The sequence below is a fragment of the Myodes glareolus genome, chromosome 7 (genome assembly GCF_982192425.1).
Source record: "Myodes glareolus chromosome 7, mMyoGla1.1, whole genome shotgun sequence".
Taxonomy (NCBI): Eukaryota; Metazoa; Chordata; class Mammalia; order Rodentia; family Cricetidae; genus Myodes; species Myodes glareolus.
The window spans coordinates 72,793,864-72,925,003 of record NC_142032.1 but is presented as its reverse complement, the minus strand read 5'-3'; the positions used below and the strand labels follow the sequence as shown (position 1 = coordinate 72,925,003).

Sequence of the window (131,140 nt, the reverse complement as noted above, 5' to 3'; positions counted from 1 at the left end):
GTAAAGAAAAATGAAGTAATAAAATGTGCAGGAAAATAGATAGAACTGGAAAATATTATCCTGGGAGATATCACCTAGGCCCAGAAAGATAAACCCTGCATGTCCTTTCTCATATCCAGATCCTAGCTTTGAATATTTAGATTTGCATGTTAAATTGCAAGTTTATGTTGAGATCAGGAAGTCAGAAAGGGCCCATGAGAGAGGATAGGGGAAGCAGCCCAACGGAGGCAGGCAACAGTAGAACACATGGTAGATATTAAAGTGGGAGAGGATTGGGGAATTGAGGGCAGGGATCGGGCAGGTGAATAAGGGAAAGGAGGGATGAGGGCTAGGTTAATAAAAACTGAAGTTCCCTTCTCTTCCCCCATACTCCCAATATTTTCAGGAGATCATGTCTATTTCCCCTTCCCAGGGGCATCCATGTGTGTCTCTCTTAGGGTTCTACTTGTTACCTAGCTTCTCTGGAATCATGGACTAGAGGGCTGATTATTCTTTGCTTTATGTCTAATATGCACTTCTGAGTGAGTACATGCTGTGTTTGTTTTTCTGAGTCTGGGTATCACACTCAGAATAGTTTCTTTCTAATTCTATCCATTTGCATGCAACTTTCAAGATGTTATTGATTTTTACCGCTGAGTAGTACTCCATTGTGCAAATGTTACACATTTTCTTTATCCATTCTTCGGTTGAGGGGCACCTAGGTTGTTTTTTAGTTCTGGTTATTATGATTAGTGCTGCTATGAACACAGTTGAGCAAATGTCATTGTGGTATGAGAGTGAATCCTTTGAGTGTATGCCCCAAAGTTGTATTGCTGGGTCTTGAGATACATTGATTCTCAATGTTCTGAGAAACAACCACACTGATTTCCAAAGTGACTGTACAAATTTGCACTCCCACCAGCAATGTAAGAGTGTTCCTCTGAAGTCAGAACAGAAAGCCAGCCCACCCACAAAGACAGGTTAATAGAGAACCACAGCTCACCAGCAGCAGTAAGACCCTAAAACGGTCATTACTATATGTCCTGGAGATAGGGGCGGGCTAGCTGCAGAGTTGTGACCGCCTGGATGCCCAGTCTGAAAGTGGGAAAGATGTATATTCTTTGCCATTGTATGTTGGAAGTGTAAATATATGTTTAAGTTTACAGGGTTGGAAATTCAAAGGTTGCCTTGATGTCTCAGACATGGTCTTGAATTTTTAATATAATTTTAAAATTATATATATACATATATATTTCTTAAACTGCATATAATTTTTACTTCGTTGAGATGCATACTTGAATATCTATGATCCTAGGTGACAGGTGTAACGTTAGGCTCAGAAGGAAGGGAGTCAGTTAATTTGATTCAGCTGAAAACTGAACTTGCTCATCAGAGAAATACTTTTGTTCCTGGTAAGAAATCTGGCTTCTGAACAAAGCCTCAAACAAGAGTAATCTCAGTAGGGGGGATGGAGTTTTCTATTAGGTTATTTTATATTTTAAACTATAAAAAGATGGAGCCTGAAAAAAAATTGACAAGAAAAAAATCATACAATAGAAACCTGACTCAAATAGGGATTCTCTTTAACTTTCTGGTTTTGCGGCTATTTAACCATGAGGTGTGAGACCCTGCCGGTGTCGCTGAGTGTGTGCTTGAATCCTAGTGAACAGCTTCACCTCATTTCACTGGACAACTGAACACAGCCAAACACCTGTAGCTTATAATGTCAAGGGTGTTTAAAACCTCAATCCATGATTCTGTTTAAATAATTGAAACATTTGACCAGGTTCTGATTGGCAGACTCTCTACTGTTAGACTTTAAATGATACAAAATATATTTCTGGAAGCTAAAATTTGCCTAGAGGTGGGACAGAATTTGGCATTGTGATGAAGGGGGCTGTAAGCTGATGTCACAGAGGGTGGCTTGGAGCTGGTGGTAATTTCTAGCAGCCCTGGCAGACCTTAGCCCTCCCTCGTTGGAGTACGTTGGTCTGTCTCTGAACTGCTCAAAAAGAGTTGTTTGGATCTTTTTCTCAAGTCACTGATTTGAGAAACTGCAGGTTTCTGAAGCATCCTATTTCAGAAACTGTTTCCTTGTATTTTGAGTTGTGTGCACGCACGTGCATGTACGTGCTTTAAATAATTGTCGTTAATTCAGTGCTAGACGGCTTGATTCGGTAAGTATGCTTTGTAGTCAGACTCTTTTCTGTTGTCTCTGGGTTTGCTGCTCCCGGTTTCATATCTTAGACTAAGTCCAGAAAAGGGGACTTGGTGGGAGGGTTAAGTGTTTAGTAGGGAGACACATAGTCTGCTAAAAGACAGAATGAGGCACAAGAAACTCCTGAGAAAGCTGGTTCATGGTCTGAGCCAGCCTGTTTCAGCCTCAGCAAGGGGTTGGTTGGCTGGACACCTTCAGAATCTTTTTAACCCTGAGATAGCATAAGCTACTTTGTCTCTTTGTGGGGTCTCCACCCCTCAAAAAAAAAAACAAACAAAAAACACTGCTTTCAAAATAGTTTTTTTTTTCCTCAGCAGTTTTGGGCAATAGCATTTTGAAGTGTCCTTCCCTCAGTCCTTAAAACAGGTCTGCCCAATGCACTTGGTGGAGTAATTTCCGATTCAATAAGCACGGTTTAGAAGGTTGGGAAGCTCCCGTGCAGGCTTTTCATTCGCTCAGGGTCCCTCACTCCCTGTGAAAAGTAATTACTTCCTACTGTCATCCTCATTTTCTGATCTATGGATTTTACAATCATGTCTTTTTGTTGTTGTTGTTGTTGGTGGTGGTGGTGGTGGTGGTGCTGTTTTGTTTTTTGTTTTTTAAGACAGAGTTTCTCTGTGTAGCTTCGAGCCTGTCCTGGAACTTGCTCTGTACACAAGGCTGGCCTTAATCTCAGAGATCCGCCTGCCTCTGCCTACCGGATGTAGGGATTAAAGTCATGCGCCACTACTGCCTGGCTCAAATCCCTTTTCAACCACAAATAAACTCTTACCCACCTGAGGTCAGTGTGGACCTCCCTGGACAGAGTTCCTTCTACTTACACACATGAAGATCCATGGTTGGTTTCTTTCTTCTTCACTGCGGGATGGGACATGGGGCAGCAGTGGCCAAGTAGCTGCTGAATTTGGGGGTGAAGCCACCTCTGCTACCTGATCTTCTCTTCCAGGTGTGAACGATGTTAGACCTGAATACGAAGATTATCATCGCCGTGTTTAGCGGTATGATGACTGTTACAGTTATGCTGTTAATCACTGCCTATTTTCTTGTCTTGAGAGCTGCCAAGGAAGTCAAGTAAGTCGCGTTAGTAGGAGTGAAGAACACTTCTGCAGTGGGACACTGGTTTCTCTGCTGGAGCAGGGTCATTTCTTACTCCAGTGGCCACTAGTAGGGGAAAATCAAGGGCCACTGTCAGATCTGAGAGGATGGGGACAGATGGGTACAGAAACTTCAGGGTTTTCCTTCTAGCTTGAAGCTTATGAGTCCACTATTCTCAGTTGGATTGTGTGTGTGCGTGTGTGTGTGTGTGTGTGTGTGTGTGTGTATACGTACATGCACATGCGGGTGTGTGCCAGCATTCCTTTCTGTCCCCAGGGAGTGTGTCTTCAGTATTTAACAGGACCCTGGCTGATTCCCCTTTCTCTCTCTGGCGCTGTAGACTGGGGAATCCACAGAGGATGCAGTGGCGGGGAGCTGTGTCTACTCACACAGAGTGTGGCCATAACGACCTCTTCTCACTCACTGGGGAGCTCACATGTTCCCTCATCATTGTCAATGGCTGTGGGAAAAGTGAAGTGGGTCAAGAGAATAGAGACTCCACGGAGGACAGCTGACAGGGATGGAAGTCAGACGAGAGACGTTTGAAGACTGGGAGAGGCAGGCTGTCAGCAGTAATGGTGTCCCTTTCTCAGGACTTAGATCGTGGAGACCAGAGCTGAGCCCAGCCAACTCTAGCACCTTTGTCATCATTCCCACATCCTAGGGGCCTGTAGCAGACACTGGGGTGCAAGTCCCTCTCCCTTGCTTGAAGTGGCAACCTGGGTTCACATGCATAGCAACTGTAGGAGAGGAAAAGAGAGGGGAGGAGCAGAGAGCTTCACCCCAAGGCTGGTGTCACATGTGTGATGGGCTTCAGCCCTGGACTTCCCATACAGCCCTCATGATTGTAGAAGCTCACTGAAAAGGAAAATTCTAAACTCATTTTGTGTGTGTCTTTTCTTAAGATTCGCAAACTGGGGAGATGTCGAAAGCAGTATTAATTCACATAAGGTCTCTCAAGAAAAGATCATCCGGGCCAAACCCATTACTGCGGTGTCTTCTAGTATTCTCGAGGGCTGTGATGATTATAGCATCTATACAGATTCTGGCATTCTCCCACCTTGTTTTTGTGTCACCAACAAAGAACTCTGACATGGCTGGGGAGAAGCCCAAAATCTTCACAATCAGTATTTCTTTGTTTGTAGAATATTTTATGTTTTTGAATTAATTTCTGTTATGTTTGTACTTTTATTTACTCTCTAAATGGTTTTCATATTCTTTGTATAAATGCACAATAATAAAAATAATCTTTTACCTTCACATGGTGGTGCTGATGGTTACAAATGTTCTTTATTCTAATGTTTTTTACTTATTTTGAGGCTTGAGCCTATATGACTATGTTGCGATGGAAGCAGGAGAATTAGAGTAGAACATAAGAAAGGGACATGTATGCAGTTTTGAAGATGGGATATCATTTTGCTAAATGCCTAAACTTTTAGAAGTATTTTAAAAATATATTTAAGACTGAAACTTCCCAAGCCCAAAGAGAAAAATGATTCCTCTGGATGGCTTTTTCAGGGCTTAATTCTGATTGAATTTTGTTACATGGGATTCCTTTTTCCTTCCATTCTTTTTTAAAACTGTATTGTACTTAAAACTTTACTTTTTAAATTGAAAATAGATTTTTCCAGACAATCTATTCATTTGTTTTGTCCTATTAGAATCTATTTGTTCTTATTTTATTTTTTTTCTTAAGATTCCTGTTCATTTTCTAATGAAGGAGAGCAAGAAAGAGTATGGACTTCAGGCGGTGGAAAGGTGGAGAGAACCTGGGAGGAGTTGAGCTATGTGGAAGCACACATAGTCAGAATAAATTTTTTTCTGCCTTTAACTGAGGAAATGAATCCTTCGTTGTCTTTCTCTGAAGGTGATGCCAGGCAAGTCAGCACTGATGTCCCTCAAGGCCCACCAACAGTTTCCCTCTAGACCTCTAACCAGACTGAAGGCTAGCAGGCTCCACGAGGGGAAGTAGACAGTGTAGCCCCCGAGGAGCTGCGCTGCACTACTGAAGGGCTTAATGGGTTTGCGAATTCATCCAAACAGAAAAGGGTAACATTTCAGGGGGTGGTGTGAGCACATCTTCTGCTGAGGGTGGAGAGACTTCTACCTCAGGTGAGATAAACCCTTAAGAATCTCAGGCCTCAAAGTTCTCAGCTTCAATAGCCCCCCTCCCCCGCCCACATCTCCATGGCAAGTTACAGAATCCCACTCTTTACTAATAAATGCCCTTGATTTAACTGCCAAAAGAGGCTGGGGCTTGAATTTTCCCTGCAATTCAGCCAATCTTACAATGAAGGCTTTCATTTGATTTTCTGCAGCTTGAGCTCTACGGCCTCTGGAGAGAAGATTCTCTTCCAGGGCACACTTAGAACCTGTAGGCTGTTATTGCACAGCTGGCACTGGGCAGTTTTACCACTGAGTTCATCGTTGTCCTGCATCATATTCTGAGATGGCAGAAGTTAGTTAATTTTATCATCAGCTCAGTCTTTATCAATTTACCCAGATTCTAGGAGCAACCAACTGGCAGCATCTTTTAAGAAGTTTTAGATACAGAATCACCAAATCGCAATTGGCGATTTATGTTAATCAAATGATTTTTGATTATTTTTGCTTTTGTAAAAATAGTTCACACCATGAGCTTTCAGTGCTCCCCAAGCTTCTAAGAGAGGTTTCAGTAACTGAAGAAGCTTCGGTAATTGTAGGACAGCAAACTGAAAAGCCTATTCTAGATACTTTAACAATTCATCCTTATACTTCTGTTGTTCTAGAACCTCTTCTGATACCAAAATCTGTATTAGTCAAGGTTCTCTAGAGGAACATATCTTACAGAATGAACACACACACACACACACACACACACACACACACACACGAATTATAGGAGTAGCTTACAGGCCATGGTCCAGCTAGTCCAACAATGGCTGTCTACTTACAGAAAACCCAAGAATCCAGCAGCTGTTCAGTCCTCAAGGCTGGATGTCTCAGCCGGTCTTCAGTATTCACCAGAATCCTAAAGAAGTAGGCTCCAATGCCAGTGAAGGAATGGACTTGCCAGTGAGAGCCAGAGCAAGCAGGCAGAGAGCAGGCTTCCCTTTCCAATGTCCTTTATAATAGGCTGCCTTCAGAAGGTGAGGCCCAAAGTCAAGGTGGACCTCCCTACCTCAAAAGATCCAGATAAAAGGTGTATTTTTCCACCCCAAAGATCCAGACTAAAAATGGGTCCTCCCTCTTCAAAGAATTAACCCTCACAGGTGTGCTCGGCTGCTTGGGTTTTACCTAATTCCAGATGAAGTTGACAACCAAGAACAGCCATCACAAACAGTGTGCCACTAAGCCTGAACTTACCAGGACATGCTCTGTACCCAGTCCACATAGGCACCATTTATCTGAGCTACAGGAATAAGTGAGTTGTGTTTGGGCTTCATATGAACTAGCTTTGAGATGTCCAATCTAGTTTTACTCCTTATTTTTGCTTTTATTGGCCTCTGCTGTCATCTCCTCTGCACAGCTCATCAGTGATTCCCAGCCACAAATTGTTAAGAAAAACATTGATTCCATCTCGCTATTGAATTTGCTATGACTTTGTTTTGTAACTAGAGATCACTGCTCAGGATACCTAAGAGGTTCTAGCCCTTCTGTTATCATTCACTCCAGAGACAAATCACAGTTACTGTCCCCAAGAGTCAACAAAAGAATAAAGCCTTGGCCAGGCACTGTGGTACAAGTCTGTAATCCTGGCACATAGGAAGTAGCAGAGGTAAGAGGATCATCAGAAAGTTCAATGGCTACGGAAACAGTATATAATCTAAACCCTCAAAGAACAACTTCCTGTCAGAGTCAGTGCTGCAGACATGGTTCTGGCACCTGTAGCAACTTGAGGGGCTCCCTCCCCACTTAGGAACCTCTATTCAGAGAAAGTCAAATCGTCAGCAAGGTGAAGAAAAGAATTTCAGAACAAGCTGATATGAAGCAGAGCTGTGTCTTATTTAAAAAGTTTAAGAACAGAGGTTAATAAAGAGGTGCTCAGGGAAAAGCAAAGCACATCCAAATTATGAGTGGTGGGATTAAGGGAGAAGCATCCTTCACTTCTGTCTAACAGTCATACGTAGGATTTTGTTGATTTCCAGTTATATCTTGAAAGGGTTGTTAAGTGTAAATGTGGTAACAGGAAGACTCCTGAGGTACGCTGGACAGGATTACAACTGCAACACACTAGACCACAGGCGTGGGGGCAGGAATTTGGGGTATCTTCACTGTGAACAAAAGCTGTTTTGTGAGTGGGATTCCCAGAAAACATCCAGGAGAACATTAAGGGCATACTCAAAGCCATGCACACTCAGGCCTTAAATCTGGTTTATTGCTACCTTAACATTCTTTTAGGGCTTTTTTGATAAAGGGTCTCACTATGTAGGTAGGTTTGGCTAGCCTAGAACTTGATATGTAGACCAGGCTGGCCTCCGACTCAGAGATCAGCCTGTCTTGGGCATCTGAGTGCTAGAATTAAAGGTGTGCACCATCATGCCCAGCTTTTTAACTTCCTTTTTGGAAGATGTTTCTATTATAAAAGAAATATCGCCTATATGTTGGCAGCCTTCAGAGCAATTATTAGTGGTGACTGTCCTGGAACTCTTGATTTTCAGGTAGTAAGAGGCTACAACCACACTTTAGAGGGAACTCTCCCTTCTTTCTGCACAGTCTTATCTGTGTATCCTATCTTGTCCCCGATCATGCAGAGCAGTGAAGTAGCTCCAGGTACAACATGACCAGGACATGAGTTCTGCATCTCAGGCCTAATCTAGCAGGGACAGGATCTGAGAAACATCCATAAAGTCAGGCAGAGAAACAACACAGCACAAACACACAGTGAAGTGCAGAAAATCCAGTTCCTCTCACAGAGTACTTCCTTGAGCACCTCCTGGTCTACAACACTGGGCTCTGCAGGAGAAGATTTGGGTGCATAGGCCAGAGAATCAGCTCAGGAAGGAAAGTCATGGCTGGTAAACACCAAGCTAAGGAAGATTCAGGCTTCACAGAGGCACATGCAAGACACAGAGATGGAGAAGGGTCCTTACTATGAGAAGAGGGCAGCTGGGGACAAGCGAAGCATCCTTGGTGTAAAGACATTTAAATGTCTCCCAAGGACATAAGAGATAGACAGGGAGACCACAGGCAGTTAAGAGCTGCTGGTGGCCAATCCCACAAAGGTCTCAGAGAAGACCTCCAAGCTCTGCTAAGTGCTGGCAGATTCTTATCACTGTCAGAGAAAGAATTCAGAGAGGAGGAAAGAAAAGAGGACGATTTTATTACAGAACAAAAGTACACACAGCAGGCAGTGAGGACTCCAACCCTTATGCACAGGCCCTTCTTGGTGGTCTTATTTTAAACTATTTTTGACTAGAGCCACTTGACAAGGAATATTTCATTTCTTTGTCATGGCAGAGTGCACAGCACAAGAACAAGCGTGATATTCATTTGCCGTGAGCATAAACATATCAAGCTGTTACCTGAATCTGGAAGTTCTGTTACCAGCCACTTCTACCCAAAAAAAAAAAAAAAAAAAAAAAAAAAAAAAAGGAAATGGGTTTTGCTTACAGTTTACATCAGAACTGGGGGAACATGAAGGTCGGGGGGATGGTCCTTTCTCCCCACTTTTCCTATAGCAGTGTTACAATCCCCAGAAAAGAAGAAACAAAAGTCGGACAAGTATATATATGTATATGTAGACTTAGCTGTGGAATAACTCATCAGGGCAGGCGGTAGTGGCACACGCCTCTAATCCCAGCACTCGGGAGGCAGAGGCAGGCGGATCTCTGTGAGTTCGAAACCAGCCTGGTCTACAAGAGCTACTTCCAGTACAGGTTCCAAAGCTAGAGAAACCGTGTCTCGAAAATCCAAAGAAAAAGAAGTAACTTATCAGAACTATGAGCCATCGTTTCTGAAGGGAAGGTGTGGGGTATTCTAGTAGGCTCCAGGCTATTCTCACCCCCAACACAGGACTTCCTGGAGAGGCTGTAATTTTTCAGGGCTCATGTCACACTATGACACACACTGTATCCTTTACGAGCTGTGTTTCCATCTTTCACCCTTCTTGCTTTCCTGTAAGATCTCACTGGTCTCTTCCTGCTCCCTGGTCAGGCCCTTTGTGGATCAGGAATGGGAATGTAGGGATCTGCAGTGGAGATGAGGCTGGAAAGGTGTGTCAGGCTAAGATGAAGATGGTTTCAAAGCCTTCAATTAGGGCTATGGTCCTGTCTTACAGACCTGGGGAGCCCCAGCTAATGAGGGCACTGAAGGCACTACCAAGTCATGCAGGTATTCTGTAAATTCAGGAGGAACCACGACTACCAAAACGTGCAAAAGCACTAACTGGAGCAGTAAGTGAGCTCAGAAGGTGACACCTTACATCTACACATGGTATGACTATCCCACCAACCATGGCCCAAGACCAGCAAAAGTGTGTTGTGTCCCATATGCTATGTCACCTCTGCCGTATGATCGAAACCAACAGGCATTTAAAAGAACAGTTTGCCAAAACAATGGATAAGTACGAAATATCCTTTCCTTGAAAAAAAAAAGGAAGGAAGAAAAGAAGTAAAAAAAAAAAAACCAATATAAGCAAATTAGCTAAACAAGGTTCTATTTACTTCCAGGTGGTCTTAAGAGCAGATGCATTTAGGTGCAGCTGCATTACCATCATGGACATAACAGTTAAGTTCTGAAAATTCAGTCTGCTGACTGAAAACTCCTAGATTCATACATCTTAATCCTCATTTTAGATTCTCAGAATGTCACACATCATACATGCTAGAAAAGGGCTCTGGGAGAAGAACCTGTCAGTTCCAGAAAAGAATTTCCTCCCATTTTACCTGCAGCACCACATCCAAAATAGCATTGAAAACGAGCAACCTACAGCTACACTGCAAAGAACAGGGACTCAGCTCGTAAGCTACCCCAGACTGCCCCAACACTGCACAGTCACCTCAGATACAGCATGAAGTGTACGCTACCCCAGACTGCCCCAACACTGCACAGTCACTTCAGATACAGCATGAAGTGTACGCTACCCCAGACTGCCCCAACACTGCACAGTCACCTCAGATACAGCATGAAGTGTACGCTACCCCAGACTGCCCCAACACTGCACAGTCACTTCAGATACAGCATGAAGTGTACGCTACCCCAGACTGCCCCAACACTGCACAGTCACCTCAGATACAGCATGAAGTGTACGCTACCCCAGACTGCCCCAACACTGCACAGTCACCTCAGATACAGCATGAAGTGTACGCTACCCCAGACTGCCCCAACACTGCACAGTCACTTCAGATACAGCATGAAGTGTACGCTATCCCAGACTGCCCCAACACTGCACAGTCACCTCAGATACAGCATGAAGTGTACGCTACCCCAGACTGCCCCAACACTGCACAGTCACCTCAGATACAGCATGAAGTGTAAACTACCCCAGACTGCCCCAACACTGCACAGTCACCTCAGATACAGCATGAAGTGTAAACTACCCCAGACTGCCCCAACACTGCACAGTCACCTCAGATACAGCATGAAGTGTAAACTACCCCAGACTGCCCCAACACGGCACACAGTCATCTCAGATACAGCATGAAGTGTAAACTGGCGATCCGAAGGAAAGAGTCCGGGTATCCAACTTCCCGAAAATTAGAAAAAAAAATCATAGCATTACTTTTCATACTCCTGAGACTGTATTTCACAGGTATCTGTATAAATAAAAAAATCCACTTCAAACATATGTCATATACAATACAAACCAATGAACTGCATTAGAAGTCTTTACATATCCTAAAAACTCGAGCAATACAAGTACACTTCTGTAAGAGTGAAAAATATAGCAAGCAAAATAACTTATGACTGCATCAGGGTGGCTGATGGTGTAGACCCGGGTCTACAGTAACAAGTGCACTAAAAAGAGCACTGAGGTCGCCATGTAAGACAACAATCCTTCAAAGGACATTAAAGACTTGATTTTCATAACCTTTTTGGATTTGGGCTTTGTAATAAATATGTAATAAATATCTGCAATAATTGGGTATGTCGATAGCTTATCTCTCTCCATTGGAAAGTCTTTCTCTGGAGTCATAGTGTCTTAGCGGCATCCCTGGGGGTGGGGAGTTGGGATTTCGCAGCAAGTCCACTAACAAAGCCATTTTAGCATCTATGTGCTCCTGGAGCTGACAGATCCTCTCATCGATGTGGTCCATAAGCTTCTTTTCCATGAGCTCCATGTTTTTAGAAAGAACCTTTTCCAAGTAGGAGCAAACAGGCTGTTCTTCCATCCTAAAAATAAAAAAGTAAAGTCTATCAATTTTCTCTTTATATAAAGGTGGCAAAAGCAACAAACTGAGCTAGCCAAAGAGCACCCAAGCTACACACTGCACTGGTCTCTACAGCTACCCTCCCCATGGCACACTCCAGCTCTAAAAGTCACAACAGTGGCCGCGGTGCCCAATGCGCAGCACCCTCCTACTAACTGCTTTGTCTAGTTAGACAACTGAGAACGATAGAAAGCACAGATAATCAAAGAACAAGCTGAGGCTGAGGCTGTGCTGCTGGAGGTTTTTCTAGCATATAAGAAGCCTTGAGTTAATCCCTAGCACTGCATAAGATCAGGTGTGGTGGCAACGGAGACAGCTCAGTCTAGAAGAACTGCCCTGCAAGCAAGAAGATCATAGATTCTAGAAGACAAATTAAACATTAAAATTAAAATTAAAATATTGAAAGCTGGGGCTGGGGGAATGGTTCAGTTTGGAAAGAGATTCAGGTGTGAAGACCTGAGTTCACACCCTCAGCATACTCTGTAAGAAACCTGGTGCTATGGCCTGTGCCTATAATCCTCATGCAGGGGAGGCAGAGAGATGACATCTGACTGGCCAGATAACCTTACCAAATCAGGGAGCTCCAGATACCATAAGAAATCTGCCTCAAACCCAAGGTAGGACATGATTGAGAAAGACACCCAAAACTGACCACTCCCTTCCACCCATAGTTTACACACACTTGCATGTACACCCTCAAACATGAATATTTACTACATAAATTCACATACACATGGCAGCCATGGTAGTGTGAACTTAAAATCCCAGAATTGGGTACATAAAGACAAAAGGATCTTAGCGACTCACTAGCCAGCCAGTATAGTTTGCAGTGATAGACCTTATCTCAAAAGACTCTATCTCAAAAGGATGGCTTCTGAGAACACCTGATGTTGTCCTCTGGTTTCACCTGCAAGCACACACCAACACAAAGTATAACACACACCCGTAATTTCAGCACTTGGGAAATGAACCATGAGAATCAAAGTTCATGGTCAAACTGGTCAATCAGAGACTTGCCTGGGTGTGGTGGTTTGAATGAGAATGACGCCCACAGGTTCATATATTTGAATGTTTGGTCCATAGTTAGTGGAACTATTTGGGAAGGATTAGAAGGTGTGACTTTGTTGGTGGAGGTGTGACACTGGGGGTGTGGGTTTTGAGGTTTCAAAAGCCCACACCATTCCCAGTTAGCTTGCTCTCTGATGTAAGCTCTCAGTTACTGCTTCACTGATATGTCCTGCCTGCTTGCTGCCTGCTGCCATGCTCCCCACCATGATGATTATAGCCTCTAACCCTCTGGAACCATAAGTTTCCAGACTGTTTTCTTTTATAAGTTGAACTTGGCCATGGTGTTTGTCATGGCAATAAAAGTAACTAAGACACTGGGCTACATGAGAATCTGTCTGAAATAAACTACAAGCCTTCAGGAAAGGGCTGTTATAGTCAATGAACACCAGAACAGGGAGCCTCACAGAGGGGCCTAAAAACCTGGTGCTCTCTCCTCCGGGAACTCAATAAAGTCTAAAGTATGTCTGCACTAATAGAATGATGTTATCTGACTCTTTCATCCTTATGCTCGTGTGAACACACAGCGGCACTTTCCAAATGCACGTGAGATGTAAAACCTGTGCTCGAATAACTCACAGAATTGGCGGCAGTAAATTCTCCTCCTAAAATGCCCTAATACAGTGGATTTAGTATATAAACGTGCATTTCAGACATTAACTTGCTTTGCCTTCAGTGTTCTTACTAGTTATAAGTTATAAGGTAACACTTAGAAGATTATAGTCATCAAAAGCTAATAAAAGTTTTCACAAATTAAAATAATTTTTACTAAAGTCTTAAAAGAATTTGCTTCTTTTTCATACTTATATTAACATATGATGGTTTTATTATTTCCTAACTATGAAACAGAATCAAAACCAGCACACTAATATTTATACAAAATGTACGTACAGCTCTGTGCCATTTTATCATATGCACAATGTTCATCCCAACACCACCAGTCAAGACGCAGAACCTGTGACTACAAAGATATTCATCCTGTCATCCCTTTGTCCATTCCTTTTCCCAACTCCTACTAGTATGTCTCTACCATCTGCCATGTGGCCGCACGGTCTGTTGTTCCTCATCATAATTCACCCAAAAGCCATTCAGGTTGTTATTTGTCTGACTGCTGATTACCACTCCATGCTATGGATATACCAGTTCTTAAATTGCTTGTTACAAAATAGTTTGGTGTTTCCATTTTAGAATTATTACAAATAAAGTTTCTCCTGGCAGTAGTGGTGCACATCTTTAATCTCAGCACTCAGGAGGCAGAGGAAAGCTGATTTCTGTGAGTTCGAGGCCAGCCAGGGTTACAGAGTGAGTTCCAGGACAGTCAGGGCTGTTACACAGAGAAACCCTGTCTCAAAACAAATCAAAGCAAAACAAATAAAGCATCCAAGAACGACTGTATACTGATTTTTATATGGTCATAAAATTTCATTTCTCTAGGATAAAAGCTGAGGAATATGTCTGTCAGGTCATATGATAATATACATGCAGTAATGAAATTGCCAAATGTTTTTGGGTGACTGTACCATTTTATGATCCCAGCAACAAGCTGTGAGAGATCTAGTTCTCCATGTGCTTGAGAGCATTTTTAAGCTTTAAACACTGAATTATGTGATTTCTTGTATGTTAGGAACAAGTCATTTGTTGAATTTGTGATTTAGAAATATTTTCTTCCAGTTTATATTTAAATTATCTTACGAGGGTCTTCCACAGGCGTAAGTCTGACATCTTGCTAGAGCCTACACATCATTTTTTGTTTATTGATCATGTTTTTGATGGTGTATCTAAGCATTTTTCACTCAGACTCCAGGGGTTCCTCCCATATATTAGAAAGTTTCAGTTTACTCTTTGCTGTATGGCCCATTAGTGTTCATTTTCATAGAAGGTATGAGGTTTATTTTTACCTGTTGATATCACAATGGCTTAGCACCACCTGTTAAGACTGCTCTTCCTGCACTGAACCGCAATGCTGCCAAGCCCTCTGTGCTTCTGTCCCATCCACCTGTGTGCCCCACTGCCTGCTAGTACCTGATGCTACAGCTCTACCACATCCTGAAATATGAAATGATTTATTCTTTTTAAACATGAAGTACATCAAGCACATATATCAATTAGGGGAGCACTGCTGCTTTTACTATGCTGAGTAACTCTACAACATGGCATGTCTCTACATTATTTTAGACTTAAGCCTTCTCAAAATTTCTTCTATCAATATTTTATAATTTTCAGTTCACAGATCCTATTTTGTCAGCTATGTACAATTATTTTATAGATTTTTAAATATGTATTTACATATATTTTATGTATTTCAAGTTATTTAGCATCTAGTTGGGGTTCCAGGGTAACAGTAGCTTCATAAAATAAGAAGTCTTTTTATTCCCCTTTGATTTTCTGGATTATGTAAAAAATGCTGTTCTCTACATGTTTGGCAGAATTCTTCAGTAGAACTACCTAGGCCAGTATATTTTTCCCATGAACATGCTGTATTGGCTTTCCATCTCTGTGATGGTATGTGAGAATAGTTTCCAGGGTTGCTTGCTTCCTGGTTTCAGAGTTTTACAGCCTGCTTTCCCATTGCTGTAGGCCCGGGGTGGGCCAGAAAGTATGGGAGATGAGTGTGTGCCAGAGCAAAGGGGCTCACCTCATAGCAACCAGAAAACAGAAGAGAACTAGGGAGGGGCCCGGGATCAGACATTCTCCAAAGTTATGCCCCAGTGACCTATTTCCTCCAACAAAGCTCCATTCTTACTATCTTCAAACACTAAAGAAGTACAACTCCACCAGTCCCTCATGTTCCAATGACTCAATGACTGGATCCACAACGTAGAAATCAAGCCTTCAATACGGGGGAGGGGGATGGGATGATGACACACACCACATCCACACTTTAACACCCTCCCATTACAAATTCAGTAGTATTAGTGGTTATAGGGTCGTTCCATTATCTATTTTGTGTTGTGATCTGTAGGTTATGGTTTTTAAAAGGTACTAGCTTTTGGGGATCCTAGTCTGCACAACTTCCTAGGCCTGGATGGAGGAGGGAGGGTCTTGGACTTTCCACAAGGCAGGGTACCCTGCCCTCTCTTAGGACTGGAGGGGGAGGGAGGAGGGTAAGTAGGAGAGTGGGAGGGAAATGGGAGGAGGTGGAAACTTTGAATGGTATTATTTATAAAACAAAAAATAAAATAAAATGTTTGAAAAAAAGTAAATCCATTTCCTCTAAGTTATTAAAATTGTGAGCATGAAGTTATTCCCACACCCCCTGACTACCAAGGCTCTTAGTGAAACTTTCCACTGCACCTCACACTGGCAGTCTGTATCCTCTCCCCTATTCTCTAGTCTTGTTAGAAGGTCATCAACGTTCATGAATTTTTCAAAGAATCACCTTTTTATTTCACTATTTTCTTCCCTGTGTTTATGAACATCCTCCTTTGGCTTTCTGAACGCTACCACTGAAGGTTTGCGCCACCGCTGGACTTTGAATTCAGTCTTTAATGGCTTAAAACTATTCAAACCATCTATTTCATTGCTTACATTTTTAAATTTTCTTATTATGTGTATGAGTGTTTTGCTTGTATGTATATATATGTGCCATGTGTGTGCCTAGTGGCCGCAGAGGTCAGGAGAGGGCACTGGAACTACTGGGGTTAGTTAGAGTTACAGGTGGTTGTAAGCCATGCAGGTGCTGAGAATTAAACCAACAAATGTCCTTAACTGCTGAGCCATCTCTCCAGCCCTTATGTCATTTTTTGGGTAGTAGCTTTGTGCCACTGTCCTCACAGCCATCTTCACTAAGGCAACAGATGATGCTACAAACCCTTGCCTTCTTCACTTTTTAGATACAGCTCACAAACTTATCTCTGCATTTTTACTCGGCTTTATATATTTTAAAAAATATTTCTATTGAGACTTCTTTTGTGTGTGATGTGTATGTTGTACACATGTTCATGTGGATGCATATGTGTATGTGTACATGAGCCTAGAGAGCAGGAAGCTGACATGGATGTTTATCTCTGTCATTCTATTTGCTGAGACAGTCTCTCAGAGAACCTAGAGCTCACCGATTTAGTTAAGACGATTTAGTTAAGACTAGCTAGCCAGCAATCCTCAGGGGTCCTCCTGTCTGGGTCTCCCCAGCACAGGATAACAGGATTACAGGTGTACACCACCACACTCAGGCTTCTGTGTTTTAAACACAGGGTTTGAAACTCAGGCCCTCATGCTTGCACAGCACGCACTCCACCAACTGAGCAATTCTCCAAACCCCAGACTTCTTCAATAGATAAACTGCGTTGTTTAATCATCAAGTGTTTGGACATTTTCCTATTGTCTTTCCATTACCGTTAAATGATTTCTTATCTTTCTGTATGGCCTGAGAAAATACTCTCTCCGATTTCAGTCCTCTTAAATTTGATGAGGCTTTTTAAATGACTTGATACAATCTATTTCTGTGACTCTTTCACAAACATGAATAAAACTTCTGCTATTGTCAGTAGAACTTATACTAAGTGCTGATGTAATCATGTTGGTGGTTGGGGATATTTTCTTCCAAACTAATCCAAGCACCATTTTCAGATGTAAACTTTAAATTAAGATTAAATAGCAGAGGAAGATGGTTCATGTGAACTATGACCAGAGTTCTGTATTTCAGACTAGAACACTATTTTGACAAACGATATCTATGAAAAGGATTAGGAACATGCTACTTGGCATCCTAAGCAAACAGATGCTGCACAGAGAACGGGTTGAGAGCAGAGGAGAAGAGCTTCTACACTATAAATAGTTCCCAGCCTACTATTGTTTTGACTATAAATGTAGCCTGGAACAAACACAAGCTACAAAGGTAATTTGTTACAATGGCATGCATAGCATACCTTGTCAAAACTTGTAAATTCTCACAGTTCCTCCTAATTCATGCACATGGCCTTCTAATGCACCCCTTAGTTGATGGCTATAATCTTCCACAAATGCCTGAGACTGTGCAACACCAATTCTAGGCTCTCCCTTTGGTGCAGTCCATTCTGCTCCATTCCTAGTGAGTGTGTCAAGGAAGAACTGGAAGAGCTGGAAACACCTCGCCAGTTAGTGCCCCCGAGGCAAATCTGTTTCCCTCCATGTGACTCTTCGCTTACCAAGTCTCAACAGTATTTGCTTTAAATAAAATACTTACGAAACCCCAGCAGTGCTCTCTCGGGGCTTGCAGCTCTTCTCCTGCCACTTGGCATTATGTCCCACACGGAGATGGCTGACCTGACTACATAAAGTCTGGAGAAAAGGCAGCAACTCAGAGCTGGGCACATTTGAGTTGCCACTTGCCTTCTTCGGTAAGAAAGAAGAGACTGCATTTTTAAGATCACTTTCAAGAAGGGAATGGTTTTGTGGCACAAGGTGGCACTCATCGTGGTTTGTGGTATTTCCTTTTCCAGGTGGCTGCGTGCTTTTATCAATAAGAGCCTTTAAATTTTCAGTGATGGCTGAAGGTGTCAATCCAGTTCTAAGAGGAAACGGTGTAGAGGACGCTTTATCTAAGACTCCTGAAGAAGGTGAGGACTGCAGCGCAATCAGATGCTTGTGGCCTGTGGTCCCCAGCACTGACTGAAGCTGATCTCCAATGGGAAGACAATTCTGAGCAAGGAAAATAAGCAAATATTAAAGAATGAAGGCTGAGCTTTGGAGTGGCAGCTAGAAGTCAGGCACTCTGCACTCTTTCATTGATCCTCAATGCATCCCCATGAAGAACGCTGCTACTGTTCAATGTTAGAGAGGAAACCAAGGTGAAAGGCTCCTGCCCACAGAAGCCAGACAGCAAGTGGCAGTGCTGGGACATAAACCTAAGCTTCTGTCAATCATTTCACTGTAACTTTTCATACGGAACATGTTAAAATATACACTACTATGACAGCAAAATATACTAACAGGCTGTAATGTTTTCACTACTAAAGGCTTCCTTATGGCAGTAACATATAACATTAGACATAATAGTTGATCATTTTCTTTTAGAATTGTTTATTTTTATGTATATGTGTCTATGCTTGAGAGTATATTTTTTATCAAATAATTTCCTTTGAATGGAACTCATGGAATAAAAAAATTATTAATATAATAAAACCAGAAAAAAATGTAAGAGCTTAAATTAACCCACTTCTATTAAACTATGTGCTGTCCCACGGCTCGCAACATTTACCTCTCCAGCCCGTTTTGTTTACTTCCCCTTTGGCTTATGACCTTCTCCCTAACTCCACTCTCCTTCTTCCCAGGCTCCTCTGTGTCTGGCTGTCCCACCTATACTTCCTGTCTAGCTACTGGCTAGTCAGCTTTTTATTAAACCAACCTGAGTGACAAATCTCCACAATGTACAAAAGGATTATTTCACAACATCAAACTCAGGTCATTAGGCTTATACAGCGAGTCTTTGACCCACTGAACCACCAAACCAGCATTTTAAAATTTAATAAAATCAATCTCTACTTGCCTGCTGCTGACACCTAATCATATTCATCAGCTGCTGAGCTCCAGGAGATAACTTTGATCCCATTGACTCCATTATGGTTTGGATATTGTCGAGGTCTATCCGTGATCCTAGAGCAGAAGAGCTTGGTGAAGGATTTGCTGACCTTGGTCTCACGTGCACCACAACTTTACTGATGAGCACACACTGCTTTTCACCGAAGGACAGCAACTATCATGAAACAAAAACATTCCAGGAAATAACAGTAGTATTAAAAACAACCACCACTTAAGGTAACTTCTTAGTATTACCAAAACAAGACAGGGCATTCAAGAGTCTAAAAATTAACTCAAAGTGCATTTAAAGTTTCTCTATAGTCGTCAAAGTTAGAAAATAAATTCAAATGCATCATGAGGCAAACACCAACTATTTAAATAAAGAAATTCTTCCCAAGTCATAAGATCAACAGAGAATACGAAAGCTTCCTTTAGTTAAGGAATTAAAACTAAGCCACACCTGGCTGGCGGACAGTGCAGTGCACTTGACTGACGTGCTCAAGGCCCCGAGTCTGAGTCCTCTGTATCACCAAGAGAAAGAAACCTAAAATCCCTTGATCCTAGCATCCCCCAGTTGGCTTTAATATTATTTAATATAAAATAAAACTGTCCAGATGACCATATAGCACTTACCTAATTCCTAAACATAATCCAGTCTTCTGATAATGAAGGGCTGTGATGGCAGAGCTACTTAATACGTAATAGCTAGTAGTAGTATATAAAGTGGAATTCAGGGTGAGTTTATAATGGGGTGAAGAATACTCAGGTGTGTAAGTCAAGTTTGGAACCCAGCTCCCCTGGCTTTTATCACCATAGATTTTCCATTTTTGTATATGGTATCTTCCCATTCACTTTGGGGTAGTGAGAGATGAGTAACCAGGGTCTCACACAGGCATGCAAGGTCAGTGCTGGTCATTAACTCACACTCATCACTCTGACAGTTTAGCTGTGCATGTTTCTGAACCAAAAGACATTTCATATGAGGCTTTTTCATCAGTGACTACAGTTTATCTCTGTTTTTTTAGACAGGGTCTCTCTGTGTGTGTGTGTGTCATAGTAAATAATAAATAATCAGCAAATATGATGATCATCTGTCTTGTTCCACTAAATTATAAGCAACATAGAGACTGGCACTCCATTTTGTTTTGTTTTTCAAGGGAGTTTCTTTGTGTAGTCCTGAACTCAAAGAGATACACCTGCCTCTGCTGAGATTAAAGGTGATTAAAGGTGTGCACACCATCGTCCTGCAGCACTTAAATTTACTATTGATACTTCTAAATGCCTAGGGCAGTATCTGTTATCAACAGGTACGACCTATTCACTAGATGAATTAAATCACTTCATTTAAATGCCTTTACAAGCTATTCGTTTATTCTGTTTAGACTGACGGAATAAACAGCTCTGTGAACTGTGCTCTTCAACAAAAGTCATTTATTGTTTGCTTGTCTGAAAACTGAGGCTTACTGTCTTCTGGGATAACAAGCACATAACTTTGGAGATAAAACAATTGCAAGAATTTGGTTTCTAGGGACCATTAATTTTTCTCATGAAGTAGAGAGTTAAAAAAGCTGGCATTGGTCAAAGCAATCATTGCCAACAGAGTCGAATTCGTTTTTATAACATGACTTGAGTGTTCCAACTCAGTACCTATTCCTAAACTGACAGCATTATTAATGTTTATCTCAAGAATATTTTTATGACTGAAGACAACAGACCAAATTCCTTGAAATTTCCGGCTCTTATTTGAGTTTTCCCGTCATTCGTTACATACACGGTCAGTTTTGCTTCTGCCTTTTGTGGAACTATAGTCTTATAGAAAGATTTTTAAAATGTTCTTAGCAGAGTTTCACAAGGTTTCAAAATATAGTACTACTATATTAATAAAACATTTTCTATAACTAATAAATTACCCCACTTTAAAGATAATTTTAACGTCTATCAAGGGATTGATAACTATCAGAAAATAATATGCCTTTACAAGCTAACTAAGCATTTCTGAACTAAACCTAGGGATCAAGTCGGACTAACTGTACTGCCAAACCAAGAGAACATAAGCATGTATAGAACTAAAACAATCCGATTTTAACTTTAAATCTTAAAATTTAGTGATGACTTACCTTTATTTTACAAGCATGGGTGGGAGGTTCCAATTTTAGGTATTTTTTGTACAAAAGAATCTTTTCGTGTTCACTAAAATAAAAGAATCCATTTTTAACAGACAATGATTGTAAGCATTCATACATACTTAAAAACAAAGGTGTCCTGGGATTCCCCTTTCCCAGGCAGGCACAGGGAGTCTGAGGTTTCTGACTGGGCAGCAACACGTGGAGGAGCTGTGCCTCACGAGCCAGCTACGTGAGAGAACAAACCAAAGGAGCCCACGGCATATTTAAGAGTTCTGTAAACACAACTATTGTTTCCAACATAAATAGGACATACAGAGTTTGGGTTACATTAAGGATAGATTTGGGCAGAACCTTGAAAAGAGTTAAGGGGAAAAAATCAGAAATGGTCCATCTTATATGAGATTATGAGCACGCTGATGTGGCGGTCTTCGGCTGATACACTATTTAGAAGGAGATATATATATATTCAGGGTTTCAGAATGCCTAACTGTTGTAAAACAGACCCCACTGAATTAAATAAGAGACACAAGAATATTTTCTTTTGTTTGTTTGTTTTTTCAAGACAAGGTTTCTCTGTGTAGCAGTCCCGGCTTTGTAGACACAGAGATCCTCCTTAAAGGCATGCACCACCACAGCTGGCTGAATACTTACCAGGGCTTTAGTTTAATAAAAACACTTCCACTAATTATGAGTGCCCTACCAATTCACTTCCAGTTAATTAGTCCTAAATTTCCATATTTATAAGCCCACTCATCTGCCCTGTCTTTTTAATTTCGAAGGCTTAGTGATCTATTGGTGAAGTTAAAGCATGTTTTTAACTTCTCTCCCCTAACTCCTGGTGTCAATGCTAGAAGATCTACAAATGTTGAAAGAGTCAAGAATAAAGACACTGATTCAAATAAACGCTTTCACCTGGACAAGTCACAAACCTGTCATCCAGGACAGTGCAGACATTCTTGCCTCGACTGGTTCCACAATACTCCTCTCCTACATACACTTCCATGTTTCTTGCTGAACTCAGAATGCCAACCGAAAGGATTTCTTCACCCCCATTAGGCCCACACTTCAGGTAAAGGAAGCAAGGGTTTTCATCTCGGGGGCTCAGGCTGCTCTTCAGACTCACCAGATCCGGGCTGAGAAGGAAATCGATAAAACATCGCACAGAGAACCTTTCTGAGTAGACCCGTAACCCACCTCTTCGAACTCACTTCCACTTGCCCTTAGGCCAAGAACCTTCCCCGCACCAACAAGGGCTTCATAAGGATCGATGGCTTGAGGTCAGGGCATTCCATTCCACCTTTCCTAGACCGTGGCCATTCTACTCAAATCTCTAATTCATTCGCAGTCCATTAAAAGAGCTCACAGTGTGTAATGAAAGAACAACGATGTGCCTTTCTCCAAGCTGCCGTGCGTGGTTCTTTATGGTTGGACTTGTCCTGCTCCTATACCCCTGAATAGAAGGTTGGCTAGTTTCGGGAGTGGGGGCGAGGAGGATTCTAACAGGAGCCTGTGGCGGTGTCCCCGCTGACTCCGGGATCCTGAATCGGCGTTTCCAGGCCTCTCGGCCCAGCGCGCAGCCCCTGCCCGCAGCCTCGCTCACCTCCCGGCCCCGCTCCCTCAACCCACCCCGGTCGGTCCCACGGCCTCGCTCGGATCCCGTCCTCCTCCCCACTCCACGGCAGCGTGGCTGTCACCCAGCCCCAGCCTGGCGCACCCCGGAGTTGACGGCGCCAGCAGCTGCTCGAAGTTCAAGTCCTGGGAATCTGGCCCAAACCGGGTAAGAAGGAGGCTTTGGGTCAGCGCCCCGCACGCCGCATCCCAGGACGAGGTCAGCGTCGGGCCGCGGTCCAGTCCCGGGCCTTCGGTCGCCGTCTCCATTCTGTATCCTCCAGCCCAGGCAGCGCCGGAACCTCTCTCGCGGAGCTTGCGTTTCCTTCAGTGCCTCAAAGGTGAAGGTTCAGTACAACTTCCGGTTCTTTCCCGCGGCCCCCGCCCCTCCCGCTCGGCTTCTTCAAACCCCGGGAAACCAACCTCCATAAATGCGCATGCGCATATTATCTGCCTTCCAGAAGTTTGTTCGAAATCTTCGCGGGAGGCGACTGAGGACTTTGCTGGTGTCTTCCTCGCTCTAGTCGCAGGTGCCGTGCGCACGCGAAAACCAAGATGTTTATTCTGACGTTGGCTATGGTGACCCAACCAGCGGACCAGCGATAGTTTGGGGGCGGACGGGGCGGGTTGGGGACCCTGGGGTAGTCCCAGAGCAGATAGTCTTGGTTGAAGACACCTTAAAACCAGCTCTCAATCTGAGAACCTCGGGAGAGGACGCCGGGCCCTTCCTACGCCAGCCTGTGGAGCATATGCTGCGCGGGCCGCATTTGGGGCAATGCGACCAAGGTTGATGGTGTTATTCCTATCCGCACGTCACCCCCAGTGGGCTGTGGAGGAAAGTGTGGAGCTCTGTGTTTAGCACCGCAGAATACTATTGGGTGACAGAAGGCATTAAACAGCTGAACCGATGGTGGCCCTAAGATCAGGCCTCTGGACCTCAGGAATGAGCTGGAACGTGGCGTGCACATCCTAAATGGCAGAATTCTTAACGTTAAGGTTAAGAAACGTCCAGGGGACTCAAAGCCTAGACTGTACCTTAATGTTCTGCACTCTTGGCCTTGATAAGAAATGGCAATGGGCCTCGATCTCTGCGGAAATAGATTCTTCTGTCAAGTTTTCTGTGGGAACAAGTGGGACTTGAAACTTTATAGAACCCACAGAAAAGAAAGCTAGGTGTTGTCTGCCTCCGGTGGCTTTCTCAAGTGTCTTGTGTATATAATTTTAACATCATTGGGGTTATAGACGAGTTTTCTCCCCCACCCCAAAAGATGTTAAAATTTCTACAAAGAAATGTGGAATACCCGAATTTCAAAGTTGTGTGAGGCCATACAGTCTCCGGAGAGTAGTTTTGTTCACCCATAACCTAGTTTTATCTCAGAGTTCATCACTCAGAAAAAAAGGCTTTCCTTTAATTTCCACTTTAGTCTGTATGTGTAACCCTGTCCAAAAATGTGTCTTCTGACAAGAAAAAGATGGTTGAATGTAATTTTCTATAGGCAGTCACCAGGGTGTATGTAAAGTGCATTCATCAAGTTTGAAAGAAAAATCAAAGACCAATAGAAACAAAATCCAGAAATAGCAACCTTTAAAGTTCAAAGACCCAGTATATGAGGATTTTGTAGAACTCACACATTCTAAATTGTCATCATTCCTCTTCTGTATGTCACAGGGTTCAAAGTTTTTATTCCAGCCAACTGGGACCAAGGTGTGACCCCAAGTGTCCAGAACACAGGTTTTTAAGGGCAGAAACCTGAAAGTTGAGGCATCTGACTCGGCAGCTGCATGGGACTTTGCAGCTTAAGCAGGTTTAACAGAAGCTGAGATAAGCGTTTAGCTATCGGAGGGGGTTCTGCACAAACAGGCAGCTAAGGTGAATGTTAGCTGGAGGAGGTTCCGCACAAACAAGCAGTTTTAACAAAAGCTAAGATAAGTTAGCTAGGACCTTCTGACCTTTGGTCCCTAGAATAGAGTCGGGTAGTTTTCTGTGGGAGTCCCTGTCAAGATCAGATTCCAGCTATACCTGGAACCGGCCTCAGCAGGAGTACAAGGTGGAGGAACCTCTGCATTGTCTTGGCCTGTCACACTGTACTTCCTGTTTCCTCTGGTCATGAATTAGGTTAATATCTGTAGACATTCCAAAGGGAAGTATACTCTAGAAACGCTAAGTTGCAGTTTTGTACACAAGATTAATACCATGTAGATTTTTACTTAAATAAGGGTGATGAATCAGAAAACTAAAGATACTTGTCATAAAGACTCCTGCCAATAAATCACCATTTCTTCATTTCCTCCAAAGCTATTATCTGTTTTCATCTCTGCTTGTCATGTGTTGAGGCACTACCTTCATCTGAACCATCCTGGGCTTTTCTTTGCCAAGCCAGGACCCTATTCTCATCTCCTCCATGTCATCCTCTACTCTGCCCTCTGCCCTCTGCCCTCCGTCCCTTCTAATGACTGATGCTGCTGACTGAGCCGGCATCACCACACCTGGTGAACTCTGATCCCACCTTCCTCCCAGTCGCCTCCTCCCAGAACACTATTTCTTTCCAATAGTTTAGACAAAACAAAAAAGCCTTTATCATTCATAGCCAAGCTTGAATCTCTGTTATAGAATGGAATTGATTCCTCTGCTGCATTACAATCTTTGAAGAACTTGCAGTCCCAGGCTTGGCCAGTTTCCATATTTGCTTCCCCTTCCAGCTATGTGCTTGCTGATAAGGAATTGTTTTGTGCTTGTGAAGTTAAGAACAGTTCTACTGTATGGACTTGTTAGAGGTAGCAGCTTTATCACAGAAGCATAACAAAGCAAAAATGGTGAATATCTGAGGTTCTTTTAGAAGGCTGTGTGGTTATGGTTCAAAGCTGACCTCAATTTTAATATGTAAGGAATTGCAAAGGATCTTCTTTTTGTCTTTCCTTTTGAAAGCATTAAGAATGTTTGTTAGTTGCTGGAGATAGTGGCCTATGCCTTTAGTCCCAGCACTCAGAAATCAGAAGCAGGCAGCCCTCTGTGAGTTCAAGGCCAGCCTGGACTTCATAGTGAGTTCCAATATAGCCAGAACTACATAGTGAGACCCTCTTTATGAAAAAAAGGTCAGAAACCTCCCACCAATAACCAATATTAAGTTAAACAAATCAGGGTTTTGATTACCTATTTTAAATGGCTATAATTTACTGATACATAAGAACTCATTATTCCCCCTAAGAGACTATTCCAAATCTGTACTCAGTGGGGCATGGTAGTACATGCCTGTTGTCCCTAGCTACTTGGGAGACAGGTGGAAGGTTCCCTTAAGCCCACAAGTTAGAGACTAAACTTGGCAATAGCACAAAAAAAAAGAAAAAAAGAAAAAAACCCCTGCCTTCAGAATATGAATCAACACATATTTGAAAGGTACATTTTAGAAGACCATTTTCTTAATCACCTTCCTTTGATATGTAATCATTTAGACCATCTTAATTTTTAAGTAGTGAGATCTTAGTGAATAAATATACCTGCCTTTTACCCAGGAGTGTATGTCCCAACAAGGTGGAACCACATAGATATATTTGCCCTTCCCCCTCCCCTCGCCGGTCACAAATTCATTGGTTGCCTGCGGGAATTGATGGGATGTAATTGGAGTGGAAAGGAGGAATCAAGACGACGTTTTGTTGATACCCCTATAAAAAGCAGCAAAGATGGGGAAGCAGCTCAAATAATTCTGAATTCAATATTTCTTACACCACACAGACAACATTTCCCTTGTTTAGTAGTTCTTGGCGGTTTGTGTTTTTTAGGAGGGCTAAGGTGTTTGAGAGAGGGTCTCATGTAGAACATCTCGAACACTTGCTCCTCCTGCGTCTGCCTTTCAAGTGCTGGGATGATAGGCTTGTGTCCCAGCTCCCAGATCGCTACCACTTTTTTTTTTTTAATCCATTGATAATCCCTATGTTCTTTCTCTTCCTGCATGTGTTGGAGGTAAGATCTAAGGATGTGTGTTTCCTGTCTATTTCTTCTCCCTTGCTGCCGCCTGGCGGCACCAAGACTCAATAACGAACACTCAACCCTTGCACTAATCAAGCCCAGGAACGGCAGAAAATAGACTGTCCTCGCTTCTCCTCCTGCTATTTGACTCCCCGCTCATTACCCTCAGAGCCTTCCTTAAGAAGTTTCAAGTCTCTCTTCTGACTTTCCTGGACAGAGAAACCTCGTTGTAACCAAACCAAAATGCAAAGCCCTAATGGCTTGAAGGTGGGGCAAGAAGGGTGATTCTATCGGTAGTAAACCTAACTCAGGGGCCCTTTAAGAGTGTCCAGAAGGTACAAAAAGAAGCGCCAATGCCTCCCGGGTCTGGGGTACTGGCGTCAGGGACAGCTGACACCAGTCATTCACTTGGTCCAGAAGGCACCTGGAACGAGGCATCCTTTCCGGACCCGCATCCTCGCTTGTTCCTCCAGTATCGCCAGAGGGCGCAGCATGATGCTGGTGCAGAGCGCGTGCGCAACAGGCGCAAGGGTTTCTGTAGGCCGCAGAGGAAGACATGAAAACTGTGGCGGCGGCTGGGGAGGTCAGCGTTGACCGGCGGCCGAAGCTGGCACTGTGCGTTCTCTGCGGCTTGCCGGCGGCCGGAAAGTCGACCTTCGCGCGTGCGCTGGCCCTCCGGCTGCGGCAGGAGAGGGGCTGGGCCGTGGGCGTCCTCTCCTACGACGATGTGCTGCCCCCCGCGCTCCCGGATGACGCTGGCACACTACCTCGGGTCAGCACCGGGAGGGGGCGGGCGGGTGTGCAGACCCGGCAGAAGCAGTGGGGCTGTGGGCTGTTGACGGCGAGCCGCCCTGGATCCTGACCCAACAGTGCCTGTGTTGGAGGGGAAGCCTGATCGAGAAGGGAGCTGGTTAGGTCGTGTCTAGGAGACGTTGCTGGAATAATACTATACAGCGCTGAGAGCCATGCTTTGTAGAGGTTTTATGCAAGTTTGGACCGTTCACATATTGCTTATTCTATGCAGAGGCGCTTAAGATAAGGCCTAGCTATGTTGCCCGGGTTGATCCCAAACTCCAGCGCTCAAGGATCATCCTGGCCCCGCCTCTTACTGTATCTGGGACCACAGGTGCCACCTCCAAATCCCATGGCAGAGTTTAGTTTAAAGATGGGATGTCCTAGTCTACCTCTGGATAACAATCCCTTGGGTAGTTTTTCCTTAGTCAAAGGAAGAAATCTCTTTAAAAAAAAAAAAAAAAGATAAATGACAAATTTCTAGGTCCCTCCAGGGTTGGTCTGCCACAGTATTGGAAAAGGTAGTGCTTTCTGGGTTGACAGCCAAATAGACTTGAATTGTGTGCCCCAAGTATATACTTCTTAATCCCTGCACTTAGATCCCAGTGAGGTGCACCCCTGGTAGTCGTACACGGAAGCAGACCACATGGTGGAGCAGGGTCCAGTCTCCACTTGCATACTTTACAGCAATGGCTTCTGGGATCTTCTGAAATCTTAAATTGTTACATTTGATGGTTAGTGCTTGAGTGTCTCATGAATTAAAGGCAAATAAGATGACTCCATTCTGTAAGTATGTACAAAGATAAATATATACAAAGACATATGTATTCATTATGTGAAAAAATTCTAGATTTCTCTAGAATTGGTCTGCTGCTTCAGTTTTGGTTGTGGGGGCGGGGAACAGTATTGTAATCGGGAGTTACTTGTATGATAGTATTCTCACCGCTTTGGATAAAGATAAAAGTTACTGATCTGGATTATTTTTCCTTCACCTTATTACTGTGATTAAAACTCCCCCTCTTGGTCACTGTGATTAGAAAATCTCCACCCTGTAGGAAGTGGCACAGATTTCCTTCTCGGTGGGTTTGTCTGGTGTGCTTTCGTGTGGACAAGACAAGAGAAGGATTCATCTCCGGTCCTTCTGTATTTCCTCCAGCCTTGACTTCAGAATCACAGTTTTCCCCCACCACCCCTCACAAAACAAGATCACGTGTACTCTCCGGCTCCTCATTTTCTCCCTCCTATCTGTTCCTGCCATCTTTCCCAATCTCACAGTCCAGTTGCTGTGAGCTTGATGTCTTTGCATCTTGGCCAGAGGACCTTCAACTGACTTATATAGCGGTTGGTACCCCTTTTCATTTCAAGGACAAACCAACATTGTTACATCTTAGGTTGTTTTAGTTCAGCAGGATATTGATTTTGGCTTCTTTGTTCTCCTGTGTGGTAAAGGACTTTCATGCTCATGTGTTCACTCCCTCATTCATTCGCTGAACATCCATTTCTGGAACACCTGCCAGCCTCTGCTGGAGGCCACGTGATCTGGCGGGGAGCGCTATGAAGGTGATCTATCTATATCCAGATAACTGATGGAAGCCCCGATAGAGTAGGGACAATGTACAGAACGGGGCTGCACTGCCTTCTACATGGTCGAGTCTGAGAAGGCTTCACACAGCTCTGGCGGGCACTGGGGATACTCTAGGCAGAGGGTGCAGGATCTATGGAGACAGGAAGATATGAGAAACAAAGTGTCTGTTGAGAACTTCAAATGTTTCAGTACTGTGGGGCTGAGATTTTAAATGTGGTCAGGGTGGCAATAAAGCAAGATGACCAGCCTGTTGGCTAAAGCCTAAAATAAATTTCAATTCTTTGTTGTTTTGTAGCCATCCCAGTGGAAAATGTTTCGACAAGAACTGTTAAAGCACCTGGAATGTTTCCTCGTCGCGATCATTAGTGGCGGTCAGATGTCTGCCCCACCCAACAGGACTGAAACCATGTGGGAAGATTTTATAACTTGCTTAAAAAAACAGGATTTGATCTTTTCTGCAGCGCATGAGGCTCAGCCTTGCCACCTCTTGGCAAAAACAGCTGTTTCTAGACGTTTGTTTTTGGTGTTAGATGACAACTTTTATTACCAAAGTATGAGATATGAAGTCTACCAACTGGCTCGGAAATGTAATTAAGACATTCTTTTTATACATGGAAGCATCAATTCACATATATGAAATCACAGCTGCCTTTAGTGACCATTTAATTGAATTAGGTCTATATGGATTTGATTTTTAAAGTGGCTTTTCAGTATTGCAAATGGAATTTTCCCTGCTTCATGTGGGACTAGTATATATTTATTTCACATTTCTCGAGACACAGGCCAGTAATTTGGTAATTTTAAACCTGTTTTCAGATTCACTGGGCTTTTGCCAGCTCTTTTTAGATTGTCCCCTGGAAACATGTTTGCTGAGGAATGGCCAGAGACCCCAGCCACTACCTAATGAGACCATCCGCCTCATGGAGAGCAAGATAGAAAAGCCCAACGGTGAGAAAAATGCCTGGGAACACAACAGTCTCGTAATTCAGAGTTCATCATGTTCCTCGGAGGCCAGGTAACCTACTCTACATCGTCTTAGTGTTCTCCCGTGGGTACCCTGTAAAACATGCTTAACTGTATGGGACTGGCCATTCGCCCACAGGCCTTGGGGAGTTGTGTGGAAGAAGAGAAGAGCTGAGATTTGAATCCAAGTTTCTTTATAAATGTCTGCTTTTAACTGTTCAACTTGTAATGTCTCAGGCTGGGTAGATATCCCAGTGAGTAAAAAGCTTACTGCACTGGACCTGAACTCAGATCCCCAGTACTGATAAAGTGGGGCATAGCTACTCATGTCTGTGGTCCCAGCACTGGGTGGGGCTTGCTGACCAGCCATTCTAGTTAGAAACCCTGTCTTTTGGTACTCTTGTTAAAGTTGCCTAAATAGGTTGTGAAGTGTTTTCCTATAGATCTGAGCTAGAGGTACAGTTCAGTGGTCAAGCACCTGCATATCTTGTGCAAAGCCATAGCTTGAAGTCTAGTACTCCCAAAAAGTTTTAAGTTGTAATGAAACTAACAAGGGGTTTTCAATGGTCCTAGAACACTGATAGTTGGTTACCCTGCCCATGTGTATGTGAAGCTTGCAGACTCTGGTGTCTTGGTTTCCATTGGCGATATGAGAAATTTTGGAGCAGTATATTTCTCTTAGAAGTTTCATGAATGATGGAAATGTTCTCTGCTCTGTCTAGTATGGGAGCAGCTAGTCATGAGTGTTACCGAATGCTTAACTGTATCTAATGTAATTGAATAGCTAAGTTTTTAGTCAATTTAATATAGTCTCATATGGCTACAAACTGCTGTTGAACAGTGTCGATCTTAAGATACAGTGTGCATTTTTTTGGTTTAATTTTTAAGCTTGGTTTTACATATACATATATATATGTGTATAAATATTTGAAATTTCCTCACTTTCCTCCCCCCTCCCATTGTTTCCCCCCATTCCTTCTCAAATTCATGGCTTCAAATTATTATTGTCATATGTACATGTATGTGTGTATAAATATAAGTATATATATATATACACAGTATATAAATACAACTTGCTGAGTCTGTTTAGTGTTGATTGTATATATGTGATTTCAAGGCTCACAACTTGGTATTGCAGTTAGGGGGCTCATCCCTAGGAAAGATTAATTTTCTCTCTCTGTCTCTCTCAGCAATCATTAGTTACCTATAGTTCTTTGTCTAGGGCCAGGTCCCATAAGAATTCCCCCTTCCAAGTTAGCGTGTCTACTGGTGTCGTTAAGATAATCATGGGTGTGGCTTCTCTGTCATTGCTAGGAGACATAATCTCACATCACATTTTCTGGTCCACTGGCTCTTAGGATCTTTCTGTCTCCTCTTCTATGTTACCTGAACCCTGAGTACAGCAGTTATGTTGTAGATGTGTCCACTGAGGCCAGACAACAAGATCGCTCTTGTTGGTCTCAATTGGCTGGAAAGAGAAACTTCTGTGATGAGGGGTGAAAGCTGCACTTCTGTGTGAGTATAAGGATAAGAGTCTAGAATGCTGTTGGGAAACTATGTTCGTTTACTAAAGTGGTGGCAGCAGGTTCTCTTCTAAGGGCCATAGCCTCACCAGTCCCAGGTTTCCAGTACCAGGCCTGATTTCCTGCCTGTTGAGTGGACCTTAAGTCCAGTTAGACAGCTGTTGATTACTGCCAAGAAATTACTGCTCCTGCTGCACCTTTAGGGATATTGTATCATGCTGGTTTTAAAATAGATTCATTCCTTGGACAGATTTCTCTGTATAGTTTCTATATAGTTTATAAATTTCACATACCCAAAACAAAACAGAACTAGCACTTAGATTACTATTGTTTATACAGTTCATGAAATAAGCCACTGATAAGGTTTCCAGTTTTCTAAAACAGGGTCTCAATATGTAGCCCAGGCTGGTCCCGAACTCATGATCCTACTTCAGCCTCCCAATTTCTGCAATTGTAGGTAGGTGTGTGTACATCATCAACGGATTGCTGTTCTTTCTGAGGCACCTGTGTATATTCTTCCTCTGGCAGTAAGTGGCTGCTTGAGGTACTGTTAGAATGGTATCAGTTGATCTTCACTTCCTCGACGCCAATGAGAGGCAGGCCAGCAGAGTGTGGGCTTCTGTAGTTACTTTCATATGACAACTTCTACTTATGACTTACATGTAATTTGCGGTTTTGCCCCAGATCTTATGAACTTGGTCACTTGTACCTATGCAATAGCCCCAGGGCAACTGATTGGGGTTAGTGTCAAGTATGGAGTTTGAAAACTACAAACTGAGAGTTAATATAATAAATGTAACTTATCCTGGCTTATAAAATAATAGTAACTACTTGGTACATACTACATACTGGCTGTGCTTCTGGACACTTTACAGTGTTATTCCATCTTCACAACCCTTTAAGGGTTAAAAAAATTGCATAAAAATTCCATTTTATGCTGGGATAACTAAGGCCCAGGTAAATCAAGTAACATGCCCAGGAAGCAAGTGGCAGAACCATGGGACCCAGTGCAGTCACATTCTAGAGCCTGAACTCCAAATGAGAAAGATCAAGGTGGAGATGTTACATTGTACACTCACTGGCTTATAACTTCACCCCTGGCCCCTGTACTCTAAGTAAAACCCAACTTCTACTTATGACTTACATGTCCTAATAATCATCCTGCCACCACCCCAAACCAGCCTCCTATGCTCTGGGCACAAAAAGCTTGTTCTTTTCGGGCCCTGGTGTTTGTGGTCCAGTTTGTGCTAACTGGCTGGCTCAGCCATCTAACTGGAGTAATGGCTATCTGACTACCCAGTCTCTCAGCACAATCGCTCTGTTGTCTTCACTTAGCCACTTAACACTGTCCAGGGTTACATTTGTGCTCAGTGGTTCACCTGTCGCAGTCCATTCCATTTTCAGGATTAGAGTGATTGGGCATTTTGCTATACCCCTAGATTAGCAGTTTCACAAATGTAGCTTTACAATGTTTACATATGAGATGTTCAATATATATTTACTGAATGAATGAATTCTGCGTTCTCTAGGGACCCTTAGCAAGTGAGGAAATTTGCTAGTCCTTATCTAGTAAATAAGCAGAAGCCAGAAGTAAACAATAACTTTCTTTAGGGACTATAATAGTTTTAAAAGCCTATAGTCTAGGTTGTAAATTGGACTTTTATGAAGTAGGAATGGTTTCTAATTTGAGTTTCACTTAATGTTTTACAAATGGAAGATGGCTTCCAAATCACTATGTTTATTCCCTTTCAATAAGGACCCTGAATGACAGTTTCGCTCTCCTGCATCCAATATAGTATTATTAATGCAGGTTCTTTAAAAAGCAAATGTTTTATAGAAAGATTGATTATACTGTATCTCACTTTCTCTATAGCCTGGAGGTGACTGATTTGTTGCTTACTGCTTTGGAAAATCCCATAAAATGTGTTGAGGACAATACGGAACAAAAGGTAAATACGCCAGTCAGACTTGGTGCCAATGAGAAGGAATAGCTTTTTTGCAGGGAGACATTTTGAGCTGATAGCAATAGAAAAGTGAAAGACAGACTGTTAGCAGGATGGCACCGCACCAGCCTCTGGCTTCTGACATCCACTCGATGAGCTGCTGAGGGCCTGTGCCTGCTGGTCAAATCCCCATGGTAAACGTTCAGAAACGCCGGAACCTTACATTGGTGACTGAAAGTGGACAGTGATGGAACTGTTTACACCATCAAAGCACAGAAACACTACATATAGGTTGGAGGAAGGTTTTCTTTCTAGAAAGCCAGTTATTACACACTCACCAGCAACTTTACAACTGGGCATGATTCATTTGGGTCTCCTACGAGGAAAACAAAACAAAACACAAAAGCCACTGTGGCTTATCTTTTGGTCCCTTCAAATGAGTCTAGACCTTGGTCATTTATTTTATAAACTATTCCCAGTAACAATGTCTATATTACACAGGAAACAGACAGAATTATTTGTTCTACTAACATCCTCCATAAAGCTGATGAAACACTCCGCAGAACCATCTCTCAGACAATGAAGGAAGCCAAAGGTATGTGGTCTGGTTCTTTAGTGGCTGGGGTGCTCTCTGTTCCGGCCATTTCCTTGACACCAGAGCTTAGTATCAGCATTTCAGCTTAACAGTTGCTGTATGGTTACATAGCTAGACCATCCCCTGGAACTGGGTATTTATCCATTTCATTCATTTTTATTGAGTGGTCTTTTTTTTCCACTAGATTTTTCCTTAGATACCAGAAAATCAATAGGAAGCAGATTATTTTAGTGAGAAGACAGACAAAAGGTAACTAATTATATGAATATATGTCAGTCCTCTAAAGTAAATTTATTTTTAAGAGTAATTAGGGTGCTGGAGAGATGGCTTAAAGGTACTCCAGGGTCAGGGGTCAGACAAGCATGGAATTTGAACAAGGTCACTTATTATAAATAGGAATAGTATTTAAAAATAGTTTCAGATATGTGGTAAGTATAGCTTTTCAATAATTGCTTTAAGTTTTAAATTTTTAACTCCACATTATGTTTAAAATTTGTTTTAAAAAGAAAAGAGCAGCTAACATTTAACTCCTTTGATATGCTACTCTTTACAATCATGTAAGGTTGGTGTAATTTTATAAATGAGAAAAAAAAATGGAGATTCACAGTGAATCAAGTAACTTTCCCAAGGCTGAAGAAGCTGCTAAATTTGAGGGCAACCTGAGATGAGGTTAATTCTGATTCCAGTCTGTTGTTATATGCCCCGCCTTTACTGTTAACTTCATAACAGCTGAGGACACTGAAAAGGACGGAATGTTAACCATACCAACAGTGTGTGATATAGTATGTAAACTGAGGCACATGTGGAAACAAGTTTCACAAACATATCCTCATACTTAATGGAATGTTTTATTTTCTCATTTTAGAATACCATTGCCACTCATTAATGAATTACAATCCAAAACTTCTAACAGGATTGGAACAGAAATGGCAGCATAATTAGAACAAAGCAGAAACCATTATTTTTTTTCTCAGCCATTTGCCTCTTGTTCTGTTCTATGCCCAAATCACTTACCATTCCCACCCACTGGGAAAATGCAGACTCTTCTGGAGAGGAGAGAAGTGGGTACTAGTTTCTAATTGTGTGCTTGAATAAAACTAAAAATTTAATTTCTCTGCCATCAAGAAAGTGAGATGACAGCCCACATATGGGATACAACACTTGCAAATATTTCATGAGAAACTTGAATATATAAATATAAATATATAGAGAACTCTTTACTGTACAGTAACACACAAGTAACCCAATCTTAAAATGGACAAATATCTAAATAGACATCTTTTTCCCAAGGGAGATACAGAGAGGATCAACATTCAAATGAAGACATGTTAAAATTTAATGAAAAGCAAAATACAGATCAAAACCATAGGATATACCACTCCACAGCCATTAGAATGGCCAAAATGAGACGGTCCAAGATTTGTTGAAGATGTGGACAAATCAGAGCCCTCACATCCTACTGGTGGAAATACAGAATGATGCACAGCTGCTTTGGAAACAGCCAGGCAGTTCTTCTAATGGTTGTTACCACGTGGCCCAGCTATTCTGCTCCATAGTGATAGGTTTGAGAGAGATGAAAACTTAATGTTGATACAATGCCTGTTTATAGCAGAACTATTCATAACAGCCAAAAGGTAGAAACAACCCAGCTGCCCATCACCTTATAAATGGAGAAATACAATGAGGTCACTCATACGAGAATGTTGTGTGGCTACAAAAAGAACTAGAATACTGGCCAGGAGAGAACATGGGGAACCTTGAGAACATCCCAACTGGAAGAGGTCATATGAACATCCAGAGCTGGAAATCACAGCAGAAGGATTAGCGGTAGATTAGGAAGGGCGACTGTCAGGGGATACAGCTTGCTTTTCAGCTGTGAAAGTGTTGGAAAAGTAACTATGCTGGTGATTGCACATATGTGAGTATTCTTAAAAAAAAAAAAACATTACTTTTTTTGAGACAGGGTACCTCAGGCTGTTGTGGAACTCACTGTGGACCAGGCTGGCCCGAACTCACAGCTCTACCTGCCTCTGCCTCCCCAGTGCTGGGATTAAAAGAGTGTGCCACTATGCAAGCTAAACCATCACATTTTACACTGACACAATTATGGTAAGTTGTATCTCAATAAAGCTAATTTCAGATGCTCAGTAACACTACCCATATGGCAGTGCCTGGTAGCACATTTTCATCATCATAGAAAAGTTACTTGGGACAGCTGTTCAAATGTATTATTTATCAGCTTCAAAAAACCAAATTGTCGTTTTATTTTTCAAAGCAAAAGATGGAAAAGAGGTATCCTGGCTCAAAAATAGTCCAGTGTGGCATTGCAAGCCTTTAATCCTGGCACTTAAGAGACAGAAGGATGTGAATTTAGGGTTTAGGGTCAGCTTGATCTACATAGAGATTTCCAGGCCAGGCAGTGCTACACAGTGAGACTCTGTCTCAAACAAACAAACAAAAAACAAAACAAAACAAAGCAAAACTTCTTTTTAGGGGGCTAGAGAGATGCTTCTGTAGTTAAGAGCACTTGCTGTTCTTTGCAGACCTGTGTTCAGTTCCCAGCACTGATGTGGCAGCTCATCTATAACTCCAGTAATAGATCTATGCCCTCTTCTAGCCTTTATGAGCATCAGGCATGGTAGAATGCTCATATATACATGCAGGAAAAACATAATATATAATATAAAAATAAATAAAATCTTAAAAATATATATCCTTTTTTGTTTGTCTTCTGCTCATACACCAGAGTAACTACTTAAACTGATTGTGGCTCTTGTCTAGATGACGTTCCTAGATCACATTAATGTTATTTCTTGTCCATAAATTATTACAATGCACCTAATTGTTTACTGGAGAATCTGGCCTATTTGATGTAATCAGATGGCAATAGGCAGCCCAAACTGACTTACAGAAATAATCTGAGAATATCTTTTATTTTAGATGAGAAAATACCTCTTGATAACTTGAAGCGTCTAGCAGAAGACCTTAACAAGCTCAAAGCAGATTTTTTGGAAGATCTACGACAAGGAAACAGAAAATATCTGTGCTTTCAGCAAACCACCAACTTATCAGATATTATTTCTTCTTTTTGTGATGAGAGAGATACTGTTGTGCAGAAGTATTTTTCAAAGCAACATTAAACTTTCTGAATTTCTAATCCAATTCCTGACTTGGGTAAACTTTTGCAAACAATTTTGTATGACTGGGTGTTTTATAGACCAATATTGTGAACTGCCAAAGACCATACTGAACATTAAAATAAAAAAAACCTCAAAATGTCTAATTTCAAAGTTCTACTTTACATGCCAGAAATTACTTCAGAGAACTATTTGCCAAATGTGATGTAGATAACTGATATAAGAAAGGCAGCCTTCCTCACTGATGTGCCTGTACTGTAGGGTAAAGCAGGTTAAACTGATTTGAATAAAGAGGACTATCTTAGTTAGGCATACAACTGTGACAAAATACCTGGCAGAAAACCGCTTGAAGGCGGAGTGATTTATCTGAGCTCACAGCTTTCGGAGGCGTAGATCGGGTGGGGAAGGCATGGCTGCTGGACTGGCTTCGTGCACAGTGGTAGAAGTTTGTGGCTGTTGTTTCTTACACTGTGGACAAGGAAGCAGATTCTAGACCAGAATCAGAGGCAGATAAGACCTTTAAGGCCTGCCCTAGCAACCACTTCCACCAAGTAAGCACCACATCCCCAAGGTTCTACAAAACCTGAAATAATGGAACTGACTGGGGACCAAATGTTCAAACGGAAGGACACAGTTTTTCATTCAAACCACAACAACTAGAAATGAGTTCAGACCTAGAGAGCTCTTTTGTGTAAACTCGTATCTCTTTCCATAATGGATTCTAGAAATTCAAACTAGCCAGCCATAAAATCCTTTATTAATATTTTATGTATCACAAATTACTAAAAAAATTTCATTTTATTCTAGTTTAAAAAACACAAAGTCATTAGAAAGTGTTATTTTTTATTCATATATTACAAAAGCAAAGCATTATTCACAATAGGAACTACGTACTAGATAGTTACTTCAACATTAAACTGCTTCCTTGATCCCTAAACAATATAATGTACCTTACAACTGTAATGCAAGATTTACACCTCATATAGACAACATATCCCATATATCCAGGCATCAACAAAAACAAGTTCTAGAAAGCATATACCTACCCCCTAAGACTAATGAAAACATATTTAGCAGGGAACTTTAAATTTTCTAATAATTCTTCATTTGATAAGTATTTTTGCAGATTTAAAAGAGAGATACCTCTGTTGATTTTTTGTTTTTCATTTTAAGTATATTCCCTTTGTCAAACAATTCTGCAGATGAATGGCAAACACATTTCTAAAATGAAACAGCACTGGAACTACCCAATGGAAAATTTTCAAAATAAAAGTCTAGTCTTCACTTGAATGTCAAGAAGTTGTAGCTACATACTACATTAGTAAAATCTGAAATAAAATTATTCCATTAATCTCTTCACAGTTTCTTAAAAAAATATTAGTGGAGATAAATTACCAACTTTAAAAATCTAAACTTATGTTCACTGAACAAAAATAAATTTAGTTTCAGAACATTGCCTGTTAATGGCAAAGTACTATAAATAGTGCATGTTAAACTTTTCTCAACTCATCTCTATAAAACATTTGGTTAAAAATAAAATGAGGAACATATTTAGTATTTGAGGAAAGAATCTAACATCTTTCCTAATACAGAATTTAACTCAGAATATTTAAGCAAAACCCTAAATCTTTAAAAGTACAATTTCAAAAAAGTTTCTAAGGTAGATTTGCTTCAAAATTTTAGTGCATTTATTTGTAGCTTTATGCATCAACACCTTTGGAAGACCAACTGTGCTCTTTATGGTATTAGAAATTAGGATTTTCCCTTCTAGCTTGAACTTATGAAAAGTTTTTTCCATATTTAAAGTGAAATGTACTTTCAAAACATTCATCTTTAGTTGTTAGGAAAAACAAAATGCACGTCACTGTTTGGCCCAGAATGTAAAGATGATAAAGCTGGCTTTAAGGTGAGCTCTTTCAGGTTGTCTGGCTTTTGAGACCTGCAGTGATGCCCAGCCTGACAGAGAACTCCTGTGTCTAACAATCTTCCTGCCTGGACTTCCCAAGCAGCTGGGACTACAGGTGTGCAGCACCACACTGGGCTTCTTCCTCTTTCAGGGAAGTTTTCATTCTCTATTTGGGGGTATTGCTTTTAGTTAAATCAAACTTCAAAAATAGCAAAATTTCCAAACAACCTGTTTCCTTCTGGCAACTGATAAGCACTACACAAGTTATGTATTTAGAAAGTGTTGCGCTAAAATTAATCTAATCAGTGAGTAAGCGACAAAAATCACTAGAAAGTTAGAGTCACAAGAGAAAGTGTCTTTGTGCTGTGCTTTAACAGTACAGTTGGGATGAGCCAACACTGGTTGCGCAAGCACAGGCACCCTCTGAATGGCTTTCGAGCACTGGGAGGGAGGGCACACATCCATAAACAGGGCACTTGGGGCTTAATGGGTAGACACCATCAATATTTCCCTCTTATTTACTGTAAGAGGCCATTTTTGGTTAATAAATGCTTGACAAGGTATTTCTTTAAGAAGCCAATTAGAAATATTTTTAAGATATTAAGCAAATTAAAAATGAAAATTCTGCAAAGTACACAGAAACCAAGAGTAAGTGACAATGTTTTATTGTTTGCCAGGCTCTCTTCGGGGTAATCTTATTACACAATACAAAAATAACAGCTTCCTATGTAAAATGAACCTCTAATTATAAACAAGTTAAATGTCACATTTAAATGTGCTTTGTATTGACTTTCACTCTCTATCCTTTCCCACTGTGGTGACACTATCCCAGTGTCACTGTCCATGAAGACGCATAGGAAGTACCTTCCATGGCCTACTCTGCAGAAGAAAGTAAGATCTGTTTGGACATATTCTCATTTTCATAGCTATTTCCTCATTAGCACATTTTTCTGAGTTTTTCTACCCACCTTTCTTTGAAATTATTGGCAGAAGGCAGAAAAGGAAACTTTGGAGATTGTTTTGAAGCATCTTAATAAGATAGATGAACCCCACTTCCTCTTTGGTCATCAAAGACTAGGAAGAATAAGATTATCAGTGTGGTTGTCAGTCTTACCTGACACCAATAACAGCTGAATGCAGAATTTAAATGAAAGATTCAGGCTGAAAAAGGCATCTAGCACTCTGGCATATTTACCTGTGGCTTTAAAATTAGAAATATATATATACATATAAAAACAATCAAAAGCTAACATGTTTAAACTAGATATTAAATGAACAGATATCTCCAATAGCAAACACAATTTTCAATTTGTCCCCAAATTTCAACTTCCAGGACTTTCATTTTTATAATTTAAATTTGAAAAGAATTGCTTTATATTTCCCCTCAAAGAAGAAAATTTATTACACTGAAATAACTGTACTGTTTTTGGTTGAAATGAAATTAATTCAACTTAAGTGAATGAAAATAGCACTTTTAATTAAGAGCAAATCTAAAGGCAGTTTCTCTACAAACACTGAAATGTTGTGAAAGGTTTTATGAGAAGTTTATTGTGCCATCTTGAAATATTGCAGAAAGAATATTTAGCTGTAATATATGTGTGAAGTATCTATCTATCTATATATATATCAAGAGTACAGATAACCCTGGGAGTCCTTATGGGTAAGTGTGGGAAACTGAACACCTTGTAAGATCCCAGCTATACTTCAACTCTTACGTGTTTAAATGAAAAAGATATCAATGCTTCTAACTATCTAATGCATAAATAACCCTGACCAGACTTTATGAAAAGTTAACAAAACCCCTTTTCACTATCAAATTACTATTTTATGAATAAAATGTATAAATTTTAAATTAGCAGATACCTTATTAGGGATGATCAAAACTAAAGACCAAACTACAAAACCCCCAAAAGGCCAAACCAAGTGAGAATAATATTGATTGTGTTCAGTGCTGGTTATGTTGCCCTCTTGCAAAGTGACAAGCAAAATCATACTTGTTTTTACATTTGCATCCACATATATTACACTGAAAAGGATTTTCATACCCATGGCATCCCATGTGAATAGTGTAAAGGATATTATCTGCAAAGTACATATCACAGTGCTGGCAGTGGTGTAGAAGTTGAGGATCCTGGACCGGCAGGGTTGGAGCTGGAGTGCTTGGCTGGCTGTTTCCTATGCTGGGGGTACTCGTGTGGGCACTTGGTTCACTGCTTGGCCCTGCCACTGGGCTGTAGTTCCTCTGACTATGCGATGGTCGAGGCTCTGGGCTTGTGGGGGAGGAGCTCTGAGGAATACTTGCTGAGACCGCAGAGACTACTGCTTGGGCAGAGGGCTGCTGAATCATGAAAGGCTTTTCATCAGGGCAGGGAACTACATCAGGGGAGGCAGGGTTTTGGTTTTCTGGTGGCAAGCTGGACAACTGTCCTGCTAAAGTAGAAAGCTGATTCAAAGGGTTGTCAACCATGAGTTCTTGGGGGTCCCTTGGCAGACCACCAGTTGGTGTAGTTTTTGCCAAAGTTTCATAGGCGTCAGTCTGAATATTTGGGATCTCATGGGTAAAATCATTAAGGTAGTCTGGTTTCTGGACCACCATAGAAGGTGGACTTAAGTTGATTAGTGCTCTTCTGCTATACCCCAGATTGCTTGTTTTCTTTTGTAAAACCCCCCACATTTTCTTACTGCTTAAGGAAGACCTGGTACCTTTAATTGGCACCATTTTATGTTTGCGCCTTCGATGGTGGGACAGGTTACTTCGGTCACTGCAGCGGAAGGAACATAACTCACATTTGTATGGTTTTTCCCCAGTATGAGAACGCATGTGGGCTTCCAGATGGCGCTCATAAGCAGATGCAAATGGACATAAATGACATCTGTGAGGTTTCTCACCTGTTTAAGAGAGAAATAGGAAAAACTGCAAGAGTAGCTCATTTATAGGACATTTTCTGTTTGTCCACTGGATGTGAGAATTGTTACAAGGAATAATTTTCAGAAATTCATAATTGCATAACAGGTTAGTATCTGTAAAGAAACCTAAGAACTGAAATAAAACTTAAAAATTCAATAGCAGCCAGGCAGTGGTGGCACACGCCTTTAATCCCAGCGCTCAGGAGGCAGATATACCTAATAGACAGACAGTTCCCAAATACTTCAGAGATCTGAGGATATGGCATTTTAAATGTTTAATAAAAAACTTTTCAATATATAGAGACATACCAACTGCTGGTAGCAGCCCTATCTCCTCCAAAGATGAATGGGAACAGAAGAACGCCACTTGGAGCTTGCTTTAAATGTGGCAATGCCCGGCCACTGGGGAAAAAAACCTGCCTTTCACTTCAACTGCTGCCAAGACCCTGTCCAAACTGTGGACAATCAGGACACTGGAGAATCGATTGCCCCACTATGCCTTGACAAGATAGGCTTGTCCCCGCAAGGTCTCTACTTCACAAGAAAGATTGATGCTGTCCTGAGACCTCTGTGACCACGGAGGACCTGGGGTTAGTTGCCTAGGTGGCCAGTAAGTCTCTGTCATTTCTAATAGATTCAGTCTATTGGTCTGCACTTCTGCTTACTTGTGTAAAAATTATCCTTCTCAGAACTCTGGTGTTTGACGACTAGGCTAGTGATAGCTTTGTCATTTTACAAGCAGCAACCAGGGCTTCAGCTGCCCTCTCAGTTCTCTTTGTGTGTAAAATTCAGGCGTCTAGACACAATTTACCTTGTTACCAGATTCAGAAAAGAGATAAACTCACAGAACAGATCTCAATTTATTATTTATTTATTATTTTTTCCTTTATTATTATGTATTCCTTTATTGAAAGGAACTCGCTTTACAATGACTGCTCTCAGTAATCAACCATTTTTATCTCCTGATGAATTAGATATAAAGAAGGTATTTTAAGGTATAGAGTTTATGTGAAGATATGAAAGTTTAAGTTGAAGATCTAAGAAAACGTTTTAGGGGTCTAAGGAGGTGTTTTAAAGTGTGTAAATTCAAGTTATAAAGGTCTGAGAATAAAAAAGCTTAAGTGGTGATAAAAAGAAGTGATTTAAGGTATATAAAAAAATGAAATGTTTCAGAGTTCTTTCCCTCGCTAGGCTACTGTTATATTAAGACTCTAAAAGTTTATAGTCTTAACATTCATCAACGGAATTCTGATAAGCTATTAATCTAGCTCTGGTAGAGTAACACTACTTTTTTTTTTTAAAGATTTTATTTATTATGTACAGTGTTCTGCCTTCATGTATGCCTGCAGGCCAGAAGAGGGCACCAGATCTCATTGTAGATGGTTGTGAGCCACCATGTAGTTGCTGGGAATTGAACTCAGGACCTCTGGAAGAGCAGTCAGCATTCTTAACCTCTGAGCCATCTCTCCAGCCCTAAAGTATTGAATTTCTATTTGTCGAGACAGGGTTTCTCTGTGTAGCTTTGGAGCCTGTTTTGGAACTCACTCTTGTAGACCAGGCTGACCTCGAACTCACAGAGATTCGCCTGCCTCTGCCTCCCGAGTGCTGGGATTAAAGGCATGTGCCACCACCACCCAGCTGAGTAACACTACTTTTATTATACTCAAAAGCTCATTTTAAATTCCCTTTGGTTGTTTCCTAAGTATAGATTTAAAAGTGCTTCTTATTGTGCTAAAACCATGTCTAATCTGTATACATGGATAGAGGAAAAAGTGTTAATGCTCTGAACCAGAATCATTTTTGGGTCCGCTACGAGTCAAAGGCATGAGTCTATGCCTTTTCTACAATATGGATTTCATTACAGACTACAAATACTGAGCATTCTAATATGTCTAAAGCTTTTATCTTTTTGTAAACTAAAAAAAATTCTTGTAAGCTCCGGGAGTCGACTTGAATCCACCTCAAACAGGCCGTCAAATGGACTCCAGATAAGTACTGTCAATCAACAGCCTAAGTTTCTCCACCTACTGCCTGTACCTGAGGGTGGAATTTCCTCCACCTTCTCCTAGTCTTGGGACTCCCCTCCCTTAATTACTGGGACCTAAGAAAAAATTTCCTCCCTAAACTTGTTAAAAGTTTACTTCTGCTTTGCCAGCATCCTGCCAGGTCCTCTCAAAATCTGTATCCTGGACAGCTTCAAAGTGGCAATGGATGGTCCCATAGAGCCTGGACACAGTGAAACAGCCAGCTATCCCAGAAATTGGCTAGCATCCCAGTTTTCTCAGGTCCCCTAAAGATGCCTCAGACAACAGGAAGCAGAATAGAGAACATGGCAAACCCCATTCCTCACCAACTACCCCTTCCTATTTCCTCACCTCATAACAAACAAAAGGGAGAAATTTAGCATTCAGGCATTTACACTGGCCTGTTCTTGGGGACCAAGCAGGATGCGTCAGCAGCAGCAGCCAAGATGTGACACCGTAGCTGCTGCAGTCACTAAGTAGAGCACGCTCCCTATGTGCATGCGCCATATTCCCTTGGAAAAGGCAAGTCATTCTCACTGCCCCACTCAGGCCACCTCCGTCCCTCCTCCCCATAAACCTCCTATGTGAGGAAAAAAATGTTGAGAGCAGGGCAGAAGATGGAGGCCTGGCTTGTGAAATTTCAGAGGGGATATTAAAGACTTCGAGGGCTCTTTGCTATTTTAAGATCCTGTGGTTCTGGTTAGCTATGGCTGAAGAATCAGCTGTGATTAACAAGATACCAGAATTACTGAAGCAAAACCTTCACGTTACTGGGACAATTGATGCTGGCTAGCTGGAGCTAAGAAATTAGTGGTGATTAAGAAAACACCAGCATCACTGAGGTGAAATCTGGAAGTGGTTTTTTGAGACAGGGTTTCTCTGTAGCTTTAGATAGGAGTGTTTTCTGAGAGCACGAAGAAGCTGTGTATCAGAGGCAGCCAAAGTTGGACCTTGTGCTGGCAGCTGGACTTGGTAATGTGTAAGAGTCACCCAGGTAGTATGGGTTTTGAAGGCATAAAGAGGTCATGGAGAGCAGCTGAGGCTTGGCACTGTGAGAGGCCAGAAGAGGTCACTGATGAAGCTTCAGTGGCAGTTGAAGGCTCAGTACTGAAGGGATCATAAAAAGGAGTTGAGGCTTGGCACCATGAAGAGAGACTATGAGAGGCTACTGGTGAAAGTGCAGCCCAGTTGCAGCAGAGGACCCCAGCGTTTTGGAGATACCAGCACCATGGGATGATCACCAAGAACAGCAGCAGCAGTGGAGTGGAGCCAGCTAAAGCCTAGAAAACAAGCCGTGTGTATTGGAGAGGGTGGAGCCAGAAAGTGACCATAGCCCTTCGCATGCATTCAGAAGATCATAAGTGAAGTGAATCCCATATAATTAGACATTGAGTTATTTATACTGTTGGAGTTTGGTTTTACTTAATTCAGATTGTGACTGTGCCCTGGTTTTTTCCTCTTGAAGAAGGTATGTAATTTAATTTTGACTTTTAAAGGAGCCCACAGGTGAAAGACAACATTTTTGGGAGGGGGGGGTTAAGACAGGGTTTCTCTGTATAACAGTACTGGCTGTCCTGAAACTAGCTCTTGCAGACCAGGCTGGCCTCGAACTTAGAGATCCGCCTGTCTCTGCCTCCCGAGTGCTGGGATTAAAGGCATGCACCTGTCAAAAGACTTAACTTTTAAAAGAGATTGGATATTTTAAAGAGGCTGGAAATTTAATATTTAAATTTGTAAAGACTGTGGAACTTTTAAAAATATTTATGATTTTAATGTGAGATTGGGTATGAATAAGAAAGGAAGAGTTGTGGCTTAATAGTGATGGGTTTGCATGTCAAATTGACAAGGGGTCAATTTGTGTTTGTGCCAACTTGACACAAGCTAGAGACATCAGAGAGGAAGAAGCCTCACTTGAGGAAATGTCTTCTTGATATCCAGCATTTTCTCAATTAATGATCAATGTGGGAGGGCCCAATTTACGGTGGATAGTGCCATCCCTGGGTTGGTGGTCCTTGGTTCCTACAAAAAAGCAGGCTGAGGGGCTGGAGAGATGGCTCAGTGGTTAAGAGCATTGCCTGCTCTTCCAAAGGTCCTGAGTTCAAAACCCCAGCAACCACATGGTGGCTCACAACCATCTGTAATGAGGTCTGGTGCCCTCTTCTGGCCTGCAGACATACACACAGAATATTGTATACATAATAAATAAATAAATATTAAAAAAAAAAAGAAAGCAGGCTGATCAAGCTATGGAAGCAAGTCAGTAAGCAGCTCCCCTTCATAGCCTCTGCATCAGCTCCAGCCTCTGGGATCCTTTCTTGTCTGAGTTCCTGTCCTGACTTCCTTCTGTGATGAAGAGTAGTTCTAAAGTGTAAGTCAAAAAACCCTTTCCTACTCAATTTGCTTTTTGGTCATGGTGTTTCATGGCAGCAATAGAAACCCCTAATTAAAACAAGGATCAATTTTATTTAGAGCCCAAATTCTCCAAATATGTAAAACTATCAATTGGAATGTGAGACTGAGAGTCAGCTGACAAGGACAGAGCACCTACCACATTTTAAAATCCCTGTTAGCTCTGAGGGTACAAAGACGGCCTTTGGATGTCCTCAGGAAGCTTTCTAGGCCACTATGATGTAATAAAGGGGCACAGGCAGATAGGGAGCACACAGGAGAACAACTGGGCTTGGATAAAGGCAAGGTGTAATTAGGAAGATTTTCTCAAAAGGGTGGCTAGAGAGACATGGGTTAGCAAGTACATCCTGCAAGTAACAGAGGCCTTTCTTTCACTTTTCTAGAAATTAAACATTGTGAAGAAAAAGACAAAACATTAACCCTTAGTAATAACCTCTCCCACCAGAGAGCAGGAAGACAACTGAAGAGTATGCAGATCAAGCAGGAAAGTGGTAGGAGGATCAAGCTCTCCAAAGAGCTTGTTTTCATATTTGTATGCCTTTAAGACACTGCTTTGTAAAAAATGGAGTTAGTGCCCTACAAACCCTCATCAACCTTGTTTCGAACCATCAGAATTACATGAACTTGCACTCCATGGTCTCTCTCCAGCTGTTTCTCCATTACCTGTGTGGATCCTGATATGCTCAATGAGCCGGGCCGTTCCTTTGCTAGCATAGTTGCAGTACCGACACTTGAGCTTCCCATCAAAGGTCCTTTCAAACCCGTCTACTAACATTCCTGAGTTTTCATCCAGGGAAACTTCAACAGATGGATGATCAAGTCCATTTTGATCACCATCTGCTCCAGCTATAAACAAAAGCAAAAGAAATCATGCACTGCAGAATCAACTCAGTTCACCATTTTAGACTCAAGGGGTTGAAGATCTTCCACAACTGATAGCTTCTTTCCCAAGAATTTAATTCATAAAACAATTCAGACTTCTTTAAGTGGGACAAATTTTGTGCAAAAGTATAATTATAAGAATCTCTAAAGAGGACCTCAAATTCTTTACATATACATTTTACCAACTCTCAACATGCTTTTGAAGAAAACAGGTAAGACAGAAGAATGAAGAAATTCCTTAAGGTCACAGTCACACACAGGTGTCTACGATATTGGTCATGATAACAATTTTAATTAGCAGTTGCTACAGTTCTAAAACACTAAGTCAATTTCCTTTGATCTAAAAACAATTATTGGGTAGCCTATTAGAGGCATTTGTGGTCTAGATTCCAGGTTACATTTAAGATCTTAAAATTCAAGTTAAGTTCATCAAGGAAAACAAGGTATCTGACAGCTCTGAAGGTAAGGACTACAAGAACTTCAGAACTGAAATGTTTGGGGGTTTGCTTTTCATCTGAACTAATTTAGTATTAAGAAGTGGAAGGAGCAGGTACTAATAATTAGAAACCACACATGTTGGGGACTACAGCCTAGTTCTTGAATCCCCATCCTGAATCTGTTCACATTACTATTAAAAGACAAAATCTGTATCCCTTTCTTCATTGGAACAGGACTTTGGCTCGACGCCAGGAGACATAGCCTCATATGCTCAGTTCAAACCCTATTCCTTTTCTTCTGCCTTTCACCAGAAATATTTTTTCTGGGTTGGGCAAACCAAGCAAACTGGTCCAAAAGGAAGCAACTGAAGAGTTCAAGCCTGTGGTCTCCCTTCCTCCCACTGTTTTCCTAAGACCCTCACGTGTGCATCAATTACCTTGGAGATCTTAATAAAATAAACTGGAGTCACTAGATTCAGGGTAGGGCCTAGTACTTACGTTTCTAACAAAACTTCTGGGGAATGACACTTGATCACTGTTGCCAGTTCCTGCATCTTCATGGGTTACAAGATCTAGGTCAGAGGCCAGGAAAGGTATTCTACAGGGTGGGGATAGTAAATACCTAAAGCCAAATGGGCTTTGTCACAACACCCAACTCTGCTGCTGTACCATAAAAGCAGTTACAGAAATAAGCAAGCTGGGGGTGAATGTAGCTCACTGGATAGCACTTGCCTAATGTATGCAACAGATGTTGATCCCCAGCATTACAAACAAGTTAGAAATATGCAAAGAAGTGAGCATGTATGAGTTCTGGTAAAACTTTATTTATGAACAATGAAATTTGAATTTCATGATTTTCATGTGTTGTTCTTTCTTGTATCTAATGATACAAAGCAAATTTCAGACTGCAAGTCATAGGAAGGCAGTTATATGAGGCCCATGGGTAGTACTCTGCTACCCCTCAACTATATTAAAAACAGTGTATGTGATCCAGAAACTTAAGAAATTTTCCCTCTAGCAGGCTCACCAAATCTTTGCTTCATCTAGTTTAGTTTCTCTTCTTGAATGGGTAAATGGACAGCCGCCTTTGTTTAAAGAGAAAAAAATCCCTAGTTGGGGCTCATGTCCAACCCACGTTGCTTGATGGGTAAATTCTCCGTGAACCAATTCTCTGGGTTCTTTGAGTCAACTGTCAGATAACAGAAAATGAAGGACAGACAAGGAATTTAGAAGCCCTAACCTTTCAACAAAACTATAACAGTTCTTTAGACTACATTAAATCATTGTCCCATAGCAAAAGTCTGCATGTTAAAAGAAGGGAGAAAACGCTTTGTGTCTTTCTAGAAAAGAATGCTCCACACTAGTGGATAGTGATGCTCATCAAATGGAGAGCTGTGCATGAACACTAACACATTTATAATTGAACTTTTCGGTAGTATTAAAGTAAGTCTACCTCCCTGAAGAGTCTCTGCTTCTTTGTCCCCACTAACTGATCCCGAGATCATGTTCACATGATGCGTCTGCTGTGTCAAGTATTCCTGGAAATCTTTCACAAAGTCCAAAGGCTCTGGTTTCTTTTCACCCATCTTGGTGCTTTTTCTTTCTTTCTTTCTTCTAGTTGAAAATGTGTTATATCTAGGGAACAAGAAAATAGAGAACCCAGAAATAAATTTACACTATTTATAAAAGAATATAGTACAAAATAAAACAATATAGACAAAAACTATTTTGTATAAGACATTGTTACTCAAAGCAACAGAAAAATAAAAACTGTCTTTAAATACTCTATAATCTGGAGATTGAAGACATATAAGACAGTAAGAAACAGATTTAATAATTAAACTGAGTCATAGAAAATGGAAACAAATTACCAAGACAGGAAAACAAACTTTACTTAGAACAGCCAAATACTGACAATTACTCAAATGATCCCCCAAACAGTACCGTCTGAAAACTGGTCGTAGATGGTCACACAATAGGCTATAGCAGTAAAAATAAGGAAACTTCAGCTGCATGCAGAAACACATATGCATCTCACCACACAATGTTGAGCACCAGAAGCCAGACATAGGTTATTAGTATATGACCTATAGAAGACCAGAGAAAATTAAGGTCCAGTGCCAGAAATAAGGAATATGTAGCCCTTGCTTGCTAGGGCAGACAGAGCCTAGTACTGGAAGGGACATAAAAGGAGTTTCTGGATGGCTGGCTGCCTTCCATTTCTTCATACCGATCCAATAGGTGAAACTTTAAGATTTTTAAGCTTTTCTATATACATGTTAGATTTCAAGAAAAAGCAAAACCAATAGAGAACTGAGTTATCTTTGCATACCTGCTAGTCATTAGAAATGAAAAATTACTCATTAAATTATTTGAGTTTAGAAAAAAAAAAAACTTCCCCAGCAATCTGTCTAAACATTGCGTTGGCAATACAGGAATTGAAATGGAAGTGTATGCACATTCAGCTTTAAACAATGTTTAGTCATTATACTGATTTCATCTTCTACCAGCTAAGGATAAAAGTAGTTGATTCATACTTTCACTAGCATGTGGCTTTTTCATTGTGGCCACTCTGGAGGGTGTGTGACACTATCACATCAATTTTGATTTATAGTCATTTATGATTAATAAAGTTCTATGCTACTCATTCTTTTAAATAATGTTTGCTAGTTTTCACATAGATTATATGTCTTTTCTACATAAAAAATTATACATATATATGAATATATATGATCATATATATATATATATATATATGTTTTTTTCTGGTTTTTGAAGACAAGATCTCTCTGTGTAGCCCTAGCTGTCCTGGAACTCACTCTACAGACCAGGCTGGCCTCGAACTCAGAGATCTGCCTGCCTCTGTCTCCCTAGGGCTTCAAGATTGTTTTTGTTTTTTTTTTGTATTTATTATACAATATTCTGCCTCCATGTATGCCCCCATGCCAGAGGAGGGCGCCAGATCTCATTACAGATGGTTGTGAGCCACTATGTGGTTGCTGGGAATTGAACTCAGGACCCCTGGAAGAGCAGCCAATACTCTTAACCACTAAGCCATCTCTCCAGCCCCCAAGATTGTTTTTTTTTTAAAGCAAGTGACAGTACAACTAATATTAATCACAATGGTACCAACACTAAATAATAATCAAAAGAAAATGAGACTGAACCAAAAATAGAGTTCATTTGAATAAGATTTTCACTCACATTTTTTTTATTTTTTTTTTCCAAAGTTTATTAAATTATAAAAGTTTCCATTTCTGCGAGGGGTGCGTTCACTCACATTTTTAAATTAAAGATTAAATTACAAAATGTAATCATTGGGATATTTGAATACAAGAAATGTATGTGTTAGTACTTGTCTCCAAGTCTTGTGCTGAACATTTTAAGATATTTAATTGAAAAAAAGATTTCAATACAGTATAGTCTGTAGCAGTTTCCCCTCCCCCAACTCAACTCCCCACCCACCCATATCACACCCTTTTTTTCTCTCTTTAGAATACAAGCAGGTAAAAAATAGTAAAGAGCAAATAAAAACAGAAAACCAAAAAAAGGCACCAGAAATACATATAGATACAGAGACACGTGTTCACAAACAGAAATCCCATAAAGACAGAATACCAGAAACCATTGTATGCAAAACACCTGTAAGGAAAAAAAATAAATTGATAAATAAAAGCAAAACATTGTGAGACAAGAAACCTCCAAAACTGCCTTTGAGATTGTTTTGTATTGGCCATCTACTTCTGTCTGGGCTTGGGGTCTGTCCTTGAGAGTGGCTTGTATACCCAATGAGACTCTGTTGGAGAAAATTAAATTTTCTTTTGTGAGTGGTTATCAATTAGAGATAGCTTCTGGGTTAAGAAAGAGGTTCTGTGTCCACTTCTTCTCTCAGTGCTGGGACCCCATCTGGATTTGGTGCCTTGCATGCCGCCACAGTCTTTACAAACAAAAGCCTGTTTTATTTTACTTTTTTTTTAAAATTCAAATATAAGTACATCATTTCCCCCATTTTTACTTTTCTCTTCAATTCCTCTCATTTCCTCAAGTTCACTTAGTGTTCCTTGTATGTATATAATTTCAGAGCTCACAACTTGGTATCAGATAGCAAATTAGGGGGCTCATCCCTAAGGAAGACTAATTCTCCCTTTCTTGGCCATTAGTTGTTTGCAGTTCTTTGTCTAGGGATGAGTCCCATGAGAATTCCTCCTTCCACGTTAACATGTGTGTTGGTGCTGGCATTGTTCAGGTCTTGTTGAGATAGCCATGTTGTTGAGCTATCATGGGTGTAGCTTCCCTTTCATTTCTAGGAGATAAAATCTCACAATTCCTAGTCCACTGACTCTTATACTCTTTCTGCCTCCTCTTCTATAATATTCCCTGAGTTTGGGTGTAGGAATTGTGTTCCAGATGTATTCACTAAGGCTGGTCACCCCATGATTGATTGTTTTCTTCATTTTGACCACTTATGATTTTCTGTAATGATCTCCATCGGTTGTAAAGAGAAACTTCTCGATGAGCAGTAAGAGATACACTTACCTATGGGTATGAGGATAAGAATCTAGAATGCTCTTAGGGAATGTGTTGTTTTAGTAAAGTGGTGCTAGTAGGTTCTCTTCTAAGGTCCTTGGCCTCACTACCCCCATGTCACTGGGTAGGTTTCCAGTACCTATGATTTCCTTTCTGTTGAGTGGGCCTTAAATCCAATTAGACAGCTGTCGGTTACTGCCAAGAAATTATTGTCACTACTGCATCAACAGAGATATCACACTATGCTGGTTATTGTTGTGGTTCAGGAATAAGATCCAGGCCTTGCTTACCTGTAATTCAGAACTAAGGAGGTGGAGACAGGAGAATCATTGCAAGGCCAGCTTCAACTACATAATGAGTTTGATAATCTCAAAATAAATAAATAAATAACAAAATAAAATAAAGTAACCAAACAAACAAAAAGGAAATAATTGAATTTTTAATTAAAAAAGTAAAATAAGACATGAGAGTAAAGGGGGACCATTAGGAATACAGAAGTAGAAAAGACACAAGGCAGACCCAAATGAGATAACAGAAAGGAGAAAAATGATCAAAGCACATCACATGCATATACAGAAATGTCATAATTAAGACCCCTTTGTACAACTAAGACATAATTATGTTAAATGACTCATGTTCAGGATATTTTTTAAATTATAAGAGCTATGGGAAAAGTTATAAATAGGGCTGAAGAGATGGCCTGGTCAGTCATGTGGCATGCACGTAGTAGGATCTGTTCAAATCCCTAGCACCACAGAAAAGGACAGGCATGTCGGAAGGTACCTGTAACCCTCCACACTGGAGAGGTGGAGACAGACTAAGGAAGACACCTGATGTCAACTTGTAGTCTCTACACCCACACATAATATATGCATACAAAGACATATGTAAACACATACACAAAAAAGTTATAAGTAAAAATCCTAGTTTTTACATCACAATTCAGAATTTCTTCTTGCCAATCAATTCATATGCAAAGTGATACATTTTCACCCAAAATGAATCTACTTTAATGGACTTCAATAAACAAGACAAATTTTACCAAATCTTGATTAGAAAGCTTAGCAATGCTGCTGTACAATGTATGACAATGCAACAAAAAACCCACAAGACTTGCCATAGCAAGCAAAAGAAAATGGTATTTTTATACATCCAACTTTAGTTTAAGAACAGAAATGAGCCCAATTATAGAGCATGGCTGACATATTTTGACAGTCTTAGTTAGTCACACTGTCACATTACAAATTTCACTGTGTTCTCTGCCACAAATTGTATTCTTCCATCAATTATGTATGATAGGTTAAATTAAAAAAAAAATGCCAATGGAATAATTGAAAATGTTCCAAACATGAAGACCAGCTTCTGAATTAGAGATTTAAACATTCTTACATGGTTTCATCTACACATCCATCCATGATTTAAAAACTAAGTGTCAGGCTGGAGAGATGGCTTGGCGGTTAAGAGCACTGACTGCTCTTCTAGAGGACCGGGGTTCAATTCCCAGCGTCCACATGGCAGTTCATAAGTGTCTGTAAATCCAGTTACAGGGTGATCTGTCACCTTCACACCATTGCACATAAAAAAAATAAATACATCACAAAAAAATTCTTAAAGAAGAAAACTAAAAGTAAAAAATAAAAAGGAAGATTCTTGTTCTAAGCAAATAAATAGTAATTAAAATTTATTTAAAAAAAAAAACCTAAGTGTCAGCTGGGCAGTGGTAGCACACACCTTTAAATCCAGCACTCAGGAGTAGAGCCAGGTTGATCTATCTCTGAGTTCGAGGCCAGTCTGGTCTACAGAGCGAGTTCCAGGACAGCCAAGGCAGAAAAAAAACTGACTCCAAAAACCAAAACTGAAACAAAACAAACAAAAAACTAAGTGTCCTTTCATTCCTGAGCATCTGTGTTCATCAGAACTGAATCAACTACAGCACATATATCTGTAGGCAATATGAATGACAAGCAAGCAATCTGGAAAGCAATGGGCAATGAAACAGACTCATGTAAATGATAGGTGCCTAAATCTAAGTGGAGTCTTTGGCTCAAACCCCAGTTTCTTCCATCTCAGGTCAATACCTCTAAGCACAATATATGGGAAAACAATCATTCTGGCTAAAAGAAACTCAAGGCTATAAAAAGAAAATATAGGTTTGCTAGCCAAACCATTCTGCCAAAGACAAGAACTCCATATAAAACCTGATACCTGAGGATGCTGTTCAGCACTGACAAATTTTAAAACCTCTACAAACATAATATAAATGATATATACATGTATTCAACCAACTGTGAATGGAAAACATTTAAAAATCTAAAAAAAAAAAATGTACCCTGAACAATTTAGACTCGTCTTCCCTGGTAGCCTCTAAATAATACAGAATCAGAATGACTTATGCTGTATACAGTATAGACAATCTGGAGAATACTTAAAGAGAATGCCAGTGTGTGCCTATACTTCCAGCATTCAGTGGCCAAGGCAAGAGTTCAAGACCAGTCTAAGCAGCACATAAAAAAGACGATGAGCAAGGAAGTCAGGACTGCGAGGTGTTGGTCCACCCACTGAGGCAGTGTGCCTTTTCTAATGGGAACTCACCAAATTCAGCTGGACCGGGTCTGAATGAGCATGTGACCAAACCGGACTCTCTGATTGTGGCTGACAATGGGGGCTGACTGAGAAGCCATTGATAAAGGCACTGGGATTTGTTTTTACGGCATGCTCTGGCTTTTTGGGACCCTAGTCTATATGGATGCACAGTTCCCTAGGCCTGGACGTAGGGGGAAAGGCCTTGAACTTCCCACAGGGCAGGGTTCCTGCCCTCTCTCAAGCAGGGTGGGAGAGGGAGGATGAAGTGTGGGGGAGTGGGAGGGGATTGGGAGGAGAGAAGGAAGTGTAAATATTTGAATGGAAAAAGAAAAAAATCCCAAGTGAAAAAGAAAAAAATGCATATGGAAGGATGTGTAATAAGTACATGCAATCCTATTGCATTTTATGTAAGAGATTGAAGATCCTCAGATTTTAGTATCTACAAGGGGTTCTACAATCAATTCTCCAGTAAGACAGAGGAACAACTAACTGTATACAGGCTAGGAAATTGGGAAAGTATAATCTTTAAACTGGTATCTTTCTAACTAGCTGTGAACTCAACGCCTTGGATTTTTAAACCAAGAATGTACTCAAATTTTCAATGTAAAATGTCATCAGAACAACATATTTAAGCATTCCTCAATACTACTATAGATTTTGATGTTATATTCCAAGCCAGATCTACTCTTTGCTAACTGATATTACTCCAAATAAAAATTTCTATGTTGAAATCCTAACCTCCAATATGATATTTGTTGTGAGGCAAAGTCGTCAGAATAGGATTATAAGAATAAAGATCCTGTATCTGCTAGCACCTCAAACTCAAACTTACCAGCCCCCCAACCTTAACGAATGCTTGTTTAAATCACCTAGCCTGTGCTGGGTAGTTTTTGTCAACCTGTCACAAATCCAGGCATATCCAGGAAGAGACCTTTTTTTTTCCCTCCAAAACAGGGTCTTATTAGGTTAGCTTTGACTGACCTGGAACTCACTATGTAGACTAGGCCAATCATCAAAGTATAGAGATCCTCTTGCCCCTGATCTCCTGAGTGATGGAATTAAAGGCTTGCCCCACCACAATGCCTGGGAGAAGAGGAATAATATCTGAAAAAATACTTCCATAAAACTGCCTGTAGGCAAACCTGTGGGCTACTGACTTGATTAACGATTGATGTAGCAGGGCATAGCTCACTGTGGGAGGTGCCATCCCTGGGCAGGTGGTCCTCAGTTGTATAAACGGCAGGCTAAACAAGCCAAGAGAAGCAAGTCAGTAAGCATGAAGGAAAAGCCATGGCTTCTGCACCACAATCCCTGCCCTGACATTCTTCAGTGATGGACCATTACATGGAAGTACAGGATAAAATAGACCCTAACTTCCCTGAATTACTTTTAATCGCGATGGCTTGTTGTTTCGATTGTTTGAGACAGGGTCTTTCTACATAGCCCTGGCTGTTGGAACTCACCTCCAATTCAGAGATCCACCTGCCTCTGCCTCCCTAGTGCTAATCATCGTGTTTTAAGACATAGTCCATGCAATTTGTTATAATAGCAGGAACTGCTGGGTGGTTTAATCCACATGCCTTTAATCCCAGCACTCAGGGAGGCAGAGGCAGGTGGATTTCTGTGAGTTCAAGGTCAACCTGGTCTACAAGAGCTAGTTTCAGGGCAACCAGGGCTGTTTCACAGAGAAACCCTGTCTCAAAAAAAATAAAAAATAAAAAAAAGAGTGTGAACTAAGATATATGTCTACTTCATCAACTAAAGAAGAAAATAATTTCCAAACCTTGTAAGACAAAGATTTCTCAAGCTAATAGAGAGGGAAAAATCTAATAATTAATATTTCATATATCCCACATATGTGTATTACACAGATATATAATCAAACACCTTTAATCAGGAACTAATTATTTTAAAAAGGTGTTAAGATGTGAATTGGAAAATAGCCGTGACTATGAAAGAGCTAATATAAAAATCAAAGGGCCTTCCTTCCTCCATCATCATGAGCCATAGGTCTGTTTTGTTTTCTCATAAGACTTTTCAGAGTCAAGCAATTCCTAGCCAAGAAACAAAAGTAAAATGGTTCTATTCCCCCAATGGATTTGGATGAAAACTGGCAACAAAACCAATACAATGCTAAGATACTGGAGAAGAACAAGGCTGAGTCTGCAAGGACTTGCACACAATGTCATGACTGAGGGTTTATGCTGAATCATGGTCTCTAGCAATCTTACCAGATGACACTGAACATTTTTTACCTCTGGAGATTTGGTTTAAATTGGGGTTTGAGTTGCTCTTATCCGTCCCACATGAGCCAACTGGTTTGTTCAGCAATAAAATAAATAGGACCTTTAAAAAAAAATCAAAGGGGCTGGAGAGATGGGTGATTCACAGTTAAGAGCACTGGCTGTTCCTGCAAACGACCTGAGTTCAATTCCCAGGACCCACACTGAGGCTTCTAATCATCTCTAACTTGAGTTCCAGGGAATCTGATGTCCTCTTCAGGCCTTTGTGGGCACCACACATACACACAATGCACAGACATATATGTAGACAAAACACCCATATGCATAACATAAAATAAAAATAATTTTAAATTAACAATCTCTTTAATATGTCTTCCCCACTGACTAGGGGAGAACTGAAAGAGCTTGATTAGGGAATGGTATGGCATATTTCATTTATCTAGCATTTTAAAAAAAGAAATGTTTAAACTGAAGGGTTACTAAACCATAAGGAAGAATACTTAGCCCTAACTTTTTATTTGATAATTTAACTCAGAGGTTAGGCAGGTCTACAAAGCTGTTTATAGTTCGATAGCTGTTTGCTCCTATAACCTATTGGTTATGGTCACTGAAAGACTTACTCTCCAAGAGAATATACATTCCTAAATAAGGCCGACAAACAAGATTAGGTTCATACAGAGTAACATGGGCCTTCGAAAACAATTAGAACACAGTCCCTGAGTTCCTAACTGCTTAAGACTAAATAAATGCATGAACACCATGATAAGCTTCTTCTGAGAAATCAGAAAACATAGTATAAAAGAGTAAAACAGAAATAAAACCACAACAGAAGAAATCCAAAGGAAGAATTATACAATCTAACTTTTCCACCCCAAATCAGTTCCACCTTTTGTTTTCACTGCAACATTGACAAAATGTCAAACAATTGAAATTTACTGTAGAGACACACGGAAGGACTCCAAAAGGTCATGGAGGGAATTTCAACTAAAATTCAACAGCTGCAAGAAGTCTGCAAAGAAAGGCACATGAGTCAAAACTTTACTAGCAAACTACAGTTTTAATAAACTAATAAGACAACTTGAGTAATATTATCATAACTGAAAAAAATTAGGCCGACAAAAAAAGCAATAGCAAAGTGTGGTGACCCACAACTAAAACACAGTCACCTGTGTTACTATCATTTTGCCACTAGTGATTTTACTTTTAACAAAAAATTAAATTTAATTCCACATTTAATATATCAATTTCAGTTATGCACAGTATACATCCAGGGATGTTAGGCTTAGTATTGCTTGAATAAGTATAATTGCATAAAAAAGTACATTAGCCCTATACTAGGGAAATATTAGTAACAACCACCAGAGCTCCACAAGGGCACATCTCCACCTTCATTATCTCTTTTAAAATACAACGGTTACAGTTTCCTGGGAAACATCTCAATTCACTACAAAGAACGTCTAAGAAAACAATCATCCTCAGCTGTGCTGAAGACAACGTAAACTCAAGACAAAATTTTTAAAAAGTGGTCCAGATATTCTAAACAATTGTTTTCATTGTCTGCCTTCTAAATGTAATTTCTCTGGATCTCACAATGTAAGAAGTCTCCGTGCCCTCTCTCACTTGTCACTCCTCTGTTCGGTTCTGATCAGTACATAAAGGGGTCATTAAACGGGCCACGTGATGACTGGCAGACACAACCAACTACACTTTGGATCCAGTTAGACGGAGAGCACTATGATGCTTGGCTGAGGATCTATGCTGAGCATCCATGAGCATTCGAGCATCATGTGCCTATTAGGGACGTAAACCCTGAATGAATTCGAGGAGACCTTTGCTGGAACATCCTTCCCAGCCTCATCTGTTTCCAACACTGGAAGGTACAGGCAGTAGAAATCAGTCCAGGAAGATTCATGGGAGAAAACTCCTTCCCAACAGCTTGGGACTGGCGTCGGAGTAATATCCTCTCCAAGATTCCCAGTACCTGGGATTGCTGGGGTCGGCTCCTGACCCTAGCACCCCAAGAACACGCCACACAGGGGGCGCTCCCCGCCCTGCGCCCCTCTTCACCCCCCACTCCCCGATCGCCTCCTGTCAAAGCAGGAGGCAGCTCCCCACCCTAAGCCTCCAAGCTCCCGCCCGACGGCGCAGACTCGCGAGCTGCTCCCTCCGGGCGGCGGACCCAGTCATCCACATGCTCGACCCAAGAAGATCCCGGGTGGCCACGCTGCTAGCCCACGGGGCGCGCACGACCCCTCGGCAGTGGCCAAGGCTACGGTGGTGTGAGCCGGCCCGTGGTGAACCCGGCGCTTTACCTTCCGCCATTCCGCCAACGTGCCCTGCTTAGCCGTGGCGCCGCCGTACAAGCTGACATTCCGTTACTCACCTCCTGACAGCTGCACCGAGAAATCCCCACAATCTTGTTCGCCGCCGCCACCGCCTCAGCGTTCGCCAGCGTCGCAGCTGCGACCGCCATGTTTGTTGTGTCTCCTCTCCCTTCCCGCCCCCCGCCTTGCCCAAGTCTCGCGTGAGCGAGCTGTAGGGAGCAAGCGGGGAGAGCGTGTGTCTCTCCTGGGGTTCCGTAGGCGGTAGTGGGCGGGGACTCCAGGGGGTGTGTGAGGGGGAGGATGAGCAGGGGTGGGCGGGGCCCGAGTTTGCCCCACCCAGAGTGTCTAGCCCTGAGGCTTAGCTGGCTGACCTGAGCAAGACGAGGATGGCGACCTCTGCGCTGCAGCTGTGCCGGGCCAGCGGGCTGGTGAGTGGGTTCGAAACGACAGTCTCGGGGGGTCCGGGGCGACACTGATCCGGGCTACGTCATCTTCTCCTGATGGTCTAGGGGAGCTCTGGGCCTGGGGGCTGTCTCCTCAGACCTTTCACTTGCGGGACACCGCCATCTCGATTTCCTTCAGGATCGGTCCCAGCCTGCTTCAGCTTCTTTGGGGAGGGCAGGTGCGGCAGCTGGTAGGCAGAAGGAAGGGGCTGGTCTAGAAGCTTTGGCGGAACAAACACGCCTGGAATCGGAAGGCCGCCTCTGCAAGATGCCCTTTGCTAAGACCATTATTGAGTCCAGACAACCTGCAAATCTAGGGTCCTTGGAAGCATTTTGCAGAAATGTCACCTCTCTCGTGCCACATTTCCCCGGTGATTATCACTTTTTTTTTTTTAAAGAATTAAAATCTAGGCCTAGTCTTCGAGTCACCCTCTTGCCTTCAGCAGCCCAGCTGGAAAAGTTGGAAGGGACCTTATACTCCTGGAACTTACCATTCAGGGAAAGCATTTCTTCAGCTTTATCTCACTGCTGTGAACTGAGCGGCTCCTTTGGAGGGTCCGACGTTAGACTCTGAGGATCCCAAGAGCCCATTCTAATCCCCTTCCCCAAACTAGAACTGAGGCGAGCCTCTCTCTCACCTGGATCTCTCTGGCCTCCTGTGGTTCCCCTAGGCTTTCTGGTCTTGGAATTAGACTGATACTCAGCCCAGTGCGGAAGACAGACTGTATTCCAGACTAACAGAAGACCCTCATATCGGAGTGGACAGTGGCCAAAAGAACCACTGTGGAAGCCTCTATTTTTTAGCTGGACTATATGATGTGTTTCTTTGGGTCTCTGAAATAGACAGCTTTCCTAGAGGGTGTTTTTCTGCTCAGGTGATTCACGAATTCCATAGGATCAACTCTTAAGGAAAAGGATAATCGAATGAATGCCCTTGCCATGGTGGTGGTGGTTAACTGGAAAACCTTCAGCTAGAGAATAGTAATCTATTTTCTTGGGTAGATATTAAGTCTCAAGTCAGATAAGACGCGGATCCCATTATTTGGGGGATAGAAATTAAAATCCTGCAGTATTCATTCCTGGTTTTATAAGCTATTGACTAGGCAAAGGATCCCTCTTCAGAGACCTTAAAACTTGCCAAAAAAACTAATTATCTAACATTTGTGTTTATTTTGGATCTCTGTAGCCACACAAACGGTTGACTCACTCAAGGTGTCAGGATCAGCATTGCCACACTTACCTTGTCTGCTCTGTGCCGTCCTTTGCCCTCTTACAGCATGCTTTCCAAACCTTTCGTACATTTGGACACACTTGCGGTTGTCAGTGCAAGTAGTTCCTTGGGACTTTATTGTTTGCTTTTTAATATGTCCTTTGCATTTAGTGCAGCGAATCAAAGGTTCCTCTTTTCCTCCAGCCTCAAGCCTGGAGGCGGCAGCACGCCGCACCTCTTTCCTTTGTCTCACATTATAGATAATTAATGTTATTGGATAGTCTTACAAGTTTTGAGTGTTCAGAAAATTAGTGAAGGTAGGTTAGTGTATTGTCACAAAGGAATAAAAGTAGGTTCTCATGGCTGTTATTTAATACTGCTTTATAGTTGTTGCTTAATAATAATGTCTGGGGTTTTTCTATTTGATCCGCGGTTTACATAACCTACATGTTCTTGGGGCTCTTCCAGCTTCTGATCCCACTTAATTTTCATAAACATCTTAACAAGTAACAGCTTAATTTGGGGATGTAGAGATTTTATACAACGGATTAGTTGAATTTGGCAAACACTACTGCTGCTACTCCTTCAGCGGAGGCCGCACAGATGTATTTTATTCGGATTTCTGCACTTGTAGTCCTCAATAGGTTTGGGAGCCCTTTTTCACAAATTAGCATATTTTACTGAATTTTCACTGTAGCGTGGTAGTTAAGAAACTAGATTCTGAAGCCAAGCTGCTTAGATATAGAGCTGCTTGGTTATAGAGCCCAGGCTCTGTGGCATAACCTTAGTCAGGCTCTGTGGTATAACCTTAGTCTCAATTTTCTGATCTGTAAAATGGGGGGAAAACTGATAGTACCAATTATGGGGTTGTTGTGAAGACTAAATGAGTTCGTATGTTCATGTAAGACCCTTAGAAGAGCCCAACATCTACTCAGCTTTCAGTAAATGTCCTTGCTGCCATGTATGAGACACTGGGTGCTATAGCCAATGCAATATGGACTAAAACATGTATGGTCAAGAGTTCTATCCTCAAGGTTTTAGAACTACATCTACCTAAGCACATGTCGCGTAGCTCTGGAACAAACCCTAAGGAGTTCACAATGTATCCCTGAGTTCAGAGGACAGAGCAATAACGGGGATTATTACGGGGTAGAGAGGCTCCTTGGATACTGGTTTTAGACTCTAGGAGGAAAAGAAGAGTGCTGTAACAGAGAATGATGCTAATTTAAAGGATTTGGAAATTTAGCCTTTAGGGTTATGCAGTGCTATTGAGGTCAAGAGCCTCAGGTGCTCTTTATCACAGTTAACTATATAGATCGCTGCGACAGAGAGTGACAGAGTAGAGAAATGAGCCAGGGCAGTGGCATATACCTGTAACTCCCCACTCTAGAGACAGAAGCAGGAAGATCGAGAGTTCTAGGCCAGCCTGGGCTCCATGACAAGACCTTATCTCTAAACAAACAAGGTACAGAAGTGTAAGCCTAGGCTAAACTTAGTCCCTATTCACGGACAAACTGAAAGCCTGGCATCTGCTAGGGATCGGCTAGAGACTGGGGCAATATTTTATATCTGTGATTTTCATTCTTTCTGTGACCCCTCTGAAGTCAGTATTAGTGATTTCAGTTGCAAATGAAGACTTCAGAAGCAACGCCTAGTGCTTCGAAGTCTCCTGACATTCAGGTTCCTCCAGTAGGATGCTCTGCCTGCCTCTGCTGCTGGTCTTTTACATTCTCACAAATGGATCAGAAGCACTTTGCTTGTTGTAAGTTCTGGAGTCAGGATGCTGAAGTTTGAATTCTATCAAACTTTAGAAAGTGACTCCCCACTCTCCTTCCACTGCCTTTTCTGCAAAGGGGGAGAGCAGTGGATTAAATTAGATATTATCTACTGGGAGTAGATTTTTGCATGCGGTTAAAAACTTGGTAAACATTAGCTATTGTTACAGTCAAAACTCCTTACCAGTAACACTGAGAGGAATGGGAGAAAGTTATCTTTATGTAAAGTACATGGGCAAGTTATGGAGATGTACTTGTTTACACCAGGGTACCTGACACCACTGAAATTCCGTTTTTAGCTGGGGAGATGGGGCCTGTGTTTTTTTAAAAGTGAATGACATGAGGAAACAGAGTATTGCTACTATTGAGGAAGTAGTATAGGCAGATAGTCTTACAGCAGATGGATCTTGGACTGACCACTCAAAGAAGGGGTGGCATAGGTTTGGGTAAAACAACAGAAGAGCAGAGATTAAGGCCAAGGAGATGTATAAATAAAAGTATCAAGATAGAGAAATACTCTGCCTGATTAAAAATAATATAAGAACAGCTAGTATGATCATGTTACAGAGAGACAGAACGTTTTCCAGTCTGCATCATGTTACAGACCTTTAGCTTCTCAAATCTGAGAAACTTCTCCACTATAGAAATCAGTCACAGCCGGGCAGTGGAGGTGCATGTCTTTAATCCCAGCACTCGGAAAGCAGAGGCAGGTGGATCTCTGTGAGTTCGAGGCCAGCCTGGTCTACAAGAGCTAGCTCCAGGACAGGCACCAAAGCTACAGAAAAACCCTGTCAAAAAAAAAAAAGAAAGAAAGAAAGAAAGGAAAAGAAACCAACCACAACTTTATTCTACCTTTTCCTGTGTGTCTGTTGCCAAAAAAATTACCCATAGTCCCAACTAACATTCCTTTGTTTACCAAAACGTGGGCTTGTAGAAAACATTTCTCTTCATCAATATAGAAATGACAGATTTTTTTTTTTAGATACAAATACATTCTTTTCTCTCCCTCTCTCTCTGTGTCTTTCTCTCTCTCTCATGCCAAGACCACCAATCATAAAAATCTTCTCTGGAAACTATAATCTTCTCTGAGGCTTCTTGCACACTAGCTGTCTTATTCCCACACTGAATTTCTTTCCTAAGGGCTAGACCAGGTTTCTCAACTTTGGCACTGATGGCATTTATAGCCAGCTCATTCTTTATTGTAGGGAACTGTCCTCTGTGTTGTCAACTACTTAGTGTCACCTCTAGCATCATAAGATACCAAGATTATGAATTTTGACTGCTAAAAATATCTCCAGAGATTGCCAGTGCTCTCCTGGAGGCAAACTCATCCATTGAAGAACCACTGGTATAGAACTGTGTAATGTATAAGGGCAGGAAATGGTGACTTTTTCCTTATAACCTTGTAGGTATTAGGGTAAGACAATATTCTTACTCCAAAGAAAATAAGATGATAGTTTATTCTGACCCAAATATGAGTAACTATAGCCTTCAAAGATGGATTCAAGTTGTTTTAAATGACATGTTCCGCTGTGAAAGAGATTGAATGATCTCTTATGTCACAAAAGAAAGTCTTAAGTAAGTTCATTTACCAAATACATTGGTGAAGACATCAGGTAAGTGGGTTGCAGCAGAAATGTTTGTTATAGGTTTCAAATACTGCCTTACAACATTCTTCCTTTAGGATTGGTGGAAGCGAGTGGTCTAGTAATTTTAGCAGTGCACTCCAAAAATTTGCTTGTTTCATCATCTTTTGGACCAGTCACTGTGACTCTTCTAGAAAATTAAGGCATTGTTAGGAACTCCTAGAGGCTAGAATGAAGAGCCAGAGACCTGTGGAAGAGAAAAGTTCAATTTTAGTAGCTTTGAAGAACAACAAAAGCAGAAGCTAGGATTTGTGGGTAAAGTGAGTGGAATGGAGAGATTGGAATTTGGAATATGGTGATGTGCAAGCAAGAAAAGAAAGAGGTAAAATCAAAAACGAGACAGGAGATACTTCAATCAGACCTTCAGTTGAATAGCTCTGATTTAATGAAAATTTAGCTAAAGGTCTATATAGAACTTTAAAATCCTTTAGCTATTGGAAGTACAGAATGCAACAGTGTAGCTATTGTACAATAGCTCCCCTTCCCTGTGACAGCTATGTCCTAAAACCCCAGTGGATGTCTGAAACAGAAGTATAAAACACTCAATATTCTAAGTTTTTTTTTAAGTACATACCTAGGGTAAACTCACCATTTCACTGCCAGAAAGACCTTGTGATTGTTTGAATGAGAGTGGCTCCCATAGGCTCATAGATTTGAATGCTTGTTCACCAGGCATGGCGCTGTTTAAAAGGATCAGGAGATATGGCCTTGCTGGAGGAAGTGTATCACTGGAGGTGGGCTTTGAGGTTTCAGAAGCCCAAAACTGGACCAGTGGCTCTCTCTCCTGATGCCTACACATCCTGATATAGAACTCTCAGCTCCTTCTCCAGCAGTGACTACCTTCCTGTCACCATGCTTTCTGCCATGATAAAAACTAGACTAAACAGAAACTGTAAACCAATTCTTTTATGAGTTGCTGTGGTCATGGCGTCTCTTCACAGCAAAATAGCGCTGACCAAGACAGCACTTGATAGCTTCCCTTTGGCATATTCAAATTGCCAACTTTTAAATTTTTCTGCTGCACTTTACAGCATTGTTAAATAAAACAAGGGATGTCCTGAGCAACAGCACTAAAACCCTCTGCTCCCCACCACCCCCCTAATGTTTGTGCTTCAGCTTAAGGGAAACTATCACTGCCTCTGTTGACCACACAAAGCCCAAGTAAGGTTATCCATACCTGTTCTTTTTCTTCTTCTTCTTCTTCTTCTTCTTCTTCTTCTTCTTCTTCTTCTTCTTCTTCTTCTTCTTCTTCTTCTTCTTCTTCTTCTTCTTCTTCTTCTTTTTGGATTTTTGAGACAGGGTTTCTCTGTGTGGCCTTGGCTGTCCTGGATCTCGCTCTGTAGACCAGGCTAGACTCAAACTCTCAGAGATCACCATGCCTCTGCCTCCTGACTGTTGGGATTAATGCATGCACCACCACTGCCTGACTTCCATCGCTATTCTAATGACCTGACAGAATCATCTCTATGTCTTATCTATATTTATATGCTGTGTTGAACCTTATCTCTCAAGTAGCATAAAAGCCGTGAAAATCATTGTTCTCATTTGGAAGAGATCTGCATTGAGCATCATTTTGCATTATATTTGGCCTTAAAGTTACATTTTTACATATAAGTGTTGACCTGAAGGACCTCCCCTTTGTATTAGTAGTTTGCTGTCACCATAACAAATGCTGGGATAATCAGCTTATTTTTTAAGGGGGTTTTAGTTAGGCTCACAGTTTCAGAGGCCTATGAGCAGACAGACTTGTTTCTTTTAGGTGTCTTGTGGGAATGCCAGGTGGTAATGGCAAAGAGTGCATGATGGATTTATATCATATCAGAAGAAGGAAGAGAGAAGAAGAAGGGGCTGGGGACTGACAGTCCCCATCTCTTTAAAGGTTCCTTTTAATAACATAATGTTGGTGATAAAGCCTTTAACATCTCAACTATAGCACTACTTCTACTTCATACTGGAATGCTTTTTGTACACATTCACATAACAGGCACAAATTATTTGACATAGATACAGTCTTAAATTTTTGCCACTGAGTTCTTCTGAATTGTTGAGTCCTCATAAGCCACACCAATTCCTGAAATTTTTAAAGCCATAATTTGTTTAATTACTTTTGAAGGCATGACAGTTTCTCAACTTTCTCTTCAGACAAATAGAGCTCTCCCTACAGTTTTAAGAGAAAATATAGCCAGGCATGGTTTCACATGCCTTTAATTCCAGCACTTGACAGGCAGAAGCAGGCAGATCTCTGAGTTTGAGGTCAACCTGGGCTAGATAACAAGTTCCAAGACAGCCAACATAGAGAGATATTGATGAAGAAGAGGAAGGAAAGGAGAAGAAGAAATAGATATGGATCTAGAGAGATGCCTCAGTGGTTAAGAGCATGCACTGCTCTTCTGAGCTTATTTCTCAGTGGTCAACATCGGGAAGTTTACAACAGTCTGCAACTCCAACTGCAAGGGATACTATGCTCTCTTCTGGCCTCAGCGGGTATCCACACGCACACGCAATACATACAAATTTTAATTTAAAAAATATGGAGCCCCCACATACTCTGTATCCAGTTTGTCCCATATTACTATCTATAGTACAATATTACATTCATGAAATTGACATTAATGTGAGCCACCAATTTGTTTCAGATGTTTGCTTATATATATATATGTGTAGTTCTGTAGCATTTCATCACATCTTTATTTGTATTTGTAGTACTACAGTCTAGCTAAAGATAATTCCAGCAACATAAAGATCTTCATTTCCCTCTTATAATCTCATAGTACCCTTACTTTTACTCCCCCCCCCCGGTCCTTAATTCATACCAATAGCTAATCTCTTTTCTAGCTGTATAATTTTATTTCAACAATGTTAGAGGAATGGAATAATTTAGTAACAGAATCAGTTTGGTACTGTATAGTCTTCTGCTGGAAGAGATGAGTAAAATATTTTTCTTCTACTCTTTAGATTCAGTGGCTAGCCCTGAAAATCAAAATTAAAAATACATATTAATAGTAGTGAGAAGCTTATTTTGTATGAATAGCAAGTATAAATTTAAAGGCTTAAATAAGCTTTCCCTACCAGGATTTCATGGTTTTGGTTTTCATAATGTTCGCTACCTGCAGTTAACTATGGTCTGAAAATATTAAGTGGATATTCCAGAAGTAAAGAACTCAGTTTTAGTTGCATGATTTTCTGAATAACATAATAATCTGTCCAATCCAGAACATGAGTTACTCCTTTGTCCAGCTGCCTGCATACATAAAGTATATGCTACCACTCCAGTAGATCTGACTTTTGCACCGTAGCGCCTGTGTTTGGATAAACTCATATTTTACTCAATAATGGCCCTAGAGCACAAGATTATTCATATGAAGGAGGAACTAAGGCATAAAACATGGAACGACAGATTGATCTTGGTGCTATATGACAATGCTGCTGAACATGTAAGAAAAATATCATTTTACAATATGCAAAAAATGTGAGTTCCAAACTTGGACACAAATATTCACAGCATCCAGAAGTGTAAACAGTTCATATGACCTTAGTCATGAAGGGTTAGTGTGGTGGTTTGAATAGGAGTAGCCCCCATAGACTCATGTGTTCAAGTGCTTAACCCACTGGGAGTCACACTATTAGGAGGTGTGACTTTGTTAGAGTAGGTGTGGCTTTGTTAGAGTAGGTGTGACCCTGCTGGAGGAAGTGTGTCATTGTGGGGGTGGGCTTTGAGGTCTCAGCCAGTTCTCTTCCTGCTGCCTGCACATCAAGATGCAGAACTATCAGCTCTTTCTCCAGCAACATGTCTACCTGAATGCTACGATGTTTCCCACCATGATGACAATGGACTAAACCCCTAAAACTGTAAGCCAGCCCCAATTAAATGTTTTTCTTTATAGGAGTTGCTGTGATCATGGTGTCTCTTCACAGCAATAGAAACCCTAACTAAGACAGTCACAGGTGGTACACCCTTACTGTGGTTAGAACTTATCTGAACCCCTAGCGTGGGTAGAATTATTTTTCCTCCTCTTTGACGTAGGGTCTCACTGTAGAGCCCTGGCTGCCCTGGGACTTGCCATGTAGGCCACTCTGCCATGAACTCACAGAACTCCGCCTACCCTGCCTTTCAGTGCTGGTATTAAATGCATGTATCACCAGCCTGGCCTATTCTTTTATTTTAAGATGAAGACTTCTGAAATTCAGCTTTCTAGAATATTCCCTTGCCCAAGAAGAACCTCTTGGGAATATGACTGGCATTAATCTCCTCTTCTATGGAGGTTTATGGTCATGAAGAAAATGTAAAGATGACCACTGACATTTCTTTATGCAAACATGGCCAGGCATGGTGGTACATATCTATAATTCCAGTACTTGAGAGACAGAGGCAGGAGGATTGCTGCAAGTACAAGACCAGTCTAGTCTACACAGTAAGTTTCAGCTAGTTAGTGAGATCTTGTCTCAAAATTTAAAAAACTAATAAAGTTTTTATTTTTAAATTTAATTATTGTATGAGTGTGTGAATTTTGTGTGGACATGCATATAGAAATCTCTTCTTTCTTCTTTTTGTGGGTTCTGGGAATTGAACTCAGGTTGCTGGACTTGTTCATCAAGTTCTTTACCCACTGAGCCTCTTGCCAGCCTAAAATCTTTCTAATAAGTGATAATTTTCTTCCTAAAACTCCATTCAAATATCCTACAGAAACGTTTTGTATTTTCAGAAGTCAGTTTACTCCTGTGCTATGGGTCCCAGGGATCAAACTCAGGTCATCAGGCTTGTTGGTATTGTGTGCCCTTAGCAACTGAGCCATCTCTCTGGCCATTATCTGTATTTTCTATGGAAGACATGTTTACTTCCTCCTTTTTATCTAAATTAGGACTACTGTAGTCACACACACACACACACACACACACACACACACACACACACCTTATCCTAGGGAGAAGGATTGATTCCCAGACTTGCACTCCATATGTGTTCAAAGGTGCAACTACTGCCTCTTATGGTATGTGCCCACTTCTAAGAATTGCTAAGTTGTTTTCCAGGACAGCTATATGAGATAACTCTTTTACCTTTAAGCTCCCCAGGTGATATGAATGTGCACTAGAGTGGTGGAGGAGCAAAGGGAACTTTCCTTTTCAGCCTCTGAATGTTTGGTAATCGAGTCTTCTGAAACAGACAATAAAGAGATGAACAGAAGAGGTGTACAAGTTTATTACAGATAAGAGGGAGTTGAGAGACAGAGAATCCAGGTAACTCAGATTTCAAGGGCTGGTACTTTGAGAAGACACCCTGCTGTCCGAGTCCCATCTTAGGGAAACCAAGGTATGTGAAAAGATTCATTAGAAAAGAGGAGCGGAGACCACAGTGGGCAGAAAGACTGTGCTCAGGTATATCCAGGCTCAATACTGTCTCAATCTCTCAACATGTCTCCTTCTTTTATGCCAGAACATCCTTATTAGAACAAGAACCTTTGTTTGCTAAATAAGTAATTCTTTAGTAGCCAAAATTATGGCTCCTCTCAACTACAAAAGAATGTCTTAGGCCATACATTAAATCCAGGGGTGTCCAACCTGTGACCTGCAGTTGTAAAAGCATACATTGATTTTGCATGACATTATGGTATGACATTGTTGTCATCTACAAAGTTCTTATTCAAGAATTATCCTATGAAGTTTCAAAAACATATTGCAGAACATATAGTGGAACTGGAAGATGCTCAGTGGTTGGAAGTACTTACAGAGGACCTGGGTTCAATCTTTAGCACCCATGTTGTTGACTTATAGCCATCTATAACTCTATTTCCAGGGAATCTGATGCCTCTGCTTCTTTGGGCCCCTTACATACACACACCTACACACAGACACACACATATACACACAATTTAAAAATAAACCTTAAATTTATATAAGAAAAATCTCACAATGTTTTAAGTATTTGATTTTCGTATTGGGCTGCACTCATGGCCATCTTGGACCGCATGTGGCTCTTGGGCCATAGGTTGGATACTTCTAAACCAAATATTTCCAATATGTCTGCTTTTAGTTTTAAAAAATAGAGCAGCAAATTACATGCTTTGTGTTAGATGATCCACGTTTTTTATTTAATTTAATTTTTTTTTCATTTTACATTCCAACCCCAGTTCCCCCTCCCTCCGCTTCTTCTGCCTCCCCACCTCCCCCCATCCTACTCCCTATCCACTCCTCAGAGGGGATAATGTCTCCCTTGGGGAATCATCAAAGTCTGGGATACCAAGTTGAGACAGGACCAAACCCCTTCCCACTGAATCCCGCTGGGCAAGGTATCTCACTATAGGTAATGGACTCCAGCAAACCAGTTCATGCCCCCAGGATAAGTCCTGGTCCCACTGCCAGTCGCCCCCCAAACAGATCAAGCTCATAACCATCACCCACATACAGAGGGCCTAGGTCGGTCTCATACAGGTTCCCCAGATGTCAGTCCAGAGTCCGTGAGCTACCACTAGCTCAGGTCAGCTGTCTCTGTGGTTTTTCCCAGATGACCCATATTTTGATGTTATCTGAAGTTTTCAAATGTTCTACCTTCTATAAACCAGGAGTGAGTTACTAGTTACTAAGTTCATGTCCTTATAAATTAACTATTCCTTTTCTCAGGAGTAGTTAACTTTGCTGTTAGGACAAAGAAGAACAAAAAGAAACTTTAAAAAAAAACAAAACAAGAGATCATTTTAGCCCATTGAGTAGCCTCAGTCGTAGGTGTCCTTTATGGTGAAGTGGTGGGAAACTGATAATATATTACTCTGGTGTGTGACCTCCAAAATTAGTGACGTTTTCACAGTCATCTAAAAGGAAGTAAAGCTAGAAGGCTTATTTGGGTTTCCTTACTCATCCCTCTTCCCAGAGAAGGAAGTGGGAGATGCCTGAAATTTTGGAGGACTACAATAGCCCCCCTCAAGTGCAAAGTATATTTTCCAAAATGCTCACCAGACACTCGAAGCTGTGGGTGTTAATGATGTATATAACGCCTTTCCTATCTTAAGTACCTTCCACACTTATTACTCTGTGGCCATTACTTTTGTAGTTTGAGGTACCACAGTAAGAGAAGGATGAATTTCTTATTACTTCTTCACAGTTTCATGGATCGTTTGTTTTTATTGTAGATCCTAGCACCTCAACATTTGTTTGGTTTTGTTTTTCTTTCCTCATTAAAGTAAGAACTGTAACCTTTCATTTAAAGGAAATGCAGTTTATTTGACACACCCAGACTGTCCTACTGACTTCTCTCAAATGTTAGGGCCGTTATTAAACAAAGTAAGTTATTTGAATATAGGCACTGTTGTGATGCATATTTTACTGATAAACTGTTATATGCTATTTGTGCTCACTGAGAGGCTGGCTCTGGAAGCAATGTTGTTTCCCCCACCTCTGTAACAAGGAGAGGGAAGAACAGACCCAAAAGTAAACACAGTCTGCCTCTGTTAACAGATGAAAAACCATTTCCAACCCGGGTTACTGTTGTTCATGATATAATATAAAAATGCGTACAGTGGGAATAGGCAGAAGTGCAGTGGTGCAGAAGTTCACCCATGGAGAGGAGATCATATGGAGATCTGTCGCAACCCACATCAGTCGGGTCCCTCCCAGCTTATCTGTCCATGCCTAGAGGGATGCGTGAGGATTAATAAAGAGATAGGCAAGAGAGGACGGATAGAGTCGGGAGGGCATCCAGGAACTACGGAGATTTGCCTCACGTTGATTTCTCCACATAGGCTTTATGTACCTCAATCCAGAAAGGAGGGGGAAGGCAAAAGTCTTCTTTACCAAGATACAAAGAGCAAAGTAGTTACCTTCTTAAAATCCAAAACATCAAGTAACCACACCCTAAGTCAAAACATCCTGTCATATAACCTTGAAGGAGCAAGAATAGGTCTGAACTCTTTGACCTTTACTCAAGGAGAAAAAAGATCCACTTCTGTGAACTCCCACATATTTCCCTTTTGAAAATTTACTTATTAAAGCCTATGTTTCTATTACAGGACAGATGAGTATGTCTGTTTTAGGTCATCTTCTTCTGCCTTCCAGATTATCCATCATCAGTACATACATTCTGTCATGGACTTCCTGTCTTAAGTTGCCTGGAGGGAAAAAGATCTTACCCATCATCGATTAGATTCTGTTCTAGATGCCATGCACCTCTGAACCAACTTTCCATTGAGGGAGTTCACAAGTAACTAGATAATCTTAGGCAAGCAGATAATGCTTTGCAATAAATGCGCTCCTATGGCCACAATACCTCCTAATAAAGGATGACCAAAATGGGATGGTCTTTTTAAGTTGGTCTAGGATATCTTTAGCAGTTTTAGCTGCATCACAATCCAAATTTGTCTTATTAAATGTATCACATCTAAGGACTCATTAGCATTATGTCAAATTTTTCTCAGATAAGTTCTAACCATTTTCTAACCAGTAACATCTCCATAGTGAACTGAAGTAATTACAAACATTATCAGGTCAATACTATAATTCCACATACCGCACCAGACAGTCAGGCAACCACCGAGCTTCATTCTCCTCCTGTGAAAAAACACAAACATGCCCTCGACCCCATATTAAAACAGGATCGGGTCCTTTCCATAATCCGGTGCAAGGGTCTTTCCATTTTGCTTTAGCAAAGGTTGCTCTGGTGCCACCATGCCAGAATCTGTCTGCAACAGATTGCTCACAGGCATCCACATTCAAGAAATTTAGAGTGAAAAGGGCATGATTTAAGGTATTATGTGGTGGCTGAGGGTCTAACTCCCCCTTTTTATCTTTTGAGGTTGTGTTTTCAAGGAGCCATGGGCAGGCTCCACAATTTGTTGTCCTTGAGGGTTATAAGGAATGCCTATTTTATATTCACTATTACACTGGGAACAAAATTGTTGAAATGCGTTACTAATATGTCCAGATCCATTATCTACTTTTATAATTTTAGGAATTCCCATACATGAAAAACATTTTAAGCAATGAATTATCACATGCTTAGTGGCTTCTTCAGTTTGTGCAGGGGACATTAACAAACCTGAATATGTATCTATTGCTACATGCACATATCTTAGTTTGCCAAATTCTGCAATATGAAAAACATCCATTTGCCATAAATGACTAGGAAGCAGACCTCAAGTATTTACTCCAAAACGAGGCACAGGTAAATATTATGGGCATCCATCACATTGCTTAACAATCTGACAAGCAATTTCTCTTGTTAAACCAAATTGTTTTCTTAACCTTTTACCGTTTTGATGATGTAAACATATGATCACCGAGCAAGCTCAAGTTGAGATAAAGCAATCAATTGAGTAAATTTTTCAGCTAAAACATTCTGTTCAGGCAATGGACGAGGAATGTGCCCTAATATGACCCACAAAGCATGGCAATTTTCTTTGATGAATGGCATTTTGAATTTTTTGGAATAGTCTTCTATCCTGGCTATTACTAGTTCCAATGCAGGGGACAGTCTCAATGACCTGAAGAACTCCAAAAATGTAATGACTGTTAGTTTGTAAATTAAATGCTTTATCTGCAAAAAGCTGAAATACCATAGCAACAGCTCATAGCTCAACTATTTGAGCTGAGACCAGATCTCTTTGTTCTACATATACTTTACCAACAACATATGCTATTTTTCCATTAGAAGAACCATCTGTAAAAATTAACATAGCAAGCATCCTTTAAGGAATCTTCCATTACAGTTTTAAGAAAAATAAAGGAATGTGTTTGTGCAAATTGCAGTAATTGATCAGCTGGAAAGTATTTATCATTTTGATCTAAAAATTGAACAAACGCAATTGCCCAAGAATCATTATTTTGAAATAACAACCAACCTGTTGCTTAGGATAAGGAACATTGATCACATTAGGTTCTCTACCAAAGTTATCGCCTAGATTCTGGCTTTTCTGTACCAAACAAGCTATCGCTTCAAAATAAGGGTTTAATGTCTTAGCTGGTGAAACAGAAAGATGTAACCATAAAAAAGGACCACTTTGCCATGATGCTGCCATAGGAGTAAGTCTTGGGCAAAGTATATGCTTGCCAAGGTTGATCATAATTAATATAATGTATTTGCTGGTTCTGTGTTGCAGTTTGAAAATGGTGGCAGCTGCACCGCCAGTTTGGGGAAGGGAGCAGGAAGTTTGAACTATTTACAAACTCTAACCTTTGTCTGCACTTGTTGCTGCTGCACCTGGTTCTCCTGGTTTTCAAAATATACCCAAGGAAATTAACAGACAGCTGACTACTATTTCCTATCTACAAATTTTATTTACAATTTTTTTACTCTTGAGATAAACTCCCCATACTTCCATGTTTACTATTTATCCGAGTGCTCACTTTTCACTTCTACCCTTGCAGTGTTCTATTCCTCTGCCGTGTCTGTCACATTACCTTCCTTATCCAAGCCCCACGTCTGAAGTGCCACCTACCTCAGGGCGACAAGAGACAAATGATGAGTCGGGAGGACAGCCAGTAAATACTGAGATTTGCTTTGTGTTTATTTCTCATGGGCTTTATATGGAAGGAGGGGGAAGACAAAAGGCTTCTTTATCAAGTACAAAGAACAAAGTAGTTACCTTCTTAATACCAAAACATCAAATAACTACAGCCTAGGTCAAAACATCCTATTAGTAGCCACACCTTAGGTCAAACCTCCTGTCATAGAATCTTGAAGGGGCAAGAATCGTCTGAATTATCTAACCTAGGGGATCCACTTCTGTGGCCTCCCACAGAGGACACCAGCTGACACTTTTGTGGGGTGATTTCTGCCGGTTGTTTGTAAACATTTGATTTGATGTTATCTGCCTGTTGTTGCTATTTGTTCTATTACTTAGAAACCTTACCCAGCCTGTATTCTGCTTTGTCCAAGACTCTCTTGTAGCACAAATAATAAAAACCCAGAGACAGATATTGGGGTTGAAGCTGAAGATTAGAAAAGCAAAACAGTCAACCATTAAAGAGACCTTTTACCTCTACCACTGCTCAGACCTAAGGGTCAGTCCTTGGACTGCCAAACCTCAGACTCCACACTCCATACTCCACTGAGCTCCTGTCACTTCCCCTTATATCCCTCTCTCTGCGCAGCCATATCGCTCCTGTCTCCACCTCCCTAGTACTGAGATTAAAGGTGTCTTATCCCAAGTGTTGGGATCACCTTTGTGTGAGCTCTATTTCTCTTTTAGACAGCACAGAGGTCTCTCTCTCTCTCTCTCTCTCTCTCTCTCTCTCTCTCTCTCTCTCTTTCTCTCTCTTGGATTTTCAAGACAGGGTTTCTCTGCAGCTTTGGAGCCTATCCTGGAACTCAACCAGGCTGGCCTCGAACTCACAGAGATACTCCCGCCTCTGCCTCCCTAGTGCTGGGATTAAAGGTATACACCACCATCACCCAGCTGCCTCTCTCTTGAGTCCTGGGATTAACGGGGTGTTCCACAACTCCCTGGCCTGCATGGCTAATAGTTTGTCTGCTTAGCTCTCTGATCTATAGGTTGAACCCCAATATCTGTGTCTGGGTTTTATTATTTGTGCTATATTTTCTCAATCTGGAATTCCAGCTGACTGTTTTAAGGTTCTTTCTGGTAGGTACTTGTAAGCGACCTATTTGGATGACATTACCTTTTGTTTGCTTTCTCAGTGTCTCTGTTGGATATTGTGGATGTCCTGTTTGATATTGTTTTGGCCTCTAACTCTTTATCTGTGACTCAGTATTTACTCTTTTACCTTTTGCTTACAATCTACTTAATAACTCACTCATTCAAAATTAAAAGTACAACTCCTCATAGATCATTCTCTGAACTGTACAAAACAACTGCCTACTGTCAATAGTCCATTTCATAGCCTGGTCCTCCACACAGTTATCAGTGGGCCAGTGGGACAGAGTTAAGATAATGGGAGACTTCATTATGTTCTCAATATGGTTTGCAACTTAAAACTGTACATATTTATTTCTGCAATTTCTCCATTTAGACCACAGATAGCGAGAGTGTGGAAAACAAAACTGCAGATAAAGGAAGAGTGAGGTCACTGAGAAAGATTTTTAGGGGAGATGAATGGACCCAAGGATATTCAGTGGTCTGGGGTAAAATATATCTGAGCTCCAAGTCACACTAGTCTTATCCTGCAGTTAATGTCATTTGATAAAGTCTTGGGGTGGGGGTGGTTGAAGCTCTCACCCTCTCTAGAGGAACTAACCGCAATAAGATAAGGCAGCCTCAGGGAAAGTGCTCCCTGACCTTCTGGAGAAAGGAACCAGATAGAGGCAGGGAAATCAGTTATTGGAAAATGTTTCCAAAAATAAACCAGTTAATTTAGTTTATTTGTAACTTTTAAAAATTCAAGAAATGGTCCTTACATGTTATATTGAATGTGTTACCCAAAACCTATTTCTAGCCTTTTATATGCACATTAAGAAGTTCCAACAGAGGCTGCAGAGATGACTCAGCAGTTAAAAGCACTTACTGCTCTTGCAGAGGACCAGGGTTCTGTTCCCAGGGTCCAGGTACCAGTAACTTCAAGGAATCTGACTCCCTCTTCTGGCTGATATGGGGTCCTATAAGCACATGGTGCAGATAAACTCATGCAGGCTTGCACATCTATGCATAAATAAAACTAAATACAATTTTGGAGAATAAGTTTTAACATTAAAATTTTTATCAAGTATTCTTAGCAAAAGAGTAGAAACTAATGTAACTGACACAAAACCCAATTTCGCTAAGATTTATTCTCTAAGAAATAAACAGTATAAAAGAAACCCCACACTTCCACCCTGCCCGCATAGTAACTCCAGATCTGATATGTATACTTCCAGTCCATGTCTTTAAACATGTTGCATGTCTGTGCTTTAAGGTACACATAAATGTTGTCATGCTGAATTTACAGTTTTGCAAATTATATTTTTCCTCAGTATTTTTAAATTGTATCAGTTTTGATATATAGGGTCCTGGTTTGCCATGATGCCTATGAAATCTTGTATTGAATCAATATGCCACAAAATTTAGCCATTCATTCATTAATATTTAATTGACTTTAATTTTTTACGTTTGCTGACTTCACTGTATCCTTTGCATGTGTGTGCTTGTGCCTATGACTAAAGTAGAATGGTTGTGTCTTACTATATATATGGCACCTTAGTCTGCTTATAACGCTATAATAGAGTACCAGAGAGTGGGGCAATTTAGAAAGATCAGACATTTATCCTTTTATAGTTCTGAAGTCTGATCAGTCCCAAAGCATCAAGAGATTAGATTGCCTGTGACCTTCCTTGCTAAGAAAGGCTGTGACCTCCCATGACTGACTGACTCAGAAGGGAAGTGAGTGGAATATTTTTAAAGCCACTTTTGTAAGGGTAGTATGTCTTAGATATAAAATGCCCCACAGGCTTATGTGTTTGAACACTTGGTCTTCACCTGGTGATGCTGTTTTGAGAAGTTGTAGATCCGTTAGGAGTTGGAGACTAGTTGGAAGAAGTAGATCTCTAGGGGTGGCCTGGAAACACATAGCCTTGCCTGCTTCCTGATCCATCAAAATGTAAGTAAAGTTCCATGTTTCTGTCACTATACCCTCAAGCCACTCCCCCTAGTACATCTTTTCTTCTCTCATGGATGAAATCTTCAGACAGTGAGCCAAACAAAATAAATATTTTCTATTGCTTCATGACAGGTATTTGGTAACAATGATGAGAAAAGTAACCAATACAAATAGATTTGATTCCATTTACAAGAGGGGAGCCTTTTGGCCTCATTTCCTCTAAGGGACCCCGCACCTTAATACCACCATATATCCTTTAAGTTTTAATACATTTGCATTTTGTTAAGGCTTTTTTTCTGAGACAGAGTTTGTTTCTCTGTAACATCCTTCGGTGTCCTGGAGCCTGCTAAGTATTCCAGGCTGGCCTTGAACTCACAGATATCCACCTGCCTCTGCCTCTGTAGTGCTGGGATTAAAGACCACATTTTAATAAGTTTTAATGCTTGTATTTGGAAAGTGCTCACTTAAGAAAACTGGGTGAAGGGTAGTGAAAAACTTTCACAACTCGTTTGTAAGGTATTCCAGACAAAGATTTGTAAAAAAGAAAGGAACAGTGCCCTTGATCGAGGGAAGGAAAAGATAAAATTCTCAGCAGTGTAAAAAGATTTTTTTTTTTTAAAGAAGAACAAAATAGCCGGGTGGTGGTGGCACATGACTTTAATCCTAGCACTCAGGAGGCAGAGGCAGATGGATCTCTGTGAGTTCAAGGCCAGCCTGGGCTACAAGAGCTAGTTCCAGGACAGGCTCCAAAGCTACAGAGAAACCCTGTCTTAAGAAGAAGAAGAAGAACAAAATATGGGTAAGAATGCTTCCAGTTGTTGGAACCAGCCAACCCATTGAACGTGCCCGAAAGGGAGTGAAGATTGAGAAAAGATTAGACAGGACACAGAAGATAAGAGTCACTGCAGCAGCCAGGAATTTATTTTTCCTCATCTTTTTATACCCAAAGCAAAAAGGGCAGGCAGAAGACTTCATTACCAAGAAATAAGGAACGAACAATTGTAATTACTCCCTTAATTTTCAAAACATCTAGTTACTGTGCCCTTAGTAAAACAGTTATCTGGCCTTGAGAAACAAAATGCCTAGTGACCACACCTTCGGCCAAACTTCCTGTTATTTGACCTTGGCAAGCTAGAACCCTCCAACCTTGAGTCAAGATGGAAATACAGTCACTGCGGACTCCCACATCCACTATTGTGAAATAAATGCTTGCAAAGATCAACATGGGCTCTCAGCTAGATAATGAGGGTCGTGAAATCAGGAGAGACTGGAGGAAAAAGTAGATTTGTTGATAGGTGTGAACATCTGGTGACATGCCAGAACAAGTTTAGCACCATAGTTTATCAGGAAAGCCGGGCACAGATATTGAGGCTGTGGTCAGAGTACTGAGTGCCATCTCAGAGCAGAGGCACAATAACTTTGTGTGAAAATAGGAGACGAGGTCATGACCAGAATGTCACTCGAGCTGGACTCTGGACTGAAGTTTCCTAAGTTCCTGGTAGGCGTTGGGCAGAAAGAATATTTGTCACATAGACCCATTAAATACATAAGGACAGTTGTCCAGTAGGGCAGGAACAAGGGTCAAGGGTAGAAAGGGTACCTTTGCTAGCTTTCCTGAGTCTGAAGGGAAAGGGTCTCCCTTCTTTGTCCCACCCCCAAAAAGATGGCGCTGTAACATTCTCGAGTTTTAGTGTGAATTTCAGACCCTTCCTCCTTTCTCTAGGAAGCAGGACTGTGAAAGAACAGTTTCATGAGGAAAGCAAATTACCCTGTGTCTAGGAAAGGGGGGAAAGTGGTTTCAGCATCAGGAAAAACAGACTTTGCTCATGCACCCTTTCCTCATCCTCAAGTGATGGATAAGGTGCACTTCTGGATCTGTCTCAGAGAGGGAGGAGCCAGATGGCAGGCAGGGCAGAAAAACAATGGCTAGAGGGATTTATAGCAAAATGCAAGAATGTGCATTGAGATTTTTCCTTTTGTCTAACCAAGTCTTTGCAGGTCAACAGGACTTCTGCAATGTGTTCTTTGCCTTTTCTGAGCTGTCAGTGCTCTTGGATGGGAAGCACTCTAGGAACATTTAGAACAACACTTCATTATGCTAATGCATAGTGGAAAGGGGGTTCTAACTAACACAAAAATGTAACAAGAATAATAACAGATTTACCAGGACCATCTACAGCCAGGCGTTTTTGGCTTTTTAGCACCTTGAGTGAAGCATATGTGCCAGTGTAGTGAAAGTTTATAGACCTTTCCTCAAAATGTTTAAAACGCATAAAATAAAAAATACAGCATTATAAAGGAAATCAATTAAAATGAAACAGTTATAAAATGTCTTCATGTGATTGAGCAGTGTGTGCTTTTTAAATACAGCCTAGTGGTCATTCTTATTAGAAGGTAATTTTGCGTAGTGATGAACAAAAATATATTTCAAGATATTGGCGCTAAATCAGTGTGATATGAAAATGGCTGTGACTTCTTTGGGCCCCAAGTCACATATACTGCTAGTATTACCAAAATGTGTTGCCCACATTCATAATTTTTTAAATGCTGTATTTTTGTTAGAAGTTAATGAAATAAAGATGTCATTCCCCACCTCTATCCAGGTTCATGGACTTGATCATTCTAGCCATAGTACATCAGAGCTCTCTGGTCAGTTGAGTAGAAACAGATTGGACTGGAGCTAAGGAAAGATTTGGAAAGACATAAATAACCATTATTCCATTCAAGTAACAATTGCTGCTCTGTGCAAAGAAAAAAATGTGATGATGTGGTACAATGGGTTATAGCTGCGAAAAATCATTTTGATGGAGTGGATACCAAAATTGCAATGACCGTGGTCAATGCCAAAGCATAGGGGCATTAGAAAAATCAACAGTGAAATCCTGGTTGAACAGTTCAAGGCAAGAGGAGGACAAATTTCCTTTCCTTTATTATCAACTACCAAGAGGCATAAGTAAGTAATCTCTCTTGATGCTTTGGCGAGAAATGGATTCTATTCGCAGCATTGAGTCTTCATACTTTATGGGGAGCATCTTCGGTAACCTGCCCTATACCATTTTGAACTTTTTAAAAATTCATTTGCCTCTGTTATCTCTTCTGAATCTGAAGTAATTGTTATGGGTTGAACTGGCATGTGCTCTGTCAGCAATATTGAGACTAAGGGGCTCACAATTGTGTCAGCAGGAAAAATAGGTATTATCGTAAGACCCACTGACTTCTTAAGTTTCTCAGCAGTGGGCTTTCTTTTAAAGATCAACTCAGGTACAAAGGTGATATATTGACTAAGAGACAGAAAGAATTCTGTGGTGGACTTAGTGAAGTAAATAACCTCCCCTAGAAATGAGAAATGTAGCCCAGTGTACTGCAGGTTTTGAAATGGATAGGCAAGTTTCACAGGCAGTTTATGGAGGTAGTTGGCTCATTCTTTCATTCTTTGGACTATATATCGAGGGTACAATCCAAGACTCCATCACCAGCACTGAGCAAAATTGCCCCTGTATTTATTTCTCTTGCACTTTCATATTTCTACTTCTCCCCATCTTTTCTTCTCGCCTTGAGCCAGCCGCTACCACTTGCCTCCCGTCGGCAGCGTTCCTTCCCAGCTGGAGACCCTTTGCACTTCTCATTTCCTCTTCTTTTTACTTCTTGTCTGTCTCATCAAGAGGTATCTGCTTTGGGTAGGGTTTTTATTGCTGTGAAGAGATACCATGAGCATGGCAGCTCTTATAAGGAAAACGTTTAATTGGGGTGGCTTGCTTACAGTTTCAGAGGTTCTGTCCATTATCATCATGATGGGGAGCAGTCAGATGTGGTGCTGGAGGAGTAGCCGAGACTCCTACATCTTGCAGGCCACAGGAAGCCGACTGAGGCACTGGGTGGTATCCTGAGCATAGGAAACAGGAAACCTCAAAGCCCATCCCCACAGTGACACACTTCCTCTAACAAGGTCATATCCACTCTAACAAAGCCTCACCTTCTAATAGTGCCACTCCCTATGAGATTATGGGGGCCCAATTACATTCAAACTACCACAGCAATGGCAGCTAACAGTTGGTATTCTTACTACCATCTCTAATAGCACTGCCACCACATTGCTGTATTCTAAGTAGTTGTAATAGAAGTAGTCATGAATATTTATTGAGCTCCTACTAAATGATAATACTGTGATAAACCTTTTGCATAGATTGGTTTATTAATCCTCACAAGACTATGAAATTACGTGCATTTTACAGGTATAGAAACTAAGATTGTAAGAGATTTTAACCGAGACATTACAAAACATCACTTGTACTCCTCTGTCTTAGTCACCCTTCCATTGCTGTGCAGAGGCACCATGACCAAGACAACTCTTATAAAAGAAGGCATTTAATTCGGGGGTTGCTTGTAGTTTCAGAGGCTTAGTCCCTTACTTGTCCTCATGGCAGGGAACACAGTGGCAGGCAGGCACACAAGCAGGCAGGCAGAGAGGAAGGTAGGTGTGGTGTTGGATAAGTATCTGAGAGTTACTTTCTGATCTTCAAGCAGAAAGAGGAAGCCTGGGCCTGACGTGAATTTTTGAAACCTCAGTGCCCACCCCAGTGGCACACTTATTCCAACAAGGCCAAATCAGTTCCACTCCCTGGTGACTAAGCATTCAAACATATGAGCCTATGGGAAACATTCTGATTCAAACCATCACACCCTCCCAAAAACAATGAAATCACTTGCCAAAATTACATATCTATTACATGTCCAGTGTAAGAATTTAAGCCTACCTAGTTCCTTTGTACTCCAAAGCCTCTTTCCTTAACCCTTGTACTGCATTGTCTCCCCATTTTAACGGTGGTCAGTCGTAGACAACAGAAGTATTGTATTCCTATCCAAGAAGTTAGTGAAATGATAAATGTGCTTAGAGAATGAGTTCCATCTAAAAACTTGATTCCTTAGCAGTTAAAAGTTATCTAGGTCTTGGGGGCTGGAGAGATGGCTCAGTGGTTAAGAGCATTGCCTGCTCTTCCAAAGTTCCTGAGTTCAATTCCCGGCAACCACATGGTGGCTCACAACCATCTGTAATGAGGTCTGGTGCCCTCTTCTGGTCTGCAGACATACACACAGAATATTGTATACATAATAAATAAATAAATAAATATTTTTTAAAAAAGTTATCTAGGTCTAGAGAGATGGTTCAGTATTAAGAACAGGTATTGGTAGCCTGGTGTAGAAGCACACACCTTTCATTCCAGGAGGTAGAGGTAGGGGGATCTCTGTGAGTTTTGAGGCCAGCCTGATCTGCATAGAGTTCCTGGACAGCTGGAGCTATACATAGAGACCCTGGGGGAGGGAAAAGGAGGGAGAGAGACAGACAGAGAGTTGTTTTGCTTTTTCAGGCTCACAGCTGCCTATAACTCCAGCTCCAGGGGATCAGACACCTCTGTCCTTTGTGGGCACTGGCCCTCGTATACGCATACCTACACACAGACCACACACATACACAGAGTTAAAAATAAAAATCTTTACTTTTTAAAGATTTTAATCTATTTTATTTTATGTGTATGCATGCTCTATCTGCGTGTATGCCTTTATGACAGAAGTGGACTGGAGACATGACTCAGCGGTTAAGAGCACTGGCTGCTCTTCTAGAAGTCCTGCGTTTGATTTGCAGCAACTACATGTTAGCTCACAACCATCTGTAGTGGGTTCTGATACCCTCTTTTGTCATAAAAATAATCTTTAATTAGAGAACTTAGAGGAGTTCATTACTGGATAAAGGAGATACCATACAATAGTCAACTAATTGGTGTTTAAAAACAGTGAGTTTTAAAATGTACTAAATTAAGCTTTCTTATTTTGGAATATAGATATGCAATATAAAAATAAATGATGGGACTGGAGCGATGATAGCCCAGCGGTTGAGAGTGCTCATGGTTCTTGCAGAGGACCCAGGTGTGGTTCCCAGCATCTGTATCATGCGGCTCATAACCATCTAAGTCTCCCGATCCAGGGGCCCCAGTGCCCTCTTTGACTTGCACCGGCACAGAAGTGCAAATAAACTCACACAGATAGAAGCACACATACATATAAATAAATCTGAAGAATGCAAGATAAAGTTACTCCCCAAGAAACTAATGTTCAAATTGCTTCCTTCTATGTGTATGTTCCTTCTTCAATCGGGGCTGTTCCTAAAGCTAAGAAGAAACTTCCCAACTTGCTTGTCTTCTTGGAAAAGCCCTCCTCGTGCCCTAAAGTCCTCGCAGACAGAAGCTCTGCTCGGTGTAACAAATCATGCACTGCCCTTCGCACCCCTGCAGACACTCACTGATGAGGAAATGATGATGAAAGAAGCAGGTCAGTAAATCTCCCAGCTTCACCCTGCTACCCCTCTGGTTTGGAGCTGGGCCTACACTGTGAAGCCTTACAGGACTGCCTGGAAGATATGTTGATCTGCATTGTCATTGCTCTGTTTGGGGGACTTAAAGGGAATTTGTTTTGTTTATCTTTGAGATGAGATCTTGCTGTGTTGCCATCCTGCTGTCAAACCCCTGGGCTCAAGTAACCTTGACTCAGCTTCCAAATAAGCTGGATTTAGAGTCATGAGAATGAAGTCTTTCATACAATTTTTTTTAATAAAAGGTAGTACACAGTAATATAAAAACAGCAGCAGAGTAAAAGGCTAGGTTACAGCTTAAGGCTTCCCCATTTCTATTCCCTGATTCTCCAGTTCTTTCCAGAAGCTGCTTCCTACCAGTTTCTAATTTAGCCTTGGAGGGAGGACATGATACTAACCATCCCACAGTGCACAGAGCAAGCATCTCCACAATGAGGGCTCACCTGCCCTCCCTGCCCCAGAGCATTCTTAGTACTGAGAGAGAGAAACCTTCCTGTGTGTGGCCATGCAACTACTAAAAAGTCCATGTTAGATGGGATGTGCTGGTGGAGTAGGTAGACAATAGATACCTGGCATGGTGGTGCATGCCTTTAATCCCAGCACTCTAAAATCAGAAACAAGCAGATCTTTGGTGTAGGAGGTCCTTCTGTCTTTTGTTGCTTTCATTGGTTAATAAAGGAACTGCTTTGGGCCTATAGCAGAGCTATATGGGGAACAGAGCTAGGTGGGGAAAACTAAACAGAATGCTGGGAAGAAGAAGAGGAGAGAGACGCCATGGATCCTCCACCAGAGATAGACGTGCTGGAACTTTGCTGGTAGGCCACAACCTCATAGTGAAACACAGATTAATGGAGATGGGTTAAATTAAAATATAAGAGCTAACTAGTAAGAAGTTAGAGCTAATGGGCCAAGCAGTGTTTTAAATAATACAGTTTCTGTGTGATTATTTCGGGTCAGGGCGGCCGGGACGAACAAATGGTTCCTTGGTGCTACAGATCTTTGTGAGTTCAAGACCAGCCTGATCTCATAGAGAGTTTCAGACCAACGAGAACTACACAGTGAAATTCTGTTTCAAAAATATAATAATAAAAAGAGAAAGAGGAGGAAAAGGAAAGCAGAGAGGAGGTTGAATGTGTGTCTTATGGTTGCCTTGTGTAATAGAAGAAAGTGATAGGGAGAGCTCCTGGGCAGAGATGGACAGAAGACTCAAGAGACCCTTTCAGAAGGAGTAGATGAGTTTAAATCAATCAGTTACCTTTGGGGAGATGAACTAAAACTCCAGGATAGGAGAATAAAGCTTTCACTTTTCATTTTGTACCTTCCATATTGTTTATATTTTTTGCTCCAAAGGGGATTAGGGAACTGCTTTTTTCTGTATTTAAAGAAGGAAGTTGTAGTTTCTATTTTGAAGGACTAAAATAGTCATGTGCATTTTAATTTATTGGTTAAAAAGTAGAAGTTTATCAAAAATTGTTAATGAACTATTTCTTTCTTAAAGATATTCATCTTATCTACTTAAGCATAGACTTAACAGCAATTCTTTTTCCTTCACAGTTAAAAAATTTGCACAGGAACAAGTTGCTCCTTTGGTTTCGACTATGGATGAAAATTCAAAAATGGAGAAATCAGTGATACAAGGATTATTTCAACAAGGGGTATATGTTTCATAATTCTCGCTTCAAGCTTTTTATTTAAATTTTTTCATATGATATATTTTATCATATTCTTCTCCCTCCCCCTACCAGGTCTTCCCCCACCTCCCTACCCAACCAACTTCATGTTCTTTCCCTCTCAAAAAAAAAATGACAAAAATTACCCATACAAAACCAAAAGCATACAAATACAAAATGGACTACATTTTGTGTTGGCCAACTACTTTTAAATACATTTTATATATTAAAATATATGCAGACTTTTCAATTGAGAGGTTATAATGGGCAAAGTGAATTCCTCCTATACAAAATTATCTGTGTTTCTTTTCAGTTAAGGTCTTAGTTGGTTTTATGCAGTTAAAGATTTTTAACTGAAATGATAGTTTAAATTGTAAATGCTTTTAAAGAAGTCCACTAGCATCTGGTGGAGTAGAGGTGTGGGACATTCCTAACTCAACGTCCTACAGTGCGCAGGGCAGCTGCAACAAAGAACTGGCTAGTTCCGTCAAACAATACACATTATAGACACTGTGCATGGTTTCTTGTGTGTGTAGGAATCTTAAAGCAGAGCAATGTTAAATCTTAAATTTAATATCTGAGTTCCACATTAACCAAATTTCCAGCTTTGTGATTCATATAGCCCTGCTGTGAGAGTATGGCATATAAAATTGATTAAAGTAGAATTAATCTGGCTCTGAGTAGAGTGTTATCAGTGTGATAACTCCATGGAAGAACATCTTACTGTGCTGGGCGATGATGGCACATGCTTTTAATCCCAGCACTCAGGAGGCAGAGGCAGGTGGATCTCTCTAAATTCAAGGCCAGCCTGGTCTACAGAGCAAGTTCCAGGACAGCCAAAGCTGTTATGCAGAGAAAGTCTGTCTCGAAAAAAACAAAACAATCACCATATTCATTCCTGGTGTCTCCCTTCTCTAGGTGCAAATGGATTTTTTTAATACTAAGGATGTGCCAGAACTAGTCACTGCTATTCAGCACCACCTTCCTTGTCTTGTCTGTCACCTTATTGAAAAGTGACTTTTGGCCATAAATATTTTTTAGCCTTATAATTTCATTTCTTCTTGTTTTAATGCAATCAGCTTTTGATGATTTTCCTAACTTTCTGTTATCAATGAAACACTTAGGAAAATGGAATCCTATGTGGAGACACAGTGGTTCCACACACAGAAGCCTCGTGTGTAAGACAAAGAGCCCGTGGGTTTGTCTTCCAGCTCAGTTCAGCCATCACTGACAGACTCCATCTCTACCCCCAGCCACTATGAGGGGTCCTTTAGCAGTGTCACAGCTTGAAAATGTCTCTCCTGCCCTAGTAATTCTTACCTATAGTTATGACCACGTGTGCTCACTGTCCCCACCTCCGTAAACTGCTCTTACTGTAGCTCACCTGCCTCCTAACTGTAGTCCAGTGTTAGTTACCGGCCACATATTTCCAGTTAAAGCGGACTGGTGGCTTTTGCAGAGAAGCAGTAGTGCTAACAATTTCTCACAAGGGGAAATCTCTTTCAGTTCTCTCACACTGTACTTTTCATCCTTTGTGGTTCTGCCTTCATGTCAGCTACAGCATCAGCCTAACTGACATGAAACACACAGCCTAATGAAACATGTTAGCCGTAGCCCCATCTTAGCCGTGCTGTTCTAACCGAACCGAGAGAGAAAGAGAACATCACCCCTTCAGCTACCAGATGTGGGTCTTGAGCCACTTGTATATGCCATGTTCCTTCCTAAAATAAGGACAATTAAACCCAGAGCAGCACTAAGGACATTCCATGTCCCAGACTTAGACATTAAGATCAAATGGCCACCTTTTGGGAAGCCTTGTCCAACATTTAGTCTGTGTATCAGCACCTATGATTTCTTGGGTGTGTCACTCAGACACTACCAAATGTTGTCTGCTCACCATCTTGGACTTGCTTAAGTGGCCCCTTATGGATTGTCATGCAGTCATTGTTTGGACTGAAAGGATCAAGGTCAAGTAGAAAGGCCTGCTTAGAAGACACTATATGGACGAGAACTATAGACATGTCCTCTGGGAGCTGGTTTGCTTGTTACATCCAATCAGTGTACAGGGCCTGTATTGAAATACCGACACATCTCGTGCAGTTCTTCATTTCCTTATCCCATTCTTTTATGCTTCAAAGTATTTTGTGTCTTTTTTTGTTATCACAGGCCCAAAGTGGGGGTGGGGGAGCACCTCTAGCTTAAACTTCATCCTTCCCAAAAAAAGCAAACAAAAAACTAGTGTTTTTAATAAACTATTGTTTATAGCAAAATAGCTATGTCAAATTAAAATATCCATAAAATTTTAAAATTTAGAATATATGTGATGGGCTGTGGCTATGGCTTGGGAGGTGATGAAATGCTTGCCTAGCATAAGGGGCCCCAGGTAATTTACGTGTTTACAATTTATTTTTGAATTTTTACTTGTAAGAAGTTTCCCAGTATAAACAACTTTCCTGACCTGTCTCATCTTTCTCCTCTGTCATTGCTCTAGCTGATGGGCATTGGAATTGATGCAAAATATGGAGGAACAGAAGCTTCCTTTTTCTGCACTATCATAGTGATAGAGGAGCTAGCCAAAGTGGATGCATCTGTGGCTCTCGTGTGTGACCTCCAGAACACAATAGTTAACAACATGCTTAGAAAACTCGGTACAGAAGAACAGAAGGCCAAATATTTTCCTAAACTGGCTACAGAAAAAGTGAGTTGAAATGACGTGCTGAAATGGACTGGGTCTACGTTTACAATATTTTGGGGAGAAAAGTAACTGCAGTATTGACTTTAATTATCCAAGACCACAATGCAGCACCATCAATCAACCAAGCAATGCTCGATAAATTGCTGCTACCAGAGAAATACATTCTGCCTCTCATTTGTCATGTGGAAATTTAGGAAATAATCATCAGATGATTTCTTCCAGCTAGGCATGGCAGTGCATGTTTGTAATCCTAGTCCTCAGGGGCTGGGGTTTGAGATCAGACCAGGCTGGGATGGAGCGTGAGATCCTGTGTCAGAAAACGTCAGTTCATTTCCCAGTCTCTTTGTTGAGATCACTTTTGTCTCAGTTAGGGTTTCTATTGCTGCCATGAAACACCATGACCAAAATGCAAGCTGGGGAGGAAAGGGTTTATGTGGCGTACACTTCAGAACTGCTCTTCATCACTGAAGGAGTCAGGACAGGAACTCAGACAAGAAAGGATCCTGGACACTGAAGCTGATGCAGAGGCCATGGAGGGGTGCTGCTTGCTGACTTGCTTCCCCTGGCTTGCTCAGCCTGCTTTCTTATAGAAGCCTAGAACCACCAGCCCAGGAATGGGAAGGACCCACCTACTATGGACTGGGTCCTCCACCACTGATCACCAATTGAGAAAATGCCTTACAGCTGGATTTCATGGAGGCATTTTCTCCTTCCTCTCTGATGACTCTAGCTTGTGTCAAGTTGACACACAAAACCAGCCAGTATCACTTTCTACTAGAATTGAATAAAGTTAAGCATGTGTTATTTTGGTTTTTTTTTTCTGGCTTCAAAATTACATTGATCTTCCTGCATTATCTTCCTGAGTTCTGAGATGGCCTGGTTCTAAGTGTGCCATGGAAAGTCTTAATGAAGACAGACTGAGAAATGCTCCACAGCAATGTATTCCTAAATCCTTTCTTTACCTTAGATAAATTATAAGGTGCTTTTGAAAAAATAATAATCACAATTCTATTTTGATAAATATAGACTTTTTAAATACAGGGCCTTTCTTGTAACCTTGGCTGGTCTGGAACTTACAATATAGACCAGGCTGACCTCAAACTCACAGAAATCTGCCTACCTTTGCATTCTGAGTGTTGTGATTAAAGGCATGCGCCACCGTGTCCAGCCTAAATATGGACTTTTTTTGAAAAGTATCTAAAGGTTTGACTTACAGATGTCCTTTTTTAAAGCTGGGCATTTTAAAGCTGGGCTTTAATCACAGCACTTAGGAGGCAGAAGCAGGTGGATCTCTGAGTTCAAGTCCAGTCTGGTCTATATTGTGTCTGTAGTGTGAGTTCCTAGGACAGCCAGGGCTACACAGAGAAACCCTGTCTTGAAAGACAAAACAAGCCACAATGTCTACTTTCTCCTATGACTTGTTATGTTATGCAAAGAATAAGTGCAATTAATTTTTTCCCCCTCACATGTATAGCTAGGGAGCTTCTGCCTTTCTGAAGCTGGAGCTGGTAGTGACCCTTTTTCTTTGAAAACAAGAGCTGAGAAAAATGGAAATTACTACATCATCAATGGGTCAAAGATGTGGATTAGCAATGCTGAACTTTCAGACATCTTCCTGGTTTTCGCAAATGCAGACCCTGGCTCTGTAAGTTTAAAGAAAAATGTCTTTCCTCCCTCTTCTCACCTTTTCTCTTTTTTCTTTTCCTTCTTCTGGTCCCTCTTTAGGATTAGACTTTATTTCCTTGTTCTGTAAAGTTGAATTGACCATTTTTTTTCACTCTTACTCATCTAAAATAGCCATTGTTGACAAACTTAGGAATTATATAGAATACCACTCTTACTTATTCCTAATATCCTAGTCTTTAACTGAGTAGAACTTCAGTTTTCCTGTGTAATAATGAAGGACTTAAGTACTTGTAAAATACACTTACTTTGAAGAATATTGAAGGAGGTTACTTTAAGAGTATTTTATTCAGATGGAAGAAAGTCATACAACAAGATGGTAAATTTGTTTTATTTTGTCTTCTGATTTGTTTAAGAATATTGAATTTAAAACATGGTAGTCTCGTGATGACATACTTATTATAAAAATAATTTTAATACCTATGAGGTTTCTGGAAAAGTACAAGTAGTAGTAAGGTTCCTTTCTGGGTAGCCTTGGCTGTCTTAAAGCTTGATATACAGATCAGGCTGGCTTCGAACTCACAGAGGTCTGCTGGCCTCAGCTTCCCAAGTGCTGAGGTGCACTTAAAGGGTACACCACCATGTCTGGTATAAGGTTCTTGATTTAGTAACTAATGTTCCCCGATTATTCTGGTTTTGTACACACATATTGCAATTCAGAGTCCTTTAGTCTTTATTACTAAGGTCCATGTTAGCTTTCTTTCCTTTTTATACATGTGTGTACTTGTGTAGATGTGGGCGCAACTGTGAAGGAACCAGACATCAACCTCCGACACTGTTTCTCAGGAACTGCCCACCTTTGTCTTAAAGACTGAGTTTTCAAATGAATTTTTAGCTATATGTATATGTGTTTGTCTGTGTAGGGGTATGTACACATGGGTACAGGTGCCCATGTAGGCCAGAAGATATCAGATCCACTGCAGCTGGAGTTACAGGTGGTTGTGAGTCACCCCATGTAGTGTGGGGAACCAAACTTGAGTCCTCTGCGAGAGCAGTATGCACTCTTAATTAATTAATTAATTACTGAATCCTCTCTCCAGCTCCCCCCACTCAGCTCTTTTTGAGGCATTGGCACCTAGGCCTCACTGATAGAGCTTGGCTGACTGGCCAGCGATTCACCTGCCTCTGCCTCCATAGCATGGGTGTTACAGGCACATGCCACCATGCTCGACTCTTTACACAGGTACTTGGGATCAAACCTACATCCTCGTGTTGGCCCAGCAGCACTTTACCAGCTGAGCCATCTCTCCAGCCCTTTCACTGTACTCTGAACTCTTTTATGTTTTTTTTTATTTTAATTTAGTTTTTACTTTTTTACGTGTATGAGTGTTTTGCCTGTGTGTACGTTTGTGAACCACACGTATGTCTGATGCTCATGAAAGCCAGAAGAGGGAACCGGATCCCATGAAACTAGAGTTGCAGACAGTTGGGAGCTACAATGTGGGTTCTTGGGAGCCAAAAAAAAGTCCAAGTATAATCACATTTGAAATCTTTCCAGGGATACAAAGGCATCACCTGCTTCTTAGTAGACCGAGACACAGAAGGTTTCCATGTAGGAAAAAAGGAAAACAAGTTGGGCATCAGAGCTTCTTCCACCTGCCAGTTAACATTTGAAAATGTCAAGGTAGGTATTCCAGAATATTCTAGAATGTTCAGTAAAAGACTGATGAGAAATAAGCCTTCTATAGGACTATAGGAAGTATACAAGAGAAATGTCAAAACAGCAAGTGGTGTGAGTGTGTGTGCACAGGAGAGTCCTTGGTGAAACTGGCCAGCAGTTAAGCCCCCCGACCAAGGGTGTTCTTCACAAGAGTTGAGGCCCAGAGTGGAAACTTTTCTGTTCAGCCTCTGACCTAGAAATCAAATGCCAGAAGTTAACCTCACTTATTGTCCTTACAACGTACACACTTCTGAAACATTTACACTTTTTACGCTTGGCAGTTGTGACCCAAACACTGCTTGGAGGAGGAATTCTGGGTTCGATACACCGGTGGCCACAAGATGGGGATGTTGCTCAGTGAGAGTGGAATGCAGGCAGGCAGCACTCTACAAAAGATGTCCAGGATGCTGAAGCTGAGCTAGAGCCCGCCTTGGGCAGGGTGGGGTGTCACAGATGTTCCACTGCACATGTGCATGGAGGTGCTGAGATGTCTTTACAGATGTCTTTGGGCCTCGCTCCTTCCTTCTTCTACTTTCCCTCACCCTTCTCCGTTCCTCCCTGTTCTCACTCCTAACTAAAGCAAAGTATTTTCTATTGTTCCTATATTATATTAAGGATATTTTTGCTTTATGTGTATATGAATGCTGTTTTGCGTGTTCACACACATGCGAGAGACAGAGGGAGGGGGAGAGAGAGAGAGTCTGGTCCTGGGAAGCCAGAAGAGAGTGTAGGAACCGGAATTATAGACAAATCCTCTGAACCACTGTCTTATCTCTCCACTTCTAGTATTAATTTTTTATATTATGAAGAACTATTATAGTTTGTTGTCTTCCTTTCTCCTCCTACTGAGCAGGAGACTATGCACACTCACACACGTGCACTCACAGAAACACACACACATGCATGCACACACACACATACCTCAGCAGACTTTTCTGAAAATGCATTGTCTCAGCAGAACAGTTTCTTACTCTTACCTTTGAAAATACTTCACATTTTCTGAAGTTTCTAATAAATTATCTCACAGTATTAACATACAAATAGGAATTGAAGGTAAATTGTTATCCATTTATGTTATTGACCAGTTCTGTGAGATTACCGTTTTCTAAATTCATTCATTCACTAAGTAGATTGTGCTTTGGCTCAGGAGTTTGTAAGAGTGAGCAGCACAGACTTGAGGAAAATAGGAGGCAGAGAAGTCAGCTGGCACTCAAAGTGGACTTTGGGCAGTATTTTTTCTTAATTGTGTTAGATTTTATTTTATGTTCTGTGTGTAAGTGTTTTTTCTGGGTACATGCATGTGTACCACATGGGTGCCTGGTGCCTTCAGAATGTCAGGTCCCCTGAAACTGGAGATGTGGATGCTTGTGAACCATCATGTTGAGTGCTAGGAGTTGAACTCAGGTCCTTTGGGAAAACAAGCACTCCCAGCCACTGAGCCATCTGTGCCGCTTCTCTCATTGACGCTTACTCAATCGTGTGATAGAGTATTATCACACAAATAGGGGATAGACATACATTCGAGTATGTGTATTTTCATGTTATGTATATTTAGAAACAAAACAAATTGTGTAAATCTAAATTTAGAAGTAAGTATACATTTGTCTTTTCAGGTTCCAGAAACCAATGTTTTGGGGAAAGTCGGCCATGGTTATAAGTACGCCTTAGGAAGTCTTAATGAAGGCAGAATAGGAATCGCTGCACAGGTGAGTCACATCTTAGCTTTTTCACATTTCGAGCCAATTAAAGCTTTTTAAAAAAAAATGCAATAAGAGCAATATCTGGAAGCTCATGAACACAAGGTGGCACCCTGCCCTTGCGTGAGGAAAAGGAATGGGTTCAGACGATTTCTCTCAAATTGTACTTTGGTAAATTATAGGAGTGTCCAGAAGAACAAACAGTGGCTTAGTGATAGCTATTTTCTACTTTGAAACCATCACAGTATTATCTATTACCTAGGCCAGTAACTTCCAAGTATATTACATAATAAATATGGCATTATTTTTCAGTTAACTTTTCAAAACCTGAAATTTATTCTTTTAGAAATTTTTAAAATTAAGAACAATCATTCATTTTATTATATAAAGATATATAATCTGTTATGTGAGATTCCATACATATACATGCACACACATATATATAACCCTAGTCACAACCCTTAATGTGTATTATATCATATCATTCTCTCTCTCTCTCTCTCTCTCTCTCTCTCTCTCTCTCACACACACACACACGCACACACACACACACACACACACACACACACACACAATTATCACCACCCCTCTATCCTATCAGATTCAGGATTCATGACCGCAAGCTTTTTTAGTGATCCATTCCTAGGGCCATCTATGTGAGCATTGGATTGGGGCTATGCACTGGAGCCTACTGGAGTTGTCGGTGCGTACACAACTGAAGGCAATGACTCACCCCCACCAAAACCCATCAGTAGCTGATTGTTCAACAGTGAAAGTTGGGGCCCCCTAAGTCCTTCCTGAACTCATTATTAGTCAGACAGGTATTTGTTTTTAATCAGTCACTAAGATTACTAACTTACAGCTTTTAGATTTTGATATAAATTACATCTGTTGAAATAGTTGAATGTTGAATTATTATTCCTCCACATTTTTTTCTGCTGTTCTTAACTTCATTAACAAACTGGTTCTTTTTTTTTTTTTTGGTGGGGGGAGTTGCTGAGGATTAAATCAGGACCTCAAACATACTAAAAGTCTGTTCTACCTCTAAACTATACCCTAACCTAACAAACTATTCTTAGATCAAGATTGAACTTCAGTTTCTAGCAAAGCTATAAAGCGTACTGGCATAACTGTGCTTTCAAAGGTTTTCTTGTTATAAAACTTTATCAGAAACAGCATTAAAGCTCCACATGGTTTCTAGACATACACATAAGATAGAAGTTCTGGCCATGAAGTCTACGACATGAGCTTCACTCCAATTACCCTACAGTATCTTATAACCCAGTGAAATGTTAAGAGGAGATGCATAACGTGTCTCAGTGGGTGCTTGCAGAGGACAAGGTATGTATACAGTGAACTGGAGTCCCTGTCCTCAAAACTCTGTAGTTACAGAGATTTTATTTCTTTACTTTTTAAGATGGAAACATTTTGCCCAGATAGAAATGCATGTTTTCACTCACAGTTGATAATTTTAGTGGGTAAGCCAGTGATGTTGGTACAATGTAAGCCAGACATGTTGGCACGTGCCTGTGACCCCAGTTCTCTCAAGGCTTGAGGCAGAAGGGTTGAGAACTTGAGGACAGAGATGACAAGTTCAAGGCCAGCCTGGATACATAGCAAACCTATCTGAAAAAACAAAATCAGGAGCTGCTCCTCTGGAGAACCAAGGTTTGATTCCCAGCACACACGTGAAGGCTCACAACCAGCTGTAACTCCAGTCCCAGGGGATCCAGTGCTCTGTTCTGCCTCTGAAGGTCCTACATGCACATGTTGCACATACAAACCTGCAGACAAAGTGTCCATACACATTAAAAATGATGAAAAATATTTAAAAATTGAAATCAATCTTCCCATCCTTAGAGACGTGTGGAAGGTGACATCATCTATAACCACAAAGATGTTGCTGTCTTATTTTAATTTGGGATTTGTGGAGGCATTGGCCCCTTAATTTTAGATATGATCTTCTGTTCTCCAAAGAATACTAAATGAAAGCTAAAAGAAAATGTGAATGAACACTAATGAAATATTGATGTTTGTGAGCATTTTCCCCCCAAAGCTTTAACTATTGATTTTTTTTTCTTTTTTTAAAAACCTACATAGTTTGACATAATTAGATAGTGATTTACTAGCTACCTAATGTTGAAGTTTAGAAACCGTTTTTAAGCTTGGATCATTCAATAGATATGAAAATTGGTTAGCAATGAGACAGTTCAGCTAAAATTGTTACCCCATCCTGACTTGTTCTTTGAGTGTGTAAATTAATGTTTTTACCAGATTCTTTCATGAATTGTCTGAACCCCAGTTAAGTCACCCTCGGAGCTTTTTAAAATGCTGATGTTTTGGCCACACTCCTTCATCCCCCTTCCTCCCACTCAGTGGTAGAGTGCTTGTCCATACCCTGAATTTTCCCTCTCTGGACTTAAAGCAAAACAAAAACAAAGAAGAGAAGTGTCATTCCACATTTGGCTTTGAGGACTGGAGAAACAGTCTGCCATCTAGAGTCTTGGGTCAATTCTGGTCTTAGCTCTGAGAGCTCACATTATGCCTAGTAGAGAGGACTTTGGAGCAGTATCCTGGTTATATCAACATAGCTGTAGCAAAGATTTGCCTCTGTGCTAGAATTAAATACACTCACTCCTCCATTTTTGAAATCAGTCCATCCTGTCTGCAGATGGTCAGATGAAATGAGCAAAGGTATACAGGGAATACCCAACACACCCTACTCTACATCCCCCTTCTCCCCTTCCCCAGTGATTCCATCTCCCTTGAAAGGAATTGCAACTTGGGTAACTAAAAGCATAAACTCTTAACAAAATACATTTTAATTTTTTTTCTTCTCTCTGTCTCTCTTTTTAACAGATGCTAGGACTGGCCCAAGGATGTTTTGACTACACCATTCCATACATTAAAGAAAGGATTCAGTTTGGCAAACGAATATTTGACTTTCAGGTGTATATAATTAAACTCTTTCTGTTTTCTTGGGCTTTCCCTCTTCCTGTGTTGAAAGCCATGGAGGAGTCCCCCAAGGATGTTTACTTGGGAAGAGAAATGGGACTCATGGCATATACTTGTGGTCACCTTAATCTTTTCCAAGGTCAGAACCATAGTTCTTGGGGCAGCTGCTATATGTTCGGGATGCCATGGTGGGCTCTGGAGAGCTATCTCCTCACTACCTCAAAAGTCCGCCATCTCTTGAGTTCACACCCTGGCTCTTCCACATACAGATTCAAATGACTTTATCTGAAATGCCTGGCACTAGAAAGGTTTCAGGTATTTAGAGTTTGGGACATTTTTGTAGACATGGTAAGCTATCCTGGGGATGTGAGGCAAATCTAAACAAAATTCATTTATATTCCATATACACCCTGTATGTAGCTTTGAGGTAATTTTATATAATGCTTTTAATAGTTTTATGTATGAGACAAAATATCAAGGGTTGAACTTTCTACTTGTGGCACCATCTAGATACTCAAAAGGTTTTAGATTTTGAAGCATTTTGGATTTCTGATTTTCAGATTAGGACTGCTTGCCCTGTACTGGCTATAGCGCCTACAACCACCCCCATCCTACACTAGAGAAACTGGGACACATAGAAGATGGGTTCCCAAAGCTGTGTAGCTGCTGTAATGTTTTGTTGTGGCTTGTAGTCTAATTTCCATTTCAGTATAGCATACTGTCTCAAGATAGAGATAGATAGGTTCCAGATGATAGCAAGAAGGGCAAACAGTGAGACAGGTTAACAGGGACGTTTGACTTTCCCTGTTAGCTAGGAGTCAGTGTTTCTTTATATGTACTAGGGGTTAGGTAAACTACTGCGTTTAACATTTTTGCGTTTAACATTTTTAAAAACCATTGGGGTGTATGATTTTTTTTTTAAGGCAGGAATTTGATGTTAAAAGTTTGATCGCTGGGGCAGTGGTGGCACATGTCTTTAATCCCAGCACTTGGGGGGCAGAGGTAAGCAGATATGTGAGTTCAAGGCTAGCCTGGTCTACAGAGTTAGTTCCAGGACATCTAAGGACACAGAGAAACCCTTTCTCAGGAAAAAAAAGAAAAAGAGAAAAGAAATTTGATCATGCTACACATGTGGTACATGCCTTTAATCCCAGCACTCAGGAGGCAGAGCACACAGATCTCTGTGAGTCTGGTCTACATAGTGAGTTCTAGGACAGCCAGGGCTATGAAGAGAGACCCTGTCTCAAAGCAGAGGGCAGTGATCATTAGCTGTATAAGCTTTGGTGAGAGTCATTAGGGTAATAGCTGACTATCTTCTCACCAAAATGACTTGTTTTTCACCTGGATGTGTGTAAGCAAGGACTGCTCATTTGTTTCCTGGCCGCTCAAACCTGAATAATAACACAGAAACTATATTAATTATAACACTGTTTGGCCAATAGTTTAAGCATATTTTTAGCTAACTCTTACATCTTAAATTAACCCGTTTCTATTAATCCGTGTATCGCCACGAGACTATGGCCTTCAGGTAAGGTTCTGGCTGGCACCTGGCGTCTTTCTCCTTCAGCACCTACATGGCGTCTCCCTGACTCTGCCTGCTTTCTCTCTATATCTCTGTTTGGATTTCCCGCATGGCTTTACTCTACTAAGCCATTGACTGAAACAGCTTCTCTAATAACCAATGGAAATAAAGCATATTCATAGCATACAGAGGGGCATCCCACATCAGGTGTGTCACTGGCATCCTTGTCATCTCTAGGCTCCAGAGCTTTGAGGATAGCCCTAGGCAGTTCACCTTTATGTCTTTCAGTTGACTCTTCAGCATAGATTCGAGCATGTCTTCCATGCAATGCCTTGTGTTTGCTGTGCACTCAGGGGACCTATATCTAGCAATTAGAAGTTTTTTGGGGGGGGATGGTTTTCAAGGCAGGAGGCATACGTCTGTTACCTTTCTGCCTCCCCTGGTACCTCATGTGATCATTGAGTAAACACTATGGTGACTTGCTTAATCGACCCAAAGGTGTTTTGCAAAAATGACTATAATCTCTGAATTCTACATCAGAACCTATAGAATACTGACATAAATATTAAACAGGAAAATTGACTAATCGGCAAAGACAGAAAGGCCAGCAACAGACATGCATGTGTGCAGACTGATACATGGTAGAAGCAACTTCATAGGCCACAAAGGGAGACTACTCTCTCCATGTGGGGGAAAAGAGAAATTATCTTTCCTTCTTATAGCAGAAGAGTTCAGATACATCAGAGAAATCCTGTTTTAAAAAAAAAAAAAGTTTAAATTTTTAGAAAGGAAGTAGGAGACTATGTTTAGGACATTAAAGTAAGAAAGGATTTCATAAGTGATACATAAAAAAGACTAGTTGTAAAGGAAAATAATTAGTAAATTTTCCAAGTGCAGTGTCACATACCTATGATACTAGTATGAAGAAGGCGAAGGCGGGAAGATTACCCTGACTTCAGAACCAGCCTCGGGTACAGAACAAATAGGAAACCAGCCAGCAGTAAGGATATATACCAAAACATTATCTCAGAAGGAAGAAAGGAAGGAAGGAAGGAGGAAGGAGGACAAGAAAGGAAGGAAGGAAAACAAGGAAAGAAAGCAAAGCAGAGAATTTGATTAAGAAATTAATTTTCCGGAGGCTGGAGACATGGCTCAGCAGTTAAGAGTACTGCTTGCTCTTCCAAAGGTCCTGAGTTCAATTCCCAGAAACCACATGGTGGCTCACAACCATCTGAAATGAGATCTGATGCCCTCTTCTGGCCTGACACACAGACAGATATTGTATACATAATAAATAAATAAAATATTTTTTTAAAAAAGAAATTAATTTTCCTCAATAAAAGACGTCATAGTGGGCTGGGGGTGTGACTTGATGCTAGAATGCCTGCCTAGTGTGTAGCATAAGGCCCTGAGTTCAGTGCCTGTAACACAGAAAGGGATGACATGGTATAGCAAGGAGATACTCTTTGCATAAGTGTATAGGTGCCCCATTTATCGTGATGCTTCATACCTTACATATCTATGATAGGCTTTGTGCATTATCAAAATAGTGTAAATATCAAATATCACAGAAAGAAAAGAGTCTATTAGATATTTATAAGCCAATCCCCCCTAGTTTTCACTCCTTTCCTTTAGGAAAGGCTTTTCATTAATGGGATTATTAAGTACTTGCTTTAATTGAGAATGTCTTGATCCTCACATATTACTGAAATTATTAGTTGACTATTCTTCTTATACTCAAATCATGAGGACAAGGAATTCTGGCTATAAGTTCAATGTGGTGCCTCCCGTCATGTAACATAGAATTAGCATACAGTGGATGCTTGAATGGCCAGATAGGTTGGACATGAAAATTATCCCGGTCTGTAGTAAACATTGAAGCTATATTTTTAGAAAATTGGGTCTTTGGTGTTTTGTTTTAAGACAGGGCCTCAGTGTGTAGCCCAGGCTGAACATGCTCTTCAGCACTCCCTCTTGTTTCTCCTTCCCAAACACTGGGATTACAAGTATGCCCCTCCATGCCCCAGCACGGCTTGGCAGACTGTTTATCACTACTACCACAGTTGACATTCATTTTCTCACTAAGTCATGTTAGTCAATGGCAGGCACCTAGTGCCACCTCATCATGGAATCAAGTTTCAGGGTGATAGTAACTTTTAAATATGCTTTTTAAAAAGCCATCCTTTAAAAATGGAATATATGACAGCTAGGGATATGGCTTAATAGATAAAGTATTTGCTGGGCAGACTTGGAAACCTGAGCGCAGATAGAAACCTGAGTGAGGCTGAAATGGCAGTGCGGGTGTAGGGCATCACATCCCAGAGGCTTACTAGCCAGCAGCCAGGGGAATGAGCACCAGGTTCAGGGAGACTCCTGTCTCCAAAAATAAAGACCCATAGAGGAAGACAATAGCATTCTTTGCTCCCACACAAGCACACATGGGCAAGGGCACACACATCTATACACATGCATGCACATGCACACACACTAAAAATAAAGGTTTTTAAAGTAGAATAACTGTTATCCTTTTTCCTTCCTTCCTTCCTTCCTTCCTTCCTTCCTTCCTTCCTTCCTTCCTTCCTTCCTTCCTTCCTTCTTTCTTTTTTTTCCAAGACAGGGTTTCTCTGTGTAACAGCTCTGGCTGTCCTGGAACTCACTGTGTAGACCAGGCTGGCCTCGAACTTGTGGACATCCACCTGACTCTGCCTCCCGAGTGCTGGGATAAAAGGTGCCACCACCGCCCGGCACTCCTATATGTTCTTGAACAATGGAGTCGAGTCACGTCAAAAAATTAGTTGATGGGGGAAAATTGGTGCTTCAGATATTCTTTTATTAATTTACAGCTAACAACTTAATGTGTTGAGGCCATGTTCAAAAGTCAAAATTTTCTTAATTCAATCAAGCAAATAATACTCGATTATTTTGTTATATTGGGACTTCATGTAAGCTTGATTTTTATCATAAGCAGTTAAAAGCAATTATTAAATGTGAGAGTCAAGGTTTTAAAACCTAATGTTATGATGATATTATTTAAAACCTTAACAAACCGTTCAGGATTACATGAGCTTTGAAATTTTTCAAAAAAGATTCAACAATAATGCCTGCAGTGTATTATTTAGCTTTCGATTGCAGACTTGAGGTATGTAACAGGAATGTGCTTGGATTCCTTTGGGGTGGAGTTTGAATCTATGAGTGTTGTGTGTCCTACTGGCAGTCAGAGGTAAGTTGAGTTTTGCAAGTTGTCATTTTCTAACATGGGTCTGAATGTTACAGGGGCTCCAACACCAAGTGGCTCAGGTGGCCACCCAGCTGGAAGCCGCACGGTTACTAACCTACAATGCTGCCAGGCTCCTGGAAGCCGGAAGGCCCTTTATTAAAGAAGCGTCTATGGCCAAATATTATGCATCAGAGGTAAACTAGAAGGAGTTATTCAGTCTCCTTATTTTTAATCATGAACTTATTAGTCTTTCACTTTCAATAAGTCATATTGATTGAGCTTAGGTTATCCTCCAAGGAAGAAAATGTTCGCTTTCCACTTCCTGCAGTAGAAGAGTGGAAGGGTAAATCGGCTGTGGGAAGATGTATTCTGCGGTGTCTCAGTGTTTTCATGAATGGCCAGTTCAGGTTAAAACACACCACCCCAAGTGCATAGAGGCCTCCTCGGAATGGTGGCCTCGGGCCCATGGTTTCAAGTTGGAGTAAAGTGAGTGCCATGGAAAATGTATTCATGTTAGGAACATGAGATCTCAAATACCAGGAAAAGATCTTCATGTGTAATACCATCTCCTCGGACATATCCATTCTCTGTGTATACGTGGAACTATGGCAGGAAAGTTGGCCCACATCATGGAGAGGTCTCTCCCAGTCTTGACACCGAGTCAGGATTATTTAGGGAGTGTCCAACCTTTGGACATTCTCATCTCAACATGTCTTGGGCTGCCTTCCTAGCTTTCTTATGGTTCATACAGCCCATGTTGTATATACTGGTTGTATATACAGGTTGGATATGCTGATAAATGCTCCTCTAACCCTTGTAACTCCTAAAGGGAGAGACTGCCATGAACTGGGGTCAAGGTAAAAGCGGAAAAGAAACTGCAAGGGTAGGCTGGCCTTGGAGGGGGATGAACAATTTGACTACTTGGATGATGGTGTCTCGAGGATGTCCAGAGAAATCCTAACCCTCAGACACTTCAGTCTCTCTCTCTCTCTCTCTCTCTCTCTCTCTCTCTCTCTCTCTCTCACACACACACACACACACACACACACACACACACACACCTTCCATTCTCCTTCCCTCCTTCCATCCGTCTTTCCCTTTCTCCTTCCCCCTCCTCCCCTTCCCTTCCCCACCCCTTTCTGTCTCTGTCTCTGTCTCTGTCTCTCTCTCTCTCTCTGTCTCTCTCTCTCTCTCTGTCTGTCTGTCTCTCTCTCTCTCTCTCTCTCTCTCTCTCTCTCTCTCTCTCTCTCTCTCTGTGCCACTGCCACCTATCTGCCCAGGCTGCATCATTCCTTAACCTAACTTTTGGGTCACTCAGCTGCTCTCATGGCTCCTACTGCTGTCCCTAGTCCAATCTTGATGTCTTTTTGGTGTCCATGATGTCACTTTGAACTTTTCAGTGACTTCTCACAATAAATGGAACAATATTCAGATTAATTTCTCACAATGCTATAGCAAACAAATTTCCCAAAAACTAGTGTTCTGAAACAAGCAGTTCTATTAACTGCCGTTTTGAGAAGTCAGAAGTGTAAAATGGACCTTGCAGATTCCAAACAAAGCTGTTAGCAGAGAGGCTGTCTGGAGGCTCCAGGGGAAAATGCTCCAGCTCCCAAGAGCTTCTCACATCCTTGGCTCGTAGCTCTTTCATCTCTCTTCATGACCAGTAATGTAGCACACATTCAGGGGTCTCTGTTTCTCTCGACTCCCTCTTGTCTCTATGGCCAAACTGCCTCCAGTGAGTAACCCTCCAGCATCCTTCCTCCTTCAGAAGCACTGTTGGGATTACATGCTCCATCTCAATAACCCAGGATAATTTTCTTACCTCAAGTCCTTAACTTGGTCCCAGCTGCCAAGCCCCTCTGTTGTCATGTAAGATAGCACATCTGGTTTCTAGGGGTTAGACTCTATCTGGACATCCTTGAGGAGCAGTGGTCAAACTGCTTGCCCTCCTCCAAGACCTGCGTGCCCTTTTAGTCTCTTCTCCCCTCTCACCCTGACCCAAGTCTCTGATCCCTGACACCAATGGGCCGCTGCTCTCATTGGTGCCCTTGTGCATGTCATTCCTCAACTTGTAATGCTTCTACCTGGTGGTGAGGGTCTCAGTCAGGCTGTTTCCTCCACTTCCATCTAAACCACAACAGTTATTCTGACAAGCTCCTCTACTCTCTGCAGCTTTTAAATTTCTATGCCAATTGGTTTAAGGTCTGTTTTACAAACACAAGGACCGAAGGGACAGTGTCCTGCTTCTCCTTCCCTCAATAAATGTTTGCTGATAAGTGATGCTCTGTTAGCAAGCATGTGCATATGAACAAGTAAGATTTCTTTTTCAAAGAAAGGGAAGTTCTGTGACTCGATAGGGTATCTTAGAGAAATAGTGTGGAGACTTACGCAATAACTGTAGCCCTTCCACCTGTTTGCTGTGAATCTGTGCACCTGAAACGGTCACTCACAGGCCCATCATGTGCTGGTGTGTGGACTTCCAGTCTGTAATTTGCTACTTGCCTTTGGTAGATTGCTGGACTCACGACAAGTAAGTGCATTGAGTGGATGGGAGGAGTCGGCTACACCAAAGATTACCCTGTGGAGAAATTCTTCCGAGATGCAAAGATTGGTTAGTAGACTTTTGATGGTTTTTTTTGGTGTTTGTTTTGTTTTGTTTTTGCCACTGTGGGTGTTTGGGCTATAGTATGTGTCAATTTTGTATTACTAGTACTTAGGTAAAAACATTTTTAATATCCGTGGTATATTTATTGACTTTTTTGCATTGCTGGATTTCTTCCTTCTTCATCCTATCAGAAAAATGAATTTATATTTCTAAAAACATCAAATTGACTCTCAAATTGCCCCCAGTGAATCTTTTAAGAAATCTGTGACAGAGTTCATTGTTTTCATTTCTCTATTGCTAAAACTGTCAGTATTTGCCGTTCCTGTAGTCTGATAGTGTTCTTTCAAGTATGCTTCTGGTTTCAGAAGGCAGCTGCCTCATCATGCCTGAGTGTTCCTGTGCACCACCAGCAGGGAGGAGAGTAAATAGCAGTTCTGAAAGCTGCCAGGTCCTGAGAAGCAGCTGGGCTTATCCCCTGATGCTCTGAGAACTAAATCCTCAGCTGTTCAAAGCTGATTCCAGTCCTCTACAGATCAAATGGAAAATTGTTACCTTAGTCAGAATTACTTTGGACACTGAATCCTGTTACTTACGGCACATGCAGGGCTGGTATCTTTAGGGCTCATCTCTTTTAAGGGTCTTTTCGGCTGTGGGTGAATGGATTCCTGATTGTCCTTTTTTCCTCCCCTTTGTTTAAGGTACAATATATGAAGGAACCTCCAACATCCAGCTGAACACCATTGCAAAGCACATTGATGCAGAATACTGACGCCTGTAGGACCCGGCCCCTCTCTGGTGTCAGCGACACCATTTCCAGCTGTTGTGCCTTATCCAGCAGAGCCTGCAGGACATCACAGTGTTTTATATGAAGCCCCTTGTCCTGGTTTTCAGACCTGTTTCGTTCTCTTCCCAGTCTACTCTAAAACTATCTCTAAGCTTCTGTGCACACTTCTACTTCTCCTCCTAGTTTCTGAGCACACAGAAGTTTCACTGTACCAGCATCTGCAAAGATGAACACATTTCAAGTATTGGCACTGCTGACAGAAATGGTCACTTTATGTTCCTGCCAAATCTTTGTGCTACGGCATGAGCCAGAGGAGCATCCATTACAGTGAGCAGTTTTTATTCCATACTGTATAGATTCAGTGGTTTTACCAAACAAAGTAGAAACTAATAAAATTTATTTGGGAAATCAAGAACTCCCAATTCTAATATCAAAGAAAGATTAGAAAATAAAGATGTAACTTGTAGGCCATATAGTTGACAACAACAACAAAAGCCCAAAATATTATTTTAACCAATAAAAGCAGTATGTTTGGCTGCTAGAATTGATCTATATGAAATATGCATTACATGATGCCTTTGACAGGTCATTTAGAAACATGTCCCTGTATTAGTTTTCAACTATAAAGTTTAAATAATTTGGCTTAATCCTATGAAAATATTCAGTTATAATATTCATTGGATCATCAATTTAATTTTCAATAGTATGATTTATTTCTGTCTTTTAATTATTTTTCCCCTCAAATTTGGTTATTGGACTTTATCCTAAATAGTAATTAATTGAGAAGTTAGATTTTGGTTTTAGTGATTGTCAAGAGAAATATTTTACCTCCAAAAGGAAATAATATCACAATCTTATAAGGAATGGAGAACAGGAGGCTAGATATTCTGAAAAGGCACATTCAGTATAAATGTATATAGTCATTTATATAGTATATAAAAAATTTTATATTTGTGAAAATCGAGATCTATATTTTACAATGCAAATGGCAAAGAGGCAATGTCTAATCTAATATCCAGCTGTGAAGCCATCGATGGTATCAGGAATTTTTAGTTAGGAGAAGACCCTCTAGCTGCAGATCCTGAGTCCTCTGAAGAGAGAAGTGGAAGTAGGTGAGTTTCACATTTCCTGAGGAAGCACCACAAGTTAGATGTGGAAAATGCCCCAAGGTTCCTGCAGGCGCTGAAAATAATGCCTACTGCTAAATAGAAAGTGTTCCAGTGCTTTTGCACAAGGATAATGTTTATTAAGAAAACCTAACATTTTCTAAGTAATTTTGCTTTGCACAGTCATGTTTATTGAGCTAAATTAATTTCCACAATGCAAATCATAGTTAAATATGCAAGGTTGTATAAATACAGTTGAGATAGAAATTCCATTAAAACATTAGGAAGAAATGGGACAAACTTAGACCTTGAATCCAAAGAGATAAAGTCTACTTGACTTTCAAATGGGGAAATGATGAAAGCCCCTCAGCCAGTCTTTTAGAACAGAAAGATAGGTCTGATAAGAAAAGCAAGGGATGGAGCCAGTGCCCTAACAGGGCTCAGGCATCTTTAATTTCTGTGATTACATGGACTTACAGATAATGCAATGGAGTCAGTATGGGTAAACAGAGTCATTGCCTTCTCTAGAATGAGAAACACATGGGTGTGATAAATACCATGTTCCAACTCCCAGTACCAGAAACACTCAATTACATATCTTGACTTTAAATGTGTCCATGAAGTTCTAATTTTGTATATATCTTTTACACATGTTCACAAAGAATAGTTAATATGCATTAGCAATTAGTATAATTAACATACAAACTTGCCTTCCTCTGTTACTTGTATTGTTTCACCAAAGTGCATGTATTGGGGTCTACTCATATTTCTTCCATTATGATTTTTCTTCTGATTCCTTTTACCTTGTAATCTGTCTTGAAACTGTGTACTTTGAGTTTGTATCTGCTAGGGACCCTAAAGCTGTTGGTTGATGTAAGGACTGTGGTGACACGGGGTGCAGGGGACAAAGACCAGACCTGGTGTGTACAGGTGCAACTGGTTGCCGAGTTTGCATTGTTAGAGATTTCACTTTACCACATGAGAATCAATTAAGGAATCAATATCAGAGACTTGGTGACCATGGAAAATTAACCCTAAAAAGGCTGTAGACAACCGTAAAGGTAGCTCTGTCGATTTAAAGTGAAGGACGCTTAACTGAGGTTGCTTTCTCAGAATTAAGGTAAACTGACTCAGATTCAGTCTTCTTCCCATGACCAAGCACAGTCATTGTTCAACAGATCTTGGGTTTTCTCCTTCTTTTATTTTGCTGTTGATTTATTCCAAGTTTAACTGATAAAAAAATGAACATTTCAGTAGTGTGGTTGATCAGTCACTTGCCAAAGGCTTTTGACCTGTAGCCGTGATGTCAGCTCTGAAGATGGCTGTGTGAGATCATTAGACATCATCGTTATACTGTTTTGTTTATTTTAAAGAAATACCCTGCGAGGTATTTATGCTGATCTGTCATAAAGTGGAAGTTCCATCTTAACAGTATGTATCAGATTATGTTCATTGTTACAGAATAAGTGTTCTAGGGGGGATGAAAAGATAAAGCACTAAGTGAACTGGAGAGTCTTGCTGCTCAAATGAAGTACAATTGTCACACAGAGGAAGAGCAAGTGTAGTCATCCTGAAAGGCAGACTCAACGCCTGTGTCCACCATGCCAATAGCTCTCTTCTCGGGTAAGACAGTTTTGCTTGTTTGCAGAGAAGAGGTCCTGAAATAGAGACCAAGTTTAAGTTTATGATGCTAAAAAAATTTTTCTCCAGAGGACTCCTTCTTCCTTTTTCATTGCAGTGTAAGCAGCTCTTGAGGAGAGAGGCCTCTGCTTTTGAGTACCTCCTCCCAGCGCAGATATCACCCAGGGGATGTGTATGCTTATGTGTTAAAGCAATGCGTCTGTAAGTTTACATCCCTGCACTTGTTACTCAGGAACACACCGCAGCACAGAGTCCTAGAGATTTCAGCTTCTGTATTCCTGCTTCCTACACCAGTTTCAAAAACCTAGACATTGTAAAAAATTTCACTCAGAAATGCGTTTTTGTGACGGCTACATCCAAGGTATGGTTTCTGAACTACCATTACAAAGATAAATAGTCCCTTATTTAAAGGTGCGCCCATCTATCTCAGTGCCCCTTTGCTGTTTTATTAGTGTGTATTCACAAAAATATTAAGCAGAAAAGTGCCAATTTCAGTCCTATGAAGGAGGAGGAGTTCTTTGAAATACTAGCAAGTACATCCCGACTGTTATTCTACAGCCTTTTGTTTGGTTGGTTTTTGTTGTGGTTTTTGAACACAGGGTCATACTATGTGGCTCTGGCTGTCCTAGAATTCACTAATGTCGACAAGGTTGGCCTCGAGAACTCTGTCTCCCTAATGTTGAGATTAAAGGCATGCGTCACCATACCCGTGCCCAGCACCATCTAGTCTTGGCACCTGCTAACAGCAATCCATGAGGGGCTGCTCTTGTATCCTGTACTGATAAAGAGACTGGCGCATAGAGAGTTTAAATAGTGTGTGCATTGGTTCATGACCATAGCAGGATTTGAGGGGAACCTGCCGAAGGCTCTCCTACTTCCAGTCCTTCGAGTCATTAAGGCTGTTCCCCTTCAGAGGCTTCCCAGTAAAATGCCTTTACTAACTGTCCTTTCTTACCTAATCATTCTTCACAGAAGAGATTCACATCTTTTCAAGCTAAGAACAAAGGCTGCAAAGTTAAATAAATAAATGTGGGCGTGTGTGTTTGGGAGACAGTGAGGAAGTGGCTAAGTGGTAGCACTTGCTTAGCATATATGAGACACTGGATTTTGATCTCCAATAAGGGTGTAGGTAAACAGGGTGACAGAAAGACCACAGTTAAAAAAACAAAGGTTCTGAAAAGGACACAAGGAAACACCAAACTGTTACCTCCTGGGTTTGGCACAAATAGACTATATGCCATGTTTGACTCTTGAACCAGAAGACCTTTTAAGGGGGTGGTCACCAAGAGCTATCCCTAGGAGGCCCTGATAAAAAGCCAAGTGTTAATTACAGGGTGTTTGAATTGCAGTTATCTGTACAGATAACTCACAGTAAAAACCCAACTGTTGCAACTTCCTTATGAACAAAATCATGGTAGGGCTGAGGATGTAGCTCAGTGGTAGAAGGTTTGGTATATGCAAGGCTCTGGATTCCATCCCCAGCACTGTGGGGAGAAAGGGAGAGGAGGGAAAACATGGTAAATGGAAAAAAATATAATAAGATGGGAATAATAGCACACAGAGTCCTATTTATAGATGCAAGTGGGTTGGACCTACTTATTAAAAGGTGTTCAGATAGCCTGCTGTAGTAGTACACACCTTTAATACCAGCACTTGGGAGTTCAAGGCTAGCCTGGTCTATAGAGTGAGTTCCAGGACAGCCAGAGCAACACAGAGAATCCCTGTCTTGGGAAAAATAAAAAAGAGGTGTCCAGATGAGGAGGCCAGAGAGATGGGTTAGCAGTTAAGAGCATTTGTTCCTCTTGCAGAGGACCTAGGTTTGGTTCCCAGCATCCACGTGGCAGCTCACAATCATTTGTAACGCCAGCTCCAGGGGATCCAGTGCTCTCGTATCTACCATCCACAGGCATCAGACACATATCTGCAAGCAAAACTCATGCACATAATAATAAATAAATCTTCTTAACCATATTCAAATGAAGTAAAGGAAAATTTTAAATCCTAGCTACATGGAATTAGAAATGCCTAAAACAAGAAAAGCAAGTTAGAATCTATGAGAAAAGACTGCAAATGCTATAAAAACAAAAATAATAACTGTTAATATCAAATAAAACTGAGTTAAAGACAAAACTAATTTTAAAGAATATCTCATAAAAAGGAGGAGTTCACCAAGAAGATCCAACAGCCATGAACTTTATTGTTCCTAAAATCATAACTGGGAACTATACAAAGCAAAACAAATAGAAATAAATATGAATAACTGACAAAGTTGTAATCATGGGCATGACTTAGAGACCAACAAGTTGAAACTGGGAGCTGGGATGCAGACCTATAATCCCAGCACTGGAAAGGCTGAAGCAGGAGGATTACCTGAGTCTGAGGTCAGGTAAAGCTACATACAAGAGTGAAGGGGAGGGACAGAGAAAAAAAGAAATTTCCAAAAGTCTCTAGTCTGAGAACCCAGGTGCCTGGTTTAACTAGAGTGAGTGAGATATGTTGTTGGTTTGTTTTTCTTTTACATTTTTTTTGTTTTGTTTTACTCTTTATTCTTTTGGGGGTCCCGCCACCCAGCTCTCAAATAAATCACACAGAGGCTTACTTTTTTTTTATGAATGCCCAGCCTTAGCTTGGCTTATTTCAAGCCAGCTTTTCTTAAATTATCCCAACCACCTTTTACCTCTGGACTCTTAGCTTTCTCTATTTCTGTATACCTTTCTTTCTCCATGGCTGACTGGGTGACTGAGTGGCTGGCCCCTGTGCCCTCCTTTACCTTTTCTCTTTCTTGCTCCTCCCCTCACGTTCTTTTATTTATTCCCTCTGCCTGCCAGCCCCGCCTGTCCTTTCTCCTGCCTCGCTATTAGCTGTTCAGCTCTTTATTAGACCAATCAGGTGTTTGATACAGGCAAAGTAACACAGCTTCGCAGAGTTAAACAAATGCAACATAAAAGAATGCAACTCGTCTTTGCATCATTAAACACATGGTCCACAGCATAAACAAATGTAGCGCATCTTAAAATGATATTCCACAACAGAGATATGACTTGGGTCACATCAATGCACCTCCTGTTTACGCTGCCTATTTTCATCACAACCTATAAGTTAATAGGTTTCTTTGTTGCAAATGGATATTAAAATGCACAACATGACCTCAAATAAAAATAGGTTCTTGTGTTTAAAGCAGTATGTAAATATACACAATATCCTTAACATTGCTTCTTGCTACAAAGTCTAAAACAGTTCCCTTTAGGGGAGAGTTATTCAACCCTTTTATTGGATAAATGCCTCTATGTTGAATTTCCCTGAAAAGGTCAGTCAGTCAGACTGTCTGGGTAGAATTCCAAGGCAAAAAACCCCACCCTCTGGAGGCTGGGCTGAATTCACTCTTGATTTTATTTGTAATCCTACTGGCTTCCTCACTTTAATCTACAAATATGTTCTTATCTCCCCATCCTTAGAAACTGAATTTCCCAGCTTAGTGTGGTGAGACATGACCTTAGTCCTAGCACTCAGGAGTCTGAGACAGGAGTATTGTGAATTTGAATGCAATCTGACCTCAGCCCTGTTTCATAAAGCTACTCACTAAATTCCCGTGAGCCACCGCTCTGCAGGCCTGGAAGTGGACCATGGTTGCCATGGTAGGTCCTCATCCGTATAGCCTGCTCCTTATTCCTCAATCCCTGTTTGTCTGGCTTCACTTTTATAGGTGGGTTTAAACTCAGAAGTCCTCCTTTTACCCTCAATCGGTAGCTCGCTCTGTCTATCCCAACTACTGTGGTTTCAGATGGCTTTTCCTGAAGCCTCGCTCTGTGCCTGAGACCTCCTCCTCTTGACTGGCTTCTCCTCCCTTAAGTGACCACTTTTATCCTGCTGCTGTCCTTGTGCCCCATTTTCTCTACAACAGCCTGCACTGTGCTTTAGATCAGTGACAAGTGTCTTAGAAGTGTGGGCTGCGGAATGGTACTCCCAGTCTCTCCTGATCACCCTGCAGGAGGTCCAGCAGGCTTTGGAAATTTGGGTTGCAGGGCAGGAGAAGGCTTGAGGTGGAAGACCTGGTAGTCTATCCGCAGTACAGTGGAGAGTCTCGCAAAGCCTTTAGCAAGAGTGGAAGGACCAAGAATGCTTCTTTTAAAAGGCTCATTCCAAGTCAGACGGTGGTGGCTCACACCTTTAATCCCAGCTCTTGGGAGGCAAAGCTAGGTGGATCTCTGTGAATTTGAGGCCAGCCTGGTCTACGAGAGCTAGTTCCAGGGCAGGCTCCAAAGCTACAGAGAAACCCTGTCTCAAAAAACAAAAAACAGAAAAGAAGACTCATTCTAGAGCCGTGAGTCCTCTTGTTGGCCCAGAGCCTGGGAATCTGTCTGCTTTGAAGCCTTCCTGGGAACTCCAACACACTAAAGCTTGAGAAGGGGTCTCAAATCCCAAAGACACCTTTTCCATTTCTGTTCCACTATCATCCAGCAAGACTCACTCAGTAAGTCCTAGGGCTCCCCGAAACCAGGCCTGCCTGAGGAACAGAAAGGGGAGCAGGCAACGCCTTCTCTACATCTTCTCGAGGTTCAACACAGATGCCTCACTTCTGCCCCAAGGGCCTCTGGGAAGCTGAATGCCTGCCATTTTCCAAGGTCTGTGCAAGCAGTCAGGGGTCATCCACTTACCATACTCCTATTCCCAGATGGGAGACTTTGTGGGCTTGCTGTGCTGGACGGTCCCCTCTTATCAAGAGAACTGCGAGGAAGGGACTTCTAGGATGTGTTGCCGCAACTTCAGGTTTTAAAATCCAGCCGTTTCTCTTAGATTCGTTTCCCCCTTTGGAGATGCAGACTAACAATAAAGTAGCGGCAGATGGTGAGGGTTTTTGCTAGGAGTCACGGCGTTCATCCAGCCTAGTGGTCAGCCCCAGTGCGATCAATCTACAACTCCTATATGGAGCAATACTCTATCTTTCCCAGCCAATGGCTTTCCCTAAGTGCACAAAAGCTAAAAATATGCTTATTGATGGATAATGCTCATTTTCAAATGTGTTTTACTGGGCAGGAAGTCCTGGGAATTGCTCAGGTTGAAGTGTATTAATGTGAAAGGTTGCCCAGATATAGCCAGGTGTATTGGCGCATGCCTGAAATCCTGCTGGGAAGGTAGAGGTGGGAAGATTATGGGCCAGCCTGAACTACAAAGCAAGTTCCAAGGCAGTCTGAAGAAAAAGAAAAGGGGGAAAGGTTAAAAAAAAAGGCATGAGCTTTATGTTTTGAACTCTATGTTAAGAGGACTTAGATTGTTTGCTTCTATGTTCTCAGAAGTCACTTAGGTGTGGGCATGGTGTGTCTGAGTTAGAACGCTTCCTAACTTGGTTGACCCTAAGTTAAGGGATGTTTACCTTGTTCCTGCTGATTTTTCTTTTCCTTTCTTTTCGTTTGAGTATGAAATTTCTACTGGGCCTCAGCAGTCAGAACAATCTCCAGAAGGACAAACATTTCAGAACAAACTGGCCCCAGCATCTCTGGCTAGTGGTATAGGGGATGAAGGGGCTGAGTCTGGATGAACCCCCGCAGCATCCTGCTGCTCCCTTCCAGGAAAGCTTTGTACAAAGGGCAGAACATCCTGCTGGCATCCCGAATAGCTCTTGACAGGCAGCCCTCATGCTTCCTTGTTCATGTCCAGCGGGGTTCAACAGGAGCAGGCAGTGCACTTGTGTTCAGGGTTAATTGGTTCCTTGGTTTGAGGCTTTTATGTCATTTCTCTCGAGAGCCACCTCTTACTCCTCAGCCATTGTCCTATTCACTTGGCTTCTAAAAAATTTTGGTGTCCAATTCCTGTACCATCTTAGGACCTCAGTTAGGGTCACCTGGTCATTTCCGCAGAGGACACCAGAGGCCTCCTCTCTCTCTGCGGGTACCCTCTGAGGGTTTGCACTCTGGACTAGAGCTAGTAAATGACTATAAGTCCTATCAATGAGCTTGTTCTTTCTAGCTTTTGTAGACAGAGTTCTACTGCTACATTCTTTATTTGTAATATAATCATTCCATGCGCCCGTGGTACAGGAATTATTTTTAAATGTAATTTAAAATGTAGTTGGGGGCTGGAGCTGGAGGCTCAGCAGTTATGAGCATCTGCTGCCCTAGCAGAGAGCCAGGGTCTGGTTTCTAACATGTGCATCAGGACAGCTTAACAACCCCCCTAATACCAGCTTCGGAAAATCCCATGTCCTCTTCTGACCTCTTCAGGCCCCTGCATATATATGATACACTGTACATGCACTCAAGCACAAAAATACACACCAAATTTTAAATAATAAAAAGTGTTAGTTTTTCTTCTAGAGCATTTAAAGTTATAAATTATTTACACAAAGCTAAATCTTTACATGTCACTTTTGAAATTTTAACTAAATGTTGCCTTTTTATGATGAGAGAGAGACACACAGAGAGAGAGAGAGAGAGAGAGAGAACTGTTCACAGACTTGGCACTCAGTGTCCATAAGTGAATGTACAGAATTCATTCTGTGAGTGTTAGCACTAGGCCTCTACAGTTACTCAAATTTAAGAGAGAGTGGTACAAACTATGAATACTGCAAGCTATGGCTCAGCCCTCTTATGGAACCGCTCCAAAGCCTTGTCAGTTCCTGTAAGGCTCTGAAGCTGCCCAGCAAACACAAAGAGCAGCCGGGCCAGATCAGCTCAGTGCCATGGGGAATAATCACTGGTTACACAAGAATCTGTTACACTCTCGACATCCAAGAGCAAGGGCTCCACGGGTTTGTAATTCGTCTTCTAGCAGAGAAAATCTCCCCATCCTCTGGTGTAGTTTCTTCGATCCCGACTTTTCCTGGTGTTCTCTGTGTTTGGATGCAGCCCCCTTTTGTGTCAGTCTTTGGTGACAAGGCAGATGGGGGAGCTCTGGCGACTTGAAAGGTGTTAGTTGGGAGAATGATATTTAGGTCATGATGTGCTGGCATGAAGCAGTGACGCCCAGCGAATAGAATTATTATGTGTTTGTTTCTGGTCTGAGGCAGCCTAAGACCTGAACTCTCTTCCACAGGTCTAAGGACAGTTATCACATCGAGAATATTTGAGTTAAACTTGGAAAAATGTGTATAAGATTCATTCAGAAAATATCCCAGACAGCTGTCAGATTCTTGGGACCAACAAGCTCAAATTTTGCCTTTCAATCACTTTTTTAAAGTGGGACTAGAGAGGCAACCCGGAAAGACAAACATCACATCTTCTCTCTCATTGGAGGCTCCTAGATCCAAATCTTCATAAGTGAATGCATAGCCTGTAGTAACTACAGAAATCAGAAAAGGAAAATGGGACCATTGTCAGAATAAGAGGCCTGGGGAACAACAGAAAGGGGAATAGCAGGGAACAAGTGATCTGAGCAATGAAATAGGAAAAGGGAGAACTCCCTAAGGAGGAGAGGAAGGTAATAAAGAAGAAGGTGGAGGAGGGAAAAGGGGAATCACTGAATACAAGTGATCTGAAGGGGCAGATGGGGAAAGAAAGGATTCCTTAGGGAAGGGTAGACGATGGAAATAAAGGAGGGGCAGGTGAAGGGACCACAAGGGACCATACTATTAATATTTACAGAAAACTCTATTACACATGACTCCATGTATAATTTTAATGAACATTTCTTATCTGGGCTGATGGTATTCTCTCCAAGAGCCAAAAACCGCCTAACAAAAACCCCATTATCAGAAACGAGAAGCCCTCCTTTGAGTTGTTGACCAGGGCTGTCCAAGAGACTCCCAAAGCATACAGCCTATTGCTGTGGCCTTGGTTACCCTGCAGAGGTAGAAGGTAAATCCCTATTGCTGAAGACACCATGGACTTTAGGAACAGGGCCCAGAGATCCCTGAGCTGGAACTGATCTCAGTGTTCCCTCCCCTGAGGACTAGCTTTCATGGGACAAGAAGACATCATGCGAGTTTCCAAAGGTTTTTGACAACTGTGATCCACAACAACACCAGCATGGTATGATAACCCCAAGGGTGCAGTAATGCCACACATGCCTTGGAGGTAACCAGTGGCTCTCTCACTGGAGTTAAAACTAATCAATAAGAGGGATACCATTCCCGGTACCAGAAACCCAGCTAACTACTCAGTGCTAGTGAAGGTCATGGTTATTGGAGGACAGTCTATGACCACTAATTTATTAAACCGCCATTCTAACAATAATCTGTAAACATTTACCCTTATACCTGCAGATAAGTGTAGTCTTCGCCCCTCATCAAACAAGCTGTGCAACAGAGACGCCCAGAGGAAACCCCAGCTGATAAAAGTGCAGAGCTGTGTAGCACAGCCCCAGTGGGTAGATCAACAAAACACTTTCACTCCTAAGACTTTGGGAACATTGCCGAAGAGGGAGTGGAAAGATGGCAGGAGCCAGAGCATCAAGGAATTTGCTCTCTCTTAGTAATATCAAAAGCTACGCCCATAAAGCCTCATCAACATGACAACCCAAATGTAAGATAAAAAGGATGACAACAGAGAAGACGCCAACCTGGACAGACACTATCCCATAAGGCCTCCACCCTCCACAAAACTATAGGTGACTGGGGACATGGGAGAGGTGACTTTCGTTAGGGAAGAGCACACCAATTAGTTGTCTGGTACCAAACAGCCCTGAAAACAGCATTATATGGACAGAGCAGGTTATATTCAGGAATATATATATATGTATATAAGCATACACATATGCATTCAATAATATTTTTTAAAGGAGACTATGAATTTGAAGAGAGGAAGAAGGGTAGATGGGAGAGTTTGGAGGGAGGAAAGTGTTCAAATTACAATCTCAATAAGAAAAAGAATGGATCTGAGAGAAGATTTGGTTAAGAGTACTCGTTATTTTAGGGATTTCAGTTCCCAGGCCCCAGTGAACTCACTGATTTATCAAGTTAGGGAACTCTAGAGATGCAGCTTCTGAGAGTCACCACCAGTGTTGGGGATGGAGTTTGTGGGTGATGCAAGCTGCTACAGCCCCTTTAGATGTCAGTGTGGCAATTTCTCAGAAAATTAGGAAGCAACCTTCCTCAAGACCCAGCAATACCACTTTTGGGTATATATCCAAAGGATGCTCAAGCATGCCACAAGGACATGTGCTCAACTATGTTCGTAGCAGCATTGTTTGTCATAGCCAGAACCTGGAAATAACCTAAATGCCCCTCGACTGAAGAATGGATAAAGAAAATGTGGTACATTTACACAATAGAGTACTACACAGCAGAAAAAAAATGACATCTTGAAATTTTCAGGCAAATGGATGGAGCTAAAAAACATCATTTTGAGTGAGGTAACCCAGACCCAGAAAAACAGTTATCACATGTACTGATTTTTAAACAGAAAATCGGCCTACAAATCATAATCCCAGAGAACCTAGACAGCAATGAGGACCCTAAGAGAGACATACATAGGCCAGTCTCTTGTAAACCACCAAGGGGCAAATGGGATTTGATATTAATAAAAAATAATGCTATTTATATTAATACCCCTCAAAATGAAACAGATACAAATCTAACAAAATATGCACTAGATCTAGTTGAGAAAAACTACAAAACATGGATAATCAAAAAACGTGAATTAAACAGATATATTGTATGTTCATGGAAACTCGGGCTTATCAAGATATTAGTTCTTGTAATTTACTGTAATTACTGTAACTATATCACTGTAATCCAAATTACTGTAACTATAGATTCAATACAAGCCATTTCCAATTGTCCAGAAAGCTATTTTGTAGATATTAACAAGTGAATCCTACAGTGTATATGAGAGAAGTAAGATAACTAGACTAAACACAACAGTACTGAAGGGACCGAACAGTGCTGAAGAACAGACACTGCCCAACCTCTGGACTCAACTGTGACGTTACGGTGATCAGGATAACACAGTATTGGTCAAAGAACAGGCACATAGAACAAAATTCAGAGCCCAGAAACAGACACAAATAAGTGTAGAAAATGAACAATAATGAAGGAGCAAAGTCAGTAAAGCAAGTCAAAGATAGCCTCACCAGCTGGACTACAACAACCAGACATTCACATGCAGTAAAAAACAAGGGGGCTGGAGAGATGGCTCAGAGGTTAAGAGCATGGACTGCTCTTCCAGAGGTTATGAGTTCAATTCCCAGCAACCACATGATGGTTCACAACCATCTACAAAGAGATCTGATCCCCTCTTGTGGTGAAATCTAGATAATCTAATTTTTTAGATTATCTAAAAAAAAAAGTTTTTGCCAATAACTTTTTCATTTACTTATTATTTAAGTATGTATGATGTACACACACACATGCATGCCATGGAATACATGTGAAGGTCAAAGGACAACTTTCAAGAGTCAGGTTCTCTTCCTCACCATGTGGGTCCCAGAGCTTGAAGCCAGGCTGTTGGACCTGAAGTCAAGCACCTTTACCCAGTAGGCCATTTCACTGACCTGCTCAATGTGACTCACGCAAGACTTGACCTGCATGTCTGGATCTTAAGTGTCCCCTCAAGTCTATTGTTAAATTCTTGTTCCCACATAGTGCTCTTAGGAATTTGTGGAAACATGGAGGTAGGTCCTAGTAGAAGGTCTTTGGTTCATTAGTAATATCCCCTTAAAGGAGAACCCCAGTTGCTTTCTTTTTCTGTCCCCGGACCCACCAGGAGAAATCAGATGAACAGCTTTGCTTGGCCACGCACCCACCACCACACTGTGTTGCCTTTCCCCAAATTCAAAAGCTGCAGGGGAAACAGAAGTGGGCTGAAACCTCTGAAACGCACATCCAAATGAACTGTCCCTAAACATTCACATCTCAAATACTGTCATAGTTCTAGAAATCTGAGTAGCTTGTGACCTGTGAAAGACTCGATAAGATGGACATCATAGAAATGAACTCTCTGCTCTGCAGATGTAATTGAGAGACTAAACCAGCAAACCAAGAGATGTTTTCTCAGATCTTTATCCATAGTACACAAAGTAATACTCAACAATAGGAAAATAACTATCTTAGTAAGGGATTTTCATTGCTGTGAAGAGATCCCATGACCCCAGCAACTCATAAAGTAAAGCGTTTAGTTAGGGTGGCTTATGGTTTCAGAGGTTCAGCCCATTATGAACATGGTGACGTGCAAGCAGATGTGGTACTGGTGTAATAGCTGAGTCCTACAACTTGTAGGCAACAGGAAGTTTACACTGGACACATAGGAAACCTCAAAAACTTACCCCATACTGACACACTTCCTCCAATAAGGCCATACCACTCCAACAAAGCAATACCTCCTAATAGTGCCATTCCCTATGAGATTAGGGGGGCAATTATATTCAAACTACTACATCCCTTGCCCTGGTCCTTATAGGCTTGTAACATTATCATAATGCAAAATTGATTTAGTCCAACTTCAAAAGTGCCCATAGTCTTTCACAGTCTCAACAACATTTTAAAGTCCAAAGGTCAAAATCTCTCCTGAGATTCTTGCAATCCTGTAATTTTAATCATCTGTAAAAATCAAAGTTGAAAAGCAGATCACATACTTCCAACATATAATGGCACAGTATATACATTACCATTCCAAAATGCAAGGGAGGGGGAATAGCAAGGGAATACTGGTTCAAAGCAAGACTGAAAACCAGCAGGACAAACTCCAAACTCTGCATCGCCATGTCTGAGGTCAAAATGCTCTTCAGATCTCTGTTCAGCTTTGTTGACTGCAACATACTTCCTTCTCTTGGGCTGGTTCCACTCCCTGCTAGCAGCTCTCCTCAGCAGATGTCCCACACTCTGGCTTCTTGAACATCTTGGATTCTCTACGGCAATCCAGGCTTCACCGTCACAGCTTTACACAATGGCTTCTCCTCTAGGCCTCCATTCGGGGACACCCCTTGACACATGCTTTGGCCTCAGCAGCCTTTCTAGGGACAAATTCCATAGCCCCTTTCTTCTACCCTTAACTCCAGAACCACGTGGCTGAAGCTGCCAAATTCTGCTGCCTGCTGGGGCTGGGACATGGCCCGCTGTTTCAAGTACATCTTCACCAGATTTCTGGTTTTTGTTACCTTTACCGCCTAAGCTTGGTGGTCCTTGAACTTGGTCTATAGATCAGGCTGGCCTCAAACTCAGAGATCCACCAGCTAGGCATTGTGAGTGCTGGGATTAAAGGCCTGCATCACCACACCAGGTTCCAAGCTTTTCTTTAGCTCCTCTCCACAAGTTGGAAACTTAGTTGGGTGCGATCTTGATCTGAGGTCATCACTCCCTTTATTCCATTTGTTAACCTGTTTATCTCCTTGAACACAGGACTTAGCTCCATTCCACTTTCTGATGCTCTTTTACTCCCCAAATAATTTTTCTTGGTGAGCTTGCTCCTTTTCATTAGAAATCTCTGTCAGAGTTAACACTGGTAACCACAAAACAGAGTCTGTACTAGGCTATTTTGAAATTTCCTTTGCCAATGGAACTAATTCAAAACTCTTCACTTTAACCTCAGGCAGACTCTTTGGACAAGGGCAAAAAGCAGCCACCTCCCTCACCAAAATATCACAAGATCAGTCTCTGACTCACATACCAACACTCTTCTCCCGAGACCTCTTGATCCCCACAGTTCATCAAATCTCATTCAGCACCACTGGCTTCCATGCTCCTATTAGAATTGTCCCATTAGGCAGCACTTAAAGCATTCCATTGCTTTCCTAACCCAAGCTCCCCAAAACTACATTACAACAAACTAAAACATGGTCGGGCAACTTGGTCACAGCAGCACCCCAGTCCCTGGTACCAACTTTTGTTTTAGTTAGGGTTGTGAAGAGACACCATGACCACATTAACTCTTATAAAGTAAAGCATTCAATTGGCATGGCTCACTTGCAGTTTCAGAGGTTCAGTTCATTATCATCATGGTGGTAGATGTAGAGTCCTACATCTTGCAGGCAAGAGGAAGTTGACTAAGACACTGGGCAGCATCCTGAGCATAGGAAACCTCAAAGCCCACCCCACAGTGACATACTTCCTCCAACAAGACCACACCCACTGCAACAAAGCCACACCTCTTAACAGTGTCATTTCCTGTGAGATTATAGGGGCCAATTATATTCAAACTACCACAAGAACCAAATCAAAAATTGGTCCCAGAGCTTGGAGAGATGGCTTAATGATTAAGAGTGATTGTTCTTATGGAGGACCTGAGTTCAGTTCCCAGAACCCACTATTGAGCGGCTCACAACCCCCAGCTCTAGAGGTTCTAATGCTCTCTTCTGGCCTCTAGACACCTGCATACACAGGACACACATGCACAGATATGCATACACACATTCTTAAATAGGAAAAATAAAACATGGGCCCAAACCGTGACAGAATCCTCACCACAGGAGAATCACAGACGGCCACAGGGCAGATGGGAGCTGCCAGGGGTATGGAAGTCATCACCATCATGCTCGCTACAGTGGCAAAATCCCAGCGTTCTCCATGCCTGGACCTGCCGCAAATGGGAAGCCCCTGGAGCTCTTGTTCTTCGCTGTGGAAATGTAAAGCAACTCAGCCACATTGGATGACAGATTAGAGAATAAAACATGCCATTACCAAGCACATTACAATACCCTTCCTAATATTTACCCAATGGAGCTGAAAAGCCCCTGAGTTTGGCCACACCGCAAAAACACCTGCAAATGGACGTTTGTAGTGGCTCTGTTCACAATTGCCAAAGTCTGGAGGAAGCAACCAAGATACCTGTCAGTAAGTCGATTGGTAAATAAGTGATAACCTAACCGGAGTGGAGAATCGTTCCACACTTAAAAGAAATTGTCTCTGGATGATGGCGCTCTTGACCTGGCCACCAGCTGGCTGAAGGAAACTGATGAGCATTAGATACCAAGGCTCTCTTGTCCTCCTGAGCTCCACCCACTAGTGTCCTAAAATCCAGAGCCTGCGTGGGCTGTGGGGTACCCTTCCTTCCTCAGGACCTATTGTCCTGATGCTGAACTTTCCCCAGACCTAGTACTCAGGACATAATGAGGGAGTGGTCCCCAGCAGCTTCTGACCCTCTACAACCCCAAAAGAGCTGTGCTTCACTTCCAAGTCCTGTGTACGGCACCTGGCAAATGTACTGCATTTGATGCAGAAGGGCACGTGACACCTCAGTCTTGCAGTGACACTGTGGTTTGACATGTGCACCCCCCCCATTGTTGGGGTTTCTGTCCTGCCAGGTTCTCATAGTCATTAAGTCCCAAAGAATCACACAGAAGTCTACTTTAGTTGTAAACTGATTGGCCCATTAGCTCAGGCTTCATATTAGCTCTTATAACTTACATTAGCCCATTATTCTAGTATATGTTAGCCACATGGCTCGGTACCTTTTTCAGCGTGGCAGGTCACATCTTCCTTCTTCTGTGTCTGGACAGGACTGGGGAGGAAATGGGTTTCCTCCTTCCCAGAATTCTCCTGTTCTCATTGCCCACCTCTACTTCCTGTCTGGTTGTCCCGCCTCTACTTCCTGCCTGGTTACTGGCCAATCAGTGTTTAGTTAAAACATAATTGACAGAATACAGAATTGTCCCCCCCCATCCCACCCCACCCCATCTGCAATCACTATGATGTCCAGAACCAACTCCGCATTAAACCGTCTGAGGACGCGGGACAGGGATGAGTGGTCAGACAAAAAGACATCACCTCTGTTCTTTGGATCCCTTTGAGCTTCAGAGACATTCTGATGCCAACCCAGGGCCTGCAGTGAGGACATGACCAATCCCAGCCAGACACTTCCAAGAGTGGCTTCCTACAGCTAGCCGCCATCTCCTTCCTGTTCTTTTTGCTAACTATCATGGTCCCTGAGGCCTTCCTACTGCTGGTACTGCAGGGTAAACGTGGCAGCCAGCTGCTTCAAGTCTTACATGTGTCCCTGGGACAAAAGCTGGTGGCAGCTTACATCTTAGGCCTCCTCACCATGGTGCCCTTTGGATGTGAGCTCTCAGGTGAACCCATCCCCTCTTCCTTCCTGTGTGGGGACCTGATGCAATCATTGTGATGTTTGCCCTTGTGCCCTCTCCCTTCTCCTTCGTGCCCGTTCTCAGTTGTCATCCTCCACCACCAATGCCCAGGGATTTGTACTTATTTTCCAAGATGAATAAAAGAAATACTTAAAATTTAAAAAAATGAAATGACCTATCAAGCCATGAAAAGACATAATAAAGCAAAACAAATGCAGAGCACCATGTGGAAGGAGCTGTTGGAAGGCAGCATAGGGTTGGCATTTGTCTCGATGATGTTCTGGAAAAGGCAGAATTATGAAGGTGTGGAAGTCATCAGTGGTTTCCGAGAGATAAGCGGGGAGAAGGACGGGCAGGAAGAACACAGAATAAACTGTCTTGTGAAATGCCGTCATGATGAATAATTCATTTGTCCAAGCCCACAGGACATTCACCACCAAGCGTCGACACTAATGTGACCTATGAACTTCAGAGGTAAAGGAGGTAGCCGTGGAGGCTCATCGGTCTGGTGGGTGTTGGAAACGGTAGAGGGGAAGACTCTGCATATAAGGTGTGTGTGACATCTTTATTCTGCCTTCCAAGTTTGTTGTGAACCTAAAACTTCTGTCTTTTTTTTTTTTAAGTCATTGCTGGTGAGTCTTTTATTACCAATGTACCTTGGTGTTTTGGAGACAAATAAGTAGACTTTCTCCTTTTCTAAAAGGTTAATTAATTTACTTACTTATTAATTAGGGAATGGAGAGATGGTTCAGTGGCTAACAGCACTTATTGCCTTTGCAGATGACCCAGGTTCAATTCCTAGCACCACATTGTTGCTTAAAGCTGTCCGTAACTCCAGTCCCAGTGGATCTGATGCCATCTTCTGACCTCCTCAGGCACCAGGGTCACACATGGTGCATTGGCATACATGCAAGCAAAATAATCATAAAATAAAATAATTAAATCTAATAAAAATTAAATAGTCAATTTTAAAAGCTATATTTCTTAAATGCCTTTGTTGCTGAATCTTCGTTAGGTTGCTATTTCCTGATTTAAGAATTGGCTTCTGCCAGACACGTTAGTACACTTCTTTACTCCCAGTCCTTGGGAGGCAGAGGTAGGCATATTTCTTTGAATCTGAGACCAGCCTGGTCTATTTCATGAGTGAGCTCTGGGCCAGCCAGAGTTACATGGTGAGACCCCCATCTCAGGGGAAATAGAGGGGCGCTCCTAATATAAGAAAAGGTGCAGGACTGGGTACCACCCACCCTGATGAGTTCTGGCGTATGAACAAGACATATATATATTTGGCAGAAGTATACTCCTGTTTCCCAGCCTAGAGTTCAGGTTCAAAACCAGAAAGGATGTGGAGGCACTATTCCTTCCCTACCAGCTTATCCCTAAAGACATCTGGTATCCTCTGGAGTGGGATGAAGGTGAACCAGGGAAAAAGACCAAGCTCTTTTGTTTTTCCCATAACAGGGGAAAGATGAAGTAAGGCCAAGAGCTTCAAGTGAAAAGGAGGCCAAACTCTTAAGAAAAGGCAGAGGAAGAACCTTCGAAAACAAGCTGGAGCTTGGAAACATCCAGCAACACTGCCTTTGGAGAGCAAGAAAGACATTCAAACGGATGCTCCCCAGTTACCTTACTGAAGAGGCAGCTGTAGGATGCAGGACACACCAGCCAGTGGAGGAGAACATTGCCTCTGCTGTATGTGGTTCTCCGAGTGCTGGGAGGGTGGAGCTACTTAGGAGGAGAAGGATGCGACACAATGCATTGGGGTGGGGGGAAAAATCAGATGGGCTGTGTGACTTTGAAATTAGGATTACGCATTATTTTTTTTCCTGACTGAAAAGAAAAAAGAAAATTAGAAACAAGAGAAAAGGGGAAGAAAGTCAGAATCCAAAGTGTGGGGTATAAGCGTAAAAATTCTCCTTTTCTCCAATCCCTGCCCATCTCAGCATCCCAAACAGCTAAGGACAGAGGAAGCCTGCATGGTTAAAGTTTCCTTCGACCAGACCTCCGTCAGGCTCCTTCCGAAGAATGATGAAGGATGATGACCGCATTCTTGAAGGTAGAATCCTCATGATTTAATCACTGCCCAACAACATTACCCCATTATCCTAAGGGATCAAAGCTTCAGCCTCCAGATTTGGAAGGATGAAAATATTCTGTCCACAGCAATGGCTACTTGTTTGACTTCTGTAAAGCCTGACTTCCCAAAATGCAGATTTCCCATAACGGGTGTGATGGCAGTGCAGACGCCCACCTCAAAGGACCACGCTGTAAGAAGTTACCACGCCCATGCACAGCCATCAGTAAACAGCTGGGACCGGAGCACCAGGTGGGTCTCCTGACACTCAGTTAGTGTCCTTGTCCCTTCACGTCAACCCAACCGCCAGTGAGTGGGTTAGAGAGTGAACCGGAATAACTTCAGAAATCTCACTCTTCCTCAAATTGTAGAACTCCCTCAGGAATTAAAACTCCCCCCTCTTGGGTCTAAGTTGGCCACTCGGGCCTCTCTGCAGCCAACAGCAAGTGTCCGTGTTGTCAAAGTATTTTGTTTCCACTCTGAGGGGATGGGCGTGACAAAATTGAATCAGTCCACCGAGAGAAGCCAGTCTAGCTTGCCACCAAGCTGTGCACACCCCGTAGAAAGAAGAGAGTCCCTGGTTGATGTCTGTGCACTGCTTTCATTTTCTCAGAAGGCCTCTTGGGGTAAACATGGCAGGAGTGAATGTTAAAAAGTGGACCAGGCCGTCTACTCTCCCCAGGAGTGGCTCACTGTCTCCCTGTCCTGTTGAGTAAAATCGGATCCCCATGTCCTCTGAGACCTTGCAAGGTCATTTTTTAAGCAGGACTTTTAGTCAAGTTGTTAAGGGTGTGAAGACACAGAACGCCTGCATGGAAGAGACAGACAGACAGATGTGCGCACGCACACACACACACACACACACACACACACACACACACACACACACACCTTTGTCTTTTCTCAAAGATCATCAGGGTTCTTTCTTCCTCCCGTGACTGTTGCTTCATCTCAGAGGCTCTCACCTCGTTTACAACACCTTCCAAATGAAGGCAGAAGGAAGCCTAATGAATAGTTAAAGGCGTAATTAGAAATAGGCGCCCGGCCTTGTTTCTCTCCTAAACTGGTTGATTTATGCCTTGTTGTGATTTTTTTTTTAAGGACACAAAACTACTAATTTATGTGTGAAAAGGACATTGAATTAATCCTGAAGATCCCAGCAGCCTTTAAAGATCTGAATCATATGTTGGGCTCGTTTAAAACTTGCATTGGAAATTAAGGCAGAATAAAGCCCTTTAATTTGAAAAGTGCATCCATAGTGGCTGTCCCTAGGATATCTGCAGGGTCATTATTCAGAAAGGTTAAGGAGGGACTTTATTTTTTATATTCACTATGTATTTCCCAGTTACAGCTCACCATGGTGCATTTCAACTTATAAAGGGAAGGAGATAAAAAAGGGGGGGAGGGGAGCTCTTTCTTCACTTCCCACTTAATTTCCTCGCCTCCACGCCAGTCCCAGCTTAATGAATGTAATTGCTACCTTTGATGAAAATACTATTATCAAGATCACACATTACATTGGAAAACAGTTTTTCTTTAAACACAGCTACCGCAGTCTCTAATTATGCATGTAACAAGTGTCTCCTGAACAAAAGAGCATGTTGTGTACAATTGCTAGGAATTGGAGCAAGGCGAATTTGAACAAAGGACAGATTAGGTTTGCTCCCTGCTCCACAAAGCCCATCCCTCTGATTAATTTCCTGCAAAAACTAAAACAATTCTCTTAAAAGGCGCTCACCCCCTCTCTCCAGAATGATCCATATGCCATTTGGGTCTTTCTATAGGATGATAATGGCCCCAGATTTGAACCCACATTAGAAAATAAGAAAGGGCTTTTATGAACTTCCTCTTTCATATGCAAATGAACACCACTAGCTCTTGAGGTATAATGAGCCCCCCCCCCCCAAACAAAGTGACTTTTTCAGTGGCCATAAAAGAGCTCACTGGTAGGGGAAGGTCTGCACTGAACATGTTCAACCCAATTATTTTATTAGTTTTAAGAAATGAAACATCTTTACGAAAATACTCTGCCTGGTGAGTCGGAATGACGGCAGCTTTTGCAAGTCAGCCTTTGAGAGTAGACAGATTTTGACTCATGAGCAGGATTTCAAGGAAATAAAATAGACCAAGGATTAAACCAAAAGTAGGCTTAAGGTTTTGGGAGACTCAGTTTTAACTCGCACTTTGTGGTATCATTTGGTGTACCGTGGGGCAGACTGGGCAAGTTCTGCTGTGTCTCCTTTCTACCCCTATCAGTGGTGAGAATGGAGCAATGGCTCAATGCTGCTTCCTGGTGTTAAGCAAACCCAGAAGAAAAAGCCAAGGTAGTGTCTGTTTAGACTTGGGCAGAAAGCCCCTCCCCAGAAGGATAATTTTGAAGGCTTGGTTCCCAGGAGGTGGATCCAGTCCCTAAGTGGTAACTGGGTCCTGAGGGCTCTGACCTAAGTGATGGATGTTATTTTGGGTATGTGGGATCTGGCTGGAGGATGTGACAAGGGTCCCTGGGGTTTGCCTTTGAAGGGTATCTCATCCCTGGCCTCTTCCTTTAGTCTGTGTCTCTGCCTCAGGGCCAGATTAGCTTCCTGTCAGCAGCTTGCCTGTCCTTTCTGTGCCTTCTCACCAGGGTGTCTTGCCTGAGCGTAGGCCCAGAAACATGGAGTCAAGTGACTCCAGACTCAATTCTCCCAAACAATATCTGTATGTAAGAACCATGGAGAAAAGAGCAGCTTACCTTCAGGGCTTCCTATGCAAGGGAGGAAGAGCAGATACTTTTTTTTTGGTTTTTGGTTTTTTTTCGAGACAGGGTTTCTCTGTAGCTTTGGAGCCTGTCCTGGAACTAGCTCTTGTAGACCAGGCTGGTCTCGAACTCACAAAGATCCGCCTGCCTCTGCCTCCCGAGTGCTGGGATTAAAGGCATGGGCCACCACCGCCCAGCAAGAGCAGATACTTAAAGAGAAGTACAGTACCCCTCCTAGTTAGCACAGGACCCATCAGGTCATTTCCTTAGAGCAGCGAAGGCCATGACTATGCCACGCCAGCTAAATGAAAGTTCTATCTATGGAAGTCCCAGCCACACAGACCCTCTCTCCCTCCTTCCCTCCCTCCCTCCCTCCCACCAGTCTCTACCAGCCACCTTTGCTCAGTCCATCCCCACACCACACCATTCTTTTCTGTCTCACTTCTGTCTCACTAATTGTCAGATGCAACCACAAAGCCCGTGTAAACTGAGTACAGAGTGAATCTCCAAATTGCGTTCACGCTGAGAGATTTCATAGGGTCGTGACCATGACGTGGGAGGACGATGGGAATTTCATGCAAACTCTCAGCGGATGAGAAAATGGCCATTCTTCAGTTTAAAGGAGAGAGAGAGAGAGAGAGAGAGAGAGAGAGAGAGAGAGAGAGAGAGAAAGAGAGAGAGAGAGAGAGGTGCAATAGAGAAGACACTCAAAGTGTGGGTGACCTGAGTGCTGTGGACTAAGTTCTGCTTTGTGACAACGTATGGAGGTGCCTGGATAATTTTACGAAGATGACACTCCTAAGATCCTGCCATGACGATCAGCCGTGAAGATCCACCTACAGAGTAAGCTATCATGCAGTTTGGTGCTGAAAATCCTGTATACCCAAGCCATGTCTGCGCCACTCTTAGCTTAGTCTATGATAATTGATAAGTATTGAATCCCCGGTTATTGGGCATCACCCGCCGATGCAATAAGCCAGCCAAGCCAAATTAATAAGTCTGGGATTGAGAAACAGAACCAAGCAACTCCAGGGTGACTCTCACAAAGGCAAGAGAGAAAAATCACATGGCAGGTCTGGCGACCAGGGCTTAAATGCCCTGTAGACATGGTCTTGGGCAGCCCTGGGGAAGGAGCTGACCCTTGGCAGACTTTCTTTGGGCAGGGTCTGGAGAGGGCAACTTCAGGGAGATGCTGCTTGGTGCACTGAGGGTGAGATTTGAAATGAACCCCCCCCCTCCAGATGGAGATCCCCAACAATAAGAGACGCAACTGTAGCCTTAACAGGACAATGAGAGATTTGTTTTCCCACTTAAGACAAATTTAAGTTTGGAGGGAAATTCTTTATCAGTTCTCTGCTGTTCTCACACTCACTAGGAAAGAGTGCCCCTGATTAAGCAGATCAGCATAAAGTATGATATTCCCAGCAACAACTGTCCAAGGTGTGAAGGATCTGGTGATACGTTAAGATCTTGGCAAGACAATGCGTATGTTCTCATGTAAGAGGCTACAGAGCCTCATCAATGTGGAGAGTGTGAACAGAACACACACACACACACACACACACACACACACACACAAAGAATCCATTCCCAGGTTGCAGGTGGGACCAGACAGTCAGGTCTCCGTTATCCTGCTAGGGAGGGCTTACCCATCTTGGAGACCGTCTCATAGTATTGGACACCTGGATCTCTAGAACCCCTGGACAAGAGAGAAGGGGCTATACCACTGAGGTTACACGGTAGCACCAGGCTGGAGGTGGAATAAGACAGTTCAGCCTTGTGCACATCACAGGGTCAGAAGATCGAGCTGGTCCGGACACAACAAGCATGGCTGCTGGCCCCTGTCATCAACAGCTCCAGGAGTAATGGACAGAAGCCGCGTAGGGTTGAGACTCAGCAGGGCCCTCAGAAGTGCTCGGTTTGCACTCTGACTGCTCTGCTCCCATTTCTGTCTGCTCACTGGCTAGCAGCGCCGAGCAGCAGAGTTTGGAAATGTGAGGACAGGCCCAAGGGCATGGAGACAGCGAGGCAGCCAGGGCAGGATGAGTGTGCCGGAGGACTCTACAGCCCTCCCTCCCTAAAACGCCCCACACATCCATCTCTTGTCCCATCCCTCATGCTGCCTGCAACCCTGGAAATTGCCTGGACCAATTGCTCTAAGGAGTCCTAACTAGGGGAAGGCATTAAAGACACGCGAACTTGGAGGCAGCATCGCAGAGTGTTGATGGCAGCACAAATGGCCAGCCATTTCCTGGTCCACTGGGTGCACGGTGATTAGCATATTGCTGGTGGGAGCTGCTCCATCTGTTTTCTCTGCTCCTCATTGCCAGTGGCAAGGTGGAATTTGCAGCTAACCTTTGAGTCCATGAAGGGCAATGCCCCAAATGCCCCTGAGATGATGTATTCATGCAGGTGGCTACAGAACCATCCTTAGCGGCTCCTTGAGAAGGCCCAGTAGGCCCCATCTGTGCTTAAGGGGAGTTGGAGTTTCCTGAGGTTGGGAAGCAGGTAGACTCGGGGGAGCCAGGAAAGTCAGGGCCCTTGACGCTTTATGGGTTCTGAGTGCTGTTCATGAATCACTCAGGCCTGGTGCTGACTTCTCTGGCCTTGTTAGCAAATCAGGAATCATCCCAACATCCTCTTGAGATGTCTCCAGGTCTGCCTTTCTAGGAAACCTTTCCCAACCCCAGCCTCATCTCCCTCCTTAGCCCAGAGGACCAACCACTACTCCCTCCTTGCTCAGTCCCAGTCCCCACAAGGCTGGTGTGGATGGCAAAACTCCCAGGATAAAGGGACAGACCGAGAAGAAGCAGGATGCCCCTACCGTCTATCAAAGGATGCCTTCTAAAAATCAGTTGGCTTCAGGAGTCCAAGCCTCTGTACTGCAAGGTAGCAGTGTTTGGGAAGGCTCACATTGAATTGTTTGGAGCTTACATCTGGGGCCTGCACCACTTTATCTACCCCCAAGGTGCCTTAAATAGTTGGCTTGAGATATTATATATAATACTTAGCATAACAATTCCCATGTTTAGTTTGTTTGTTTGGTTTAGTTTTTCGAGATAGGGTTTCTCAGTGAAGTTTTTTGGTGCCTGTCCTGGAACTAGCTTTTGTAGACCAGGCTGGCCTCAAACTCACAGAGATCCCCCTGCCTCTGCCTCTCAAGAGTTGGGATTAAATGCTTGTGCCACCACTGCCTGTTTACAACTCCCATTGTTGATGCCTATGGTGAGCTAGGAGGAGTAGGAGTCTACAGCCGGAGGCACTGTCTGAATGGGAAATGTCCTTCATGAGCTCACGCCCGAACACTTGGTCCCCAGATGGTGGCGCTGTTCTGGGAGGCTGTGAACCTAGGAGGGTAAGGTCTAGCTGGATGCAGCGGATCACTGGGGGTGGGACTTGCAGTTTGTAGACAGCAATTATTGTGTTTGCTTCTAGCTTCCTGTCTGCTAGGATGTAAGGAGGTGAGGTATCCATCCACTAGGGCAGAACTGCTGTCCCTCATGGCTCCCCA

General features: G+C 41.8%; 4 protein-coding genes, 1 long non-coding RNA gene and 1 pseudogene across 10 annotated transcripts; 4 read left to right on the top strand and 2 right to left on the bottom strand.

Annotated features, from left to right (window-relative positions):
- The first annotated feature begins 1,921 nt into the window (after window positions 1-1,921).
- Window positions 1,922-4,967, top strand: LOC148121462 (uncharacterized). The gene is made up of 3 exons (XR_015738420.1): window positions 1,922-2,156; window positions 3,144-3,268; window positions 4,198-4,967. It is a non-coding gene; the product is annotated as an uncharacterized LOC148121462 (long non-coding RNA).
- A 6,023-nt stretch (window positions 4,968-10,990) lies between these two features.
- C7H10orf88 (chromosome 7 C10orf88 homolog) lies at window positions 10,991-23,256 on the bottom strand. The gene is made up of 6 exons (XM_048455191.3): window positions 23,047-23,256; window positions 22,262-22,465; window positions 21,324-21,396; window positions 19,175-19,381; window positions 17,873-18,327; window positions 10,991-11,605 (listed from the first exon to the last, which is right to left on the bottom strand). The coding sequence occupies exons 1-6, from the start codon at window positions 23,208-23,210 to the stop codon at window positions 11,371-11,373; spliced, it is 1,338 nt and encodes a 445-aa protein (XP_048311148.3). The 5' UTR covers window positions 23,211-23,256; the 3' UTR covers window positions 10,991-11,370.
- Window positions 23,257-27,408: 4,152 nt separating this feature from the next.
- Window positions 27,409-37,588, top strand: Pstk (phosphoseryl-tRNA kinase). Of its 6 annotated transcripts, XM_085693225.2 has the most exons (8): window positions 27,555-27,676; window positions 28,853-29,037; window positions 29,146-29,256; window positions 29,577-29,868; window positions 30,098-30,296; window positions 33,641-33,716; window positions 34,212-34,305; window positions 37,246-37,588. In XM_085693225.2, exons 3-8 carry the CDS (start codon window positions 29,251-29,253, stop codon window positions 37,443-37,445), a joined length of 867 nt encoding a protein of 288 aa, XP_085549351.2. In that variant the 5' UTR covers window positions 27,555-27,676; window positions 28,853-29,037; window positions 29,146-29,250; the 3' UTR covers window positions 37,446-37,588. The 6 variants fall into 6 exon arrangements, with proteins under 6 accessions (XP_085549349.2, XP_085549350.2, XP_048311151.3 ...); XM_085693223.2 differs by lacking the exons at window positions 28,853-29,037; window positions 29,146-29,256 and adding an exon at window positions 36,269-36,414 and having other exon boundaries at window positions 27,409-27,676; window positions 37,246-37,467; XM_085693224.2 differs by lacking the exons at window positions 28,853-29,037; window positions 29,146-29,256 and adding an exon at window positions 34,490-34,554 and having other exon boundaries at window positions 27,413-27,676; window positions 37,246-37,467.
- A 680-nt stretch (window positions 37,589-38,268) lies between these two features.
- Window positions 38,269-59,896, bottom strand: Ikzf5 (IKAROS family zinc finger 5). The gene is made up of 4 exons (XM_048455188.3): window positions 59,744-59,896; window positions 49,461-49,642; window positions 47,352-47,534; window positions 38,269-42,237 (listed from the first exon to the last, which is right to left on the bottom strand). Exons 2-4 carry the CDS (start codon window positions 49,591-49,593, stop codon window positions 41,294-41,296), a joined length of 1,260 nt encoding a protein of 419 aa, XP_048311145.1. The 5' UTR covers window positions 49,594-49,642; window positions 59,744-59,896; the 3' UTR covers window positions 38,269-41,293.
- Window positions 59,897-59,984: 88 nt separating this feature from the next.
- Window positions 59,985-107,741, top strand: Acadsb (acyl-CoA dehydrogenase short/branched chain). The gene is made up of 11 exons (XM_048455192.3): window positions 59,985-60,112; window positions 84,438-84,597; window positions 86,192-86,292; window positions 88,799-89,005; window positions 90,477-90,647; window positions 92,184-92,309; window positions 93,959-94,051; window positions 96,902-96,991; window positions 101,793-101,930; window positions 104,248-104,347; window positions 105,040-107,741. Exons 1-11 carry the CDS (start codon window positions 60,071-60,073, stop codon window positions 105,108-105,110), a joined length of 1,299 nt encoding a protein of 432 aa, XP_048311149.3. The 5' UTR covers window positions 59,985-60,070; the 3' UTR covers window positions 105,111-107,741.
- A 13,432-nt stretch (window positions 107,742-121,173) lies between these two features.
- On the top strand, window positions 121,174-122,859 carry LOC125413696 (motile sperm domain-containing protein 3 pseudogene; annotated as a pseudogene).
- Window positions 122,860-131,140: the final 8,281 nt, after the last annotated feature.

Coding starts and splice junctions, on each gene's coding strand:
- C7H10orf88 (XM_048455191.3), bottom strand. CDS start 23,210: ATGGAGACGGCGACCGAAGGCCCGGGACTGGACCGCGGCCCGACGCTG. Junction 22,466..23,046: donor CTGGCGCCGTCAACTCCGGG/GTGCGCCAGGCT, acceptor TTTCCTTCTCAG/CCCGGATCTGGTGAGTCTGA. Junction 18,328..19,174: donor TGATTAGGTGTCAGCAGCAG/GCAAGTAGAGAT, acceptor TTCCTTGCTCAG/AATTGTCTTCCCATTGGAGA.
- Pstk (XM_048455193.3), top strand. CDS start 27,461: ATGAAAACTGTGGCGGCGGCTGGGGAGGTCAGCGTTGACCGGCGGCCG. Junction 30,297..33,640: donor TCATGTTCCTCGGAGGCCAG/GTAACCTACTCT, acceptor CTTTCTCTATAG/CCTGGAGGTGACTGATTTGT. Junction 33,717..34,211: donor AGGACAATACGGAACAAAAG/GTAAATACGCCA, acceptor TATATTACACAG/GAAACAGACAGAATTATTTG.
- Ikzf5 (XM_048455188.3), bottom strand. CDS start 49,593: ATGGGTGAAAAGAAACCAGAGCCTTTGGACTTTGTGAAAGATTTCCAG. Junction 47,535..49,460: donor AGCAGAGACTCTTCAGGGAG/GTAGACTTACTT, acceptor TTTTGTTTATAG/CTGGAGCAGATGGTGATCAA. Junction 42,238..47,351: donor GCATATCAGGATCCACACAG/GTAATGGAGAAA, acceptor TCTCTTAAACAG/GTGAGAAACCTCACAGATGT.
- Acadsb (XM_048455192.3), top strand. CDS start 60,071: ATGGCGACCTCTGCGCTGCAGCTGTGCCGGGCCAGCGGGCTG. Junction 84,598..86,191: donor AATGATGATGAAAGAAGCAG/GTCAGTAAATCT, acceptor TTTCCTTCACAG/TTAAAAAATTTGCACAGGAA. Junction 101,931..104,247: donor CCAAATATTATGCATCAGAG/GTAAACTAGAAG, acceptor TGCCTTTGGTAG/ATTGCTGGACTCACGACAAG.